At 38.2% G+C, this 144,179-nt stretch overlaps 1 long non-coding RNA gene and 1 pseudogene across 1 annotated transcript; both read left to right on the top strand.

Moving 5' to 3' along the window:
* The first annotated feature begins 44,573 nt into the window (after positions 1-44,573).
* Positions 44,574-44,755, top strand: LOC115506593 (annotated as a pseudogene).
* Positions 44,756-48,698: 3,943 nt separating this feature from the next.
* Positions 48,699-133,611, top strand: LOC116737873. Its single transcript, XR_004343161.1, has 3 exons — positions 48,699-48,790; positions 51,965-52,033; positions 133,541-133,611. It is a non-coding gene; the product is annotated as an uncharacterized LOC116737873 (long non-coding RNA).
* The last annotated feature ends 10,568 nt before the right edge of the window (positions 133,612-144,179 follow it).

The following is a 144,179-nucleotide window of genomic DNA, read 5'->3' as shown; positions in this document are numbered from 1 at the left end:
TGACGAGCCAGTATATTTTTTCTTATAACTCATACATAATTGAAAACAACAAACAGCTTACTGTCATAAAGAACTTTTATGTGATAGTAAAAGATCCTCTTGCACATGTTAGTGTTAGTCATAAACAGCATACTGAAGTCAAAAGTAAATGGCATGAGCAAGAAATTTCATTAGATTTTAAATTAGGACAAATAAAATTCCATCATGTTATGGCTGCTAATAAATTCAATTCAATTAAACACATATTCATCACATGTCTATTATGTGCCTGGCATTGTGCTAGGGAAAGAACACAAAGATCAGCAAACATTATCACAAACTCTAAAGTTCACAGTCTGATAGAGGAGAACATGAGCTCAATAATTACACTTCTGATTGTACAATTATATATTGAGATAAAAGATGTGAAGGATAGCAACATGCATCTATAAAAGTATACACTAATTTTTTTTTTTTTAATAGCTGACTTAGTCTGAGAAGTCAGAGATGACCACCCTTGAAGTTGGTATGGAGAAGTTTACAAAGCAAATGGGGTCTGGGAGATCAATACTGTGTGTTTCATAAACACACAGAAAATCCAGTGTATATAGAGAATTGAGAAGTCATGAGATATAAGGCTGTCAGCACTGTTGATCTTGCTTGTGTGATCTTTGTGAAATACTTAAAAATATTTGTATGATTTACTTTTCGCACTTGGAAAACATTGTATTGTTGTTGTTGTTTTTATTATCTCAAAGATCCCTTTCATTCAAAAACTATAGAATTCTAACATTCCACTGCATAATTTTTGAAGCCAGGGGTGCTGTCCATGGTGCTAAAAAGTAGCTGTGAGGGTGATGTGATCTTAGCTGAAGTTCCTAAACCTGACCATGCTTTGGAATCACCAAAAACACCACACTCAAGATATACTGAATTATGATCCTCAGGGTTAGGGTCTTCAAGTTTGTATTTTTATATATATCAGAATATGAGTTTGAGCAGTCGAAGTTAGACTCCAATTTAATATAATTTCACTATAAGTACTGAGCACTTGCTGAGAGTCAACTATTACTATATGTTGATGATATAAAAGCCCCAAGTAAGGACACTTTACAAGTTGTAGATGTAGTAATAGTGGTAGTAGTGGTCCTGCTCTTGGCATGAGTAGTAGCAGGAATAGTAATTTTAGTGAGTTTAATAATATTATAAAAATAATTTGGATATCTTATCGGACTCTAAGAACAAGGATATTAGATGGGCAGCTATTATATATCCTCATGTTTTAAATAGGCAAATTAAGATTGAATGACAAGCATATGGTAACAATATTCTAGTTCTATGAAGAATTAAAACTGGGAATTTAAAAAAAAATTTAATGAAAGTATACCCAAATCCAAAATAAAGTCCAAGGCACCAGGGGGCAAAATGCCATAGCAGAAAATCTCAGCATTAGGGCAAAAATCATAAACCAAACAAAAGTGAATAGATGCTGAATCAAGTTCTCGAGACTCATGCCTTAATTATACAGCAAATTAAACCATTAGCCTCAGGCATGGGCAAGTCCAGTTTGAGGGAGCACTGCGTCAGTGGGTTGCTACTCTACTGCCCTCAGCCATGGAATCTCATTTATCATCTCAGTTGTGTCTGCTAGTCCCTGAAGTACACTGGAGAAAGAAGAGAGAAATCTAGGGGACTGTATTTTCCTCAGAGCAAGGAGATATGTAAATGGCGTGAGTGCAAACTTCATGTTTTATTCATAATGGTTCAAGTGATAAAATTTTAAGGGAAGTGTCAAGTAAGGCAAATCAATGATTTTAAAGGTCTTGGGTACTTCTACTGTTGGTATAACTCCAGCTTTCCTGAGGAACAGCATTTAACCCTCCAAATTCCCCTTCAGTACAATGGAAAAGAAGAAAATAATTTTTTTTTCCTTACTAGGATGTTTAAGAGAATAATACAAATAATTGAAAACAACTTTTCAAGAATGATGTATTAATAAATACTTATGTCATGTATCCAACCAGTGGATACAGAGCTTCAGACCTCACATGAATATGAAGCCTAGAATTCAAGACAAAAGATGAGAAAGAGCAAGGTCAGGAAGCAAACTAGATGACCAAGACAGAGGAGGGCTACCTATCCTCTGTGATTGTGGCCAGCAAGACATCACATGCCCTGAATGAGATTAGGACATTTTTGTTGAGCATGGAAGTCTTCCCAGAACTTACTCATTCTACTGCATGATTCTGAATCATTTCACAAATGAGGGGGAAAAGGTCTCTTCCTGTATATCTTCCGGAAGCAGCAGGCCTTAAATATAGTAAATGGCAAATCTGTACAAATGCAGTTAAAACACTTGAAATTATACCAAAATGAAGAGATATTATAAAAACAATTGCAATCAGAAAAATGTTGTTATTCATGAAAATAGGAGAAAGGGAATACTTCTCAGTACTTTGAAGGGAAAGAAGGTTGAACATCAGAAGGCATTTTTCCATTCTTATTTGGCAGTAGGCATGCAGGTGAGAACTGCTCACTGGCTATCCCAACATAAAGGTAATTTCTCTTAAGAACATCTCACCATTGGAGCATAGGCTAAGAGTCCAGAGGAACTAGATTCAAACCTTCTTCCTCCCTGATTGTGCCTCCTCTTCAGCCTGATTCTGGTGGTTCACTCTGCAGTCATGCTTGAGAATCACCTCATGAGACTCCCCTTTTCCCCAGCCAGATGTCCAGTTCCTTCTGGGTCTAGTTTACATGACCCAAAAGACCCAAGGAATGAATTAGGAAGGCTAACCTCAGAGTCCCCTGCTATGTGACTCAGGATTGGTGTGAATGGCTTTCCACGTTGGTCAAAGGAAAGCCCCAAATCTGATCTCTTTCCAAAGCTTTTCACGATGAAGAGGCCCAAGATTCTTTCTGCCCTTGCTATGATCTTCACTAATCTAGTGCAAGTATATATAGCCTTTTGTTCTCCTCCTTCTATCACCATTTTACTCTTCCTCTTTTTTCAGTTAAAGCCTTAGGTCAAGCCTGCCAATTTTGGCTATTGAGTTGCTAAACTGTAAGGTAAAGAAATCTAAAGATTCTTTTTTCAATACTTTCACAGCTTTTAAGACTATTATTATCTTCCTGCAGATCATATTTTTGTATGTTAGACCCTCTCTTTCTTGTAGCATTCCTTCTGGATAACAAATTATAATCTCTACTCTGAATCCACAGACACACTCAAATAAGGGTCAGGTGCTCAGAAATATCAAAGGAATATTTACATTAATAATTTTCAAAATATTGCATTTGTAAGAATAGTCTCTGGAATATGTTCAACATTCAGTAAGTCACCCTCCTGTTGTTTTGAAAATTACAATCATCTATATTAAAAATAACACTTAATAGTAATGCCAACCTAGTAATAACCAACCAGTGAGTATAAATACCTTGAAACTGTGATATGTTTAGGTAAATTTTCTTACAAATTAATAAATAAGCTATCATAATTTTTCATTTTATTTAGACTGAAGCATCTAGAGCTTGCACTGCCTCATATGTACTAACAAAATCAGCCTTTGTGAACTCTGACGCTGGAGGCAGAAAGAAGAGAGGCCACAACAGCCTCCTGTGATCATGTCAGACTCTCTTAGGCATCACTCACTCTTATGACAATTGGCCTAAGGACCAGTCAAGAGCTACCATCTTCCATGGTCTGATGTGTCCTGCTGAATGACAGACAAAGTTTTGTACAACACAGGGATATTCTGGAGGCCATAATGAATCCAAAATTACCTTAGAGATAATTCCCCAAGTAACTAAAGCAAACTCTTGTAGACAGACCATGATTACTGAAAAAGAGGCTTGTGTTCTTAAAATATTTATTCCGTGGGGCCTCCTGCTTTCAGACAGCGTATGTTTTTGGTGCTTAATGAAAATAGAAGTCCTGTTGATGAAAAGAAATGATCTCATGAGGAAACTTTTCCTGTGCTGGTGTAAATCTGAGCTCTAAGCTCAAGATGACAGTGCACTTCTGTGACAGGCAGTCGCTGCCTGAATACCCAGTGGTGTTACAATAACAAGCTGGGCAGCAAATGCAGCTCCCCTGCCCTTCATGTGTCAGAATAGGTCAATGCAACTAAAAGTGGTTTTCCCAGTAGCCTGGATCAGCATTCGAAACCTAGTCGTCCAGCATGAAAAATGTCTCATTACAATGACACTTCCCATGGCAATCTAGTAGTCTCTATTTAGATTAATTGTGATTGTAGGAAAGGCTTCACCCAACTAGTGACCTGTATTTAAAAGAAAAAAAAGGCCCCATAAGGCTGTCTACATTCTTATTGCTTGTCTCACTTGTTCACTCACTCTTCAGCTTGTTTTGAGACATACCCAGTGGGTGATTATGAAGCAGACAATTCCAGAAAGCCCACCGTAGCTTTTGACGTACGTGAATGAAATGCTTTGTTCAGGACAATCTCTGTATCCCATTCTGACACTGTTTCATGATTCTTTCACTATACTTTTCTTACTTCAGGTCATCCGCCTGAGTAGAAATCAATTATGGATGGAAGAGAAATCAGAGACGATATGGAAATGCATTTTAAATCTTTGTCTTTATGAAAACAATGATAAATTATCCTCCCCAGCAGAGGGCAAGGAGAAGAGTGCCTGGTCTGACCACACCACTTTCCCAAATTAATTTTTATCCTTCACTTAAAAAATAAATCCTGATGTAAAGTGGAATTTACCTTGCCAATTAAATAGTAAGTTATCAAGAATAAGCAAGTCACCCTTATAAGACAAACTTGAAAATCTCCCTTCAGCGGCAGTGTGAAGTCTAAAGATGGGTCCTCACCAGTGGAAGTACAGACTATAGACAGTGAATGAGGTTTCTATCAGATGCCTACTTGAGAAGGAGGTACTCCATTTCCCCAATGGATATCTTCCGAGCAGAAATTTTCAAACTTTAGCTTGCATTAAAATCACCCAGAAGGCTCCTCAAATAGCAGATTCAGATTGCTGGATCCCACCTCTAGAGTTTCTGATTTAAGTCTGAGGGGACCTATGAGTTGACCATTTAATAACTATCAGCTGCTGCCGCTGCTGCTCTGGGCAGCACACTGGGAGAACTACAAAGCTAGAGCGACATTCTTGACCATGCTCACACCCTAAGTCTCTCTTCCTTAATAGAAGAGGGCTAACTAATCTTGGGGGGAAATTATGGAACAGGTTTAGACCCACTGTTTCTTCTTTTTCTTTGAGTTTATCAGGGCAGCTTCTGCTCTTCAGAGAAAGGCTTAGGATGCCCAAGGCAGAAAACAGAGAACTATCAAAGCATAGTTTTCAAAAGTTAAAGATATGAGTCTATTGCAAATACACAGCTAACATGTATCAGAGGTTTATTTAAGGCAATAATGAAGGAAATGGAAGATTAGTGAAGCTGGTTCAAAAGAGTATAGAGTGATGGAAGTATTTATAGTTAAGGAAACACAGAACCTTGAAATAAGATTGCAGTGTAGAAAACAGAAGTAGTTAATGTCCTATGGTGAAATAAAATTGTAACATTTGGGGTTATCTTCTCTACTGGTTAGAAAACTGTTACATCTCCTTTGAAGAAACATCATTTATAACATATAAATCCATAAAACAATATTTCATTTTACAGAATCTAGGTTATTATCCAAGGTAAACAATAAATCAAGCAAAACCACATTCATCTAGAGTAGGGGTTAGCAAACTATAGCCAATGGGCTAAATCCAACCTATTACCCGTTTTTGTAAATAAAGTTTACTAGAACACAGCCACCCTCATTCCTTTACGTGGGTTTGTGGCAGTTTGTCAGCTACAACAGCGACAATTAAATCATCCCTAGATAGTCTTATTACAATGCTTCAATAGGACACTTAAAGGCCATGCATTCTTTTGTCTTACTTCCCACTCTTGCATAGTGTTCTTAACAGAACAAATAAGTACTAAATGAGACATTAGAACAGTAGGAGTTCAGAAAAGAGAACTGCTGGATTTGTATGGTATCAACTTAGCCAAGCTAAAACTACATTTCCTAGCATTCCCTTCCTGGAGACCGAGATAGCCTTAATATTCCTCCCAGCTTTATTACACCATAACCAGACATTTTTCCTGATGCTAGGCTCCTGACCTCTCTTGTCTTAGAATATTTATTTTAGAAAACTTGTAATTGTAAATTCTTTCTCTGCCTTTTTGGGATGAAAATGTTTTGAAAAGCTTCTTGCCACTTTTGCAACCTAAAACTATCTTTCTCAAGGACCGGGGAGCTCTCCTTTTAAAGAGTAATCATCAGGGAAGGAGATCGCATGAAGCCCCAGACTTTGTGGGAGGGGAGGAGCCTAACTTCAGTGGGCGTCTTGCTCCAAGTTGTAAGAAGAAAAACCTCCTATTATGAAGATAAGAGAAAGTTTTCCTTTTGGTACAGCCAATTAGTAAACACGGATGCCCTGAGATCCTCCCAAACCAGCTCTTAAGAATTCCTGCCATTTGCTTCACTAGAGATGAGCTCAGACTTCTGATATGTCTCTCCCATTGTAATAGCCTTCCACAAAGTCTTCCTTGCCTGTTCAACATTGTCTGGTACAGTTTTTCTCTGACACTTGCATATTTCTTCATTAGCATGGATGATAGGGAACATTTTGCATGACATTTGGAAGGCAGAGTGAGTCAGAAGCCATATTTTTTTCACATTCAGTGCAGGGCAATAAATGCTGTTGTAGCTCACATACATTGGTCCCTGATCTGCTGGCTCATTCTATTGTGCGACAGCAGCTAGTCCTACAGCTGCTTTAGCTCTGTTGAATCTCCTTCGGTGTCAGTAAATCTGTGGTTAGTGTTTACAGCAACTGGGGCAGCAGCTAGGAAAGCAGACCCTCAAACCTCTGCCAGATGTCCTTATGCTCTCTGAATCCTGGGCACCAGCTTCTCTGGCTGGTTACTGGCATCATTGAAGTTAGAAACTTGGTTGGAGGTGGTGAGAAATGGATGTATGTGACAGCCTATCCTTATGGCTTTCAGTTTGTCCTTGCCACCCCACTTTATGTCTGTGGTTTATTATTTTACTGCCTTTCCTACTATCTTCAGGCCCCAAACTAGAAACAGAAGTAAAAGCTGTATGTAAACTGTTTCACCAAATCACAAAATTGCACAGTTTAAAGGCAACTGAGTCAAAATCAATAGTCAAAATGGTCTAATTGGCCAGTTGACAAGATGTCTCTAGAGCTGAAATAGATCTGTAGCATACCACAGTCTTGCTTGATTTGTATACACCAAAAAATTAGGCCTAGTGAACAGACGCCTGACTTAAATTATTGTAATTGAGGAATCATGCCCCTCAACAAGTTCTCAGACGTGAACTGGTTCACAGACCCAAAGCCCCTTAAATGTTACCCTTAGGAAAAACCTTATTCCATGATGAAAGTATATAATGTAAATCTTCTAGCCTTCTTTTAAAGAGGTGTTCAGCCTTTTACCGGGGTGACTGTGCATTGCAGAAGAGGAAATAATCAGAGGGATTACTAGACATTGGCTCTAAACTTAAACCAACTCCTGAAGACCAAAAATTTCACTGTGGTGCACCAGTTATAGTAGAGGTTAATGGAGGTCTGAAATAAATTGAGTTTCGGTCTCACAGTGAACCAGCGAGTCTCCAAACTCACCCTGTGGGTAATCTCCCAGATTCCAGAATGCATGACTATAATTGACATGCTCAGAACTAGTAAGAATTCCCACTTTGGTTTCCTAACCTACAGAGCGCAAGCTATTATGTTAGGGAAAGCCAAGTGGAAGCCACTGAACTGCCTAGATAGTAAACCAAAAACAATATTGCATTCCTAGAGGAATTTTAAACATTAGTACCGCCATTAAAGACTTGAAAGATGCAGGGATAGTGATTCCTGTCACATCCCATTTAACTTGCCTCTTTGGCCTCTGTGGAAGACAGATGGATCTTGGAGAATGACAGTGGGTTTCTACAAACTTAACCAGATGGTGACTCCAATTGCAGTTGCTCCTTCAAATGTGGTTTTGTTACTAGAGCAGATCGACATATCCCCTGGCATATGGTATAGGGCCATTGATCTGGCAAATTCTTTTTGCTCCATACCTGTTAGTAGACACAAAAAGAAGCAGTTTACTTTTGGCTCTCTGAAACAACAGTACATCCCCATTATCTTACGTGAGGGTTATATTAATTCTCCACGCTTATGTCATAATCTAACTTGCTGCAGGGACCTTGATTATTTCTTCATTCAGTGGGATATCATGATAGTTCATTTTACTTATAATATTTAGGTGATTGGGAAGGATGTGAAGATAGTAGCAACTACTCTAGGCATTATTTAGAAACATCTGTGCCGGTGTGTAGGAAACAAACTCCACAAAAATTCAGAGGATGGCCACCTAATGAAATTTCTAAGAATCCAAACAATGGCCCATGGCATGTCAAAATATCCCTTCCAAAATGAAGAACAAATTGCTGCATCTGACCCCTCCTACCACTAAAGAAAAAGTACTAATTGTATATCTTTGAATGCAAAAGATGCCTCATTTGGATAGGCTACTCTCACCCATTTACCTAGTAACTCAAAAAACTTTTAGTTTTGATGGAGGTCCAGAATAAGAGACCTTGTTGCAAGGACCTTGTTGCAAGGTCCTTGCATCCCATGCAGAATGCCAAGCAAGTTGTCCTATCATTTGGCGTATGTGATCTATAAGATACAACAGGGTTTGAAGTCTCTTTATCAGACAGGAAAGCTGTGTGGAACTTCTGGCAGTTCTTAGAAGTGATTCACAGAGAAGATATTTAGGATTTTGAGGCAAAATTACACCTTGTTTTTCAAATAATTATTCTTTTGAAAAACTCTTCTGGCTTGCTACAGAGCTTTGGTGGGAAACAAACACCTAACCATACGCCACCATATTACTATATGGCTTAAACTGTGCATCTGAGTGTTGTCTGAATGAATGAATGAATTCATTGATTCATACCCTTGAGAGAGACAGTAGCATTCATCATCAAACAGAAATAGTACATGTGAGATTGAGCTCGATTAGTTTCTGAAGACACAGTAAATTGCATAAGCAAATGGCCCAAATTTCCATGGCCCATTTTCCTATTACATCACTTCCTCCTTCTCAGCCTGCATCTCGTGGAGGGTTTCTTGAGGAAGAAAAAATGGTCCTGATTTACAGATGACTTTGCACTACTTGAAGGTATATGGCTACAACACTGCAGCCCCTCTCTGGGACATCCCAGAAGAATAGTGGTAAAGGAAAATCCACCCAGTGGTCAGAACTTCAAGCAATGTACCTAGCTGTTCCTTATGCCTAACAGGAGAGATGACCAGAAATATAGATCTACACTAATTCATAGGCAGCAGCTAATGACTTGGTTGGATGATCAAGGACTTGGAAGAAACACAATTGGTGAAAAAGATGTCTGGGGAAGAAATATGAGATAGATCTCTCTGAATGACACAGAGAGTGAAGATATGCTCAGAAGGTCAATGCTGACACTAGGCTCTGTTGCCACTCATGCTCATTGCCACTGATCTGGCTCATCATGTTGGTGAAGAGTAGCAGCCAGGCCCATAGCTTCTCTAGCTCCCCCTGGATCTCTTTGTGCTTCTCTAAACCCTGCCCAGGTGCATGTTACACCTGTGATGAAGGGGGGCAGCTCTTCTTCAGGTCACTCCATCAACCAAGTTACAGGCTTGGTGATAGTAAGAGACCTATGTGGGCTCATGCTTGCCCTTTTGGGCCCTATTGTCCTTGCTTCCACCACTTCATGTCTGTTTTTCCTTCTTCACTCTCTACTCTGTTGACTTTATTCTCAAGACAAGATGACGAACCAAAAGCTATGTATAAAATGTTTAACCAGCTCCATAATAGTGTAAGATCAATAGAAAATAATGAAACCATATTCTGTATCATCCCAGATTTTTTTTAAATCAAATCTCATTGAACACAAAATCAATAAAAATGAGCAGGAAATGTTGAAGAAAACCTAATAATAGGAGGCTGATTTTAAGTCAGAATTTGAAAGAAATATTTGCAAAGGTCAAGATGGAAGATCCCTAGATGATAGAAAACAAATACTATGTATTTTAAGGTAAATAGCCATGTGTTTTTCCATACTAGGGAAAAGGAATATGTCAGAAAGAGAAAAAAAATGTTTTGAGGTAGATGAGGGTATTAGAATACAAAAATCTATGAAACTCAAGCTGAGAATATTTTACCTCTTTTGGTGGGCATCAATGAGATGGGCTAGTGGCATAGCATTTTTATCATGAGGGCTGAAGTGGCCAAGAAATGAGAAGCTTGCTCCAGAAAGTCCTATTAGAAAGCCCAAGACAGAGGGAGGTTGGAATCTCTTCTTAGGAGCAAAGCCAGGGATGATTCACTAAAACATGGCATGCAGAAATGTGAGTCCAGAAGAAGGATAAGTCTCCATGATTAGAACCATTTTAATAGCCACCATTTACTTAGCCAGGTATAGTATACATTTTCTCATGAAACTTTATACAGTGGTTATTTTTGTTTCTTGTTGTGTGGATAAAGAAACTGACATCTACAGGTTAAATAACTTGCCCAAGTTTGCATACTTAAAATTTGAACATCTTACACTTAAACACAGTTCTCCCTGACTCCCAACTGTTTTGTTAAGAACTAGTAGGTATGCAGTCATGAGGCGCTTGATTCAATGCTAGGACAGTAAGCTACAAGCTGTGGACCACTATATTTCTTTTTTTTTTTTAACTTTTTTTAATGTTTATTTATTTTTGAGATCGAGAGAGACAGATTGCAAGGGAGGGGCAGAGAGAGGGAGACATAGAATCTGCAGCAGCCTTCAAGCTCCGAACTGGCAGCAAAGAGCCTGACACAGGGCTCGAACTCATGAACCAGTGAGATCATGACCTGATACAAAGTGATCCCTTAACCGACTGAGCCACCCAGGTGCCCCAGGACCACTACATTTCCTGTGCCTAAAGCCTGACACTGTTCTGATGTGTATGAAGTTATGGATGAAAATATAAATGGATAAGCTAAAAAAAAATTACAAAGGTAGATAAGTGTTAGCCAAGTAGGAATAAAAAAAAATGCAAATTTTGAGCACACACGAGTCCTGGGTGCTTATAGATACACACAGCTTGACAGAAGTCTGTCAAAACCTGAATAAAACCTACTCTCTTATTTATATAAATAATTTTCCAAATGGCATGAATTCCAATTTTCTATCTTTAATGAAATGGAGTTGAAAATTCTTTATATACATCAAGACAAAAAGAAAAAAGAAGAGAACTGTGGTTTTGAATGTCAAGCAGCTGCAGAAGGTGGCCTCAAAATATCAGCACCCATAAGCAGGCAGTGCAGGGTAGTACTTGGGAACATGGATCCTGGGAGCCAGACTGCAGGTGTTTGAGCTCTGGCTCTGCCTCATTTTAGCTGCAGCAAAGTGCTCGGTCTTCTGCAGATCCTTGCTCTCATCTGGAAAATGGGGCTAATAATCGCTATGAGGATTATTTATGTTTACATTAGCAAAAGGCTTAGACGAGTACTTGGCACATGGTAAAATCCATAGTAAAGTGTTTCATAATTAAGTTAAGTACTTGACACTGTTGAGAATTTACTACAGGCGTGGGTCAAGTCTGTGAGGCTGTTTTCAGTAATTCAGTCAAGTACTTTTCACATGAGACTGCTTCCGGTGATTCAATCAACAAGTATGTTTTGAATGCTTGACAGGTTCAAAGTAGTGTTCTCAGTCTAAGATTAAAGTGGCGAACAGAACTAACATTAAACATAACCTCACGGATATTTATTGTTCTAATCGTCTAACACCTTACTATTCTAATCTATCAGAGGATTCGCCATGTTTTGATAACATTTGTTACATGTGATTCACGTAATTATTTTTCCTACTTGTCTGTAAATTTCTCAAGAGCCTTGAAATGTATGCTTCTTTGAATTTAAGTTTCAAGAAAAGATAGATATTCAAGAAATGCCAGTTGAATTAAGAAGGAAAAGGTGGCTTAGGAGGGAGGGAGGAGCCAGTGAGGTGGGATGGGCAGCAGTACTAATCCTGGGTTTCAACTGCTTCAGCCCAAACCTCAGCTACTACTTAGTAGTTCTATGACATTGGGTAGGTTACTTAAGCTCCCCAAATCCCATGCTATCAGCTGTTAATGAGGATGATGATAATAGTACTGACTTTGACATGATTTTCTATGAGATTGAAAGAACTGATGATTTGAAACCATGTAGTATAATATATGGCATGTAATAATAATACCATTTAATTTATTACTGTTATAAACTAATGAGCAAAACAATCTTTAGAGAAAACATTCTCTAAAGATGATGCTATGAGTCAACGTGTGTAGAAAGTGTTAAAATCACTTGTGCATGTGCATGCATGCATGCATGTACACAAAATAGTATTTCTAAGGTTTCAAATTCCTATAATTTTTACTTGAGCAAATAAAAAATGATACCAAAAGATTCAGTCCATCTAACTTACTACATACCATTTTAATGTCATGTGAAGAAAAGGATTGCAGTGCTGGGTCCCTGCCATACTGTTATACAGACCAATTGCAGCAAAGTCAATGAATCAAATGCAATTTAGTCTGGCTCAACCAGATCCAGCTGGAGGCTGTTTCTGCACATGAAGCAGAAAAAAAACATTATAGACCATAATTTCTGCTCAGATCAGTCAGTCTCAGTCATCCTACTTGGCAGGCAATTGGTCTGACTAAAATGATTCTGCGTGAACGACTCCGTAATGGTGGATAAGGCACAACCTTTAGCCTGTAATAAAGTAGACTTGCTACATTCTTCTTCACTCGACAGAGGGTGATCATCAAGCATTTAGGCTGTAACATCACCTTCCATATGCCTACCTAAGAAACTGCGTTTGGATATGTAGAAAGTTACAAAACCGGATTATGGACTTTTGAACCTAGTGCCTTGACTGGATGAGTCTTGTAAGGGTCTTAGATAGAAATGAGTATATTTTGCAAGTGGGGATAATATTAACATTGAGGACCAGTGTGACCAGAGGACTGGCTGTGGAAGAATGTGAAAAGAGGAATAAACTCTATCCCTACATCTACATTCTTACATTATGACATTGCAGATTCTTCCGTCAGGAGGTAGAGTGTGTGTATCCACATCTTGAATCTGAGCCGGCTGTGTGGCTCACTCTATTGGGACTGTGACATGAGGAGAGCCTTTAAAATTTTTGTGTGCATTGGATCGTGCTATCTTGCTGTATTTGGAGCCCTAAAATCACCCAGAAGCTGGCCTGCTGGAGAATGAAAGGAAGAGAATTGAGGTATCCATTCAATGTTAAGCCAGCTCACAGCCAGGAAGCAGCAAGACTGTAAACGTGAATGAGGCCAACACTGCCAAGTGAAGGCAGATAGATGGGTGACGCCAGATGAGCGCAGAGGATCACCATTCAGTTAATCCAACCCCAGTTGTTGATCTACAGAATTAGAAGCTAAAAAACAGTTGAATTAAGCCACTACATTTAGGGATGACTTACTAATACTAATACAATGAAGCTAACTAATACAGCTAACTGCATTACTAGTACAACAGCTAATAAAATGAAGAGGGGAGATGTGGAGGCAACATTGGTACCAAGGCCCATCCTTGAATCCCACGTTTTTGACAACAAAGAGATTTTGGAGTATGGGCAAGTTGACTTAATTCTAAGCCCATCTATGTGGCAGATCCGGAATATTCCATACATTCCTCACCTCGAGACTAACAGGAGCAGGATGGAGGTTTCTTAACACTCAGATCTGAGAAACTGAGGAAGGCCAGGGCAAAGAATGAAGTTGGTGGATAATACTCCAGAAATTTAAAGAAGCCTATTTCATCACAGCAAAGGAGAGAGTCCAATCAGGGAAGACTTCATTTTACATTTCAATGTTCAGTGTGACCAGGAATTAATGAATTAGAAAATAACATGTGGCTTGGGCACTTTTCTAAAATTAAGGATGTTGTTAGTATTTTAAATGGAGCTTAGATAATTCAGTGCTTCTGTTGAGGTTTCTCCAGAGTGGCAGTGGACAATGACTTTGAACTGAGATCCAGATAAAAGATAGTAACAGGGTGTTTTCCTGGGTTATTTGATGGGACAGCGTGGTGGCCAGAATTGAGGAAACTGAGATCAGCCTCATTAAGAAACATGCCCAAGTTCACTCATCTATTTAATGGTTACATTCAAATCAATGTCTCAAGTCTAAAATCCATGTTTCTAGGCTGCTTCTTTAAGATTTGAGGAATTTATTACAAATTTTAAAAGTGGATTGTGGAGATAAACACAGTTCTTCAACAGCAAGCATTTCGGGACAAGGATAACATTAAGAAGACAGGAATAGACAGGGAAGAAATACAAGGAGCTCTGATCCTCCTGTTAACATTCCATTATAGTAACGTTTATTAGTGAATGATCATAATTAATTTTCCTTTCCATCTGCTTGAAAATGAGGATAGAAATTTAGAAAAATACGAAAGTAAAATACGTTTTTACATAAATAGGATTGAAACTATTGGATTGCAGTATAGAGAATATAAATTTAGGTTTCTCACAACACTCAGCATGATAATAATTCCAGATAAGCCAGAGAACAAAATGTAACTTCAAAAAAATGGCTTACAATATTGAGCTTTTCTGGTTCTTTTTCTCTAAAGGAAGCGATGGTCTGATGGATGGTGTCCCGGCCTTGAACTCAGAGGGTCAGAATCAATACCCTAGATTTAGCTCATTTTACTTATGCATAATTTGGTAAATTGCTTAAAGTCTTAAAGTTGCTGTCACAGTAGCCACTTTAGAATAATATCAGGATGTTCAAAAAATGCTGTATGAAAGACTGTGAACACACATGCGTGCACATGAATGCGCGTGAGCACACACACACAACCCACACCTCAGGGCAGAGTCACTGCCAGTCTCTCTCGTACCTTTGGAGTCCCTGACTCCACGTTTGGAGCATGAGCTTCTTAGATAATTAATTGTAACTAAGACTGTCTACATGAAATCAAAACAACTTACTGTATCAGTCAAGGTAATGAACCATCAATTAACATGCAAATCAGTTAAATAGGTTGCTCAGTACCAGGTAGTACAAACGACTTCAGTTGATTGACTGAATTATATCATCTCACAGAGTAATATATGTAGACTCCCTCCTAAGTGCATGGCCAGCCCTGAGACTCTTAAGAAAGCAAGATTTTAATGGTAATGACAATGATGCTTTTGTTTCTCTGTATTTTATAATGCTTTTCGGCTTAGAAATTGCTCTCATATGTGTGACCTAATTTAAAGGCTTATATCTGACTACATGTAAGTTATTTGCCTTGCACACCATCTTTATTGAATAATAAAAACTAAAATTCACACTCATAACCTTTTAAGTTTTTTTGAAGTTAATTTTTATTCCTTTTGAGAGAGAGCTAGAGAGCAAGTGGGGGAGGAGCTGAGAGAGGGAGACAGAATCCCAAATAGGCTCCACGCTGTCAGTGCAGAGCCTGATGGTGGCTCTCACAAACCATAAGATCATCACCTTAGCTGAAGTCAAGAGTCAGATGTTTAATTGACTGAGCCACCCAGGTGCCCCTCTCTTAATTTTTTTTTAATCATATAACTTTATGATCTAATTAATCAGTTAAAATATCATGTAAATTAAGCAGTGTTTGTTTATACTTAAAAAATTGTTTGATTAAAGGAACATTTACTTTGGGGTACCTTTAAATAGTAAGTATCTCTGTCCTAATAAAGTACATTTTCACTTAATAAAGTTAATTTTTTTTAATTTTTTCAGTGTTTATTTTTGAGAGAGAAAGAGACCAAGGGCAATTGGGGGAGGGGCAGGGAGAGAGGGCAGTCACAGAATCTGAAGCAGGCTCCAGGCTCCGTGCTGTCCGCACGGAGCCCAATGCAAGGCTCCAACCCACAAACCGCGAGGTCATGACCTGAGCCACAGTCGGATGCTTAACCGACTGAGCCACGCAGGCACACGTTAATAAAGTTAAGTTTATACACAGATTTTGTATATCAAGACATGCCTGTTTTAGTAACCAGCTATAGTGAAAGAGTCTTAAACAATAAAATACACTTCTCACATGCACAAAGTCTGATGTCAGTCAGATGTCTTTGCTTTTCTCCATACACTCAACATGCTCCATGCTCCGTGTTGTCTCCATAAGTCCATGCTTATTTGCTGAGTACTACCATTTCAGTAAACTGCCTCCATGGTCACTGTCAAAGAGGAAGAGAGATTATGGACGTGACATACTTGTTCTTAAAAAGTCTCAGCCTGAAATCAGATGCGTGGATTTGACTTGCATCTCACTGGCTAGAACGAGCCACATGACTCTGCCTAGTTGCAAAGGGACCCGGGAAGCAGATTCTTCCTGTATGGTCTGTAAGGAGAGAATAATCAGAGATGAAAAGCACTCGTATGTTACCACAGTTTCCTTGCAAATATTGAGCTAAAACCTCCTTTTTTTTAAATCATTTTTTTCCACTGATTTCTCTACTTAGGGTAATTCAACATTGAAGTGAGGAATTTTCTTACTCTTTTGCGATATGAAATAAAAGAATATTTGACAAGCTTCATGCTTTTACTTTTATCTACAAATTATATGTTTTAAACATAATGACAATGCTTCAAAACACAGTTTGGTACACGTCGGTAATAGGTTTTAATGACTCAGAAAGAATATAATAATCTACCATGATCAAAACTAATCTGCCATAAAGAGTACAGAAATATCAAATAGCTTATTCTGTGGAAACAAATCCAAATTAATTGCCTCATTTGTTACATCATATGTAATATGCACTTTAACATTGCCATGACTTTGTATAGACATCTAGCTTCTCAGAGAAATGTAGAAAAACATTATGAAATATGGTTTCATTGGAAAAGAAGTAACATGTGTAATGATGCAACTCCTAGTTCTCTGTGGGTTTTATTTTAAAGAGGCAACAATTATTTATTGAATTATGCTATTCTAAGTATAACAAAAATGAAATAAAATGAAGCTTTCCACTACACTTCTTTGGGTAACCAGTGTGCATGCACGCACGCACACACATGCACACATACATGCACACACTCTCTTTTAATACAGGTAAAAAAAAAATCCATGTAATGTAATTACCCTCCATAAAACAATGAATTAGATGGCTCCTCATCAAAAGACAGTACAAACTGTCCATCTTTCCAGAATTTGTGGAAATTTCATCCACCTTGTCTTTTTTTTTTTTCTTTTCTCTTCTCTCTCTCTCCACTCCCCCCACTCTCTCTATTATGCTTTGTCTCTGTGTGTTTGCAGTGTTGGCTGGGTTTGGGTTAGGTTAAGTCTTCTTATTCTGGAGCATCTGTGTTGGTGATGCTTTTCTCATGCCAGACTACAGGAACACAAAAGCACAACCAGCATAAAATGGAGCAGGACACTGGCAGTGGGTTGTTCCCCCCCCCCACCACCAAAAAAAGTAAAAAATAGACGTTACCTGATGTGTTTGATTTGTAGATTTTGGGTAAAATAAGGATGCATAAGCAAGCTAAAGAAGAATGAGAAGGGGTAGTGGAGGATACAAAAAGAAAAAGAAGAGGAAGAAGGAGAAGGAGAAGAAATAGAAACTATTAACTACAGATTACACTAATTTTCAAGAGATGAATTTGAATATATATGCTTGTTTATTTTGAGAGAAAGAGACGGAGAGGGACAGAGGATCCAAAGAAGGCTCTGTGCTGACAGCAGCAAGCCTAATGTGGGACTTGAACCCACAAACCATGAGATCCTGACCTGAGCCAAAGTCAGATGCTCAACCGACTGAGCCACCCAAGTGCCCCTCATTGGATTATTTTAATTCACTGAGGGACCCATGGACCTTCTTTCCGTAGGGCCTTGCACATCCTATTCTCTGATGGGAATGTACTTCCCTCCTGTCCTCAAAGAATCTGCTTCTGTATGACCTTTGCTTCTATATCTCCAGAGAATCCTTCCCTGGATCCCTGATTTTAGTCAAATCCTCTGATTAATTCCACATAGGACCTGGTATCATTCCTTCTAATACTTGCAATCATTTTGATTTTCACTTATCTTGTAATTTTTTTTTCCTATTTCCTCTACTAGAGTGTCAATTCCATGAATTCAGGAAATACGTCTGCATTTGTTCACTTTATGTGCCAGATACCCTAGTACAGCATCTACCATATAGTGGGACCATGACCTGAGCCGAAATCAAAAGTCAGATGCTTAACCGACTGAGCCACCAGGCGCCTACCTAATGAATATTTGAATTGAAATTAATTGAACAAAATAACAAACATTGACACTGTCTTTAGTTTTCTGTGTAATAAAAGTACACTCAGCAAAAATACATTTGCATTAATACCAGCAAGTTGGTATGGCATGAAGCAGTTTAAACCCAGGAGGGTAATATGGCATTTTTCAGGTTATCTCACTAAATGCTCAACATTCATTGTATTTCTATAAGAAAAAGAAATAAACTGCATGGTATGATATGAAGAGCAGTGACCTGTTAGCCAAAGAACCTGAAATTTAATTTCAGTTCTACCTCTAACTAATAGTTTGCTACTGAGCAAGTTTCGTCTTGTTTTTTGAAATCAGTTTATAAGATAAAGAAATTCCTGGTTTCTACATTCTGCCACTTCCAGCAGTGCATGAATAAATGATTATTCTCTTGATGCAGCCAGAATCTCTTGTTGAGGGGCCTGACCCTATGGCATTCTACCAGATCAACTACTTAGAAATTGCCTAATCATACAGATGGCCTGTGCTACATTATTGCAAGGGAGAGGACATTTCAGAGCATGTTTGGTTTTGTTCTTGTTTTTTTTTTGTTTTTTTTTTTTTTTTTTAAATTTCAGTTCAATCATATGATGTCACTTCAAGGGAAATGGTCCCACTGCCCAAAGTATTCCTCCTGGATTGGAGTCTGGAAAAAATAATTTAGAACTTTATTTTGGAACTTCCAACCAAGATATTATTGTTAAGTTCACCCTCTGATGCTCCCTCCACTCCAGAGGGATAAATGATAAATGATGAAACATTAAAAAAAAATAGCCATGTTAAAAGTGCAAGATAAACATGTCTGTTGGCCAGAAACAAATTGAAATGGGGCTGAAGCCATAAACCTGTTGGACTCCAGATCTGAAAGCATGTTGAAGCAAACTGGAGTTTTAATTATTTAGGAAAATGGCAAGAGTCAGGAGCCAGAGTTGCTTAATGTAACTGAGCACTAGATACAGTTTGGGGAAGTTACATAGTGAAGGAGGTAAGAAGATACAGTCTCAAGGCAGAACATGGGCCTGGGTATCCTCTCACTCAGTGATTATAGCTGTATCATATCTCATATCGCCTTACTTTAGGAACCTGAGCTTCCAATTCAAGAATGGGCCATTTTCTCAGAGCCCTGAGCACCTGAAAACCCTCTAAAATACCAGTAACAAAACTAAAATTCAGGAGAAACACTGATATCAAATCAAATTTGGAAATGACTTTAAATATGTAAATGTTCTTCAAAGAGACAAATTGAGAGTAGCATCCATGAATATGAAATTGAAAAGAGCATAAATAAAAAACAAGCAGAATAAAAACAGAATATGCTAGAAATTCTAAATAAGAAGATACCTCACTGAGAAAACTTAAACTGATATTACGAATTCTGTATTAGACACAGCTGAATAGAGAATTAGCAAGTAAATCTACATTTTTTGACAGGGTTTGAATAGTTGAAAGTATGCTAATATCTCCCTTACTTTTGGTGTTAGCTGTTTGAGACCAAAAACTAGCCATTCATTCATACAACAGATATTTCCTGAACAGATTTTTTGCTTTGTTACCTCAAAATGCAGTTTTCCAAACAGCTTCTTTTTACCTTATGGATTATCAAAAGCTGAAAGCTGAGAGCATGATTTCCTTCATTAAGTAACCACATTGAAATACAGGTGTCTGAAATATATTTTTTTTTACTGTTCTATTACATCAAGTTCATCTTACAACTCCAAAATATGTAGTATTTCTCTTATTATGTTGACAGATGTTTTCATTTCTTGATGCAAACGTTCTCTATATTTTAGGGAACACTGAATTGGTTACTCCTAAATGAACCCATTTATTTTCCAAATATTTTACTTTTCAACTTTATCCAGAGACTGGAAAAAAATATGCTTCCACCAAAATGTAAGTTCCTTAAGAGCAAGTGATTTTTGTCTTTTTTGTTCAAGTACATAAAATAGTACTTGGGTCATAGTAAACTCAATGCATATTTGTTGAAAATTAAGTGGTCCTTAACACTTCTGTTTTGAAATATAGCAGGAATTGAATTGGCTGATGTTTTGATTATAGATCTCATTACATTTGTTTAAATGCCATAAAAAGATTCTTACATGTTTCTCTTTCTTAAGAACTTAATTCATATGCTAATTTGGATTATTTAGCGGAAGAAACTGTCTCAGGCTGACTTGAAAGAAGGATTTATCGTTAAGAGAACAGAGGTGCACAGTCCTGAGATTGAGAGGCAAGGGCACGAGTCACCTCTGTGTCTATTCCACTACAATATCTGCTTCTTTCTTTCTCCCTGAACTCCACTTTTGTCAACTTGTCAGATGCCATGGTGGAAAATGAGCCTTCACAATATGTGGCATTACATTCAAAGTTCTAGCCGCTGAAACTGGAAGAGCATGGTAAAATATCCAAATTTCTGTAGACAGGCTCATTGTCCCAGCTTGAGTAGATGTTCATCCTTAAACCAATCAGGGGTGGCCAGAGAGACCAGGAACATGAGACTTCATTATCATTAAAGTTTATGGGTATTTGGTCAAATGTCTTAGCCATAAAGAGCTTCTGGGGAAAGTTAAGGGGGCTTTGGTAAAGACAAATGAAGATGAAAGGCCTTCCAGGTATAAGGTCAAAGGTTTTCTAACACAGAAAGATAGAGGACCTGACAATGACATTGCTACTATTTAGCCCTGTGCAGTAGAAACCTGTGTATCTGGCCAAAAAGATCTTGGAGCACACATTTCTCGTGGAGGGCGGGTGACTGGGCTAGTGCCACAGGCATTTTTCAGGGTTAAGGTTTTGTGGTTGTTACTGCCAACAGCTGTCTCTCTCTGTCTCTCTGTCTTTGTATGTATGTCTGTGTATGCATGTGTTTATGTATATATAAGTGTCTGTGTGTGTATACACATACACATGTGCATACACAAATATATGTTTATACACACGTGCACAAATGTGGAGTAACAGGTATATAAATACATAGATCCATAAAAAATATAGAAATTACTCTAAAACAATGGAATCATCTAATATACATACTTTAAACATTAAAAATAATTAAATTTTATTTGAATTTAACAAAATAAAAACAACAGAAGAAATTATCAGTCTTTTCAGATGAATATATTTTATTACAAAATACATGTGATTCTAAAATATCTAAATTTCAGAAAAAAATATTTTTCAAAATAACTGATATTAGACCAATTATGGCATTGAAAAGTACTTTTCCAGTTCTGACATCTTTGATTGTCTTTCTCTGATGAGAGAGGAAGTTCTTAGCATCATTACATTTCAGCCCATCTCAACTCCCACTCACATTTCCGTCCTTGATACTTGTATGATCTTCACTTTGGATGAATGAACGCCCTTTACATTCTGATCTGCTATCAGAATTTCTTTCAGTAGTTAGTCTTTTTTTATATATGTTTTAGTGGATTAAATACTTACTAAAGGATTTGAATACTTAAAGTCATTCTACCATAGCTGCTATATGTTAAATTCTGTCTTTTGATATGTTCATGTTTGGCTGGATTTCAAGTTTGTTTGTTCTCCTTCTTCTCCAGAGGGATTTATGGGTACCATGTGATGATTCTTCTTTGAGAAAGCCTGTCTGTGGCATTTATTCTTAAAAAATGACTGGGATGAATACAATAAACATGTATTACCTTTTTCATCCCTCAGTACTTTGTAGACATTGCTCAACTGAGGGTTGCTCTGGAAAACAAATAAAGTTGCCTTGATATTCTTCTATCATGGGTGATATGTTGACCACATGACCAAAGACTTCTTTCTTCATCCTTTCAGTTCAATAACTTAGCTAGAATATGTCTCAGTTTCTGTAATTCTGAATTGATTTGTCTTTGTATACCAAGGCCTCTTTCAGTTGATTGATCTAGTCTTTTCATTTCAGAAAAGTTTTAATCAATTGGCTCTTTGAAAACCCCTTTCCCTATTTGAGAGAATTTGTTGAATTCTCTACTTCATGGACTTGCATTATCTCTATCCTGGCTTGTCCTTTTCTCCATCAGTAGAACATTATATATTATAGCCAATCACTCATTTAATCTCATTGGCTTTTTTCTGCACTCATTGTGATTGGTATGTGTACTTTAAACCTTGATAGATATTATCAGACTATATACCAGAGCAATTTATACCACTGATTCCTAAATTGGGCTTGAAATACCATTGACTGAATGGTAGAGTCTCAGCTCTCCTCTCATCTTCCCAAGATTATTTGGGGGAAGGGAAACCTACATTTAATTAAATAAAAGAAACAAAAATTTATAAGGTACTTGGATTCTCAGTCCGACTATGAGTCACTGGCTTTTAACATTCTCTTTCTTTTTGCCCAAAGGCAGGGAACTTCTCTATGCCTCTCTAAATTAGCTGCCTAGCTATATGTTAGCACCACCCAAGAAACAGTCACCACACAGTCAGGTTAGCTAAATAATATCAAATGAAAATCAAACAATGTCACAACCAGAGCACTTTCCTCTGTGAGTATCTGAGAGGAATAGTAAGGGATACTGTCAATATGTGGAAATGGTCCAGAATCATATGGCTGGAAGGCACCAAGAAAAACACCATCCTCTTCAGAATTGTGCCTGGGCCATATTTTCTGATCATCATAGTTCTCTATTAATACCTTGAAGTAATAGACATGTCAGGGTCATTATCCTTTCCTGCTTTATTAAAATATTTATCTAAAATTCTAAATAAAGTGAAAGGCTGGGGTGATAAATCATACCAGATTTTGATTCAAAAGTTAAAAGCATTGCAAGGACGACTTTTTTCAGTGCTTTGAACTATTATGTTTAAATCTCACATCTCAAAGAGACAACAAGTCAAGCAGGGAGAACATCGTGCTCTGCTTGGCCAGCATTCATTATTGCCTGAGGTCACAGAGTCCTGTGGTCAGGGTCATTTCATGTTTGTGTGTGACCTTTCAGGACATTTGTTTCCTTTTTCTTTGATTGGATGTGCTCAGCTGTGTGATTCATGCGATCAAGTTTGTAAACATAACCTGCTCACATCATTCCTTGAAAGGGTATCATTTTAATGTTTCAGAGACATCGCTGTCCTGGAAAATGGATGACCGTCCTCTGTCTCAGCTCTGATAAGGTTTAGAAGATGACCAGTGCCCAGATTCCCTCACTGAGTCAATATGCTTGAGATTTTCTGAAGTTTAATTTCCCTTCAAGAGAAGGTTTCTACATGTTATATTATCTAAAGTCAACATTGCCTTAGAGATAGGTAGACACAGGGAAAAGAAATGAAATCAGAATCCCAGAAAGCCTATTACCCAAGTTCTCCTTATTCACCTGTCTGATAGTTTTCAACATTTTTTAAATTTTTGTTTTTGCTCAGCACCTTGACTCTTACCATTTGGTATCACTGGAACAAGTATCCATGCTGAGCACTACACTGGTTGCCATAGGAGATGTGCAGCGTGGGGTCATGCCTGAAACTTATATGGACTTGAACTCAAATCACAATTCTTCCACTTGCCACATCTGTGAAATGCTGTGCGTGTCATTTAACTTCACTGGCATCGGTTGTCTTATACGGGAAAAGCAGCTAACTGAAAAAGAAATGATAAAGATGAAGGTGATGATGAAGACAATGGTAGAGATGCAAACCCGTACAGTGAATTTGTGCATATTAGAAAATGGCATCCACTCTTTCTCCCTTCACTCTACATTCATCTCAGAAATGTGTCATATTTTGGTTTTGTTCAAATAAGCCACTGCATAGTCATCTGATGAAAAATTGTCATAAATGTGATGTGACGTTTATGATGAAAATAGTGCCTTTAGGCGTGATGCCCTTGTAGAGTGGATGGCATGCACAACCAAATGCAACCGTCCTGAAGATCATGTGACATACTGTGTCTAAGAGCCCAATGTGGGGGTGCCTGGGTGGCTCAGTCAGTTGAGCATCCGACTTCTGCTCAGGTCATGATCTCATGATCGTGGTGTTGAGCCCCACATTGGGCTCAGAGCCTGGAGCCTGCTTTGGATTCTCTGTCTTCCTTTCTCTCTGCCCCTCCCTTGCTCATGCTCTGTCTCTCTTTGTTTCCTCCCCAAAATAAAATAAAATGTTAAAAAATGTTTAAAAAAAGATAAAATGCCCAATATGAAACATATATTGAGCACTCTAAAAATGCTGGGCATTATAATCAAAGTATTTGTAATTTGCTGTTCAGTACCAAGAATACCATCAAGACTCTCAGAGAATATTTTTTCTTTTAATATTTTTAAGATCATCCCTATAAGTCCACTGCTTTCTGTAAAAATAAGAATGAATTGGCAGATGTTGGAGTGAGACCAAGATTAGCATTAGACACAGTAGACACAGATCATGTTATCCAAATTCGTGCTGTTTGGAGTGGTAGTACTATGTTTTGGAAGAAACTCCAAGTACCAGATGGCAAAACAGAGTATGAAGTGTCAGGAAGACCTAGGTTTAAGTTATATAATGAGAATGAAATAGATATCATCATTATCACCATCATTATTAATATTATTATCCCAAGGCTTCTGGGTGGCTCAGTCTGTTAAGCGTCTGACTCTTGGTTTCAGCTCAGGTCATGATCCTACGGTTTGTGAGTTTTAGCCCTGCATCAGGCTCTGCACTTATAGCACAAAGCCTGCTTGGGATCTCTCTCTTTATCTCTCTCTCTTTTTCTCTTCCCCTTCCCTGCCCATTCTCTCTCTCTCTCTCTCTCTCTCTCTCTCTCTCTCTCTCTCTCTCTCAAAATAAATAAATTTTAAATTATATATATTATTATCCCTACTTTACAAATAAATAAAATGAGACTTATTAACTTGGTCACAATCACACAGCCAAAAAGTAATGGGCCCAGAATTCAAAGCTCAGATCTTTTAAACACTAAGTTTGTTGTTCGTAATTACTGATCTTTCCTACCTGGGCAAGAGATGCTGAAAGTCAGAGCTAGGGTAGAGATAATAGTTATGGATAGGAAAAGACAAATCAGAGAAATTTGTTAAGTAAAAGCACTTGGACTTGAGAGAGGGGATGGAGAAAGAAGTGTCAGACATGATTTCTAGGTTTTAGACCACATAAATCATGTTTCTCTAACTGGAAAAAAAAATCTAGAAGAACAGATGTGGAAGGAAGAGTTTTACTTAGGTTTTGCATGAATTTTAGGTACCTAAGAAACTTTCCAGTAGAATTGTCCATTGACAACTTTGTATTAAGTTCTAGAATATTTCAGAACAGATTAAGATTAGAATATATATTTGGAAGTTATTGTGCATGGATGATAGGGACTGAGATCATTCAGAAAGATTTTGTAGAATTAGGTAAGAAGTGCACTAGGACTAAACCGTGAGGAACTCATTTTCCTAAGGAATGAATAAGGATGATCACGGGTATAAAATTAACAGTGGGAACTTGTGGTGTTAACAATGGTAAAAAGAGAGACAGAGAGAGAGACAGAGAGAGTTTCAAGGAGGCAATAGTGGCAAAAAGAGATTAACAATGAGAAAAGAAGCTGCCTAGAGACAATAAAAAGATTAACCGGGTGTGAAGGACCCAACTTAAATGAGAAGTCACAAACTGAAATGGCATAAACTCATATGATTCTGTAATCTTCTCAAACAGTAGTAAGTAATTGGACAAAAGATTTCAGAAGATTTACAGAGCAGAAAAGGATCAAAGTGTTGAGATTCAGGATAATGTGTTTAAGTGCTGGACCATGCCTGTCTAAGTAGGGCATTAAATGAGTTTAAAAATGGAGATTATATACCGGGTGGGTGAAGTGGGGGAGGGGACATAAAGGTTGGAAAAATCTCCATGAGTTTGGAAAGCATAAGAAGTTGAGATCAGTGTGTGGAATGTAAGAATTTTAAATTGCACACATAGAGAAATGCTTAGATGATAATAAAAGTTCAGGTATAACTTTACTAGTCAGGAAATAACGTGAAGTAAAAGTTAAGTTTTATAGAGTTAAGGAAGTTCAATGTTAGGTTGTCATTATGCATAGAGAAATCTCTCAGGAGGGAAGCTGTCCTTGTGCTGGTCAGGGATAACCATGAGTTAGAGGCCAAAGTCTATAGGTAGACAACGGAGAAAGGAGGACGGTAACAAATCTGGAAGGAGTGAGCATCATAGCAGGAAGGTGTTTTGTAAGAGGTCATAGGGATAAGGGTTTGAGACAACGATGTGGGTCTTGGAAGTTGCACACACTAAGTATGGTCTTTACTTAGGCATAGGAAATGAAATCTGTTATTCAGGAAAGTAAGTATGTTTTGCTTTGACTGAGAAGGGAGGAAAGATACTAGAAGAGGTGAAGAATTTAGGGGAATTTTTTTTAAAGGCAAAACATAATATCCAGAGAGAGCAAGAGAGACCAATGGAGGGAAGGGCTGGAAAAGGAAGGGTAGAGGAGTAATGGGGTGGAAGGAGGATGGACACAGGACTGGGGTGGCCTGCCTCTTAGGCACTGACCGAGCACCATGAAGGTGAGAAGCCTGGAGACGTTTTCTGGTCTCAAATTTCCCAATCATGGTAAAAGTGTTTTGGGGCCCCAAAACAACTTTTGGTGGAGAGCACCAGGTGATGTGTGCCTAGGTTTCTGTAAGCCTCTCCTTGCTGCCTGTTGAGATACTACATGTGGAATCCTGGGAATGCCTAAGGAGACAAAGTATTTGAAATCAGTGTTCCCAGTCATACTACAGAATGCCCAGTTGCTTCTGCTTGATATTGTGGGAACGCCTTGAAATTGGAGTCAGATAAACCTGGATATAAATACTAGCTCTGGGGTGCCTGGGTGGCTCAGTCGGTTAAGTGCCCACTCTTCTTGGTTTCTGCTCAGGTCATGATCTCACAGTTCCCGAGATCAAGCCCTGTGTGGGGCTCTGCGCTGACAATGCAGAGCCTGCTTGGGATTCTCCCTCTCTCTCTGCCCCTCCTCCACTCACACATGCTCACACACACACACACACACACACACACACACTCTCTCTCTCTCTCTCTCTCTCTCAAAATAAATAAATAAACAAACAAAAAAATACTAGCTCCACAAATTTTGGAGCAATGTCTAGTGATTTACCAAATTTTGGAAACTTCCATTTTCTCCCTCACAGGGTTGCTACGGGGAGCAAACAAGAGCACATCCATGAAAAGCTGGCAGTCTGTAAATATTAAAGCCAGTTTTGGGAACTCACTTAATGCCTCTCCTAAGTATCAGACAAAATGGACAAATGGCTAGGACTGCTGTTTTCATGGTATTTTGTGGAAGAATATTTGGCCTTGGACAAAAACAACACAATATGTTTCTTAGCTTTACTACTAGAAAACTTTGTTTTCGGGAAACTGTCAACAAATGCACGTTAAGTGACTCCGCAGCTTACTCCAGACCATCCGTTATCCTCCTTTCTCTGTGCACACTCAGTGGTTGATTCTGGTGTTCGGTGACCTTCAAGGGATCAGAAGTCACTACCACCGCCACCACCGCCGTCACCGCACTCATTGCTGGGGGCAGCTTCACCATTTGAGACTCATTCAGAACAAAACAGCTCAGAGAAACCAATGAGAGTGAGAGAAAGCTGATTGTGTTTGGGGAACATCGTGAACCTACTTAGTTCTGTGTTTCAGAGGCCATTGTGGCCTTCCTGGAGCTTGTAGACGGGTAGCACACCCACAGTGTCCTCACTTTTATGAACAAATTCCTGTGTCCTAACTGCTAGACAAAGGCCTGGCTGCAATTTTTTGTACCATAGTAAGGGAAATCAAAATTTATTTATGTTGAGAAACTCCCTGTTATGGATTGAATTGTGTTCCTGCCACGCCCACCCCCAACAAATGTATATGTTGAAGTCTCAACTCCCAACACCTTAGAATGTGAATGTATTTGGAAACAGAATCTCTATAAAGATGGACTCCTAATCCACTATTGTGAGTGGTCCTTACAAAAGCGGGCAATTTGAACTTCAACACACATATGAGGAGATGCCATGTTAAGATGAAGGTAGAGATTGGATGATGCTTCTACATGCAAAGGAATACTGAAGAGTGCTAGAAAACCACCAGAAGCTAGCATAGAGAAACATGGAACAGATTCTCCACCACAGCCCTCAGAAGGGACCAAGTTTTCTGACACCTTGATCTCAGATTTACAGCCTCCAGAACTGTGAGATGATAAATCTCTGCTGGTTAAGCTATCTAGTTTGTGGTACTCTTTTTATGGCAGCCATAGCAAACAAATACATTCCCCATCCCACCCCCATTCCCACCCAACCCCCACTGAGATCACTGGTAATAAAATGGGATAATACCAAACCAGGAAGCTCCATGACATCCCATGCCGTGTTGTGTTTATTTGCCAGTATGTCCCTTAGCACCTAGGACCATGCGTGGTACGCAGAGGTAGTCAACAACTATTTTTTCGGTGATTGGTTAAATTTATTCAACCTCTGTACCAGGTACCACACACGTGATTTTTAACTTTCTCAGTTGTGCAAGTTAGGCATTGTTAACCTCACTTATATAACAGTAGAAACTGACTCAGGGAACATAATGTACGAGACAGAATGAGGATAGCCTATCGGGAAGAAACGCTCCCGCACTGAGATCTGTCTCTGTCAGTCATGGTGTGAATTTAAGCAATTGGTTTAACCTGTGTGAGCTCATTTCCTTCATCTATAGTATAGGGATGATACCAAAATATGCTTCAAAGGGTAGTCATGAGGATGAAATAAGATACCCCATGAGAAGCTGCATGGAGCAGACAATACATAAAATTTAGTCTTTTTAAATTTTTCATTTTGAGAAGAACCATTAACGTGAAACCTACCATCTTCCATTTTTAAGTGTACGACACAGTATTGTTAACTATAGAGACAATGCCGTAGAGCAGATCTCTAGAACTTTTTTACCTTGGGTACCTAAAATGTATATACATTGAATAGCAACTTCTCCTCTCCTCCTCCCCCCACCCCCTGGCAACCACCATTTCTCTTTTTTGCTTATGAGTTTGACTATTTTAGATACTTCATATAAGTGGAATCATGCAACATTTGTCCTCCTATGACTGGCTTATTTCACTTAGCCCAATGTCCTCCAGGCCCATCCATGTTGTTGAAATACGACAGTATTTCCTTCTTTTTAAAGGCTGTATGTGTATACGACATTTTCTTTTATTGTCCAAAGTTACACAGATTAATAAACAGCTCTGAGCCAAAACTAAAACTCTGATTTATTGACTCCAAACCTTAATTATCCTCTTTAGAGCAAGCCACAAGGTTTAACATACCTCATCTATTCTTTTCAAATGGCCAACCTCTAGGAATTAAAATCCCATAGGTACTGATATGAACTTAAACTTTCCACCTTCCTTCTGGAAAGACGTCACATGATTGAAAGTGATTTGTCTTCCTTAGCAAGGAGCTCCAACATGGGGAAAATACAAAACAGAAGATGAAATAAAAATAAGCATTGGTACAGCATGTGACTCTTGATCTTAGGGTTGTGAGTTCTAGCCTCATGTTGGGCACCATCAGCACTAACAAATTTTTTAAAAAATGAGCAGCTGGATCAGGACCCAATGACTAATACCCCATGTTTTGCGAAGTTTGATGAATGGGTCCCTAAGGTCCACAGAGGCCCATCTCTTTGAAGAGGCAGCTCAGCCAAAGGCAAAGAAATTTCAACCTTTTCTTTGTTCCAGGTCTACTAAAATGGAAGGATAAAGTCTCCTGGGATCTGGGTGAACTCGCACCATAAAATAAGCATAAGTTTTTCAACTTTGCCTATTTATTTTCATGCCAAAGAGCAACCTGTTGAAATACATTCGCGAGCTTTCATTAGTCAGTATCCTTCTCTTTTGTTGCCAAGAATTCTTTTACAAAAGATGACTGAGACCAAAATTCTAGCTGTTGGATGCAAATGGGTAGTCATGAGTCACACTCAAGCTCAGCCAGAAAAGAGAGTACAGGCTGCTTTATCATTTAAGTCAAGCATAACATTTGAAATGCAAAACATATATTGAATTATTTTCTCTTAAAAAATGGATCTAATGCACATTTAGGGAAGGTTCATTGAACAGATGAAGTATTTAATCGTGACTTTTCCTTTTCTCTCTAACATATGTCTATGCCCAAAAAGGTTATATCAATTCAGTACAAGCAACATCCCTGCCAAAATTAAAAGAAAAGAAGATCATTCCATACTTTTAGGTTGTTTTGTTTCTTTTCATGTCAGTAAGACTTCTTTGAAGTTGCTGTGTTTCTCCTGGTGCCCAAAATAGTGCTCCCCAAGACACTTTAGAAAATGAGCTCTCTTAGAGAGTTGAGAACCTACTTTTCTTTAAGTTTTTATTTATTGTTTTGACAGAGAGAGAGACAGAGACAAAGACAGACAGAGAGTGCGGATGAGAGGCACAGAGAGAGGGAATCCCAAGCAGGTTCTGCACCATCAGCATAGAGCCCAACCCTGAGCTTGAACTCAGGAACCATGAGAACATGACCTGAGCCAAAACCAAGAGTCAGATGCTTAACTGACTGAGCCACCCACGCACTCTGAGAACCTACTGTTAATCAATGCTTTCTCCCTGTGTGTGGAAAACACACACATCATTCTCTTTTCCTCATACCCTTTGCCCTCCTCCCTCTTGCACTTTGATTTGGCCCAGTGTTACTACTTCCTCCGTCCTGATTTTCAGACTTCACAGGTGCAAGATATATGGCTGTACAATACCGGTACTCCTTGTTTCGTGATAGATAAGGAGTTTTAATAAATTCATAAGGAAACCGCTCATTGAATTTTAAAAAATATCTTATGCAAAGTTACTGCCACCTTGCTAATGCTAAGAAGAAATGTTCTGACAGCACCAGAGTTAATGCTCCTCCTGGCTCTGGCCTCCCCAAATGAAAATATAGATAATTGATAACAGGTTTGGGTGTGGGAAAAAATTCAGCAGTGAGGGAACATCTGCAGAGTGTGATATGTCAGGGGATGCTATTAATAGACTATTGCAGGCTCCTGCCTGGGGAATGAGCAAGGAAGTTAAATCTTGCATATCTATAGAGGTTTCATTTTAAAAATGGCTTTCTCTATACCTCTGTGTTTGTGTGTTTCCATGTCACTCCAGTATTTATTATTATAAGTAGCAAATCAGGCTTTTGAGTGTAGCACAAACAGCAGTGGCCGTGAGAAACAATATATGTATTCATTCAACTCTAACTGGTATGCCCCAGCTTTCACCAGCTTTTAAGGAAAGAAAATTAGTTCATATTTAATCCCCCCAATTATTTTGTTTCTGACTCTCCAAAGGCTCATGCCAGAAAGTGCAGTTTCTGTCCCAGATTCTTTTCAACTAGCTCCCAGTTCTTCAGAGTGCTCACACGTCCCTGACAATCAGCTCTAGTCATCTTTTCAAGCCACCAGGGACGTATGAGCTCCCCTTCACATTTGCCTTAATGGCATTGCTAGCAACCACTGGCCACCACATTAGCCCTACAGAAAATTCGCTACTGCTGTGGCCACTGGAAAGGGTAGAACCTAGCACCCCCCAAATCCAGGCAAGAATGGGAGATGGAGTGGAGGAACAGGAGGAAAGGAATCTAAGATAAAGTTTCTTCATTTCTGATGGGTTTGTGGTAGGCAGAAGAGTTCCCCAAAATGTCTAAATCCTAATCTCTGGAACCCATGAAGAGATTACCTTACAAAGAAAAGAGGACCCTAATAAATGTAATTAAGGTTAAGGACCTTGAGATGGGCACATTATTAACGTGGACCCAACCTAATCATATGAGTCCTTCAAAGCAGAGAGTCTTTCCCAGCTGAGATCAGAGTCAAATGGAGATGTGAAAAAGGAAGAAGGATCCAAAAGATGAAATGTTTCTGGGTTTAACATTTTTTTTAATGTTTATTTGAGAGAGAGAAAGAGAGAGAGAGAGGACGGAACATGGGCAGGGGAGGAACCGAGAGAGAGGGAGACACAGAATCTGAAGCAGACTTGGGGCTCTGAGCTGTCAGCACAGAGCCCAATGCGGGGCTCGAACTCACAAACTGTGAGATCATGACCTGAGCCGAAGTTACCGCTTAACGGCCGCTTAACGGACTGAGCCACCCAGGTGCCCCTCTGGCTTTAAATACAGAGGAAGGAGACCATGAGCCCAAATGTGCAGGCGCTTCCAGAAGCTAGAAAAAACAAGGAAATAGATTTTTCTCCAGAAGGAAATTCAACCCTTCCCACACTTTGATTTTCACCGAGTGAGAACTTTGTTTAATTTCTGACCTACAAAACTGTACGATAATAAATTGGTGCAGTCCATACCACTAACTTTATAATAATTTATTACAGAAGCAATAGAAAAGGAAAACAAGGTTGTCATGATTTAGCGATTTGGCTCTTTTCTCCCGTCGTTATCACAGACGTGCTTCCAATCAGGCTTCCAATCCTGCTGGCTCCAGGGCTCACTCATCAGAGGTCAGCCCACCATGACTAGGCACAGTGGGAGGAAGGTATTTTTTTTCCCTTCACAGTATACTCAGCAGAGATGGCCACCAGCCAACGCGTGACAGCTCTTTCTAGTCACTTGCCCTGGAGCACAAGCTCGTCAATAGGGTGACTGACTGCCGGAAGCAGCAAATTACGGATTTCAAAATGAACACTGCCTTTTAACCTTCACCTTTGATGCCGAAATCCGTCTTCAATTCAAATTCTCTTGTGGTCAGCTTCATCAGCGCAGCTATTCTCCTCTTTGCAAACTCTTTCTAGCTTCACTTTTAACCAGTAGAGAGTACTGTGGGAATCGTGCGGTGCCAGTTCCGAGCATCGCCCTTAACTACCTATCCCTCCTTGTTAAGCAGCAGTCCATAACCAGGACAGCACCATCTACCCAGGCATCTCCTTCAGTCACTTCTCATCTAGTGTGCTAGCACCATGTTTAATGTGCAGGTGTACCAGTTGTAGAGTTTCTCCGAGAGGCAGGAAGTATAACCAGGCTCCATCCAGGGCGTGATCCACTAGCAGCTAGCTACCCAGAGTCATCCAAACACATACGGGTACTTCCCCCACCCCTGTTTCTCTTATCTAAGAGTATTAGGATAATTTCATCATCTCTCTCTATCTGCCTATCTACACACACACATGAGTTAGCACATCTGCTTCCGCTAATCAAGCCCACTGGATAATGACTCTGCTTTCCAACATGCATAGCCTTAAGCATGGCATTGACGTGGATGTGTATATAAATGGTTATTTATTTGTGTTAGCATACATCTAAGTTTGATTTGATTTAACAGATACAATAACACCAAAGGCATGGTAGTGAAGTATGAGTGGCAAGGACGAATTCTAATTTAAAAAATATGCTCTGAAGAAGACTACTGTACTAGTATACATGTTTCGATCCCTACCATATCCCCTCACTCTTCATGAGAACCATATGAAATAATTACCACTACCTCCAATTTTCAGGAAGGAAACATGTGCACAAAAGTATATGAACTTGTCCAAAGTCTCCTGTTACTGATATTCATCCAGGTTTTCAGTCCTGGTCCTCCTCACACTTTATTTTAATATAATTGATTGTCAAATTGGCTAACATACAGTGTGTAAAGTGTGCTCTTGGTTGGGGGGTAGATGCCTGTGGTTCATGACTTACATAACACACCCAGTGCTCGGTCCTCCTCGCACTTTCTATAGCCCTTTCTGTTCCTTCACTGCTCTTGACCTAGTTCCACCAAAAGGTGGGATAGCCATCTGTTTAAACAAACATCTTAAATAAACATGGTTAGGATCATGTTTTTTTTTTTCATTAAAAAAATAAATCTTTATCTTATATCAAACCAAACGAAATTTCTCTCAATCAGTTTGTAAAATGCCGGCGTTACAGATTCTTGCCAAAGACTGCAACCTTAAACTCTTGTGATCCAAACCTTATCCGAAGCCAGTCCAGGAGAAATGTTATTTCTGGAATAATTTTTATATGATGCATTCCATTGATTACCAGAGAAATCCACATTTAAACGGCTCTGGTTTGGCTCAGTGATACAGGGCAATGGAAGAAACAACTCCGTGAAATTCATAATCTAGTGTCAGGTGCTATGAAGAACAGTTTGTCTTTATTAGATCCCAGGAGAGAAATTTCTCTCGTTATTCAGAATCTGAAAACACTATGGTCTTCTTGAATACTACTTAGTTTTTCATCTTTTGTAGACTCTAAATCTTATAAGCAACTATATTACCTTCCTTTTTCTGGCCTTAAAGGAAGTTTTCAGTCAACTTCACAGACGTATCGCAGGATTACGTGTATGTTTGGCTGCAGCATAATTGTATTCTTAGTTTTACTATCATCTTTTTCCTTCATCTCATCTACCTCATTTATTCTTCTTGTTCGATTAAAATAATTTCATGCATGTTTATAATCCTCAAAAGTTTAAAGGAACTTGGTAGCTAACGTTAAAAGAGGTAAGATGAATTTTTGGTTCTGTAAAGCCAACTTAATAGCCAAATCATGTAGCTTTCTATATTTCTCACTGCATGCTGAAATGAAGCTTGAATAATCCTAAAATTACATGACTACTATTCTTAGGTGATCCTTTATAAATACCCACTGATCCAGCTGAACTTCAGGAGGAGCTCTAGGGAAAACTCCTCAAAATAAAGATTGCTGGCAGGAACCTAAATATCGACATTATCTAGGTCATGGTAAAACAGGATTGGTATACCCTTAACTTTTCCAAGTGTAGTTAAAAGTGTTGAGGTTTTATTTCGAACTGGAATTATAGATACAGACTTTGGAATTGGTTAAATTTGAGCCAAATCCAGAACATCACCCCCTTACTGTCTTCATAACACTCCTTCCTTGCATTTCACTTTCCACTATTAAAAGTTTTAAGTTGTTGGGGCGCCTGGGTGGCGCAGTCGGTTAAGCGTCCGACTTCAGCCAGGTCACGATCTCGTGGTCCGTGAGTTCGAGCCCCGCGTCGGGCTCTGGGCTGATGGCTCAGAGCCTGGAGCCTGTTTCCGATTCTGTGTCTCCCTCTCTCTCTTCCCCTCCTCTGTTCATGCTCTGTCTCTCTCTGTCCCAAAAATAAACGTTGAAAAAAAATTAAAAAAAAAAAAGTTTTAAGTTGTTTAGATGATCAAGTGAGATAATGTATGTAAGCACTCAGCACAGTGCCTAGAATGGAGTAAGTCAACTATTACTATCATTACTGTTATTACCATTAGCATTATTGCTATCTCAAAATAATAAATATTGGCCATTGCTGTTGCTACCAATATTATCTCAGAATAAAAAGTGGCCCCACAGGGACATCTAAAACCTAGGATAGTACTTTGCTCAGAGGTAGCAATGAATCTACTTTAATGGTCACAAAGTATTTGTTAGAAACTCCAAAGTTTTCATGTCAGTATATTAAAGAAGCAGAAGCTTTTGAGTACAAGAGTTATCAAACACCTACCTGTATTATAGTTCCTATAAGGTGTGCATATGAATGCATCCTTAGAAACCATGAGGATCACTAGCTTTGAAGTGAACCTCTGTATAACTAAGTGATTTAACTTGCTGGGTAGAGTTATTTACTTCATCTATGTGGTAGCCAAAGCAATTGTGTCAAAAGTGATGTTAGTTTTGGCACGTATCATACTTAAATATCCTTTCTGATTATTAACGATGGACTAATTGAACTGCTCCTGGAAAATATTAGAGGAACCTGGATATAGAACATTGTGTTTGTTTTTTCTCTGTTGTTTATCAATTTACCTACCTGTTCATTTACGTGTAGTTTTTTTTTTTCACTCAAGTGAAATGTAAGTGAGATATTTTGAGTCAGATTTTCAGTTTAGGAATTTATTTTCCCTAAGAAGTGAGAGTTCCAAAATATTGCAGGTCAGCTATGCTACACCTAAAAATATACCGATATGTTATCCCTCTCAGAGCAGATGTCATTTCCTGAAGACTTTTGGCCATTAACACAGCTGATGTTTATTTAAAAAATTGATTTTAGCCAGTGTGACACATCTATTTTTATATTTACGATATTGTACTTAATTGATAATTTTATTCACAGTAGGGACTGTTTCTTCCTTTTTTGTTCACTTCTAAATGGCCAGTGCCTTGAATGGGTGTGATACTTGGTGGGCATTCTACTCATTGAATTACTGAATGAATGAATAGATACGTTAAATTTCAACCTGCGAAAGCAATAAATAATACTTACAATCACAGTTTTGACTAAAAATATTTTCAATAGTATGTAATGAGGGTCCCTTATGCAGACAGTTCAGTAAAGCAACAAAATTTGATGTAATGCTGTTTTGCTCATTTCTATTTCTTGCAATGCTTTGTCTGAGAAGTCTAAGTGATGATACAAGCCATCAGTGTTTCTGGAATTGCAGGCATTGTGAACTTGGTGTATCTAGAACAAATCTTGACTTAACAAATCTAAAATATTCCCTTTTTAGGCCTCCAAAGTATAAATTAAGCTTCTAATAAATCATCTTTCTTATTTAGCCAGGTTTAAAAATCACACTCAACCAGATTCTGATTTTTGAATCCCATTTCCTTATCCTTATAATTGTTTAGTAAACTTCTAAATGATTTAAAAATCCTAGATGGATTTAAGTAATTCTAATTATTTGAATTCACTTTGCAAACATTTCCCAGCCTATGACTTAAAAAATGTTTAATATGTCTTTTTTTTAAAGATAGCTATTAACTAAGCTGAAATATTCTCAACACACTTCATTATGTACAAAAGCTTCCAAAGTGTTCTGAATGAAAATGACTTGCTAAGATTCAGTAATATATTATCTCATATTTACATAATTCATTAATAGATTTACATATAACTATCAAATAATTGTTCTGGTTATGCTTAGAATTTAAAATTTTTCTTGTCTTTCAGATAATACAAAATAATTTCCAATGTAATTCTCTCAGTATTTGTCTTATCTGATTATATGCATGTATAGTTGACACTTTTTGAATATTAATCATACTTGGAAAGAGCAAAAAATAGATTCTTTTTCATTCTAGGTATTACTGGCTTCTGGGTAATTATTGAACAGAATGATTTTTTTTCTCAAATTTACCACATAAAGGAAGATCTTCCATGTTTTCCTTCCAATCAAGATTCTAAGTATATTGCTATCAGCAACTCTAGTATAAGCACCATTGCTTTTATGTTTCACATAAATTCTGTTTTTAAAAAATGATGGTTCTGTTGTTTGTGAAGATCAGCCCATCCTGGTTCTTCAGTAAGGCAATGTGATGAGTGGTCCTGGCTTTCTGAAATGCCAACAAACACCTGTGAAATGAATTATATTGGAATTCCAGGCATTTCAGGTGGTATCCTGAGAATATGCACCAACAGGGCACGTTGAGAATATGTGCCAACAGGGCAAGAAGAATAGAATCTGTAGAACTGTCTTCATGTTTATCTGAGGACCATAAATCCCCACTTGCTATGCCCTGTCCTCCCATAAAGATAAGCATGAGAGAGGCATGTGAGTCCCCATTTATGTCTAAATCTATGGGTTTCCAAATCACCAAATGCCATGAGATAATTGTTCTTTATTTATCACTGCAGACTTTTATGATTAGACACCTCTTCTGCCTCTGACAGATACACTGCAGCAGCTACTTGCAAGTTAATTTTTAAATGGTAAATGTCTGTGCAGAGCTAGATTTACTGGGAAACAAAATTAAAACTTTTATTAAAAACTGCCTATGTGGCAGAATTTAATTTAATGGGTAAATGTAGCATTAAGCTTTTTTTTTCAAAGCCTCTGAGGAAGCATATTTGTCTCCCCTAAATAAGGTGTTCTCATTAACATTCCTGTGGTATTAGCTAATAACAGGTGACTATAGGACTTCTTTTGGAATAGAAAAAAAGCAAATCCCAATAGCTAACATGGCCTACAACCTTTTGAAAATAAATACTTCTCGATACATCATTAAATATTCAAAATTATTTGACAAATAATTTTCCTTTAAAAAATGACACAATTTTCAAGGTTTTCTCATGACCTGGTCATCTGATGATCCTACTAAATTAAGACTCACCTTTGTCGTCAGAGAATTATTATTTTGGCATCATGATACATAGTAATATAACGATATATATCGCTTTCCCTGTATATTTTCTTTCTTATTTCTGAAATTAGACTTTAGAAACCAGCTTATATGATTCTGTTTATATTTTTAGGCTATTAATTAGACAAAATATTGGTAAAGAAGGGAATTTCTGGTAAAGGAAAGAGATATTTCTTCCACACACATGTTTTTTATCTTAAGACCCTTAACTGTAAATTTTTCTTCTGCTCAACAAATGTGTTGTCATCTGCCTTGATGGCCTTGCCCAACATGTATACTAAGGCACGCCCTAGTGAAGTGGTCTGAGTCATTAGTGGCATGTGGGTTTCCATTACTCGAATTAGTGACTCAAATGGAACTTCTTGCATAGAAAAATTAAGTCCCCCACCCCAAATTCTTCTGCTAATGGCTGTAGGAATTTAATGATTTCACTATGTTCATTATCACTGCCATTGTAAAGCACCAGTATCCCAGCAGCAAACCAAGAGAAGACTGTAACATGAGATCATAATTTCTAGCATAAATCAATCAGATCAAAAGAGGTTGGAGAGGAATGCAAAAAGTATTCTTGGAATATGTTCAAAATCCAATCATGACCAGTAATGCTCTGATTTACAGCATCTCCTGTCTGCTTGCTCTCTCATTTAAATGACCTATGCTTCCTTTTTAGAGTAAATGCTGGAAAGATTTCAAATAGGACAACATTCAACAGGAAGGAAGACATAAACAAAACCCAAATGGGTACTTGACAACCTTAATGCCTAAGCAACGTGGGTCAGAGTTCACTAGGTTATTTAATCCAGCCATGCAAACTGGTTTATGTCTAGGGTCTGAAATAAATCAAATTGATCCTAAAGAAAATGGGACTTTGGCTCTAAAAACAAATCTCCCCTTATTCCCTGGAATATGGAAGTTCATTCTGACTCTAGGACTTTGCATTCTCTGTTCTCTTTGCCTGGAATGCCTTTCCTTATAATTTCTCACTCATAATTCAAGCATCAGTGCAAATGTTGGCATCCCTAAGAAATGTTCTCTGACTGAAGCCCCTCATTCATTTGTCTCTGTTTTACTTTTTCCATAACAGTTCCTACTGCAAGAAATTATCTTAAGCATTGATTTACTTGATTTTTTGTTTATTATCAGTCTCTCTTTCCTCACCAGAATATACGTTCTGTGAAGGCAGGTACCTTTATCTGTTTTGCTCACCATTGTTTCCCAATGCTTTGAAGAGTGCCTGACACGGAGGCACTAAATAAGAGTGTGTATAATAAATGAATGAAAAAGAATGAGTATCTAGAGACAAAACTCCGTTACTTCCATCCTAGTGTATTTGGCACTGAGTGAATGAAAGGCTGAAGTCATTTATTTGGTGTCTATGAAAAAAAAGCATTACTTTAAAATGAAGTATGATAATTATCAAAAGAATAAATTGTAGTAAAATGGGTAATATGGATAAAACTTGTTAACTATTACCATCCTGGAAGTTATTGTGATCATTTGTGATGCTGGGCTCAGTACATCAATAAAATGGGTCGCCTGAATTCCAGGACTAGGTTGGCTTGCGTGTATTAACAACATCAAGAAATTCTGTGAATTTCTGTCAATATTTCACAGAAAGGTTGGTTTTCTTTCCATGCTTGGCTCTCTGGGAGGGAGGAGGCAATATCGCATGGTGATTAGGTGTTGGACACTAGATTTAGTGGTCATGGTTTATTTCAGCTCTCTAGAAAAATGACTTTGTGAGTTACTTTACCTCCCCAAGCTTCTGTTTCATCTGTAATCATACAATACATACTTATGTCTTAGTCTGCTTGGTGCACTATAACAAAATAACCACAGACTGAGTGCCTTTAGTAAGAAAGATTAATTTCAAACAGTCTCAAGGCTGGGAAATCCAAGATCAGACTGTCAGCATGGTCATATTCAAGGTGAGGGTTCTCTCTCTGGCTTACAGTCATCTTCTGGCTGTGGCTTTAAATGGCAAAGAGACAGAAGATCGGAAGCAATCTTTCTGACCTCTTTATCTAAGGGCACTAACCCTACCATGAGGACTACCCCCTCATCATCTCATCTAAACCTAATACCACCTAAAGTCCCCACCTCTGATACCATCAAATTGGGGGTTAGGGCTTCGACATATGAATTTTGGAGGAACACACTCAGCCCATAACATCTCATGGATGTGTTATGAGCTTACATAAAATAACACATATGCAGTGTTTAGGGCATTTTGAGTATATTATAAGCACTCTAAAAGTGTTAGCATCTATTAGTAAAGCACATAGAATGTTAATACATTTTATACAGGATTCATAGAGAGTTTCTGAAGTAAAATGTAGATAGAAAGTTTATATGTTACATGTGAATTTTATTTCAGTTCAGGAAAAAATATGGTGATCCTATCACTTCACTTTCTGATTAAGATTCAGTTCATTTCAGGTGGTGAAACACATCATTTGGTTTACATTTACTAGCCAAGGATGATAAGGATGTGGTCCACTTTTGGGCCAAAGCAAGGGTTGTGGAAGGACAGATGGTAATCACCAGCTCTGGCTGGAGTTGCTTTGATTAACTCCCTGTGAGCTCAATAGACCGAAAAAAGCTTTTAAAAATGGTGCTTTTGAAACCAATTCACACATTTTGGTTAATGATCACCAGCAGAGATGATGCAGAACAAAATACCCTCAGGGAACCCTGGTAATTTTTCAGTGGATGCTCAAGAATTGACACGAAGAAAGCACTAGACAAAATTATGTGAAAGTACTAAATGGCAGTTAGAATCCACGACTTGAGAGGAAAAAATACCCACGTAAATATATGTCCCAAACTGGGAGAAAATCCGTATAAGAAGCCATGTGTTTTCCCTTGATATTGACACATATAACTAGAGGGAAGTCCCCTCACTTCCCAAAGTCCACGGTTCCTAGAACTAACTTTATAAGTATTCAAATAATATAGGGACACCTGCGTGGCTCAGTAGGTTGAGCTTCAACTCTTGATTTCTGCTCAGGTCATGATCCCAGAGTCATGAGATCAAGCCCTGCACTGGGCTCTGCACTGAGGGTGAAGCCTGCTTAAGATTCCCTTCTTATCTCTCTCTGCCCCTCTACCACACTCACACTCTCTCTTTCAAAAATAAAAGTAAATAGGGGTACTTTGGTAGCTCAGTTGGCTAAGTGTCTGACTCTTGATTTCAGCTCAAGTGCTGATCTCATGGTTCGTGGGATCAAGCCCCGCATGGGGCTCTGTGCTGACAGTGTGGAGCTTGGGATTCTCTCTCTCCCTCTCTCTCTGCTCCTTCTCAGCTCTCATTCTGTCTCCCTCTCTCTGTCTCTCTCAAAATATTTTTTAATTAAAAAAAACAAAAAAAATAAAAGTAAATAAATAAGTAAATATTCAAACAGCATAGAAAGCATACTGTTGAGATATAAGGACTCAAAATGGAAAAATTAGTAATGACCCCAATTTTGTTTATATATTTGTATTTTTAAAACCTGGAAAATACAGCAGCATGCTAAACAAGAGGTCCTGGTATGATAATAGAAGCGAGTTTATTCCCTACTTTGTTAGGAAACATATGATTTGCTAATGAACATGTACTATTTTTATGATGAAAAAAATTGCAAACATTATTATAAAATTTTATAGCAACCTCATAAGTCAGGTAAAACAATGCTTATTTAAAGAATTTTTCAGTATTGGTATACTGTATCACAAGGAACTGTTTTCTCTTCATTGTTATCTGTGATGGTCACATCTAGATCATAAACTCCAAATTAGTAAAGGCAAAGGTTAGTCAAGCTGGCTCTATGATATTTGAGCTGTACGACATTTGTACAATTTTATGACCTCTCTGTTTCCAGTTTTTTTCACGTATAAAATAGTAACAATTATACTGCCTACCTCAAAGAGTTGTGTCAAAAGACGGTAATAAGATCGCCTATTCCATTGGGTCACCAATTTGGTGAAGGATTTAGACTGAGACTAACACATAGTGAAAACTATTTAAATGTTATATGATGATACTGATGATGATGGTGCTGGTGGTGGTGGTGATTGCCTAGGGACTAATGTCGTGGTCCTCAAAAGTTAGACAAAGTCCTACTGTTTTTTTTTTTTTTTTAATTTTTTTTTTCAACGTTTATTTATTTTTGGGACAGAGAGAGACAGAGCATGAATGGGGGAGGGGCAGAGAGAGAGGGAGACACAGAATCGGAAACAGGCTCCAGGCTCTGAGCCATCAGCCCAGAGCCTGACGCGGGGCTCGAACTCACAGACCGCGAGATCGTGACCTGGCTGAAGTCGGACGCTTAACCGACTGCGCCACCCAGGCGCCCCAGTCCTGCTGTTTTGAATTACTTTTGTGATCTTAAATTATGTAACCACTTAAGATTGAGTACATACCCTTATCTACTAGAAGGGAACGATGATAGCAACCACTTGGCATCTTGTGAGAGTTAAGTGTGAATGTGCATGTATGGTGTGATTAATATGCAATCTGCCAAACCCCTTCACATTTGGAGCAAAAGGATACCATCAGAGTTGGTATAATTCCTACAGGGTAGCATCATGCTTACCCAGTGTAGTTTCTCCTGTGTTACAAACTGAGATTGGGTTTAGTATAATTATGATGGGATTTATTTTTCTAAAAGGATCAAAGACAAGGTCATACTGATAGAATCTTCCCTCCCTAATACAAATGCAGAGTGTACCATTTTAAGCAAACATGATACAGTCTTGGTGAAATATACCAACATCCTGGAGATTTGGTAAGAAAGTTAGCCATGGCTATTTTGAAAGGAATTCCAGTTTGAGCTAGAACCAAACCTTCATATCTTCTAGAAAGCCCACAGCATTGTGCAGAGCTAGTGATCAAGCCTAAGAGACCTTTTTTTTTTAAATTTATATATTTATTTTGAAAAAGAGAAAGAGAATGTGAGTGAGTGAGCAGGGGTGGGCAGAGAGAGAAGGAGAGAGAAAACCCCCAGCAGGCTCCAAGCCATCAGTCTAGAACCCAAGGTAGGGCTCAATCCTACAAACTGCAAGATTACGACCTGAGCTGAAATCAAGAGTTGGATACTTGACTGTCTGAGACCCCAAGCGCCCACTGAGGAGACCTTCTTGCGGTGCTCCTCTTACGGTGCCCCTGTAGTGTCCACAGTACTGAAATGGACCAAGAGGATGAATCTTTAATTCATGTGGAGAGGAATGGAGTTTCCAAGGAAGCAGGAAGAGATACCAAACTGAGGGATTTTGAGAGAAGGATGTATGTCGGTAAAAGAGAAACTTGGAAGAGAAAGACAATGAGGATAAAGGAAGCAGACATTTCTTTTTGGAATGACTTCTTGATCATGAACCAGGCAGTACCTACCCAAGAAAAGTGCACTCTTTACCCCGATAATCATATGTTGAAATACCTATCGTGGACAGATAGACATATATAGAAGAATATAGAAGACATATATAAAAACATGTAAGAGTTTTCATTGCCACATTGTTGTAATAGTAGAACAAGGAAATGGTCTTCATTGCTACTAAGAGGACAATAGTTAGGGAAGCTAAGAATATTGACAGTATGGAGTTCGGCAATCGGACAACAAAAAGACATAAAACACATCCAAATTGACAAGGAAGAAGTCAAACTTTCACTATTTGCAGATGACATGATACTTTATATAGAAAACCCAAAAGACCACCAAAAAATTGCTAGAATTGATACACAAATTCAGTAAAGTTGCAGAATACAAAATCAATACGGAAATCTGTCGCATTTCTGTACACCAATAGTGAAGCAGCATAAAAATATATCAAAGAATTGATCCCACTTACAATTGCACCAAAACCCATAAGATACCAAGCAATAAACCTAACCAAAGAGGTAAAAGATTTGTACTCTGAAAATTATAAAACACTTATGAAAGAAGTTGAAGATGACACAAAGAAATAGAATATTTAGAAATTTAAAAAATGCATTAACCTGAAAAAAATCTTAGCAAGCAAAATGCAACCATTAAGATCATTTTTGTGAAGAATGATTAATGATATGAAAAATATATACATGTATAAATATATATGTATGCATATATATGCAGAAAAGTCATAAACAGAATTACACGATACAGTATAATCTCAGCGACATAATTTTTAAATTGCATAGAAAAGAAGAACCAAGCTTTGTGCAGTGGCAGAATCATAGCCAATGAGGTTTATCTGAGGCGCGATTATTGCTAATAGAAAAAAAGAACCAAAACATAATACCCATTAACAATGTTGCTTATGTTGCTTCCCAGTGAGGAGTTGTTGATTGATTTTTCTGCTCATTTACCCCGCCGAACCTCTGCTCTAAAAGATGCAGACCTCATAGGTGATTAAAGGCACAGAAGCCATCTTCATGGAAAGTGCCAAGAATGTTCAACATCCACACCAACTATATAAGGCAGTTCTTCTGACCCTGACCATGGTTCTTCTTCATATTGTTGCTGAAGTCAAGACAATGCTGTATTTTAGAGTTTAGAGGAGAAGCGATATGTTACCAGTATCCAGAGGTATTTTCCTGAGCATCCCTTCGTGGTGGAGCTGATTAGACTGTTGTGGCTCCACCTCTAATTACTGGCTGCATTTTGTGAAGATTAATGATATGTCATTAGCAGGGAGAGAAATAGACTGGAGCATGCACAGTTCCACTATAGTTGGAAATTACTTCTGGAGTGAAGATGCCACTGAATATTTTATCCTTCTTTCCTTGTTTTATCTCTCAATAAAGTCTAGAAAACTTTGAGTTTCTTCCGAATATTCCAACTTAATTATTTTTATTTATACTCATTAACTTTTATGCCTTTGCCATCTCCAATAATTCTTGTTATTAAATCCCTCCAACCCCCTCTGCCTTCACTCAAAACTGTTGGACCTACCCCCAGCAAGGAGTGAGACAGGAAGTCAGCATACACATTTTCATTTTTTCCCATTTCATGCCAAGAGCATGCTTCACTTTAATAATCAAGAAAACAGGTGATACGTAGTCAACAAAACAATCACAAAGTAAAATTCTAAAAACATAAGGTGACTGAAGGTTTTCCTCAGAATTAGAAAGAAATATATTTTTATATATACATAAAATAAAAACAGACTTTTATACACAGATAAGTTAACTTGGAATATGCCTGGAGTCAAACAGAAATTTTAAAAAATGTATTCTAAGTTCTTTCACTTACATGTCCAACTGAATGCATTTTGAAGTAATCTTTCATTGACAACTGACTTTCTACGTAATTCCTGAGTCTATTAACTAGGGCTAAGCAGAGATTTTTTTAAAACTGCTGTTGAATCCACTCACCTTATTCAAAGATGCCAAAAGCGGAGTCTACAGGTTTACAGGAATTACTGATCTGTATGCAATAATCATGAAAAATTCTCCCTGAACCCAATAAAATATTTATTAATAGAATCATAAAGTCATTGTTTTATTTCTAAATTCAATTGAGGACTCAGTGGAAAATTTTTAGCATTCTTGTTATTTTCTTACTATTTCAGAAAACAACTTTATTTTTATATCTCCCTCCTGCCCTTGATCTTTCTTGTAATCATAACATGTTGCAGAAAGCTTTCTTAGCATCTCGTAGCTCATAAGGCAACTTTTAGGAGGAGGAAAAAGAATGTTCCTTGTTGTAACAATTTCAGGGACATTCTTGTCATTTCCAGATAGAATTTTTGATAAACCATAAAACATTTTCTAACTGAATTTCAGTTGTTCATCTTCCTCCAGTCATGTTGCCCAACACCTACTTAAATGTCTGTTATTTTACTTCTAAAACAATCGACATTTTATATTTTGGTACTTTAGTTTGTGCCTTCAAATGAAATTGAATTCTGTAAGGACTGTCCAGGGACATAGCTACTTCCTCTCAATTTCCTAAATGTTCTGTGTATTCTAGTCCCTGTGACAGATTTTATATTTATACCACTACACCGAATAGTTCTTCTCAAACTTTTGTATAGATTATGTGTCTACTGGGGAATAAATTCACTGCATTGAAGCAAATACCAGGTAATACTGTCTATTTAGCATTCTAAAAATGCTTAGGGACATGTTAAATGAAGTTCTATAGAACAGCGATCGTATATTGCCTATTAGGGTAGAGTTTAAGAGCTAATTACATATTCATCCATGCTTAGTTACTGAACCATAGAAACACCTAAATAAGCAGTTTGGAGTTATCCAGTGTGAAATAGATGTCCTATTAAGACTAATTCAAAGCATAGCAAAAAAAAAAAAAAAAAAAAAGGCTTTGTTAAAAGTAAGGGTAAAATAGAAGCAAATATTTTCTTTTAATGGCTAATGGAGCCAAATGCAGTTAAGCTATCAAGTGCAGCATGTTCTCTGCTAACTGTTGTGTTTTCCTGTTCACCAGAAAATTATACATCAAATTAGAGATTATTGTTAGGAATTTACATACCACCTGTTTTTATTTCCATTAACATTTCCTTTTAAACATTTTCTTTATACCTTCAGTCCTTATTACAGAAGCATTGATGTTTTTACCTTTTAGAAACTTGAAAGTAATGTAATTAGGAATCCTATTATTCCACCCCCGATGCTTCTTGGGGAGTGTTACCCACACTCATGAGCGTTCCTAATGCAGCATTGTCATTTATAAAACAAGGATACTCAGTGTTTTATTTGGCTGTCTTTGTTTGAGAAGTTTTGTGTAGCGTATCATGGTCTAAATGCAAAGTTTACTCCCCGGTCATTAGCTCTGATTATTAGCTCTGAGTGGACAGAACTGTATTACTTAAATTAGTGATTGTACAGTTTCTAGGGCAAAGCCCTGACTTCCATTGTTTAACCAATATCCCTCAACCACTCACTGTTTTCCTGAGGTTAGAAGAGATATTCATAGCAAAGTGTCTTTGATGCAGTAGCTATGAATATAGAGAAAAGGAGAAGTGCGTGCCCAATGATAGTAGGAGATGATCGTCTTAATTAATGTTCCAGCTTTGCCATTCACCAGTGCCACCACCGATACTCATGATCTTCAGGAGCACGCTGAAATTCTCCGGACCTCAGCGACTCATTTTTTTGTATTTTATAGAAGCACCATGTCTATAACAGGTTAGAATAAAAAGAAACTCTCCCTAGGTTATTGTTTGAGAAACAATATTACCTACATTATCATCAAGTTTCTTTGAGTAACCTCATTGTCCTCACTCTACCCAGTAACCAACAGGGCTGAAATATTAGCGCTCATAATTATATTAAACCTGAGAAGAAAGATTTCTGCAGAGACCCACAGCCCCTCTTAATTGCAAAACCACCCATAGATTCTCAGTTCCCTTAAGAAGTGAAGAGAGCTGGTCAGTGGGAGGGCACAGAATGATCCTGTTCAGATCCCCTCCTCATTGGTCATCAGTGTGGATTTCTTAATTCATCTTATCTTGTACATCAGTCAGAAAACCAAGCAAAAGTTAATAAAATTAATCTGAATAGCAACTATACTCACACTGTAACATGGATGTGCAAAGAGAATCTGCCTTCATTCCTTGAGACTAATCTTATCTTCCTCAAAGGCCCCTGAACCTTGGGTAGTAAAGGAAGAAGATCGCCTTTAATTAGTGCAGTACAGCCTGATGCGATAATTTAATGCTTTTAAACAAAATATGCAGCCACTCAGAGTTTACGTCTCTTTCTCCTGGTGGAGGTTGTGGCTCACATGACCTCATAAGTAAAGGAAATCTTGCATCCTCCTGTTGTCCTCTGACTCCTTTGGTTTCCATGGTGATGTTTTGTTCCGCTGGTTGCTGCTCATCTGGGAGACAGCCGGCGGCTTCTGTCAGCTCCTGGTTCTCTTGTGGTGGTGAGGAACTGAAGGCCTGACCCCAGCAAGCATGGCCGGTCCACATTCCTGGCCCCAGGCCTTACTTTAAACCCCCAGCAGTTCTGAGGAAATCAATATTTTTTTTATGTCTGTTACTCATTCTTAACACATCAGTGTGAGAAGGTACGGAGCTCTGCGTGAAGAGGAGAGAGAAGACCTTTTCCTTATATGAAAAAGCCTTCAAGTCTATTGTCAAATATTGCAAAACCTGTGTTGAATGCTTTTCAACCTCATTGTGGCAATTTCTTCCCACTCTCGTGCCCACCTCATTGCCTCAGACCAAAGGGATGCCTCAGGCTAGTCAAAGAAAATGGCAAATAGCGGAAAAGAAAAAGACCTATTCATATTTTACTTACAAATATGAAAGTAACTGAAAAGCTTAAAAGAAACGCAATATATTTCATCTCTCTTTTTCAGTTCATTTAGTAGCCCACTCAAGAAAGCGAAAGGACGAGGGGAAGAGACTGAAGAGTCCCCAGGAGCTGGAAAGTTATTGAATCAGTGTGACCAGGAGAGTAAGTCATCCACAGCTCTGTAATTTGGGATTGTAAAAGTAAACTTCCAATCCACCCAAACTCCCCCATATCCCTAAGATTGTTTTTTCAAACTATTTGTGAGAATCCCTGATCTGTACAGTGGTAAACAAACAAACAAACAAATAAACACAATTTCAAATTAAACGTGATTCTGATTTTCTAGAAAATTGTAGAGATCATAACATGAGAAAATGTGTGTGTGTGTGTGTGTGTGTGTGTGTGTGTGTACCATTCTCTTTCTCTACTGAACATTCTATGCAGCTATACTTTTCCCGAATGAACTGCGGCATTTGAGAGCACTTGCTCATTCTTTGTATCTTTTATTTCCTCTATATTTCCTCTGTGTCTTTCTCTCCCGGAAAGTCATATAAATCTGTTTTTTTCAATACCTTTTTAAAAAGATTTTGTCAAAATATGTTTTAAGAGGAAAACCTGTATTATATCTTTTTATTTTCTAGATGTACATTTAAGTTGATGTTTCTTTTATAGTAAGCTTCCACCCCTGGGAGTAAGGTAATAAATGTCCTAAATGTGTCCCAACTTGCCCTAAGCCTCTTGCACATAACAATTCTCAGAGAAATGTCAGTGCAATGTTTTCTGCCCCATTGATGGATATTTTTTTTTCTGGGGCTGCAATAAAAAGAACCACAGAATGGGTGGCCTAAACAACAAGAATTTATTGTCTCACAGTTCTGGAGGCTAGAAGTACAAGCTCAAGTTTTGCTAGAGTTTGTTCCTCCTGCAAATTGTGGGGGGAAATCTGTCCCTTGCTTTTCTCTTACCTTCTTGTGGTTTGCCGGAAATCTTGGGTGGTTGGGTTTTGTTTATTTGTTTTGTTTCGTTTTGTTTTTTTGGCTTGTAGATCTCTTCCTGCATCTTCATATGGTATTGTCCCTGCGTATATTTCTCTGTGTCCATACTTCTCCCTTATAAGGAGGATACCCGTCATGTTAGATTAGGGCCCACCGTTATGACCTCATCACAACTGATTATATCTGCAATGATTCTGTTTTCCACTAAAGTCACAGTGTGAGGTTTGGGGGTTAGAACGTCAACACATGAATTTGGAGGGGCGCAGTTCAATTCATAGCACCGGGCATTCCACAGAGACACACAGTTGGATGGTTCAGGCGTCCACCTCAAAGACTGTTTTCAGAAAGAGTTCTTTGTACCATATCCTCTTGCACATAAGCATTTGTGGTGTTCCTGTACTTAACCCAGTTCATGAAAAGGAAGGGGAGTTCTCATCTCCAAAATCGTCTCAGACTCCTTCTTCAAGGTGCTCTGAGCATAAAGACTGGGTAATTACACTATCAATCTCTTTTTATCAAAACTATTTGTAAGCCAAATGCCCTGCGGAAACAGGCATTCACTTCCCTGTTTATAGACTGAACTGTATTTGGAGGGCTTCTTCTAACCAGAGAAACATGTTAATCTGACCAGAAGGAAAGATGATTCTCAGGAGAATGAGTGAGTGCCCGCTAATGTGAGATCCGGGAGCACAGTCCCTAGCCCTAGGTCTGGGACAGAGTGGACTCTCAGTGTTCATGAGTGACCTAGTTGACTGAATGATGGGTGTAACCAGGCTAAGAACACGTGAAATGCAGATCCATGAAGGAGAAATGAGAGCTTCCCCTGTAAAGAGTACAATATATACGTAGAGAGACATCTGCTATGGCCTTTTGATATCACCCTGCCACGACAGACTACTTGGGAGCTGTTCTATTGTCATCTTAGATTTCTTTCAATACCGCTGAGTCTTATCCTTGCATTTTACAAATAAAGAAACTAAGTGCCAGAGAGGTTTAAACAGGTGGATTTGTTTACTATTAACATAAAGTACTAAAATCTAAGCCTCTGAAAACCCCATCAATTCTTCTATACCAGCAAGTGTCCTGATTTTTTCTCATTCTTCCACCTAGTTTAAGTTGCACAGTTATGGGCACCATTTGGAGCTGTGTCATGACAAAGACTGTCTCTTCTTGACCAAATTTCATATTCTGAGCCATCTCCTAGATCCCTACTGTTGGACTTCCCTGTTCGTCTTTGCATTGCCTGGTCTTAGAAAGAATCCTCCCAAGTTGACTTAGCCAGAATTCTCACCCTTGATATCTGATCGCCATTGATATCTGATCAAATTCTTCATCTCCATCATCCCCCAGATGGCATCTAATCACCTTGGCAGCCTTCAGCAAGAATCCTGTTAAGTCAGTTTACCCAGAATCCCACCTTTACCCCTAATGTCTACTTTTAGTAATTTTCCATCCACTCTACTCCTTGATTAGAAATCTCCACTAGTCCATTCAGGGCTCTGGATTGAGCCCAGTTGTATACTGAGGTCTCTCTTCCTCTACTGCAATAGTTTCTGATTAAAATCTGCTTCCATCCCTTTAACTACTATCCAGCTCTGGTTTTCTCTGACAGTCAGCTTTCTGGAGTTCCTAATGTTATCAGTAAGAGTTATTACTTTTCCGCAGGTGAATATGTGTGTGTTTTTGCGTGTGTGTATATTTTTTTATTCTCAGAAATACCCGTATCACCTACAACAAACTTAATTATAAAGCATCTAACTTAACTGGTCAAGTTTATACTACTAGCATACTAGACTCTACAGTCTCTCTTCTTACAATTGTAGTTAGTGCCTTCACTCATTGATAAATTAGATTTGGGTATCTTTTAAGGGGAAGAACTACATATCATTTACCATTGTATTCAAAGGCTGACCCATGCTGATCCCTGAATAAAAATTAGTTGAAAATATAATTAATAAAGTATGGATGAATGGATGTGGAAATGAATGTATACGTGAATGATGTTTCTGTTCTTTAATACCAACACACGAATTGAACTATAGTTATTATAACTTTTTATTCAATATCCAAACTACTTCAGAGGGAATAAATGCCACCACATTTAGTTAAAGAGGGTGGATTTTAGAAGAAAATTAATACAGACACGACAGTAAGTAGCCAGCTACATGACCTGAAACATCACCTTTTGCTCAGCTATGCCTTCACGTAGTACACTTTTCACTACATTCATATGGACTTGGTGTTGAGGGTACGAGCAAGGTTTTATATTCTTACTCATTTCTGTTGTAGCAGAAGTCTTCAAGGACAGTGACATGGTCTTCTCTTTCTGTTGTCTCCATAGCGACAAGAACTCTGCCTCTTGTGTCTGAGATACGCTGTTGACTGGATCTTACATCCAAGGTTTACTCTGGTGAGTAATGCCCTAGCCAAATAGCATGGATCGAGAATGGCACATTTTGTCTAGCAGATTTCAGCAGTATTTTGTGTGATTCCTTGATTTCTGGGCTTTTGTCAATAATTCTGTAATCATGAAGTTTAGGGGCTTTGGCTTCACTCTATAAAGGACAAATCCTATGTAATGACAAATCCTACTGGAGGCTGCAGTATGTGGTAAGCAATTGTCTGCATGTTCTAACTTAAGGAATATTATCCTGTTTCCCTAACACTTTGATTGCTGGAAAATTCCTTCATTTGAATTTAAATGTCTCAGCTAAAAACCCTCTGAGGATAACACGGCACATAATCAAAAAAATGGGTCACTGTGTAGGTACGATTCTGACTGAATGGAAAGAACAAGGTCAATGTTCTAATGAGAAGTATTGGGTGGATCACTGCAGTGGGATTAGGCATCCAAGGGCAGCCACAAGATATGGGGTTCTTGGAAAGGGCAGTGGTATCCAAAGACAGAAAAAGTGTGAAAAAAAGACTGATCGGAGGAAGACTATTTTACACTTTTCCTCAAACATAACATGAAAACTACTAGCTTTCCCATATTCTGGTGAATGATAAGAAAAACACTCATTTTAATCTCTAAAACAACTTGGCAAATGGTTTTCAAGAAGTTCCTTACATGACCAATGCAGAGAGAAATTGCTTCACAAACTAGGATAGCAGGAACCAAGTTTATGTAGTTTTCGTATTCTCCTATACCCACTACCCCATCCCCTGCCAGAGAGAGAGCAAGAGAGAGAAAGGGAGAGAGAGAGAGAGAGAGAAAATACAGGTATCCATCTCAGGTGTATAAAACCATAGTAAGAGAAAGGAGAAATGAGTATATTATTGTTCCCATTAGGCCTGCTTTCCTATTTCTATTTGGCCTACTCTGATTTTTTATTCCAGTGTTCATGGATAAGAAGGGAGGCAAAATGAGTTCTGCTCTCAAATGTAACTGTGGCCACAATCTATAATGGATCCTGACCATTTCCAAATCTCAGACTTCAGTGAAGGCAGAGGAGGTGCAGCCTGTGAATAAGAATAAGACTAAGTTAAAAAAAAAATTAAAAAGAAAAAAAAAGAATAAGACTAAATTAAAATCGAGTTTTTTCTTCTATCTCCACTGGCTAAATAACTTTGGACTTCTCACAACCGAAGTTGGGTTACTTCAGTTTTCGTACTTCTTAGTCTTACTCTGATACCTGGCCCTGCACCAAGGATGTGCTTTCTTTGCAGTCTCCTCACGTAGTGGTGCTCTCTCTTCTAGTCCTCGAAATCAGGAGGGGTGATCTAGGTCCTTCTCAATCTCGACCACTGTTTCTTGATCATTGCTCCCAACTCTCGAAAGCAATCATTTTTGAGGAATATCTCATCTGGACATACCATCCTTTCCCCCCTCTTTCTTGGTCTCATCTACAGACCTCAGTGAACACTCCTCATCCATAGCTGACTCCTACTTCTGCACCTGATGTAGACTTTGTGTTGACTCCATGCTCTACCGTAATCCTGGCAGAATTCAGCCCCCAGGTGACAACCATCCAACTCCCTGGCTTCTAGTTCCTCAAAGGCCTCCCAACCAATGGCAGACCTCTACTCCCCTACAGATGTTCCCTTCCACGGCCTCGCCCTGGTCATTTTCCATACTTGTAACCCTCTAATTCCAAAATATCTTGCTTTATGATCACAAAATTTTCAGTACCAGCATTTTAAAAAATTACTTCTTTTATGATCCTCTAGCAATCTTTCTCCCAGTCCAGAAGTTATATACAGAATATTTCTTGAGCAAATGGATGAGTGAACAAACCCATGAAATGAATGCGAAAATGCTAGTAACCCAGTTATAATTGAATAGAAAAACTTAAATCTTGCAGTGACTCTGACCCCGAGCAGCTGGGCCAGATAGAAGCCTCACTTTTTGCCTCCCAATGTCACTACTAAATACCTGACAACTGAGAATAAGCGAGGGTAGGGACAGATGGCACAGAGAGAATCAGGAAGAGGTCCCATAACCACATTAACACCATGGTAGAATTTTTTATTTGAAACATGAAAATACACCTTCCAACAAGGCATTTAATAGTTGAGGAGACAAAAAAAAATGGATGGATGGATGGACAGAATAAGCTTCTGCTTCTTAATTTTCCCTAATTTATTTTCTCCCCATAGAAGTAAGATGCATAAATCTTTTCCCTTGACCAGGGGTGCTTCCAGCAAATGTAGGTTTAACTGAACTGAAGCTGTAGGAGGAATGGAATCTTATAAGTGTCCAAAAGACTTCCTTTACTGAAATAAACACACATTGTAGCAAATAACTTCAGGATTTCTCTTGGTTCTAGACTGTGAGATCCATTAACTTGGTTGGCTGGGCTTCTGGTCATTTGCAGTGTTTTAGACTGAGTCTTTTTCCTTCACTTCAGAAAAAAAAAATCCATGTATCTAAATCTCATGAAACTGGGGCATCTGGGTGGCTCAGTCATTTGAGCGCCCTGACTCTTGATTTGGGCTCGGGTCATGATCCCAGAGCAGTGGGATCAAGTTCTGCATTGGACTACGCCCCGAGTGTGGAATTCTTTGTCTCCCTCTGCCCCTCTCCCCTGCTCACACACACTCTCTCTCTCTTTAAAATAAATGTCATGAAACTATTAAAGACTGGTATGAGCACTGGGTGTTGCATGTAAGTGATGAATCACTGACTTCCACTCCTGAAGCCAATACTACGCTGTACATTAACTAACTTGAATTAAAATAAATAAATTTTAAAAATGATAATAATAAATAATTTAAAAAATCAAAGTCACTTGCAGTGTGAAGCTTCTCCTGACTTCACTTTCTCTCTCATTCTTCAAGAAGTTCTTCGTAAGTCTGTTATAGGCTTTAAACAATATTACAGTGATGCTTTAATGGTGTAACTAGTTTCCTAAGAAATGGTGAGTTCGTTTCTCAAGGACAGAAGACACATATGTTATCTCTATAATGCAGTAACTAAATGCAACTCAATCATGTTTATGCTATACAATATGGTCTATAATTAATTAATTCAGTGAATATTTATGAAGCACCCACTATATGCCACTTATTATTTGAGGTGCTGGCAATATATCAATGAACAAAGAAGATAAAAAGCTCTGTCCCATCGACCTTGTAATTTTTGCATCTTAGAGGAAGAGGGTATGGCAGCCCTGTAGGAATGCCATTCAGATGTCCCTTCAAAGACAGCCTATCGCAAGTATCTGCCATAATAAGCTACTCTAGGCATGGGCTGTTTTTAGCCAATGACTGAACCCAGAATGGGAACTACAGATGGGCCATTCCAGCCCATAAGAGATGCCATTAATGGTTAATCTAGGCTCTGTGGCTCCCCATTGGGTGTCTTGGCCAAGACTTTGTCAGAGCTGTGTTGTAGTCTGAGGCTTTTCCTACTCAATTCTTCTTAACTTCTTTCCTTCCTAAGACAATAGACTTGCATGATGGTCTGAAGGCTCTCCATACCTAGTCTACTCCTTTCCCTTTAGTTTGAGATGTACTCCCGCCCACCAATAAGTCTCATACACTTCCAATTCTATGTTGGAGTTGGTTACCAGAGGCACAGAACTGGTACAGAAGATAACAAAGATTTTCTAATTTTAATCCTTTAAGTATAAAATGGATTTTTACACTTGTTTTGACTGCCTATGATATGCTTGCTACTGCTTTGTCTTCACTCAAGGTTTTTGGAAGTGCACAAAGTGAGAAGAAAAGGGTTCCTAATATGATTCTCAATAGTTATGCAGACACATTTTAGAAAACAAAGTCAGTATCATTCCAAATAATGCTTTGCTGAAGCTGGCTAGAACCAGTTCTGTGCTTCTCTTCCAAATTTCAGCTTCAGTGACATCACACTGGTAGCTGTAAATCAGCCATGGTGGAAGAATTTACACCACCTAAACTGGCAAATTCTATAACTTGGGGTTGTTTTCATTTTGTGCATCTGTTTTCTCCAGAGAGCTAGTCTAGCAGCCCATCACTGCTCCCAGACCTAATATCCAGGCATACCTGTCCAGCAGTCCAAAAATAAGAGTACATACTTTTTGAAAGCAAAACAAAGACAGACCCAAGCAAAACTTTGTAAAATGTTCTTGAAAATAAACCCAAGTTGATTCTTGGTAAAAAAAAAACAAAAACAAAAACAAAAACAAAAAAACAGTTTAATAGGTTTCTCTGTTTGTTCCTGCTTCAAATAGTCACGTGTCCTGTGTTTTTATGCCTCTTGTTCTCTGCACACTTGTCCCCTTGATAGGACCTTCAGTAGCCTTTTCTGGAAGCAGACCACCACTATTTTGTCCCATTTACCTCACATTAATATCGAGGCTCCATCGCATTATTCTGAGAATACGCTGTTCCAAGAAAATGTTTTTGATTTATTCTTTGTAATTAAATGCATTCCCTTGCCTCCTAATTTGCACTTTGATATACAAAATTTTGATATCCGTGAATAGTATTGTTGCTAAATACTCAAAATATGTCATTCCTGACATCTGTGTAATTAATAAACTTTAAAACATTTGTGATTTTTCAAAATTCATTTCCTATAATTATTTATGCCTTTTCATGATCTTTCATGTTTTAAATTTTTTCATGTATTTTGATTTTTCATGTATTTTTTAAAATTTTATTATTTTTGAGACAGAGAGAGACTGCGTGGGGGTGGCAGAGGGAGAGAGAAGGAGACAGAATCTGAAGCAGGCTCCAGACTCTGAGCTGTCAGCACAAAACCTGAAGTGGGGCTCGAACTCACCAACTGGGAGATCATGACCCGAGCTGAAGTCGGACGCTCAACCGACTGAACTACTCAGGTGCCCTTCATGTATTTTTTTTTTTATATTATCCCAGAGCTGTACTTGATATCCTCTTTTTCATGATTTTAAACTATCATGAAATGTATTCTGGTGCCTGCTCCCTCCCCCCCCCCAGAATGTTTTGCCTGTTTTTCTTCCTTTTCAGTTTGTGCTTTTGGTTTTTATTGTTATATTTTAAAAATGAAACATGTTGTCCTTTGCCCTTACAAAATCATATCAGGAAAAAGCTGGTTTTATTATTTTCTGTAGCCCTAATAAAATAATTTTAGCAATGATAATAAGAAGAGGTAATATACCTCTCCCATGATCTTTATGAATGCATTTAATAGAATGCATTTTTGGCAAAATACTTGTCAACTTCCTTGGAAGAACAGAAGAACCCACTCTTTATTTTTTTAGTGGCACTAATAACATAGAAATAATGTTCAGAATACATTTTCTACATGTTTTCAACAAAGCCTAATATTTTTTATTATGTTCCTTCAGAAGGATCCAAAAAAGTATTAAATAAAGGGGGAGCAAATGTGTGATCCATATGACTCCAGTCCCTTGTTTCCCCACCCAAGGCAAACATCACTCATTGTCATCACTCTCCTTTCCAATGAGCAGAGAAGGCCTATAATCCTTCTCTTCATGATTGAAATGTGTTAGGAGATAAAATTATCTTTTTTTACAAAGGTCCTTATTTTTTAAACATGCATTATAACACTTCTTTAATATTCTCGCATGCTTGAAATCCTTCTTGAATTATACAATATTCTAGGGACTGAACTATTTTTCAATTTCTGCAAGTTCCTAGAGACCCTGGAGTTCCCTGTGTTTTATAGATGTCCTGTAACTTTCTCCTTTCTCTCTGGCTTTCTTCTTGTTCCACCTCCAATATTAAAATATATATGCAGACTTTAAAACAAATTTGAAATTTGAGTTAGAGATGTTTCAGACCACCAGCTGTTCAAGAACACCTTCATAAATATGCCTGAAATATTAATATCAAGAGGTGAAAAGGAAGGGAGCCAACTATTTAGTATCATCAAGCCTCGTTCTGTAAAAACAGCTGGTTAATAAGGCATCTTTACAAATGATAGCTCTGGATTCATGGGTGAGGAAAAGCCACCCATTATTTGACTGAAGTTTACAGTCCTAAGAGAATAAGCTCAAAAAAGAATTTCACCAAAAGCTAATATTCCGACGTGTCTTGCAACAGTGTATCCAATCATCAGAGTATTTAATCAGTTTTCTTCTGTGCATCTGATGGCCAACCTAATATCATAAGAAGACAGAAATTGCTAATATTTGCTCCTATCCTACTATGATAGACACACCAACAATGTCAATGTAATCATTGGAGATTTTATGAAGTAAAGGAAGAAAGCAACTAAAGCAAAGAGAGATTTAGAAGTGCTGTGATTCCGACTTGGAAAATAGTAGAAGGGGATACCGGCCAAGAAACGTAGTTGGCCTATAGCATCTGAAAAAGGCAAAAGAATTGATTAACCCCTAGAACCTCCAGAAGGAACACAGATCTGCCAACACCGTGTTAGCCCGTGGACATCCATTTCAGACTTGTGACCTCCAGAACTGTGAGATAATAAATGTGTCTTGTTTAAAGTTGTCAGTGACTTCATTGTCACTTTTAAAAAAGTGTTTGCTCTAGTTTGATGTTTATAACTTGGGAGTGCTTTGCAGTTCAACAGTGAGGGTGTTCCACATGAATTTCTACACACAACAAAGCTATCATTAGCGTGCATTTTCAAATAGACTGTTGTAACCCACTCAAATCAGGAGATCCAATGTGCTTTTGTGATAATAATAAATATATGAAGCACTTTAAAACTCACTGTACGTTAAAGCCTAGAATGCTATGGAATTTTTTATTTGAGCCTAATGTGCTAGTCTGTACAAATGCCATGCAGCTTAGCATTAAGAGGCAATGTGTTTTGGGACAAACATTGCTCCTAAATTCCTTCAAGTGTGATTTGAAGGGTGTCATGCAAAATTCTCCTTCCTAAATATATCCCCAGGCCAACATAGCATAATACTGAAGATGCACAACAGAGAGACTTAAAACTGTATATTGCCAAGGGATCTATTTAAAACAAAAATAATCTTTATAGTAGCATATTTACTCAACTACTCATTCACAAAAGATTTATCATGCAGCAAATAACATAGTAAAAAAAAAAGTACAGATATTAGAATCCACAACTGGCTTAAAATTCAGGTTTAGGGGCACTGGGGTGGCTCAGTCAGTTAAGTGTCTGACTCTTGGTTTCGGCTCAGGTCATGATCTCATGGCTTGGGTGGTGAGTTCAAGACCCGCAGCAGGCTCCATGCTCACAGTGCAGAGCCTTCTTGGGATTCTCTCTCTCCCTTTCTCTCTCTGCCCTCCCCCTTCATTCCCTCTGTCTCTCAAAAATCAATAAACTTTAAAAATAAGTAAATAGGAGCGCCTGGGTGGCTTAGTCAGTTAAGCGGCCAACTTCGGCTCGGGTCATGATCTCGCGGTCGGTGAGTTCGAGCCCCGCATCAGGCTCTGTGCTGACAGCTCGGAGCCTGGAGCCTGTTTCAGATTCTGTGTCTCCCTCTCTCTGACCCTCCCCCGTTCATGCTCTGTCTCTCTCTGTCTCAAAAATAAATAAACGTTAAAAAAATTTTTTTTAAATAAATAAATAAAATTCAGGTTAACTTCTTAAGAACTGCTTTTGAACTATTTATGAATATCCTATCACTCTCTCTCACCTCCAATTTCTTTGTTTGTAAAACGAAGACAGAGGAGAAAAACTATTAAACTGGACTAAGGCACAAATTATTCATTTATGCTCAGTTAATTATTTGACCATTCATTGAAAACTATGAGCTAGTTACTGGGGGAAAAAAAAGATGAACAAAATTTATTTTCTCCCACAGAGACTCACAATGGGTGAGAAGACAGATTTATTAACTAACAATTATAGCAGCAATAAGAAAACCCTCAATACATATATGTGTAAAGTGTTAGGAAAGCAGGTAAATGCAATGATTTACTAACTCTTGCTGGGAGAAGGGAGAAGTGACAATAAGGATGGGTTTTGAAGGATGACCATGTATTCTAGAGGTAGGGAATTGGAGCAGAGGGAATTACCATATGACTCAGCAATTTCACTCCTACTTATATATTCAAGAGAAATGAAAACGTATGTCCACACCAAAATTTATGTACACAAATGTCATAGCAGCCTTAGTGAGAATAGCCAAAAACTAGAAAGTACTCAAATACCCATTAACTGAGGAATGGATCAATAAAATGTGGCATCTACATGTGATGGGATATTCAGCCATAAAAAGTACTGATACATGCGACAATATGAAAAGAACTTTGAAAACATTATGTTAAGTGCAAGAAACCATATTCAATTTAAAGAACACTTCTATGATATGATTACTATTTATATGAAGTGTCCAAAATAGGCAGAGCCTGAGACCAAAGGTAGGTTAGTGGTGGTCTTGGGCTGGGGGGAGGATATTGGTGAGAAATGAAGAGTGACATTTAATGGGAACAGGGTTTCTAGGGCGTGTGATGACAATTTTCTAAAACTGTTGTGGAGATGGATGCATAGGTCTATAAATATACTAAAAGCCATTCACTCGTGTACTTCAAAGGAATGGTATATAAATTGTATCACAATAAAATGGTTACACACACAGAAAGGAACAAAAAGCAATAGGCAACCCCAAATTTCCTCTAAGCTTCCATATGAAATGGTTACCACTAAGATATTTGTCCATTATATTGCAAAATAAACATTCTCAAAATAAACAGACAAACAAAGTTCTGCATGAGAGAGAGGGAGGGGAGAAAGCAGACAGAGGAGAAAATCTATAGACTGAGATCTTGGAAAAATTGTGAGCAGACGGACTGTTGATTCAGCCGCCAGGGTGACAAAGCAAATATTCACCCGGCATTTCATTCTCTCAGTTGTGCCATTAACAGTAATACTAAAATAAATACAAGAAATGAGTATTTCAAGAAATGACAATCTTAGCATGAAGGCGTAATGTGAACAGAACTCCAGGAAACCGAATATCAGCTTTCATAGTAATCTTAACCTTGTCCTGTGAATTAAAAAAGTTAATCAAGAATATCTCAAAACACTTTCCATGAATATGATTCCATTTGCATGATTCCATGTTCCATGCAAACTTCGCTTTTGTTTAAAAAAAAAGTGTAAGTTCCCTTTTTTAAGAAACCAAGCTAAGAAGATAATCGTTTAGAATAAAGTAAATGAGATGGAAAATAATAAATAATAAATTCTAAAATAAGAACAAATGTATGAAAGCACAAATAATATTATTGAAATAGTAATAACTAACACTTTAAAAAAATTTTAATGTTGATTTACTTTAAAGAGGTAGAGAGAGAGAGAGAGACAGAGTGTGAACAGGGGAGGGGAAGAGTGAGAGGGAGACACAGAATGTAAAGCAGGCTCCAAGCTCCGAGCTGTCAGCACAGAGCCCGACGCAGGGCCTGAACTCATGAACCGTGAGATCATGACCTGAGCCAAAGTCCAATGCTCAACCTACTGAGCCACCCAGACACCCCTTAATAACTAACACTTTTAAGGGACTATATGTCACACTCTGTGCTAAACCCCTCCCCATCCAGACACACGTTCATTTAATACTCAAAATCCTATGGGCTAGGTTCTATATTCCCAATTCACATGAGTTAAAATGAGGGTAGAGCAATGATGTAGGTTAGCAAAACTCACACAGGTAGTGAATGTGAAAGGGGAAATTACCCCCAGGCAGTCATGCTCTGTATGCAACACAGGATAAATTGCAAAGATATGCCCAGGAAGTATCAGTTCTTTGTGGCTGAAATGAATACAGGTTTTGTAGTGAGCGATGTCAGAGATGAAACTAGAATGGCAGGCTGGGATGAGTTAGTTGGTGTCCTCAGCTATGGGGGCCACATTAGGGCTGCACTAACTGGGTAGTTGCTCGATGTGTTCATTTACATGGAGCTGTGAAAACTCACTGGGTGCTAGTAATTTATTGGAAATTATACCTGTATAATTTTTGCTAATCTACATCATTGCTCTATCCTCATTTTAACTCATGTGAATTGGGAATATAGAGCCTAACTCATAGGATTTTGAGTATTAAATGAATGTATGTCTGGGTGAGGAAGAGTTTAGCCCAGAGTCTGACATATAGTCCCTTAAAAGTGGTACAGAAAAGCATATTTACTGAGATTCGTCTCAGAAAAAAAAAAAATTCTGAATGTGTTAGCAGAGAAAACTGATTAGCTCCTTGGGACAAGGGATGATACCCCAAAGGAATACCTTCAAGCAACAATAAATGGCTCATAACTGCCTTTTTTCTGAGATACAATTAACATAAAATGAAGCACCTGCACCCTATATGTTCACTTGGATAGATTTGACAACGGTTTATGCCTGTGAAATCTACTCCCACCACAAGATTAAGAACATCTCCATCTTCAAGGAAGTTCCATTATGCCCCTTCTAGTTAGTTCTTGCTCACACACACTATCTGTCCTTTCACTATAAAGTAGTTCTGACTGTATTTGGTTTGATATAAAAGAATGTATACAATAATATATATATATATATATATATATATATATATATTGCACCTAGTTTCTTTCATTTAATGTCCCCTTTTTGAGATTTATCCATGTTGCTTTGTTCTTTTTATTACTGAGTAGTATTCCATTGTGTGAATGCATGGCAATTTGTTTATTCATTTTCCTGCTGAGAAACATTAGGACTTTATTTTCCAGTTTGGTACAATTATAAATAAGATGGCTATTAATATTTTTATAGAAGCCCTTTTGTGAACATATGTTTTCATTTTCCTGGGCAAGCACATAGGAGTGAAATTATTACATGTGAGTTTAGCAAAACTCATGCAGGTAGTATATGTGAAAGGGGAGATTCTCACCCAGGCAGCCATGCTGCATTCTAATTCCCTCTTACAAAATGTCGGTCTGGTTGATAATTGGACTTTCTTTTGACAGAATAAGGTATACAAGTTTGGAACCAGAGCTGAACTGAGGGTGATAATGGCAAGGAGGCTAAGTGCTTTCTTCTCCCCCTTTTCACATGGATGCTCAGCCTCCTTATACATAAATAATCCATAAACACATATTAAGACTATTGGTTGGAAAGAATAATAAATTATTAACTTAGTAGAAGCAGCAAAATGTCCTTGCCTGGCTTAAATATACCACAGTTATGAATGTAGATTTTGGTTTGAAGATTTTAAGTAACGGGATTAAATCTCTTCTAGTGATAGTAATTTTTGCATGCCGTGGAAGGTGGGCTAGGAGCTGGGAAGTAATTGAAGAGGCTATTGCAAAAGTTCAGGTGAAAAGTAATGAGGTCAGGATCTCGGGAAATTCTTAGGAGGGAAATGAAATCAAAAGGTACCCAAACACTGCTTGTGAATGCGTATGTGTGTCTTTCTGTCTGTCTGTGTGCAATAATTTTGTAACAGTACTCACTTTGTTTCACATTCGTTGCATTTACGTCATCCATACACAACAGATTCTATATTACAGTTGCAAGTTTAACCAGAATATTCAGACCAGCCAGTAAACTGAGATATCTGTCACCTACTGGCAAGCCCCCCTGTGTCACACACATTGGATGCATATCGAATGTGACCAATAACACCCTCAATATATTGTAGCTTTCCAGTTTGTTTCTCTTCAGAATGTTTCTAAAACTCTCAACCGTTGCAACATAGTAGCTTGCCTTCACTGCTCTATAATCAGTTCTGAAAACTGCAGGAAAACAAAACATCCAACTGAAATAACATGTGAGAAGGACGTGAATACCAAACTCTGACCTTCATGGTACCTCTTTTATTGCGTTTCTGGACGATTTTCATATAAAACAGTATTAAACAGAGATAAAATTTATAATATCAGATTCAGAGAAAGATCAAGCATCTATTATTTTTTTCAGTTCAGAAAGTCCTGGAAGAGATTATCTTTATCCTCTCTCTACTGTGACAGGCTTTGTCATTCTGCTGGCTGGCACATCCTTCTGACTGAAACAAAATTGGTTGGTCATGGTTTAGGTTACTTCCATAAAATGTACTGTCTCTCTGTTTAGTCAGTGGTATTGACCGAAAACTCAGAAAGCTACGAAAAATCTAAAAGAAAACAAGAATTGAACTGGAGAGCCATTTCCCACATGTTATCACCATCTTGTGACTAGTATATTCACAGAAACTGCCTGATCCAGCCTTCCCCCACAATTAACTTCGTGAATTTACTGCGGGTGGTTGGCCTCTTATTTATATTGTCTCCCCATTTTTTCTTGGGGAATCTCTTACTTGAGTGTTTTTCAAAATTGAAAATAGATCCTGAATCAATCTGTCATTACTAAAAATGTTAAACATTCCGTACGTGTTGAGCAAGACAACTAACCCCTGTTAATTGACTATTAAAAGTATTTATCAAAGGCTACAAAGGATGGGGGACTCTACAGTTTGTTTGTGCATCACCAGGTGGTCAGGACCGTTGGGTTCTGGGATGTCTGGAGCCAAGAGATGTGTCTTCTGGGAAGGTGACTTTATTGCGAAGGTAATATACCTCAAGAACCACCAGGAGAGGTGCATGCTAACTCTGGCACTGACATGCTTTCATTGATTTTGCAAACCATTGATGTAGCGGCTGTGAACACGAACTGCACTATATCAGAGTCAACAGGAAAGACAGGCTTTCTATATGTCAGAGGGAATTGCTTACCTTAGATGGCTAGCTCAGCACACTCTGATGTACATCCGCACAGTGAAAAGCAATACATGAGGGTTCTAGTTTAAAAAAAAAACACACACACACACAAAAAGGCTCTCTCTGCAATATAAAACTTGATGCAGGATTCTTCATCTTGGCACATCTTTCATCAAATTAAAACTCCAGGCTTGAAATAAAAATTGCTGATGGGAGTATTAGTGCGCTTCAGGCACTGCTCTCTGTAGGGAGAAGGCTGCAAACTGATCATAAAATCAGTTATTCATCTAATTAGGTGGGAAAGGAGTCAAGCTTTTACTGCTAAAAGAAATAAAAGCCTATATTGGCCCTCTTCCTTGCAAGTAGGTCAATTTACTTGAATCTGAGTATCCAGGAACTTAAGTGGCACCTCCAGAACTCTAATGCCTCCTCTGTGCTAAGTAGGATGTGTTCAATATAACCCAGCCCCCGCACATTATGTCCACAAGGGCTGAATAACGTCCATCAGGGCTGAAAAAGGCCAAATTCTGTGAAACAAACTACACTAAAATGTTGCAAGTCTGTTCAGAATGATGGTAATCTGTCAGCCAGTTTCTAATAGAACTCATTTTATATTTCTCATTAAATTGTCTTCACAAAAATATAATGAATAATGGCTTGTTTTGAAGACACTTTATGTTTAGGACATCTAAACATAAGAAACAATATTTGTCTCTTTAACAAAATTGGTTATAAAGGTACTTATAAACAAGATTCGTTTTTATAAAGCTATTTCTTAAAGAATAACAGAAGGATAATTTTGGGGATATATCTTAAAATATTCTTGAAGGGTAATCAGAGGCCAGAAAAATTTGAGGTGGGTGTCTTCCCGTTAAAAAAAATCTTTTTGAGGGGCACCTGGGTGGCTCAGTCGGTTAAGCATCCAACTTCGGCTTAGGTCATGATCTCACAGTTCTTGAGTTCAAGCCCCACATCAGGCTCTGTGCTGCCTGGAGCCTGCTTCAGATTCTGTGTCTCCCTGTCTCTCTGCCCCACCCCATTCATTCTCTCTCTCTCTCTCTCAAATACATAGTAAACATTAAAATAAATTAAAAATGAAGAAATAAATAAAAATTTAAAAAATCTTTTTGATAGTGTTTCTCTAGGAGTCAGCGCATTATTCAACTCTTCTGCAATAGTTGACCCCGTATGCCAAAAATCTTCCTATTTTAAGTTTCTTGAGACCCACCTACTGAAATGCTATCATAAACACAAGTGGAGTGAATTTGAGAGTTAATTTCTTAAGAAAAAAACTACCCATTCTACATAAAATACAAAAAATGTTTTTAAAAATCACGTTTTCATTTTGTTCACATAGTTAGGATTAAATTTTATGTCAATTTCTTATTCTATGTTTATAAAAATATTATTGTAAAGAATTAATAGGGGTACCTGGGTGGCTCAGTCAGTTAAGCATCCTACTATTGATTTTGGCTGAGGTCATGATCTCACAGGTTCATGAGCTCAAGCCCCATGTCAGGCTCTGCTTGGGATTCTCTCTCTCCCTCTCTCTCTCTGTGCCTCTCTGGCTCACACACCCTCTTTCTCTCAAAATAAATAAACTTTAAAAAAGAAGAATTAAGCTGGAGGAGTTAAGATGGTGAAGCAGCATGGAGAACCTGAGCTTGTCTCATCCCTAAAAGGCAGCCAGATCAGCACCAAACCATTTTGAACACCCAGGAAATTGATCTGAGGATCAGATCTTCATAACTTGAGCCATGGTTATGCCATGCGGAGAGGTGAACTGGGGGAGAGAAAAGCTATAGAGGGTAGGGAGTTGTTTTTGTGGTGAGAGGACAGAAATGGGAGAGTGCAGCACATCGGAATCATGCAAGAAAACTACCCCCCTGGAAATAACTGGAGAGAAAGAGAAAGTGAAAACACAAGGCTCTGAACAAGAAATCTGTTCCCCAAAACCACTGACAGAAAGAAAGAAAAGGGTTTCAATACCACCAGGATTCTCTAAACAGTGGAGCGCAGAGTCCGAGGTTCTGGAGCACAGTGCTGGCGTTGCTTGATAACGAAGCAGGGCAAATCCTGAGAAGCAGGCAGCAGGGTCTGAGGGATCCATGTCCCACCCTGGGAGAAACAGTTCTCCCTCTTGAAGTGCATTTGGTAGAGGCCATAAGACCTCTCCACAGGCAAAGGTCCCAGCAGACCCTGGAGAGCAGCCACCTTTGCTGACATCGGAACAAAGACACCAGATTGCGATGACACCTGGCGCCAACTGTGTGTTGGGCTTTGCCATAATCTCTGAACCTCTACCACTGCGTGATCACGTGAACATTTTCTGGGGCAAGCCTGCGCACATAGCTATTGCTCAGTGAGACCCCTCTGCCAGAGAGTTAGCACGGGTCCAAGCCGCAGGGGTCTCTGAAGTGTGGGGTTTTGAAACACAACTCCATCTGAGATAAAACTCTGGAGAGACGTGCTGCCTGACACGCAGACAGCTTAGACATGGGCAGGGTAGAGGCAGGGAATGGACAGAGGCCTGAGACAAAGGAGGGGTGCTTGATTGCAGGTTGGTGAAAGTACGAAGTTCCTACGGCAGAGACTAGGGAGCTGGGTGAAGCCACTTCCACCTCCACCCTCCCGTGCACGTGCATGTGCAGGGGTGCCACACTGATCCACCGCAGAATAATAAGCTAAGAAGCTCCACCTAGTGGAGAACGAAGCTGTTACACCAAGCCCTGCCCAACTGTGCCCTGTAAGCACATCTGCTAGAAGACCACCTACAGAGTGTATGGACTATAGACGGCTTCATATTTTCAGTTCTGGGGGAAATTGGATGTAACTTTATTCGGGTCTCATTCTGTTGGCTGGTTCATTTATTTGTTCATTTTCTTTGCTCCTGTTTTTGCTTAAATTGTTTTCTTTTTTTCTTCTTTCTTGGATACAGAAAGAGAAACATTTATTTTTTTCTTCTTTTTAAACTTCTTTTATTCTGTTTCATTTTATTTATTTCATTTTCTTTTATTTCATTTTATTCTATTTTATTATAAAATTTTTTAATTTAAAATTTTTTCATACCTTTTTTCCCCTTTTCTTTCTCTTTTTTCTCTTTTCTATCAAGCTTCTCTCAACAAGCAAACCAAAACTCACCTAAGATCTAGCTTCCTTTATTTAATTTTTTGTTTGGTTTTTAATTTTTTTTATTTTTAATAATTATTTTATTAATCTTTTCTTCCTACAAAATGACAAAATGAAGGAATTCACTTCAAAAGAAATAACAGGAAGAAATGACAGCAGGGGCTTAACACAGATATAAACAAGATGTCTCAACTCGAATTCAGAACCACAATAATGAGAATACTAGCTAGGGTTGAAAAAAGCATAGAATTCCTTTCTGAGGAGATAAAAGAAGTAAAATCTAGTTAGGACTAAATTAAAAATGCTGTAACCAAGATGCGATCTCGAATAGATGCCATGACGGCAAGGATAGAGAAAGCAGAGCACTGAATGAGCAATTTAGAAAATAAAATTATGGAGAATAATGGAGCTGGAAAAAAAGAGGGAAACAAAGACAGAAGAGCATGACACAAGACTCAGTGCACGATAAGAACTCAGTGACTTATTAAAGGACAAACATCTGAATCATAGGAGTCCCAAAAGATGAAGAGAGAGAAAAAGAGGTAAGGTTTATGTGAGCAAATTATAGTGGAAACCTTTCCTAATCTGGGGAAGGACACAAACATCAAAATCCAAGAGGCACAGAGAACTCCTATTAGATTCAACAAAAACTGACCATCACCAAGGCATATCATAGTCAAATTCACAAAATATACAGACAAGGAAAGAATTATGAAAGCAGCAAGGGAAAAAAGTCCTTAACCTATAAGGAAATACATACAGGTGAGGTCCACAGCAGACCTATCCACAGAAACTTGGCATGACAGAAAGGAGTGGCAGGATATTTTCAATGTGCTGAATTGCAAAAATATGCAGCCAAAATTTCTTTATCTAGCAAGGCTGTCATTCAAAATACAAGGAGACATAAAGAGTTTCCCAGGCAGACAGAAACTAAAGGAGTTTGTGACCACTAAACCAGTCCCGCAAGAAATTTTAAGGGGAATTCTTTGAGTGGAGAAAAGACAAAACACATCAAAAGCAACAAAGACTAGAAAGCAACAGAGGACATCACCAGAAACACCAGCTCTACAGGCAACGCAATGGCACAAAATTCATATCTTTCTGTACTCACTCTAAAGGTCAATGAACTAAACATTCTAATCAAAAGACATAGGCTATCAGAATGGATAAGAAAACAAGACCCTTCTATATGCTACTTACAAGAGACTCACTTTGGACCCAAAGACACCTTCAAAATGAAACTGAGGGGATGGAGAACCATCTATCATGCTAATGGTCATCAAAAGAAAGCCAGAGTAGCCATACTTATATCAGACAAACTAGATTTTAAAATAAAGACTGAGGGGTGCCTGGGTGGCTCAGTCAGTTAAGCATCTGACTTTGGCTCAGTTCATGATCTTGCAGTCTGTGAGTTTGAACCCCACATCAGGCTCTGTGCTGACAGCTCAGGGCCTGGAGCTGTTTCGGATTCTGTGTCTCCCTTTCTCTCTGCCCCTCTCCCACTCATGCTCGGTCTTGCTCTCAAAAATAAACATTAAAAAAAAAAAAAGAAATTTGTTTAGAAAAAAATTCAGAATCAACCACAAGAAAAAATTTGGAAAGACCATGAATACTTACAGATTAAAGATATCCTACTAAAGAATGAATGGGTTAACCAAGAAATTAAAGAGGAAATTAAAAGGTACATGGAAGCCAATGAAAATGAAAACATGACAGCCCAAAACCTCTGGGAGGCAGCAAAGGGAGTCAGAAGAGGCAAGTATATAGCAACCCAGACCTTCTTAAAGAAGGAAGAAAAGTCTCAAATACACAACTTAACCTTAAACCTAAAAGAGCTGGAAAAAGAACAGTGAATAAAGCCCAAAGCCAGCAAAAGAAGGGAAATAATAAAGATTAGAGCAAAAATCAATGACATTGAAATCAAAAAAACAGTAGAACAGATCAACAAAACTAAGAGGTGGTTCTTTGAAAGAATTAACAAAATTGACAAACTCCCAGCCAGACTGATCAAAAAGAAAAAGGAAAGGACCCAAATAGAATTACGAATGAAAGAGGAGAGATCACAACCAACACCACAGAAATACAAACAATAATAAGAGAATATTATGAGCAAACAAATTGGGCAATCTGGAAGAAATGGACAAATTCCTCGAAACATATAAACTACCAAAACTGAAACAGGAAGAAATAGAAAACTTGAACAGACACATAACCAGTAAAGAAATTGAATCAGTAATCAAAAATCTCGCAACAAACAAGAGCCCAGGGCCAGATGGCTTTCCAGGGGAATTCTACCAAATGTTTAAAGAAGAGTTAACAACTATTCTTTTGAAGCTGTTCCAAAAAGTAGAATTGGAAGGAAAACTTTCAAACTCATTCTACAAGGCCAGCATTACCTTGATTGTAAAACCAGACAAAGACCTCACTAAAAAGGAGAACTATAGACCAATTTCCCTGATGAACATGGGTACAAAAATTCTCAACACGATACTAGCAAACTGGATCTAACAATACATTAAAAGAATTATTCACCACAATCAGGTGGGATTTATTCCTGGAATGCAGGGCTGGTTCAATATCCGCAAATCAATCAATGTGATACATCACATTAATAGGAGAAAGGATAAGAACCACATGATCCGCTCAATAGATGCAGATAAAGCATTTGACAAAATACAGCATCCTTTCTTGATTAAAAAAACCTCAAGAAATTAGGGATAGAAGGATCATACCTAAAGATTATAAAGGCCATATATGAAAGACCCACTGCTTATATCATCCTCAATAGGGAGAAACTGAGTTTCCCCCTAAGGTCAGGAACATGACAAGGATGTCCACTCTCACCACTGTTATTTAACATAGTGTTGGAAGTTCTAGCCTCAGCAATGAACACAACAAAGAAATAAAACACATCTAAATCAGCCAAGAGGAAATCAAACTTTCACTCTTTGCAGATGACATGATACTCTATGTGGAAAATCCAAAAGACTCCATGAAAAAACTGCTAGAACTGATACATGAATTCAGCAAAGTTGCAGGATATAAAATCAACATACAGAAATCGGTTGCATTTCTAAACACCAATAATAAAACAGCAGAAAGAGATATCAAGGAATTGATCCCATTTACAATTGCACTAAAAGCCATAAATACCTAGGAATAAATCTAACCAAAGAGATAAAAAATTCTTTACACTGAAAATTATAGAAACCTTTGGAAGAAATTGGAGATGACACCAAAAAATGGAGAAACATGCCATACTCATGGGTTGAGGGAAAAAATATTGTTAAAATGTCGCTATTACCCAAAGCAATCTACATATTTAATGAAAACCCTATAAAAATAACACTAGAATTCTTCACAGATCTAAAACAAACAATCCTAAAATTTGTATGGCACCAGAAAAGACCCTAAGTAGTCAAAGCAATCCTGAAAAAGAAAACCAAAGCTGGAGGCATCATAATTCTGGACTTTAAACTGTATTACAAAGCTGTAATCATCAAGACAGTATGGTACTGGCACAAAAACAGACACATAGATCAGTGAAATGGAATACAGAACCCAAGCCAACTAATCTTCCACACGGTGGGAAAGAATATCCAATCAAGAAAAGACAATCTCTTTAACAAATGGTGTTGGGAAAACTGGACAGTGACATGCAGAAGGATGAACTTGGACCACTTTCTCACCACACACAAAAATAAACTCAAAATGGATGAAAAACCTAAGCATGAGACAAGAAGCCATCAAAATCCTGGAGGAGGAAACAGGCACCAACCTCTTTGACCTTGGCTGCAGCGACTTCTTAGTTGACATGTCTCTGGACGCAAGGGAAACAAAAGCAAAAATGAATTATTGGGACCTCATCAAGATAAAAGCCTTCTGCAGAATGAAAGAAACAATCAGCAAAACTAAAAGGCAACCAACAGAATGAGAGAAGATATTTGCAAACGACATATCAGATAAAGGGTTAGTATCCAAAATCTATAAAGAACTTACCACACTCTATACCCAAAAACCAAATAATCCAGTGAAGAAATGGGCAGAAGACAAGAATAGACAGTTTTCCAAGAAAAGTGGTTATCTACATGGTTAACAGACACATGAAAATATTCTCAACATCACTCATCATCAGAGAAAGACAAATCAAAACCACAATGAGATACCATCTCACACCTGTCATAATGGCTAAAATGAACAACTCAGGCAACAAGAGATTTTGGCAAGGATGTGGAGGAAGAGGAACCCTTTGTCCTGCTGGTGGGAATACAAACTGGTACAGCCACTCTGGAAAACAGTATGAAGGTTCCTCCAAAACTTAAAAATAGAACTACCCTACAACCCAGCAATTGCACTACTAGGTATTTATCCAAAGAATACAGGATTACTAATTCAAAGGGTCACATGCACCCCAATGTTTATAGCAGCACTATTGATAATAGCCAAAGTATGGAAAGATTCTAAATGTCCATCAGCTGATGAATGGATAAAGAAGATGTGGTATATATATATACAATGGACTATTAGTGATCAAAAAGAATGAAATCTTGCCATTTGCAACAACATGGATGGAACTAGAGTATATTATACTAAGTGAAATAAGTCAATCAGAGAAAGACAAGTAACACATGATTTCACTCATAGGTGGAATTTAAGGGAAGGGAAGCAAAAATAATATAAAAACAGAGAGGGAGACAAACCATCAGAGACTCTTAAGTAGAACAAACTGAGGGTTGCTGGCAGCGTGTTTGGTGGAGGATGGGCTGAATCGGTGATGGGCATTAAGGAGTCACTTGTTGGGATGAACACTGAGTGTCGTATGTAAGTGATGAATCACTAAATTCTATTCCTGAAATCATTATTACACTATATGTTAACTAACTTGGATTTAAATTTAAAAACGAATTAATTTAAAAAGAATTAATAAATATAATTTTTAATATTGTATAATATTTCAATGAGGAGCTATGATTTATGTTCATTTCATTCCTACTATGGTGACGAAAGTCTGACCATAACATGCATCATGGCATGATAGAAAAAGACTGAGGTCTGGAATCAGACAAATACAATTTCAAATTTTGGCCACTTCTTTGAAAGAGTATGTGACCTAGGACAAGTTAGTTTAGCCTTTCACAATGTCAGATAGCTCACACTTCAAATGGATGTTTTATCTATCTGGTCAGGCTATTGTAATAGTTAATTATGGCAATATTTTTAGAATACCCAGAAAAAAAGCCTGATTTCTATTATTGTGGTTAAATTATTTCATTTATTGCTATTAGCATTTTCATTGTCATTTATTGCTATTAGCATTTTCATTGTCATAAAGACCTAGGATAGATTCCAGACAGTCAGCATCACTGAAGGATATCATTAGTAATTTATCATTCATAAGTGCTATGTCCTTAGAATCCTTTTTATAAACTTGATCTGAAATGTGGATTTCTCCTTGTATTTCTGCCTATTGTTGCTTTATATATTTTAATATAGTTAATACATTTTAATATGAAGTTTGACACACTGGAGTTAAATTTTGTTAAGACTTCAAAATGTATTATAAATTTATGGTGAGCATTCTACTTAATATTTTCGTCTTGGAAATGTATCTGGTGCACTTTTACGGTATTTGCCAAATATATCTTTACCTATCTCTTTATCTGCAACCATCTTGCACCATGTGTCTTAATTATTCACAGCATATGGCTAAGTTTTATTCTTTAATTCATATGAGTGCTGTTGTCTTTTAGTGAGTTTTATTTTACATTTCGTTTAATAACTTTTTATAATATTTTGACTGCCAAGGAGTGAGTAGGAACACAGTTATTGGGACTGATGCTTTAGAGGGCTCTAGAAGTCAGTCCATGCAATGCTGAGGCATGATTGCCCTCATCATAGTTGATGTCTCCAGGAGCCAAGACTGGTGCGAAAAGATAACACTATGAAATAGAGATGGATGGAGAAAATGGAGAGTGGGACCAAAGGATGTGTGAGAAAAGGCAAGCTTCTATTCTATTTTAGGACAAAGTCTGAAAATATGTAATAAATAGGATTCCCCTTTTATGCTGTTCCTCATATATAATTTGAAATGCAGTAACATTTAAAAGGCTCATTTTCATTTAGACATTATTATCTTCATGTGACATATTTCTTAAATACTACACTTTTTTCCTTTTCTGAGTCTATTTGACAGGAAGGGGTCTATACAAACTGTCTATTTTGTCTATAACGTCTGCAATAATTTAGAAGGTATGGATTCAATTTTTAATTTCTTAGTGGATATCTTGTATTTTTAAATTCTTGAAATTATATTTAATTTTGAAGCCAAACAATAAGCAGATTTTTAAAGTTTATGATTATTTAAGGAGAATCTCAGGGCTTTGTTTTCTTTCTATGTCCATCTTGTCATTATTTCTCACTCCCTTGCAATTTCCCTTGTTTTCTGTAATGTAATTTGGGGGTATAAATCTGTATTTCTATAAAACTCTTTCCAAACACTGTTTTTTATCCCACATAATTTTTATTGACTTAATTTTGAAACCAAATTCTATAAATATTTAAGTAATTCTATTGGCTTTTCTGGCTTAAATATTTGTTAGTCTCTTTTATCTACAATCCCCTATTCTTAGACTAAACTTTGATTCATTAATTGAAAGGCATCTATGTAGGAAGGATAACTTGATAGAAATTCTGCTTTTGTTTCTTCTATAAACATCTAAAACATCTTGCTGTACATTTTACCTTTGAAAATTAATTTGCCTACCCAATGATATTGCGGGTGGAAATTTTTATTTTATTGTTTTCTGGAAGCTAACCCTGTGAAAAGAGATCTAAAGTCAGTATAAGTTGTTCTCATTTTTTTTTTTTCAACGTTTATTTATTTTTGGGACAGAGAGAGACAGAGCATGAATGGGGGAGGGGCAGAGAGAGAAGGAGACACAGAATCGGAAACAGGCTCCAGGCTCTGAGCCATCAGCCCAGAGCCTGACGCGGGGCTCGAACTCACAGACCGCGAGATCGTGACCTGGCTGAAGTCGGACGCTTAACCGACTGCACCACCCAGGCGCCCCAGTTGTTCTCATTTTTTAATTTACTTGGATGCTTATAAGATATTTTAAAATATATTCTGAATATCACTAGATAATCAAGCTTTTCTTAAATTTCTTGAACCATGTTATTTTCAGCTCAAGAGCTATTTCTGCTATTATTTTCTTGGTTATAGAGTCTGTTCATGAATTCTACTATCTCCTTATACATTACTTTTGCCTCATATTCTCCATATTTATTATCATCATTTTATCTGTTTATACTTTTTGTCTGTGATCCAGAGATGAATCTCCAGTTAGTCTTTTACATCATGAATTGGAATTTAGTGTTTCTGATTTACTGACGCTGAATATGCGATTCATTTACAAGCAAACTTTGCCCATAGTACCTTGTTCTGATGATCTTCTACTATTCATAGAGTTGGTATCTATTTATTTATATTGTGTTGCTCTGAATCTAAAATGCTCTTATGTTGCTTGTGGTAAATTTATTTGAGAGAGATGATTATAACTGAGACAATGGATCCTGTCTCTTGTGTTGCAATCCCTATCATTTCATTTGCCATCTACCATTCTCCTCCATTCCACACTTCATTTCTGTATAAAAGGAAGGTTCTATTGAATCAAGGTTTTGGTGTATGGGTAAGATTAAAAGCTGTAAAGGTTGTCCTGGGCTCTACAAGAGTTTTATGTGGGGCTTTATACAAATTCTCTAATCAACAACTCAGTCTGGCATGTTATAGGATCAGAGATAAAGTATTAAGGGAGTGTTCTGAGATTGGATACTCGAGTCATGTCTCATCACAATTCCCACTGGATGATCTAGATAAGGGTCAGCAAAGTACAGCCTTCAAGCCAAATCTGGCTCACTATCTGTTTTTAAAATAAAATTTAATTGAAATGTAGCCATACTTACTCATTAATACATTGTCTGTGGCAGCTTTCAAACTGAAATAACAGAGAGGAATGGTTGCAGCAGAGACTGTAAGGTCCTCAGAGCCTAAAATGTTTACTATCTGGCCCTTTATAGAAAGAATTTGCCAACATGTCATCTAAATTCCCTACCCCCAGTGTAAACAGGAGTGCTAAGGAAATCTGACTCCCTTTCATCTTCACTGTCATCCATAAGTAATATGGTCTTCTTTTCTAATAAACAGCCAGAATAGCCTTGGGCACCAAAAATATCAATTTATACCTTATCACCGAGTTATCCTTGTTAGGGTTGCCAGATGAAAGATGGAGGCTAAATTCAATTGAAATTTCAGTATATATCCCATGAAATATTTGTCCACCTGAAATTCAAGTTTAACTGAGTATTCTGTATTTTTATTTGCTAAGCCTGGCAACTCTATTTCTGACGTATACCCAGTGGATATATGCAGATCAAATAAAACACTAGGTCCCATTGTGCTAAGGGAACCAAAATAGTCCTGGATAAACTATTCATGAGCTGGTATTTTTTTACTCCAAATAAGAAAAGACCCAGTTCCAGTTGGATTAAACAATAATAAAATGTATTATTTTACGACATGGAGTCCACAGTCAGAGACTCCAAATTTTCATTTCTATGATTTCTGTTCATCTCTTTTTTGTGCTGGATTGATCCTCAAAGTGTTGTAAGATAGCTGCAGAGATGTCATGTGTGAAATACAACCAGAGCTACAACTTCCAGAGTCAGCAACGAAACCATGTAATTTTTACATATCTCAGGAAGAAGCAGGCAACCATTTTAAAGTGCCGTAGCAATATTCCACTGAAGTTTAACTGCCTAGGACTGACAAGGAAATGAGATTATCATGATTGACTTGTGCTAATCATTTGGAGTGGGATATTGAGAAGTCAGCCTTGATGACCATTACAGTTCACCTCTTTGGCTGCCCAATATCTAAATATATTTTTAGAAATGCTAATACCTATACAAACATGTCTTCCTGAAGAAAGTCTAAAACCTCTTCCTCACCTAGATCCAAGTACAAAATCCCTGGCTTATGTGCAGTCCTCTTCATCAAGTGCAGATATGGCTTCTTCCAGCATAGGGCTAAAAGATGAGGGAGCCAACCCTAAAATAATGAATACAAAAAGGACAGAAAGAACAGGTTAACAGTAATACAATTTAACAGTAATAAAATAACAAAAGAAAAGGGAGAATAGGAAATTAAACATAATAAGTATTAGTCCACACTGTGTACCTTCTGCTGACGAGAAAAGGAAAGATTCCCTGTCATGGGAAAAGAATACTGTCTTGATCAGCCAATCTGACAGCATTGTTCTGTTCTGTGTATATATAGCCTTGTACATTTTTCTGTATGATCATACCTGAGGTAAGTGGTATAAAAACAGATCTTACAGAATATCCCATTGCTTTAGCAGACCATTTAAAGCTGCTGAAGTTTTAGTGGCCAGGATATTTCCAAAGGAGGATACAGTTCTCCTAACAAGTTATTAAACATCAGGTATTTTTGCTTCCAGGCCATAATTAAAGATCTTCATTTAAATATGACCTTTGATTATAAAAGTATTTGGTTTCTAGCTACAGATTTCTGTCTCCTTCCCTTCTCTCTTGGTCTCAGATCAATCTCTGCCTTGAAGGAGTCTGAAACAATTGCCTTCAGTGGGGAGGCATCATGAAGAATCTGATCTTTTACCCAGGATTAGCCTTTTTCCAGGCAGAATGAGCAATAGCTCACACTTTAATAAAACCCAAATATTGTGACCTGCTAAATTTCTGCCCTTCTGTTGCTATTTGGACTAACGTTAGCTAAGCTATAGTAGGTGGCTACACTAACCATCATTGGACTTGGTTATAAATCAAAGGTACAAGTGACCTCTTCCTGAAAACCCATATTTCGTTCCTATGGTCATTTGGTTAGACCACTTTCATCCAAATCTCGTCTTCTCTTTTAGGAATTTACCAATAGCACTAGGAAGAATTAAATCATCTCAAATCCTGAACTTTCCTTGTGGTTTTCCTAACACTAGAACCTGTATAGGAATTAATGTAAGTCTCAGTGTATGGCAAGCAACAGTTTCAATGAATGCTAGCAAATGCTTCGCTTTGACTGCCTGCTCCCTAGCTTAGAATGGTGGTGTATTCCGGGCTGGGTACTCTCACTTCCCACCGCTACTTTCTCCACCCAACAAATACCCCCCTTAGGGTGTGCCCTTTGTACCTTTCCAATTCATCTTGCCACTTTCTGTGTCACCTCGGAAGATTTCAACATCAGGAAACAGAAAATGCTATATGCTCGCATTGCTCTTCTATCCATGGCAGCTCAATTTAAAAAGAAAATATGTAATATTAAATCCAAATAGAGAAGCACATTTTTGGTGGCAAAATAACTCAAACATTTAGAACACATTTGCAAAATCTTTCTTTTGGGATTTAGGGGGAAGACAGCAATATTCAACTTCAGAAGTTATAGTTTCTGTTATAAAGAATGAATGAAGAGGGAGACTTAGGGAGCTTCTAATTCATAAAGGTAATTCTTTTCTCTGGTAAGCAATGTTCACCACTGTGAGGTACATGACATGGTTCCTTTGGATTTTATTCTGACATTTTTCTATTATGTTGATTGATTTCCACAAGCCCCCACATACTGCGCATCAATTCAAGACGCTGAAAGCTTACATACTTGATATGGCAGAGACATGGCCACCAAACTGCAAGATGCTAGGACAAATATCTAAGTCATGGAGGCCTCCAGAATGTGGAGGGTTATATGTGCCCCCAGGGAGACACTTCCTAAGCTGGTAATGAGCATCCTTTGACATTCCACACATCTAAAGTCACTTTTTATAAGAAGGCAAAACCTTAATGGGCCCATCACACTATGTGTAGTGGGAGCTCACAGACTTGCTTTATGAATGGATTGTGGAAGAGGTACCTGATACAGCCCTCAGACTCTGGCTTTTTCTGTGGACAGAATTCTCCTTCCTTGCGCAAATCACACCTTAAATAGGTTAATTACACCACTAACCATAACACATTCAACAAGCATCCCTTGAATGCAACTATATGACAAGTGCTGTGTTAGGCACCAGGAATACAAAGGAGAGAGAAATGAGGCTATTTGGCCCTCAGGGAACTCATATTCTAGTAAGGGCGTGGGGGGAAGTGTTGGTAAATAATCGCCATAGAAGAGGGCAGGTGCTGTAATGGTGCCATGTTGGGGCCACAGGGGACTAGGGAGAGCCTGATCAGAGAGGGCTCCACCAAGGTGCTCATTCCACTTGAACTGAGTCTTGAAGGATGAGGAAGATTCTCCCCAACCTTTTTGCTTTACAGCACATTGTTCATACCTCAATCACAGATCTCGTACCCAGTATGAATGTATGAATGTATGAATGTACCCATTACATGTCCACCTGAATTAGAATCCAAACATCCAAAGAAAGAGGATTTACTACTTACTAACTGGATTGCTGGTCAGTTTTATGCCCAGAACTTATGCAGTGCAAGACCCTTGAATGTGCTCATTGCCATGTCTGCTGAATCTGTGAATAGTGAATTTCAGTCTGGAACCCCAACTCTGTTTTTGGTCAATTCAAATTCAACATGTTTAATGTAAAAATAACCCTCTCTCTAAATTAAGGTCTCTCTGAATTGCCAATTTCTGTGATTTCTGCCAATGCAGTCACTGTCTGCATGACCCTGTCTCAAAAATCTCTGTGTTACCTTTGGTTCCTTCATCTCCTTTACTGCCTACATCCGGTTACCATAAGCATCTTATCGATTACCTCTTCAGAGTGTCTCTCCCGCCTCCCGGGCAGGAACCCTGCTTGAGGTCACTCGGGATGTCATGGTTATTTCAATCATTTCCTACTTTCTCTCCACCTGGCAGTTCTTTTCCTTCCATTCCATTCTGAGATCCTCCACCATGTTGAAGGACCTCCACCTCTGGCTTTAATCTATTTGCCATCTACTCAAACAAAAATACAATCCCATGAAAGATCTTTTTTTTTTTTAAATCAGACATCTTTTCCTCACATGAAAAGATATAGGCAGAGGTCTAGGAAACAACTGTCATGCTGTGGTGTATTAGTCATATTATCTGTATTAATTATTGAGGCATATGATACCATACACTTGGCAGCCTACAACAATACACATAAAGTATCTCATGGTTTTCGTGGATCAGGAGTCTGGACACTGAGTTTTCTGCTTCAGGGTCTCATAGGCTACAATCGAGGTGTTAGCTGAGCTGGAATCTCATCTGAGGTTCGGAGTTATCGTCCAAGTTTGCATGGTTGTGGCTGTTGGCAGAATTTAGTTCCTTGGACAGGAGTCCTGAAGCTCTTGGCCCTAGAGGTTGCCCACAGTCCCCTGCATGTGGCCCTCTCCATAGACAGTTCACAGCATAGCAGCTTGCTTCTTCAAGCTCAGCAAGACAGGAGAGTGAGTCTGGGTGGAGTCAGCATATATGTATACGGGTAATGTGCTATTAATCACAGGAGTAACATCCTCACCTTTACCAGGTAACAATCACAAGAATGATATTCCATCACATTTTATATATTCTATTGGTTCAAAAAAAGTCCCATGTCCCACCCACACCAGAAGGGGTTCGTGTAAAGGCATGTTAAGAAATAGCCTGGCTGCATTTTTGATGTTTGATTAAAAACAACTTTTAGGCCTCACTCCTTCCTTCCTCTCCCCTTCTGCCCATATCTGAGTGATAGCAAAGCCTGGGTGCTCAATCCTGTGCAGCCATGAGGGATTCACACCGCAGAATCCCTGGCTACATGTGAGAACCATGACCCCAGTCACAGCCTTTAACTACCACAACAACCTGAAGCCAATTTTCCTTGCCTGCTTTGCTGGCCCATTTCTAGACCAGCCTGAGAAACCTGCCTTGCTTTTCCACAATGAATTATTACATGAGTCATATACCTTTCATACCATCTTGGTGTACATATGACATCATTATTCTTGAATTCTGAACCAAAGTTTGGGTGTGGGTCCATCCTGCTTCTGCAGGGTGTTCACAACAGGTAGACATATCAGGAGATGGGGCTGCATGGCAGTCACCCTGGGGTCTATTCATCACCCCAGATTTAATGTTGCCACAATTAGAGAAAGTGCATAGTCTCTCTACATGAAGTCTTTTTCAACCCTTCTGTTGTGGGAGGCATAGAAACCATGCTACCAGGAAATTCTGCCTTGCTGCTGTGAAAATATGTTGGATTACTATAGATATGAGAAAAACATTTCTAAGATTGCATATTTTCAGACCCCAGAAGGAATAATCGCAAACTTGATTGTATGTGCCATGACAAAGAATATTTTGAAAATTAAATAATGAATTAGCATGAAATATACATATAAGTGTAACACAGGAAAAAAAGGATTACAGAAGACTCAAAAAGCAATAAAAATATGGTTACATACAATGTATTGCTATAAAAATTAAATGTAGGAGCACCTGGGTGGCTCAATCAGTTAAGCATCTGACTTCAGCTCAGATCATGATCTCACAGTTCGTGGGTTCAAGCCCCGCATCAGGCTCCGTGCTGACAGCTCAGAGCCTGGAGCCTGCTTCGGATTCTGTGTCTCCGTATCTCTCTGCTCCTCCCCTGCTCATGCTGTGTGTGTGTCTCTCTCAAAATTAATAAATAAACATTAAAAAAATTAAATGTAGTATTACTATGTCCCAAGCTGTACCCGGTCATAGGAAAAGTCCAAATGGATTCTATCAGTCCCACCTTGGTCAGCAAGTGATGTGCATTTAATACTCTCATCTCCGCGTAAGGTTTCCAAGGCCTCCAGTTTCCATTTAGTGAAATTTACAGTATCCAGAATCGTGGAACTGTGGTTTGTCCACAGGCCGTGGGTGGCCAGGGAGGAGGGGAAATACATATTGGAGAATAGCCAGTAATGAGTCTCTTTAGCTCTGTTCCCCAGTGCTAGAAAATGGAAAAATCGACCTTACCCACCACCTCCCCTTTGAAGAAGGAGACCCCTCTCCTCCTCCTTTCTATGTAGTCTCACTTTCCCACTGCCCCTGCTACTTATCTTTGGTTATTAAAAACATACCTCCTCATGTACACATGTGTCTCTTTCTGACTTTCTGAACATGTAATTTTTAATCTTTCTTCCATTTCGGTGTTGGCTTAGGAGGTAAAATTAGCACCAAGCATACCAATAGAGAGTGGAAGAGAGGGACAAAAACTCAGAAAAAACAGAGATTCAAATATTCCAAGCTATAACTCTGCCTCAAAATATAGATTTGTCTGTTTTAAGTTAGATGTTCTTCCTAAATCAATTATAAGAAATAAACTAGTTAAATTACATGAACACAGTGTTTTGAATATACCAGGTGTAAGGGGAGCTTTTTGTACACAGGGGCTACTTTCTTCCTTATACTCACAGTGCTCATGATGATGTCTGGCACTGATAGTGCTTATTTTGTATTGCATACTTGATAGTAAATAATTTAATTAGAATAGAGGTTCTTGGGGTGCCTGGGTGGCTCAGTCGGTTAAGTGTCCAACTTCTTCTCAGGTGATGATCTCATGGTCCGTGAGTTCGAGCCCCACGTCAGGCTCTGTGCTGACAGCTCGGAGCCTGGAGCCTGCTTCGGAGTCTGTGTCTCCCTCTCTTTCTGCCCCTCCCCGACTCACACTCTGTCTCTCAAAAATTAATAAATGTTAAAGAATTTTTTAAAAAAGAACAGAGGTTCTTCTTTATGCTAACATAAAATAGGTTAATTATCCAAATCTTAAAATTGAATTCATTTTCACAGAAAAAATTTAAAAATATGTTCTCTTGGCAAGGTTTAGGAACTGTAATAGTCTGATTTTTTTAATCTTTTCATTGGTAATTGATTCACATGATATACTGACTTGTGACCCTGACACCCAATATTCACCTTTTCTTTATTGCAAGGTTGTATTAGATAGCTAATGCTGTGTAACAAACCACCTCAAGACTTAGTTATTTAAAATAAACATCATTTATTGTTAAATCTCATATGTCACAAGGCTGAGTGTTAGTTCATTTTGATGGACTTGCTCACATTTACGCAAGTTAATTTTAGTCCATATGTCTTTCTCCTCCTCCTAACACCTGCAGGCCAGTCTAGGCATGTCCTTTGTACAGTATGACAGAGTCTATAAAGAACACAGTTTCTCCACTCCAACACTATTGATATTTTTTTAAGTTTGTTTACCTATTTTGAGAGAAAGAGAGAGAGAGAGAGAGAGAGCGAGCACAGGAGGAGCAGAGAGAGGGGGGAAAGAGAATCCCAAGCAGGCTCCACATTATCATTGTGGAGCCCGATGTGGGGCTCATACTCATGAGCCATGAGACCATGACCTGCGCTGAAACCTAGAATCAGACACTTAGGTTCCCCGACACTATTGATATTTTAGACCGAATAAATTTTTCTTGTGGGGAGCTGTCACATCCATTACAAGATTTTCAGTAGCATCCTTGGCTTTTCCTTACTAGATCCAGTAGAATCCCCCAAGTTGTAATAACTAACAATATTTCCAGATATTACCAAAATTGCCCCCAGTTGAGAACCACTTCTCTGGAACACACACAGAAATGTATAAGGCTTCATGAGTCCTGTGCTTCAAGCTGGCACACTATCACTTCTACTTCCTTCCATTGGCCAAATGAGTCACATGGAGAATGAGTCAAGAGGAGGGGCAGGCCATCCTGCTCATGGGAAAGTTACACAGGAAGAAATTTGAATACAAGGAGGTAAGAAGACCCAGACTATTAAAACAATAAATTTACTTCAACAGTTATGAGTTCAGGAACTTCACTGAAAATAGACTTTCTTCTAAGGCTATTGTAACATTTCCATTATTTGCAATCTTCTTAGAACAAGTTTCTAAGACTTAGGTCTTGTACTATGACTACTTCTCTTTTGATCTGATTATTTGCAGCACCTTCTATCCATAATAGGTATCACATACATAAAATAACATGAACACTATCATACTTTAGATATTAGGGTTTTCCAATATAACATGCACAAAAAGTCCAATCTAAAAATTCTTTGTCCTGTATGTAATGTTAAGTTCTAGAAATGATAACAACTATCTCTCACCCTTAAAAGGTATATTCATATAAAACTGTGTACATTTTTTAAAAATTTTTTAAATGTTTATTTATTTTTGAGAGAGACAGAGTGAGAGTGAGTGAGGGAGGGACAGAGAGAGAGGGAGACAGAATCTGAAGCAGGCTCCAGGCTCTGAGCTGTCAGCACAGAGCTTGATGCAGGACTTGAACTCGCAAACCGTGAGATCATGACTTGAGCCGAAGTCGGATGCTCAACCAACTGAGCCACTTAGGCATCCCCTGAAACTGTGAACATTTAAAGAGCAATATAGAATGGCCTGCTTAATATAAAACAATACAAATATAAGTGTGTATGCCCTATGAATCAGAAATGTATGCACGTGCAATATACATCCAGGAACACAATTTAAGATCTCATTGTTTTCAATTTAGGGGAAAAAAGAAAACAGGTTGCAAATGTTGGTAAATACTTTTTTCTAAAGAGAAACAACTATGGTTTAAGGGAAAGAGCACATTGAAACTGATTCTGTCTGTTACATTTAGGTAACCTTGAGCAAAGTCACTTAATCTGTCTGAGGTTTGGTTTATTCAGCCACTAAGTCTATTGGGCTAGATCATATGAAATTGCCAATATTCAACTCTGGTTTTTTTTCACCTTTAAGCACAGCAATACCATGTGATTGAATAGGACAGAAAGCCACTTCAGCCTCACAATGTGTTATAGGGTTAAAAGAGTCAATATTAGCTGATTTTGAATCAAACGGGGACATATACAATGGTAAATAATCAGAGATACAGAAATCCACGATGCTAATACAGAACAGTCTCTAAAGCAAAGACACAAAAGCATTTTCCAGGAAGCATCTGCTCCTCTTTTTCATAGCTTTTATCAAATTCTAAATTATAAAAATGAAATCACATAAAAATCAGAGTGACTGAAAACGTTGGAGGTGGTGAGGAGAGGGAAAGGGAATAAGAGGTAGAAGGAAATTTTCTTTACAAATAGAGCAAAGAATAGCACAAAAGAGAATAAAAATGAAATCAGGATCTGTTTTTCAGAGATATTCCTGTGGGGGGTGGGGGGAGATTAAGCTATTGTTTTTTTTTGTTTTTTTTTTTTTTTTTTTTTTTTTGATTCTCTAAAGCAATCAAACCTTACCCTGGAAATGAAACACAAAGACTTAACTGCTTTCTTCTGAAGCTGAATAAAAGATGAGTCATGCTTCAAGGCAAGTTTCCTAAAAAGAGAATTTAAAAAGAAGGAGGTGATAAAGAGACAGTATGAGCATAAGATTTTATTAAATTCCTTCTTAATTATAGGTGAAGATGGCTCAGATATGAGTCAGTTGACCACCGTGTGTTATGTTGTTATGCCCATCTTAAGAAGAATAGAAAAGGAAAAATACCTTTCTTTTAAAAAGCAATAAAAAGTAAACTCTGTAATACTTAGATTAGTAGTTCCAAAACCCAACTCATCATCAGAATTATTTGGTGTGCTTGCTTAAAATAAAGCACAAAGACCCTACTCCGGTTGACAAAATTAGAATCTCTGGGCTTAAGGTTCAAGAGTTTGATTTTTTCAGAACCTCTGCAATGCCTTTTCATCACTTAAGTTTCAAAACCTTCAGATAAAACTTATGCCCTTATGTTAGTTTCATTTATTTAAACTGATCTCATTTCCACACATCAGAGGCCACATCTTCTTGTAGATTCTTATACCTATCCTTGCTTTGTCTCTTCTGTGCTCTGACGTTCCGTCTGACATTAGGTTAGTTAATAACTGTTAATCTGCTCAGGTTGCTGTAGCAAAATACAACAGAGTGGGTGGCTTCAACAACAGAAATGTATTTTCTCACAGCTCTGGAAGCTGGACGTCTGAGAGCAGGGTGGCAGCAGGTTGGTTCCTGATGAAACCTCTCTTCCTGGCTTATAAACAGATAGCTCCTCTCTATGTCCTCACATGGCCTTTTCTTTGTGCCAGTGGAGAAAGAGAGAGACAGCAAGAGAGCTCTCAGGTGGCTCTTCTTATAAGAACATTAATCCTATTGGATTGGAGCCTCACCTTCATGATCTCCTTTAACCTTCACTACTTCCTTAGAAGCCCCATCTCCAAAAAAACCACATTGGGGGGTTAAGACTTCAATGTATGAATTTTTGGGGTGGAGGGGCACATAAACATTCAGGCTCTAACAACCAATGACTTCATTCAAAAGAATCAAATTTGTTGTTTTCAATATAGGCTTAAAAGGAGAAAAGAACCTTAAACCAAAATAAACTGTATTTATATCTTTTGTCTAAAATGCACAGGTATCCGGAAAATTGTGCAGGGCCGAAAACATTAAACAAGTGGTTGTGTATTAAATAATTTTATTCCCCTTAGCGGACCAAGGATAATATTTATGATGTGTCTCCCTGAAACACTAGCCCTGTTCTCTGGCCTCATATGCTTTAGAACCCTAAACATCCCTCATAGGCAGGAGGTGGGAGTTGTTGTTTTCCTTATGGAGGATTCTGAAGAAGGAGCATGTGGAAATGCATAGGCATTTGGAGAAGTCTCCAATTTACAAAGACAAGTTTTTTTACAAGCAATTTACAAAGACAAGCTATTGAATTTTGGGGGAGGGACAAAGAAAAGCTATAGTAAAAACGTCTGCTGGATTTAAGCCATCCATGCTATCTTCCTGATTAGTCCCAAATCAGACTGGACAAGAAAGACTGAATCTTGGTTGAAGAAAAGAAAAAAAAATCCCAACTTTAGTCACAGCAATTTCTAGGACTTTATTTGAAGAAAATAATCAAACACGAGATCAAAGATATAGGTAAAGGACATTCATCGAAGAGCAATCTCCTCCATCATTTATTGTTCCCAGCCTCTCCCTGAGCGCTGGCAGTTCTCAGAGTTTGGTTCTTTGCCCTGTCCTCTCATCTTATAGGATTTAAAAGCAGAAAAATAAAATTAGAAATATCTAAAGTACCAACAGAGAGATAATAATGAGATAAATTATAGTATGTCCAGACAATGGTACATTGCAGTCTCTGAAAGTGGTAATTACAGGAAATTTTAATAACATAAAAATATTCCCTATATAATATTAAGTAAAAACAGCAAAAACAGTACTTTACTTAGTGTTGTGGTTATTTTACGTGACTATAAATAGATAAGTAAATAAATGACATTCAAACAAGTACATTAAATATATATATGTGCATAGAAAAGAAGATCAGAATGAAATATAATTTAATAATTGACTTGTTAGTATTTCTGGATGGTGAACTTAGGAATAATTTGTATTTTTCTCTTTTTAATTTTTTTCCCCAATTCTTTGGTAATAAAATTTTATGATATCTATAATTAGGACAAAATGTTTTATAAACATTACTCCTTCTGACACTTGGACAGATAGGGTGAATTTTAAACCTTCATGCATCTATTTACCTTTCCTATGGTAAATTAACATTTAACTTTCATAAATCTTAATTTCCTACATTCTAAATTCTTCGTCTTTCTTGGTGATTTCTTCATCCTGAGGCAACAGAGTTGGCCTAAAGTGTTAAGAATGTAAAAATAACAGCCTTCCATCTCCCATTTCTGTAAGTCAGCTTTGAACATCCTTCGTCTGAAGTACCTTGCAGAAGAGATAAATGGCTCCATTAAAGAAACAATATTCTTCAAGACAGATGTTAGGAGTGGAGACACAGGGGTGGGAACCATTGACTAGACACAATCGTTGAGAACAACAAGTAGTACAATCAACCAAAGACAGCCCATGAGACAAGAGGACAGACCAAGAACTGAACCCCGATAACTGCCCGACACTCAGAGAGGCTGAAAAAGGAAAATAAAGTGAAGGAGGAGATTGCAAGATTGACAGAGTACGAGGCAAAAAACAAAAAAAAATAGGCAAGAAAGGTGCAATGGTAGCAAAGAGAAGCCAGGAAAAGCTTTGCTGAGGAAGGAAATATGAGCAGATGAGGCAGGTGGAGAGAAGGGCATTTAAGTGTAGAAAAATGGCGTTAATAGGAATAAAGAGATGGAAATCTGTTTGGATACAGCAACTTGGAAAATGGAAAGATAGGTTGGAAATCAAATTGTGAAAGATGTTGAATTCCAGGTTAAAATGATGAGTCTTCATTCTCCAGGCAGTAAAAGCTGGACTGTTTAATTATAGTGAGTCTTGAAAGCCTGAAATTGATGGCAGGGTGAACAAAAAGTATCCTAAATTCCACATTTTCCTTTTATGCATTAAGAATTAAGCTTAGGTGTCTAAGAATATAATTACTGTAAGTAATATGCTACATAGGAGACGTTGAGAAATGCCCTTCGGGTACGACAGGAGCTTGAGAAAGATTTTGAGAAGATGCATTCATGTAAAGATATTGCCTGGGTCTTTGCAAAGGGGCATAGGAAGCATGTGGGAAACACTGACAGAGACTCCAAATAAGTTTAGAGAGAATCCAAGAACACCTTGACAGCTCCTTCGCTTCCTGTCTCTTCCAACGTGGCATAAGAGGATGGTGTCTAGGATGGTGTCTGCCCCGTGTGCAGCTGTGACAGGAAGCTCACACAACACCAAACAGACTGCGCAGAGGTTTGAAGAGACTGGTGAAGGCCATGAAGCCGGGGAGTGGAGACATCGACTGGAAGCCTGAGGCAGGGGCCACAAATTCCAGCAATGGGTGTCAGCATACTATCTAGAAGAGGATGGGACCACATGTCAGCGGAACACAGCAAAAGATGCCCGGGAACCAAGAGGAGTGGAGGCAATTCTGTGCCCATGAGTTTGGACAAGAGGCCTCCTTCCCCACCACCATAAAGATAGGTGAGCTTCCACCTAAACCCATTTGCAATCTTGGAAAGAAGGGAAAGACAAATCCCTGAAAGAAAAAATAGGCTCAAGAGGGGGTTTCAATTCACTTAATATTTATTGTGAATAGAAACTTCTAAATGAGACTGCTTTTTTTTTTTTAATGGCAAAGATGAATTTCCTGCTTTGGGAAAGAAAGAAGGTTTGTGAATTAGGAGAGATCAGCTATTAAAAATATAGAAAATGGCAATTTCAATAGTCTGACGTGAAATAATCATGACATGGACCAGACAAAAGTCAAAGGGAAGTAAGTATATGTATAGAAAAAGAAAATGAACAGTTTTGAAGACCAAGGAAGTGATACTTGAATTAGAGAGTCTGTTTAGAAGAATCATATTTTTCTACCAAATATTATTCATAGTCTCAAACAGTTCAGTGTCTTTTAGCCATGTGGCCTTTTGAAAGTTCCTTATAGATTTTTTGGAAGGATGAAATTACTTTATGTAAAGCATTTGGAATAATAATAACTATAATGTAGTAAGTATTCAGTACAAATAAGCTTCCATTAATATTAGAATTATATCTTGATCATGTGTAGATGTGAATGCAATTTAGTCAAAACGTTGGAGTCAGAGGAACTAGAACTGAAGCTATCTACAAAACTTCTCCGTTTCTCATTTCCACAATGCACAGAAAAGAGTACGGTAAATTCCATCACCAAGGAGCTGAAATACCCATGAATATCCCCAGGGCAGTAGCCTGAGTGATGAGGCCATTAAATAAAACCGAGGAATCTTCATACCTAAACATTATGTATATGAAACATTCTAACTGCATCCATTTGCACATAACTAGGAACAAAATAGAAAGCTTTTGAGGAGGATACTTTGCCAACAAAATCGCAGGCCTGGCTGCAACAGCTTGTGATTTTTGAACCCTAACTCCATCTCTAGGTCCCCCAAATGGCACCCATGGAAGAGGCCTTAGAAAGCTGATCAAACCAGGAAAAGACAGCCTCCCTTAAGCCCTCCTCAGAAGTAGTAAAAGAAACGAGCAAGCAGGAACAACCCTCCAACCCGACCCCCCACCCCAACACACACATAGGCTACAAGAAGCTAAAGGAAACAAAAGATGAGACTTTTTTAAAGAGAAGAACTGGGAGTTGCCAGGATAGTTGGGTGATGATGCCGTTTGCTACCTGCCCAGATCTCCTTCGAGACACAGCTGCTGTGCGGTTGATTGCTAGTGGCTGACAGCTGAGCCCTCCTCCCGCAACTTGCTCTCTGCGAGAGTCGATGGATCCAGAGATGTCTGGGTGATTGCACAAAACCCTGCAACCGAGTGGTGGCCTGCCACTAAGGACTCGCTGATACTTGCCCAAAGTGGGACAGCTCTGTGTGCCGTTCATACTCCAAAACCCCCTGGGGAGGAACGTGAGGCAAGGGTTCCATGTAGACGTCATACTTCATACAGTAAGAGTCCTACCATTCTTTCATAAGTACAGTTATAGTTGCAATTCAGAAAAGGGGACAATAGGAAACACACAGTGGCTACTTTTTCATAACAAATATCAAACCCTTCGAGGCAGCCATAACAAGGACTTGATGGATGTGTTGGAGAGTGATAACTCATTTTTTTAGGTTTGTAGGTCACCCCAGACCATGAGGAACCTTACAAGGAATGCTTCCTTGGAATGATGCTAAATAGACTCTATGTATGGGAAGATGCATAGCGTTGTTAAGGAGCAAAACTGGTGTAGACAGGAAGATTTTGCTGCTGCCAACATAAATCACTCTTCCGTATTTCCTTATGAACAGAACTCCGCTTATGTTTGAAGTGGCAATAATATAGCTACATTCTCTGCTCCAGTGTAGCTAGGGGTCACTACCTGACCTAGTTCTGAACAATGAGATAGAGGCAGAGGTTACAGGACAAAGCTTCCAGAAATACTTCTAAACTGGGGCAAGTATAGCTGGTATAAACCTTTACCCCATCTTCTTCTCGCTGCTGGAGATAGAACAGCCATCTTATATCAGAAAGTGACAATTATGAGACAAAAGCCACGTGTTAAGAATGTCATGAAATAATCTGGAGTCACAGTATCAACCCTTACTATTTACATCTCTCTATACCAAATTTCTTATACATCAAATGCAATATTTAAAAAAAAATTTTTCTTAATGTTATTTATTTTTGAGACAGAGAGAGACAGAGCATGAGCAGGGGAGGGGCAGAGAGAGAGGGAGACACAGAATCCAAAGCAGGCCCCAGGCTCTGAGCTGTCAGTACAGAGCCTGATGCAGGACTCGAACTCACAGACTGTGAGATCATGACCTGAGCCGAAGTCAGATGCTTAACCGACTGAGCCACCCAGGTGCCCCTCAAATGTAATCTTAATTCATAAATTATGTGAAAAGAAAAATTATCAAAGGTTATAATAAATCAATTTACCAAAAAATCCCAATACAAATGTAAATAAATTTACAATGCAAATTTCCAGCAATCAATACAATTTTTTTAAAGTTTTATTTTTGGGTAAGAGATTGGCAGAGGTTAATAAGGAAAAGTGTGCAGTGTCCAAAAAGCTATGACAAAGCAGCTATTAGGAAGATACACTGATATAACATTTCTGAGGGAAGATTTAGTAAAGTATCAATATGTAAAATGTGCTCACCAGATTTCTGGTACAAGAAGTAAGTCTAAGAAAATGCATTTATGTTTTCTCCCACTGAAAACCTTCATAAAATAATTATAGAAAAACCACTATTCACAAACAAACTCTGTAGGTAGAAAATTCAAAAGAATGTACAGATAAACTACTAGAATTAATAAATGAACTATAGGGATGCCTGGGTGGCTCAGTCAGGCGTCCAACTTCGGCTCAGGTCATGATCTCCCGGTTCGTGAGTTCGAGCCCCATGTCAGGCTCTGAGCTGACAGCCTACTTCAGATTCTGTATCTCCCTCTCTCTCTGCCCCTTCCTTGCTTGCACTCTGTCCCTCTCTCAAAAATAAGTAAGCATTTAAAAAAGTTAATAAAAATTAAATGGGTTACAGAGTCACTATTGATAAAAGCCAAAAACTGAAAAAATGTACATTAACAACAAAATAGATGAATTAAATTGTGGCATCTTATGCCATGTAATAACATAACAAAGAGATTAATCACAAATGTTGTGGCATGACTGGTTCTCACAAACATAATCTCCATCAAAAAGAGCCAGAAGCAAAGTACATACGCCATGGTTACATTAAAAATAATTCAAAAGCAAACAACATTAATCTATGGTGTTTGAAGTTAGGATAGTGGAAGGGCTTCTCAGAAGATAACTGAAATTGGGGGCTTTTTCAGTGCTACTAATGTTCTGCATCTTGATCCAGGTACCGCTTGTATAGGTGTTTTCACTTATGAAAATGCATCGATTTGAAAGATCTACATTCATTTCTGCAACGATGTTCTTTAAAATGTTTACTTAAAAATGATAGCAAAGACATATTTAAAAATCATAATATAAAACCACACAGTGGAAGCTTAGAAAATTCAACAAATTTCTGAAGAAAGAAATCAGCTGGAGTCCAAAGCACATGAAGAAGCCGCGTGTAGACGAGCCTGCTGACAGCTCCAACTGAGCTCCAAGCCAACAACAAGCATCAGTTACTACCTTCTGGTTAAGTTATTTCCAACGTCCAGTCTCGCTGATCAGATGACAACAAACCCAGCTAAAATCTGACTGCAACTGCATCAGAACCCCCTAGTGAGAACTGCCTACGTAAGGTCTTTCCAAAAATTCTGATTTACAAAATCATGAGCCAAATTGGGTTGTTTTAAGGAGCTAAATTTTGGTGAAATCCCTTACATGACTAGAGTAACTGGAAAAAAAATAGCATCCAGGTTCTGATTCATAGGACTCCCATAAAGAGAAAGGAAAGAAAATGGTGAAATTATTTTTTTTTTATTTTGAGAGAGAGAGAGCAAGTGGGGGAGGGGCAGAGAGAGCGGGAGAGAGAAAATCCCAAGGAGGCTCCAGGCTCTGAGCTGTCAGTGCAGAGCCTGATGCGGAGCTTGATCCCACAACCATGGGATAATTACCTGAGCTAAAATCAAGTGCCACATACTCAAACAGTTGAGCCACCCAGGTGCCCCAACACTGAAATCATTAATTCTTTTCTAGTTTACTTATTTACTTTGAGAGAAAGAGAGAGAGAGAATCCCAAGCAGGCTCTGCACTGGAAATGCAGAGCCCATTGTGGGGCTCGAACTCATGAACCATGAGATCATGATCTGAGCTAAAACCAAGAGTTGGACACTTAACCAAATGAGACACCCAGGCTCCCCAAAATTATTTCTAAATAAGGATGATAAGGAAATCTTGCTGTTTATGACAATAGGGATGGACCTTGAGAACCTTATGCTAAGTGGAATAAGTCAGACAGAGAAAGACAAATACTGTATAATCTCACTTACATGTGGAATCTGAAAACAAAACAGAAATAAGCTCATAGATACAAAGAACAGATTGATGGTTGCCAGAGGTGGGCGGAAAGGGGTTAAGAGGTAAAAAGGTACAAACTTCCAGTTATAAAATACATAATTCATGGGGATGTAAGGTACAGCATGGCAACTGTAGTTAACAATACCATATTGTATATTTGAATGTTGCTAAGACAGTAAAATCCCGAAAGTTCTCATCATATACGCACGCGCGCACACACACACACACACACACACACACATACCCCAAAATGTAACTATGTGTGGTGATAAATGTTAACTAGAATTATTGTGATGGTCATTTCACAATATATACAAATATCAAATCGCAATATCAAATGACTGAAACTAATGTCATTTGTCAATTATTATATCTCAACATTTTTAGTGAAAAAATGATAATACCATGATAAAATTCTCCAGTGCTCAAGGAAAAAGAGAGTTTGCAAAATAAAAAAAATCAACATTTTCTAGAGAAAGTGCTAAAATAAGGAGCAAATAGGCTTAGCGTTAAAAGAAAACAGTAGTGATCAGGTATTCAACAATTTTCTAGGCTAGAATTGACCATAGAGCATAGTGATCAGACTTGGATCAAGGGGCCGGAGACCTTGTATCTACTAGGATCTAATATGTGGTTTTCCATCAGTTATTTGTGTGTGAGCAAGTTGGGAAAACCTCTCAGACACTGGAGTCCCTCGTTTGTAAGATGATAGAGCTGCAACTAATGAGTCCACAGGAAAGAAATTCTATGTTCCTGTGATTGAAAGAAGTCACAGGGTTTCCCCAACATTGGCAGTATTGAGGAGTTTCTGGGAGGAGTAGACTCCTTCCTTAATCACCCAATAAATTTGCACCTACCAGTGTCCTGAAACACTATTATCCCACCACTTAGCTACCAGATGAGGTAGGGTTGAAAACTGATGTCGTTACTTGGGTAAATCAAGCCGATCCCCTATGACTGCTTAGTAGAAACAAATAACAAATTGGCTTCGTTCTCTATTCAGCCATATATTTAGAGTTCTAGATATATTTTTTGTAACACGCAAATGCAAATTACTTTCATAACTTTACACTATCTTGTGTCAGAGATGAAATGATTGATAAGGCAAAAAGTTTCATATTCTCTCTTTCATGCTATTGAGGCTTTCTCTTTATAAGAAGGTCCAGGTACACACCATAATTTAAGTGAAATGAAGGAAAGTAGAAGAGAAATTAAAGGTTAAAAAAGCAATTACAGATCAGGTATTGCAATTTAAAATACTGTACACCATTTAAAGTTTGTGAACTGTATCAAAGTATGAGTATTGACCTCCAAGTCTTACTTGCTTTGTCAATTACCACAGAAGCTCTCCTAGCCAACCACAATTTAATTAATTTGTCTCGTTAACTAACACTTACTATTTCATATGTAAAACTTAAATTCTGATGTTCACAGCACACGAAATGCTCTCCAATCCTAAAATGCCCATTTGTATGCCTGAATACTTCCTCCTATAGTTGAATTGTACGCCTATTAAGAGTTTATCATATACAGCCCCAACCCATTTTATGTCTGTTACATTTGTATTAGGATTACATTATTCGATGAAATATTACATATACACATGAAATACGAGTACAAAAATAAGGGGAGAAATCTAGAAGTATCCTGAGCTGAGATTTATTATGCTCCATTTCTAAGAAATCATAACTATATAGTGGATAATGAATTGTAGGGTTGATTTATTTAAGAAAGATGGCAAAGACCTATAACCACTGAATCCATACCCAGGGAAAGTGCCTATTGAAATAGGGTAAACGAATTTACCTTTCTATGCTTTAAGTCAAAGCCAAAGGTTTTATTTTTGTGTGTTTATCGTTCAGATATCTAGGTTATACTGGAGTAACAATCTTCAAATCCCAGTCATTCAAGCGATAACAGTTTATCACACACACTATATATCCATTACAATATGCCTAGAAGGAGGAGACTTTAAGTATGTATGGATATGGCTAATGAACCTCTGGGTTGAATTTAGCCCACTGCAAAGTTAGAAGGAACACAGTGTACAAAAGACTACCCCCACTTCTAAGACCAACTTCAAATGTGATAAGGGGGGAGCACAGTCCCAAACCACTCTCAGGTTAAAAAATTCACTAGAAGGATTCACAGAACTCACTAAAAGCTGCTGTATTCACAGTTATGATTTACAACAGGGAAACAGTGCAGGCCAAAATAAGCCAAGGGAAGAGAGCATAGGAAGGGGTCCAAGAAAAGCACCACTTGCGGAGTTTCTGTTCTCCTCTCCCCATGGAATCACAAACGTGTTACTTCCTCAGCATTGATGTATGGCAGTGCACGCAGAGTATTGCCACCCAGGGAGGCTCACCCATACCTTTTGGTGTTCAGAGTTTTTATTGGAGCTCTATCACATACCGCCCACATAGCTATCTGTTAGTCTCTGGCACCTACCAAAGGTTCAAGCTAATACCTTTAGTCTTCAGTCTTTTCCCCAAGGCAAACAAAGACACTCCTACTGGGAAGGACTCCCCAGACCACAGGAAATCATCTCCCGGTAGCCAAAGGCTGAGGCAAGGACTCTCTTTGAGTTAACTTAATTCTTCACTGCACAAGACTGTATTATTTCACATTTGACTGACTTTTGGGTTAATTGGTCAAACACATGGCCCAATTTCCTTGGATAAAAGGACTCCTGCTAACATCAATTTATCCTAATTGACCTTTTAGTGTCAGTTGCATGCTAATTATCTCAGACACACATTGTCCACACAAAATGAATACCAAACATGCTTCTCTACCCCAGACCGGGGGCAGGAGGTTGTTTAGTAGAGTAACTTGTGCACTGTAAAGAAAACTTTCCTAGACAGCGTCCAATCTGGTAGCTGTCTCTTAACAGTAAAAGCCACTATCATCTTTGTTACAGCTCATACTTCTTGACTTCAATTCAGAAAACACATTACAGGGAAAGTAAAGTCACTCCTAAGTAAAAGGCATTTCAAAAATAATGCATTGAAAGAAAAGAAACCTTTTAAATTGAACATTGCATGAATCTGTGAAGAAGCAAATTAGGGACCATAAAGAATTATGGTTAATGAAAACTCAGCCTTCAAAACATGAGCAATTGCAGATAGAAAAACTGAGACCTCTTTGCAATTCAAATAAAAGCCTTGATAAAAGCATAGCCCGATTGTCCACATGCCAATGCATATATAGCTGTCATTTCCAGGAGTTATGATCAGGGTATTTGGAGAAAGCTTTATAAACCATGTGTGACATGAGTATGGATTTTGAAAGAGATTTAGAATCAGACAGACAGAAAGGAAAGGAAAAGATATTCCAAACTAGAAGAGCATTATGGTCCAGACAAAGAGGTAAGTTCTGTCCGAGTGTCTGTAAGAAATCTAACAGATTTATTTAGGTAAAAGGGAGAATCTTTCTGGGGGATGGAAATGGAAATTGCAGTTAGGGTCGGAGAGAATTAACTACACAGATGCCCAATGTGAAAGGTTAGCATAAAGTCTGGATCTTAGCTATAAACTAAGGGAAACCCTGAAGTTTGGGCAGATTCAGTGATGTGTGCAAAGAAGTATTTTCTAAATATTCTTTAGGCGGTAGTTTAAGGGATAGGTGCAGCAGAGAAAGACTGCAAGCCAGAATATCACATGCACTTCTCGTGAAAATGCTATTAGTTCCCACTGCTCCTCTGTCTCTTGCTTAGATACATGTAGCATAACTTAATGTCAAAGACATAAAACTCTGGATTTCAAAAATGCAAATTTATTTTCCTTAACCAAATTGCTTCCCTCAAAGTCTCCATTACGCTGTTGGAGCAGGATTTAATCTCAATTAGTGTGTATTCAGGCATTGTTAAAGTCTCAAAATCAGGATTCTCCTGCTCCCTTTATCTCCACACGACTGATTTCATGTTCCCAGACAGCCTGATGAATTAGCATGCCACGGCTGGGAGAAGAGGAGGTCTGTGTTTCACGCCGGCACAGTGTCCGCTCTGATCCTTATAAGATGTAGTCTTCGTTGGCGTCGATCCACGTTGCCATCTACTCCTGCTAGCCCAGCCTCTTATGGTGTGGGCTCCATACACCACAGTCATAGATGGCATCACCCCACCATTACCATGGAGTGTCTTCGAGTCTGCAGAACTTTCTCAGACACGTTTAGGGTCTTCTCAGAGCAACGGGAAAACTCCGTATACTCTCCCATGCCACTTTGCGATTAAGGTGGCCCACTTTAGGAAGTGGAGTGATAGGGATGTCTCAGCAACAGCCTCCGCCAAATATCCCCTGAGGTACGTGTAGTCAGTCTCCGCCTGGATTGTCCATCCTGACATACCAAACTGGTGTGCAAATTTCTGTGTGAAGCTACTCCCTGGCAGGTGAAGTGTCGGTTCACTCTGTTGTCAGATATCCCCAAATCCATCTAGGATTTCTATCCCCATTCTTCTCACCTGGACTTGTCTCTTTCCACCTGTGTGTTTTATTGTTTTCCCCTGGGCTATCAAAAATCATCTCCTTTATGACTGGAAAATAGGCTTTTACAGAATCATTCAGTCCTCCCAACTATTTTCTTGATGGTATAAACTTCATTTTCTGAGGACCCCAGGCCTTTTGCAAATTCTCTCCAGTTTTCTCTATCTGTGAGACTCTTGCAATTGAAGTCCTGAAAACGGGTCAGAGTGGTTGTGTAAATAAATTCTGGAATTAGATATCCAAGGGTTGAAGTCTAGCTTCATCACTTGCTATCCATCTGAATTGGTACAAGCTGTTTTACCTTGTCATTATAGAATGAATATTATAATTACCTATATTCATTGGATTGTTCTGAACATTAACTCATATAAGTATAGACAAATCTTCAACTAGCATATTGCACATATGTACTCAATAAAATTGAGCCTCCTTTTTTTATCAAAGAGTTTTGTGCCAAATCTTTTTTTTTTTTTTCAAAAATCTCTAGATCAGAGTTTTTTAATCTCGGCGCTATTATAATTTGGGGTCAGATAATTTATTGTGTGGGAAGCTGCCCTGTGTTTGTGGAGCATTTAGCCTTCTACCATTAGGTGCCAATAGCATCCCCCTCCCTGATATGACAACCAAATAGATCTCTATACCTTGGGGCACCTGGGTGGCTCAGTGGGTTAAGCATTCGACTCTTGATTTTGGCTCAGGTCATGATCTCACAGTTCAGAAGATCAAGCCCCACATCAGGCTTCATGCAGTCAGTGCAGATTCTGTGTCTCCCTCTCTCTCTGCCCCTCCCTGGCTCATGCTTTTGCGCTCCCTCTCTTTCTCTTTCTCTCTCAAAATACATAAATAAACTTAAAACAAACAAAAAATATATCTCTACACTGAAGTGGGTATCTTCAAAATGTCTTGTGAAGTGGGTAAAATCACCCCTAGTTGGGAACTACTACATTTAAATGTAAGTCAAAAACCAAGGATTTTAATCTTTTTTTCTCCTTTTAGCCTTTATTTTACGTGATAAGCCTTGCACTTGCAATCTAATTTCAGTGGATAACTAAAAGGCATTATGGAATCACAGAGAAAAATCAGTTAATATTTCAACCTTATAAACCTTTACTTGGTAAAATTTTAAATTATAATCCTACTGGAAAGCAGTAAATAGACAAGACAGACCTAGTTCTCCCAGTTTTGCTTTCTTTGGTTGATTGACCATGAAGTTAATTGTAATATTTCCACGTGATGGTGGACATTTAAAAAATGGATAACATCAATGCTGCCCGAGATATAGTATTATAAGGCATTAATTCATTTTTAAAGTTCACCTCATTGTAATGACCACCAGAATTAATTAGAAATTTCATCTACATGCATATTAAACAGCCCATCCATATTTCATGGCCAAACAAGACCCTGCTTAATAATATTTATACTGCAATAACGTAAAATCAGTTTCTAAACGTTTCTGATGGTTTATAACTTACTTCACTAGTAATGTTTTTCTTGATGTATTATTCATTGAAAAATTCTGAACACAAATTTATTTTCAATAGTTGTGTTCGGTGTACGAATCACTGGGGTTTGAAATAGTTTATTTCTTGTTCCCAAAAAAGGATTGTCATAATGATTTGTGTCCAAATGACTCTTTATTCTAGTTTTTTTTTTTTATAATTTTCTATGCATTTTTCCTTTTGAAGTCTTCTATTTCTTTCATCTCAATATTGTGCTATCATCTGCAGTATGTAATATCCCTAAAATAAGAAATCAAGGGCTCAAAAGTTGGGATGACGAGTGAGGGGAGAATAACTTGATATGTGTGACATTAGTCATGTCCTTATCTCTCACTGTTCCAGTGTTCTCATTTATAAAATAGGGGAAATAACAACGCCTACCTCAGTGTTGTTATGAAAGTTGAATACGTGAATTAGTGTATGTAAAGTGATTTAGACTAACACCTGGCCCATAATGTGCATGATATGGGTTAATTATTAAAAGTAAAAAGAGTTGAATGATAAAATTCTAACAATTAAACATATCGAGTTTTAAGCCTGTATATCTAAACTAAGACTAATCCAAAACAGTACCACACACCTCTGGCTGCCCACTCAAAAAAACTCAGGAGGGTTTAAAATATACCAATGCCCAAGCACTCCTCCCGGATAATTGAATTAGAATTTTACTGGGCTCCCCAGCACTGAACTTGCAAAACCTCTTCAGATTATTCTAATGTGAAAATAATTATTGAAAACCAGGATGGAGGCATTAATTACCAAACTCCTCTCTTATGCTATTATTTCATGTATTTCCATGGGGTGATTCCTATTTGAAGACAGGTTAAGTGCTACAAACATCAGTATGTTTACAAGAGGACATTCTCCACTCGAACTTCAGTGATACTACTTCTCCAGGATAATTATTCCTGCACTTCAGAAACAATGTAAAGAAAAGACATTTTTCATCAGCTCCATTTGCCACGATCAAAGCCAGTGGCTGGAAATCCCAAGGCAATTTCCATAAGACATTTATTCCATATGTGACCCCAAATAATACAATGAATTTTGTACATTTTGTAATTCCCTTTCACACAAAATAGTTTATTTAATCTTCAAAAATCCCTGTAAGAGAGAAATAATTCTTATTGTTATCTGTCAAATATGAGGCTCAAAGGGGACTAAAGAACAATTTTTATTTTTTTATTTTATTTTTTTTTTAATTTTTTTTTAACGTTTATTTTTGAGACAGAGAGAGACAAAGCATGAATGAGGGAGGGTCAGAGAGAGGGAGACACAGAATCTGAAACAGGCTCCAGGCTCTGAGCTGTCAGCACAGAGCCCGACGCGGGGCTCGAACTCACGGACCGCGAGATCATGACCTGAGCCAAAGTCGGCTGCTTAACCGACTGAGCCACCCAGGCGCCCCAAGAACAATTTTTAAATTTGCATTACTTCTCACCAAAAAACCAGAACATACCCCCAAATGTTATGACACCTACTCCTATAGATTTTCCCAACCCACACACAGCCCTGTATGTTCTAATGATGATGCCAATGGAGAAATAAAATGAAAGTCACCTCATAGATAGTAAGTGTAACCAGTGCCCAAATAATTAAAATGTAAAAATGTTAATCCCACTATTTAACATAACAGACATAAACTATTGTGGTTGAATGGATCCAACACTTTTTAAATTTTTAAATTTTTATTTATTTTTGAGAAAGAAACAAAAAGAGTGAGTGGAGGAGGGGGCAGAGAGAGGAGAGAGAGAATCCCAAGCAGGCTCTGCACTGCCAGTACGGAGCCAATGCAGGGCTGAAATCCATGAACCGAGATCACGACCTGAGCTGAAACCAAGAGTCAGACACTTAACCGACTAAGCCACCCAGGCACCCCGAGTCCAACATTTAAAAAACAAAATTTAGTCAAGCTTATTTTTGTGGTTTGTCTAGGTAAAAACTTTTGGTGTAATGTAGATGAGCTCTGTTGGAACTGCCCTGGGGTTTTCCCTAAAATGCACATGTGATCTAACACATCACGTTTTCTTTTCCTTTCCACTTGTCTCACTTTCACATCTGCAAAAAATATTAATGAAGAGTACACCAAAGGGGACAAATGTCAGATTGAAGACAAGTCTAGGCTAAGATTCTATACGTATTTCTGTGCCCGAAACAAACAAACAAACAAACAAAACCCTGATTTTTATCTGTAGGGATTTAAATTTTTAAAAATATTTTTTTGAGAGAGAGAGAGAGCAGGAGGAGAGGGGCAAAGAGAGAGAGAGAGAGAGAGAGAGAGAGAGAGAGAATCTTAAGCAGACTCCATGCCCAGCACGGAGCCTGAAGCAGGACTCCATCTCACAATTGTCAGATCATAACCTGAGCCAAAATCAAGAGTTGGACACAACCAACTGAGCCATCCAGGTGCCCTGAAAAAGTTTTTTAATTCAACACAATTAGTGAAATATTTGTCGAGCACCTACTTGATGAGAGGCGTTATGAGATATGCCTCGGGGGATGCAAATATGAGTGAGACATTACAGACTTAATATCCAGCAAGACAAGCTGAGGAGATAAGTACACTGGTAACTACGGTACAAGGCGGCATGTGAACCATTTTTCAAGAGTTTGTAAATAGAAAGATTGTCTCAAGCCTTTTAGAAATTAGAAAAGGATTTATGAAGGAACTAACATTTGTTTGGTCCATTTAGAGGTAGGATTTTGAGAGGAATGGAGGAAGGGTATATCATACATAGGGAGCTTGCTGGAAAGACTGGCCATGAAAGCAACAGGGACTGAGAAGGACAATGGGCCAGGAGGAGCACTGGATTTCCTAAATGGGACTTAGATGTAGATTTTGGAAGTAGCTCTTATTGAGACTAAAGAATAAGATTTTATAAGACACAAAAGCAAAGACAGGAACTTATCACAGGGGTAGCAGTAGCAAATGTACTGTACCATTATTGAAGTAAGAGAAAGATACGGCCAAGAAGGAGGCTTGTTAAAAAGGGATGCCATTTAGCAGCGTGGTTCAGGGTTTTCCTTGGTGGTTAACCACTCGGAGGTCTAACCTGGTCTTAAAAATGTAGAATGTTCTGGTTTCTCTGAGATAGTGACTTATTGGTCCATTTTCCAAATTTCCCTTAGTTCTTTGAGGATACAGAATTGTTTTCAAATAGTTAATAGGTTTTGGGGGAATTCAAAAATCTACCGATGTGCTGAGTCTAGTCTCTCCTCTGAAGCCCCAGCTGAGGTTCCTATAGGGTGTTTATCCAGGGCCATGGACAGGAACAGCCTGAGAGAAAGACAGCAGGAAATCTTTGGGCAAGCTCAAAGAACAGCATGTGGCTTTGTGTGTCTGCAAGGTAGGGAAATGTCGGTTGAGGTTGAACTAGGGAAAAACATATAAGGCAAAGGGGTTTCAAAGTTGATTTGGGGGATAGTGGGTAGCAGTTGGAGTTTTGTGTATTTTATGTTTGTTTTGGGAGGTGAGTGGTATCAGAATCATCTATTTTCAAGAACTGAAATATTAACCAAAAATTTCAGCTTTTATTTGGATCTTTGACACATCAGATCATAACCTAGGAAACATGAAGAATCTTATAAAGGTAATATTATTAAGTAATAGAAGTATTTATAGAAAAAGGGATAATAACCATAATAATGAACATTTCTAGGGTAGTGGTGATATTAAGAAACCTTTGAGCACTCAATATATGCCAAAGGCTTTATTAAGTCCTTTATATTCATTATCTCAATCACTATTTCACAAGGAGTCTGTGAGTAGGTGTTGCAAGCCCCATCTTCTGAATTGGAAAAATGAAATTCAAAGGTAAAATAATTTGTCTAGGATGAGACAAAGCAGTGGGACTGGATGAGCTCCCAGTAGCCTTCTTCCTATCAAAATTTATTAATTTTAACAAAAAAGCAACACTTTGCCCTTACAAAGCTTTTATATTTCTGTTTGACCGGTCCTCAGATAGACTTTCTAATACCTCAAACTTAAAGATGCTTTTAGAGTTGATAACATTTTGCTTTATTAATTTTGGTATGGTTTATAGGTTATTTATCTTCTAAAGATTAGAGGTGAACAAATGATCTCATGTACAATGATTCAAACAAAGTCAATGGCTAAACAGTAGCAAATACAAGGTCCAAATGATTGATTTCCTATAAAAACAGAATCCAGATTACAAGTAAGACATATATATTTTGCATCCTGTGTGTGTGTGTGTGTGTGTGTGTGTGTGTTACTTACAATTTCAAGTCATATTTTGCTAGTAAGTTCTGACTATGGCATGTTTGAAATTTAAGCCCATCCCCTCCCTCTTATTATGTGTTTCAAGAATTTTTAAAGAATTATTTCAGGAAAATAGCAAATAAGGTCTCTTCTTTCTAAGATCTTGACAGTTTCTGAAATCCCCTATTCCAGGACTAAATTTTTATTTCTTGCCTTTGAAAATACCAAAATGGCCAGAAATAAAGTATGTCATAAAAAGATTAAGTTAAACTATTTACATATAGTATATGAATAAACTTCTTTTGATATTATAGTTCTCCTTGTTGAAAGTAGAATACAAATCAGAAAATACATTATAACCATGTAAATTATCTAACTGTATTCAAGATTAAAAGAAATGTGTGATCTACCCAATTAATATTCACAAAATATATCTTTTTATATAATTACTTTGGAAGTAATTGCAAGCTTAAACATGTCAGTCAAACCTAAATTTACTCTATGGTTTAAAATATTTTCAATATCTTACTATATTAAAAAGTCTATTTTTAACAATGAATTTGTAGGAGAAAAACTCTCCAATTTGATCTTAGTTTTCATTGCTTTTTTGGTGTATTTTCAAAACTCATTAAAGCAAAGAATTTCACAAAGTGCTCCTTCAAATTCTACCCTATTATCATAAATTTTAAAGTCTTTAAAATTCTAAACTTTTTTAACTTGTTTAAGAATTATACCCTCTTTTTCAAGGGTCTTCTTAACCTGATAAAGAAATTAATGTAAAAAAAAGACTTATTTACACATAAATTTTAAAATGTTTTACATTTCCAATTCTATTGTTATCTGTAGAATCCAAAATATCTGTGCTTTTATTATCCAATGAACCATGACCTTATACTGATAACATTTGCACAATGGAGATTTGCAAAGGAGATTATCAGAAACTTGATCACATATAATTTATCACTGAATCAAACTGAATTTTTAAATTGAATCTTCAAAGATAATTTATTTACAATAGCACCAAAAGAGAAATTGCTTTATCTGATTATACAAATAAATAACAAATACTAGAACTTCCTTTGGGTGCATAGATGGCTTAGTCTGTTGAGCATCTGACTCTTGATTTTGGCTCAGGTCATGATTCCAGGTTGTGAGATTGAGCCCCACATCAGGCTATGCTCTGAGTGTGGAGCCTGCTTAAGATTCCCTCTCTCTTTCCCTCTGTCCCTCTTCCCCACTCACTCTCTCTCTCTCTCAAATTAAAAAAAAAAAAAAACTAAGAAAAACTTTTTTGTATTCTATAAAGATTATTCACGAGTGTAAAACACTTAAAAGATAAGCATTGTGTGTTTTGGAATTACTCTTATTTTTTTATTTGTGGAAAAAGGAAAATTCATTGTTTGGCTTGTTTTCTTAAATTAAAAAAAATCAAGCTACTTTTTTTCGAATATTTATTAAAGACTAAAGAGGAAATAATATTTTAGCAAGGGAAATCCATCATATAAAGTCAAAATATTTTTGTAGATATTTACTGATTCATATCATAATAAGCATGTCACTAGGCATGGGCTAGCATAAAATATCATAAATTTTCCAAAGGATAGTCTTGATAGGTTATCTCCTAGGGACTGCTCTTCCCAAGAGATTGGCCATGCTGCTTGCATTGGTTTCCTATTGCTGCTTACAACAAATTATCACAAATTTAATGGCTTAAAACAACAGAAATTTGTCTTACAGATCTGGAGGTCAAAAGTCCTAAATGGTTTTCACTGAGCTAAAATCAAAGTGTCAACAGGACTTTATAGGAGAGAGTCTACATTCTTGTTTTCTCCAGCTTCAGGGGCCACCTGCACTCCTTGGCTCAGGGCCCTTCTTCCACTTCAAAGTCTGTGCCTTCAAATCTTTCTGATTTGGCTTCCATCAACACATCTCCTCTCTAACTCTTTTAAGGACCGTGTGATTACATTGGTCCCACTTGGATAATCTAGGATAATACCCCAGTGTCAAGGTCCTTAGCCACATCTTCAAACTCCCTTTTGTATATAAAGCAACTGATTCTCAGAGGTCTCAGAGATTAGGGTGTAAACATCTTTGGGAGGGCCATTATCTTGTCTATCACCTTGCCACGATTCTACCTTGCCATGATTCTGAAAATGTTACCTAAAGCTTTCAGGTCCAGGCATTTTTCCTGGGCGCTATTGAAGTTGCTCCCATTTTTGTTTTATTTTGTTCTATTTTATATTGTGGTGTTATAAGGTCAAAAACAAAAAAAGTAAACTCCTAATGGAATGTAGTTTGTAGAACATTTACATGAAACAAGTTTTATGGCTATGTGTAGGTTTGTTTATGTGTGTGTGTTTATGTCCATAACTCATTCTATGCATCCAGCAACAACTTGCAGTTGATATACAAACATAAATAAGGTGTAGTTTCTGGGAAACATAAAAGGAAGGGGCTAAAGAACATGTCTCTGTGTTAATTCTGGTCTCAATCTCCCTCCATCTCCCTAGTTCTCTTCCATCTGACTTCTTCCGGGCCATCTGTTGATTGATGCCATTTCTTTTTTTTTTTTTTTAATATTTATTTATCTTGTGGAGTGTGAAAGTGGGAGAGAGGCAGGGAGTGGGGGACAGAGGACCTGCACTGACAGGTTGACAGCTGCAAGCCCAATATGGGGCTCGAACTCACAAACCCTGAGATCATGACCTGAGCTGAAGTCAGATGATCAACCTACTGAGCCTTTCAAGTGCCCCGATGCCATTTCTAAACTAAAAACTTCTTTGTATCAGAGCTGATATACCAGCTGCAAAAATTTCCCTCATGTGCCTACCATGACTCAAATTTAAGTCCTGTAGTTCATCACCTATCCACTTTTAAGAAGGAGACAATATGAAGTAGAGGTTAACGAGCATGGAATTTGGAGTCAGTTCCCTGGGCCTGAATCCATGTGACTGTGTGTTGTGAAGCACATTAATATAGCTCTGCCTCAGTTCTATTTAATCTGTAAAATAAAATGATAACAGTCACTTTAGAGCTTATTGTGAGGATTGAATGAAATGGGTACTATCTTTAGCTAATCACTAGCACTCATTAGTTCTAAGCTAACGTTTCTTTCCCTATGTGCTACCACCCAGATTCATGTAAACGTGAATGCTTGAGTAGGGGCTGCAAGAGACACAACACACATCTATAAACATACATTTTGGAGTTCAGGGAGGAAGTCTAAAGACTAAAAGATGAAGGTTATGTATTTTCTATGAAGTGGCCCCTTCGTATTACAGTTTGTATTTGAAAACTGGCATTTGAAATTTGCAACCTTGAAATTGCTTATTACAATTTTAGAAGATTCATTTAAGCCAAGAATATTGTAATCATGTAGGCAGACAAAATAATTAGGCTATACCACTTCTTTAATTCTAAGATGGAGTGAAAAAACTGGTCCAGCCAGAATTGGAGAAGTGGAATGGTCACAGTGAAGCATGATCCATTGCAAACAAATTATATATACAAGCAAAATTAGAAAGTAATCAAAACCCAGCCCTGGACACCACTGCACCATATAAAGTTTCTCATGTTTTTTAGTGCCAATCATCACGAAACCAGGTCATATATGTGCTTTTGAGTACAGGTTCTGCGAGGAAGCCATTTCCAGGAGGGTAAGAGATGTTGGTTTATTTCAACAAGCAGGGATCCTTTAAAAAATCAGGTGTCAAGCTACGTTGTGCCCCCATTTTACCAAAACAGTGACAAAAGGCAAATGAAGAAGAATAAAAGCATGTCCATATTTCCCAAGGTGGTGGAAAAAGAAATCAGAAAGGAATTTTTTCTCTCCAGTCCCCTTAAAAAATAAATTAGGAAAAATAGAGAAAGAGAATTTTTGTTTCTTTGTTTACTTCACTGAAAGCCAGAGGCGAGTTCCCAGTCATTTGACAATGAATCTAGAAAGAAATCTAGAGATGGGTTGAATCCATAGGTAACCCTTATATTGGACAAAGTGCAAACTCAAATCTTGTTAGTCATCAGTCACGTGAGGTACGTGAGTGAAAGTGCTAGATCTGAGTCTACAGGAGTGATGGGGACTGTATGCTGGAAAACGCATGCTCCATCTGAAGGTGGCAATCACCCTTTAGCTCCAACTCTTCATTGCTTTGTTATGATACTTTATAAGTATCTCCTGACATTCAAAGTGTTTTAAGAGAAGCTAGAAATCTAGATTGCCATTTATATTCTCTGACATTTTTTAATGATGGCACCACTGATATCTTTTTAGAATATTGTAAGGGCCGAGATACTGAAAGACAAATAAAAGGCCTGTGGGTCATGAGTTCACGACCTGTGGTGCCTATGCTAAATAACCTCAAAATTAATTGACATTTATGTATAAAAAATCAGTTATAAAGGGTTACTTTCTTTTCTTCTTTGCAAACATAACAGAAATGCTTATTCTAGATATGTTTAAATATAACAATTTTCAGCAATAAACCAGGGTGCATCTCTACCTTGCAATTATAGTGAAGAAAAGGTATGTAAGAAGGTTATTTAAATAAGTACCTAAATAGGAGCTCCTGCATGGCTCAGTAAGTTAAGCATCCAACTCTTAATTTCGGCTCGGATCATGATCTCACGGTCGGTGGGATGGAGCCCCGTGTTGGGCTCCGTGCTGACAGCACAAAACCTGCTTGGGATTCTCTCTCTCGTCCTCTCTGCCCCTCTTCCCCTTTTCCTCAAAATAAATAAATAAACTTTAAAAATAAGTAAATAGATTTTCTTTCCAAACAAATAATTTTCAAAATGTGCATGTATTTCTTCATGTCACCATATATATAAGATTTTTTTTAATTATGAATAAAAACAACTAAATTATCAAAATTAGCTTATATGAGAATTTCTCCTTCTAGTCATGATGGAGTAACAGGGACAGAATTTTCCACCTTGCCTGAAAAAACTTAAAATACTGACAAATTATATGAAACAGTGGTTTTTCAAGTCAGTAAACGGCAGGCAATGAGAAACAGTGATTTCTGAGAGATAGAAGAAAAAAATGAGTTAGAGCTCTACTACCTAGAGAGAGTTACCAGGTCACAAAACAGAGAGAAGAAACCCAGGAAGAGCCCAGGGAATTCTGAAAGGTGAAGAGATGGAACCAGAAGTCATGAGAATCCAAGATATATCAAGAGTGACATACAATATAAATAACCTAACACCCCAGTTAAAAGGCAAAGACTGTCAGATTGCGTACAAAAGCAAGATCGAACTATATGCTGCCTAAAACAAACCCACTTTAAATATAAACATACAAATAGATTTAAAGTAAACCATGCCCTATCTATATACAATAGAATGTAGCCAGCAATAAAAAAGAATGAAATCTTGCCATTTGCAACAACATGGATGGAGCTAAGGAGCATGATACTAAGTGAAATAAATCAGTCAGAAAAAGACAAATTCATGGAGCACCTGGGTGGCTCAGTCGGTTAAGCATCGGGCTCCTGATTTCAGCTCAGGTCATGATTGCATGGTTCATGAGATCAAGCCCTGTGTTGGGCTCTGTGCTGACAGCAGAGAACCTGCTTGAGATTCTGTCTCTCTCTCCCCCTCTCTCTGCCCCTCATCTGCCCATGTACACATGCTCTCTGTCCCTCTCAAAATAAATAAATAACATTAAAAAAGAAAGAAAAAAACAAATACCATAAGATTTCACTCATATGTGGAATTTAAGAAACAAAACAAATGAGCAAAGGAAAACAAAAAAGAGAGAAATAAAAACCAAGAAACAGACTTTTAACTATAGAGAGCAAAGTTATGGTTACCAGAGGGCAGGTGGGTAGGGATATGAGTGAAATAAGTGATAGTGATTAAAGAGTGCACCTACCATGATGAGTACTAAGTAATGTATAGAACTGTTGAATCACCATATTGTACACCAGAAACTAATATAACACTCTATGTTAACTATATTGGAATCAAAATTTTAAAATAAATAAACTATGCTCACACTAATCAAAACAAAGCAGAAGTAGCTATATTAATATCATAGTATATATTAGTATATTATTACCCAGTAAGGATAAATAATATCCTAAATACTAACATCTTACATCTTACTAATGTAATATGGATATGTTAAGATGAAAAATATAAACTTTAGAACACAGAACATTATCAGTGTTTAAAAGGGCCATTTCACAATATAAAGGTGTCAATTCATCTGAGCAACATAACAATTGTGAACATTTATCTACCTAATAACAAGATTTCAAAATACATTATAGAGGGGCACCTGGGTGGCTCAGTCAGTTATGCATCCAACTCTTGGATCTCAGCATCCAACTCTTGATTTTGATCTCATCCTGAAATCACGGTTTGTAAGTTCTAGCCCGACATCAGGCTCTGTGCTGATGGCACAGAACCTGCTTTGGATTCTGTCTCTCCTTCTCTTTGCCCCTCCTGTTTGTGCTCTCTCTCTCTCAAAAAAATAAATAAATAAACTTAAAAAATGCATTATAGAAATGCAAGGAGATAAATGCAAAATAATAGTATGAGATTTCAACATTCCTGTCTCAATAATTGATGTAAGTAGACAGAACATCAATAAGGAGATAGAAGTCCTGACCAATACTGTCAACTAACTTGACCTAAATAACATTTATAGAACACTCACTGAACAACAGGATATATTCTTTCCAAGTACACACAAAGCATTAACTTATATATACCATAAACTGTGACACAAAACATGTTTGAATACACTTATAATCAATTAAATCATATAAAGTATATAATTGATCACAGTAAAATTTCATTTCATTTTATTTTTTTAATGTTTTATTTATTTTTGAGAGAGAGAGCATGAGCAGGGGGAGGGCGGAGGAGAGGGAGACACAGAATCCGAAGCAGGCTCCAGGCTCTGAGCTGTCAGCACAGATTCTGACACGGGGCTTGAACCCATGAACAGTGAGATCATGATGTGAGCCTAAGTCAGACACTTAACCGATAGAGCCACCCAGAAACTGTAAAATTTCATTTTAAACCAATAATAGAAATATACTGAAAGATCCCCAAATATTTGTAACTAAATTGCACATTTCCAAATTTACATTTAGAAAGTATCTTGAACTGAATGAAAATAAAAATATAACATATCAAAATTTGTGGGATACAACTAAAGCAAAAGGGAAAGGGAAATAGAGATTTACAAAAAAAACCCATATTAGAAAAAAAAAGATCTCAAATCAACTACTTCAGTTTTAGTCACAAGAAACTAGAAGAAAAAAAAGGAAAAATGAAAATTGAAGCAGAAGAAAGGAAATAATAAAGATCATAGCAGAAATAAGTAAAATAGAAAACAAAAACAATATGATTTTCGTCCAGAAGACTGAAGAGGAGGGAATACTTACCAACTTGGTATATGATGCCATTACTTTTATACCAAAACCTGATAAAGACATTCCAAGAAAATAAAACTATAGACCAATATCCCTTGACAACCTTAAAATAAAATAAGCAGTTGGTTTACTAGCAAATGAGTTTATTCAGAAATAGCAGAGAAATTGCAATTCAGAACATGCAAATTATGCCAAGCTACAAGCAAGTCCAGAGAACAAAGAGGAGTGTTCTTTTAAGAGGAAAAGAGGGAGATGAAGGAGCTGTGTAGAATGACATGTTATTAGAAGAGAACTAGATTTCAGGGTTATGGCAACTTCTCATTGGCTGAGTTACGATGGTTCTTATTGGCTGGGTTGTTGCTGGTCAAGAAGAAAATCTCTTTTCCTCCTGCTGGGGTAGTAAAGTAAGCTTTTTCCTGCTGGGGTATGTAAAAGAAGCTGCAAATGTGGTACATGCGTGAAAATACCCCATTCAGACTTCCTGACTCCATTTTGAAGGAGGTTTCCGTTTACTAATTTTCACACCCTCTTAAACCTAGATGGTAATTCCTTAACAAAATTTTGTCAAATGGCTGAGGTAGATTTATTTCAGGAATGAAAGTTGGTGTAACATTAAAAAATCAATCAATATAATATAATGTATTAACAGATTAAAAAAGAAAAACCATATGACTATCTCAATAAATGTGGAAAAATATTTGATGAAATTGGACATCAATTCCTAACAAAAACTCTCTGCAAACTAAGAATAGGACTTCCTCAAATAAAAATACCTACAAAGAGATTATAGCTCACATCGTACACAGTGGTAAAACACTACATGCAAAAATGAAGGAAAGAGCAAAGATGTCAGCTCTCACCATTCCCACTCAACCATGTGCTAGATATTGTCATCAGTGTAATCAATCAAAATAAAGAATATGTTTTGATAAAAAAAATTAAAACTGTATTTGTTCACAGACAGGTACATAAGAAAACTTTTGGGAGATAGATATGTTCATTATATTGATTGTGTGATTTCACATAAGGTGCAAATGTCAAAACTTCCCAAACTGTACACCTTAAAGTACAGTTTATTGTATGTTAATAATACTTTAATAATGTTTTAAATTTTTTGTATATAATAAGGTAAATTTATTAACTCACATAATAGGAAGTCCCAAAGTAGAGCATCCATTAAATCAGCTTTTCTGATATCAAGATTGCTCTATTTCCACAACTGTAGGCTTCACCTGTCATTGTATTAGGATGACTACAGTATCTATAGCCATTGTGTTCCTACATAACAAAATCCAAATGTAAAACAAAACAAAACAAAACAAAACAAAACAAATCAGGGAGGGACATGTGTTGTCCTAAGTATCTTTTTAAGAGTGGAGATCATTTTTCTAAGAAACTGCTCTTCACCTGTGAATCAGCCAGAATTTCATAAATACCCAATCTAGCAAGGACAACGGACATATATATTGGCTTAAAGTATTTATTTCATCTCCTAAAATATATGGATCCTCCAATTTCTGAATAAAATCAGAGTTCTGATAACAAGAAGATGAATACAAATGTCTTTTAAGAGAGCTATATCATCAGTGACTGACAATCATTAAGTGGCTACTTAGGATATTGCATCATCTCGTTGGTTGGGCTAAAAGAATTCTTGCTAACAAAAGATATATGCATTTTTGAAACTCTGGGGGAAAATGTTAGAATGGCACAGCTTTTGAGAATTCCTAATGTATTCAAAATTATTTTTAGTGGGGATCTAATGAATTTTGAGCAGCTTTTTTCCACACTCCAAAGATGAATCACTGCTTACATACTATTTGTATATCCTCCTGATGTCTAATATTAATTGGAATTATGGGATGTCTCAAAAATATAAATATGCACTAACCCAAAATAGTTGAAAATAGAAACAATGGAAACTCACTTTTAGAATATTCTTTTGTGCATCGAATGCATCTATTAGATCAAATGTCATAACCAGGAAAAATACAAAGAGTCAAGAGAATTTGATGAGTATGCTTTGGAGGGTATGCATAAATTACAAAAGCTTCCCACTGAGCAAATTTGAAGAAAATACAGAGATATTTATCAGACAAACTTTAGAAAGCAAATAAATTCCCAAAGTGGAAGGTCTGAGAATTAGTAATAACATTAATGGATATACTGTCAAATATGGGACAATTTCCAGTTTTCAGCACAAATCCTAGATTAGAAACTGGCAAATGTTTAATCCAGCTTCCATCTCTGACCTCAACAAAGCAGAAAAAAATCAGGCGACAAAATCTGTGTTAAATCCAGTGGGCAGGGCCAGGCAGTTGGGATCTCACCAACTTGTGGAGATAAGAGCCATTCCCATCTCATCCTCCTTCATTTCCCCCATGAGACAAATATCTTGGAAGATCCAGAAACCATCAGGTGACAAGAGGATCTAACGAGACCAATGTCAACACCTTTTCCTCAATTAACAAGTATGAAAACCTCAACAGACCCTCCTGACTCTTTCTCTTCAAAATAACGACTACTAAGTCTCAGAGCTGGAGAACAAGAGAACATACTGCATGTCTTGTTTTGACCGTAGTAACCCAAACAAGTGAGTTTCTCTTCTTTCATACTCTTTTACTTCTTCAAATATAAACTGCTCTTTTAATTTCAAAAAGAAGCTGTTGATTTGGAATGAATATATCTGAATAACTGCTCTGATTCTGCACTTCTCTTTGGTCTGCATTCTTCATGCTATTTGATTGAGTACCTATCTCTGCAGAGTGCTATGATTGGCATGACAGATTCGGCAGCAGGTACAGGAGAGCAGGTAATACACAGTGTCTATCTTTAGGAAGCTTCACATAATGAGAAATGATGCTTTAAGTTTCTGCTAATAGAAAGCATTCCACAGAGAGGAAAATATCTGACTATCTCTAGTTTAACCTCAGATGACCTTGAATGAGGGGTTCCATGGCCTCCTTTGTTCAAATAAACATGTTATTCCTGGGTTTGACATGGTAGAGATTCTCTTTCCAGATTTGCTACTTTATCCCCTTCTTTTGAAAAGGAGTTGAAAAGGACTATAATATATCCAAATTTTAAGAAGTTTGCACTGAGACCCACTGAATTCATATGTCCTTCAGAGGTATAAGTACTTTAATTTGCTTTTAAATTACCACACAGCACTCTGAAATCACTGCATGGACAGGAACCAACAGCTCTTGGCTGGTTAGAGCCTGAAACCATCTGCTTCCCTAGTTCTCCCATGTTGCTATCCTCGACACTTTCTAGTTTCCTGGTCAGAGGGGACAAATTCTTCTTTATATTCCAATATTCCTCCCACATACTCCACACGTCTTCAAAATGCCTTCTGTCAAATGCAGGCATTATTGAAATGACTTATCAAGTGAGGTGGGCAGGGGAAGCTAGTATCCCAACTCTCGTGCCTGGCTAATGGAAATGTGCTCACCAATTCCACTCACTGGTTTAATAATAGACGTTACAATGCTCCCTCCCCTCATGCTTAATCCCCATCTTCTCCATCTTGAGTTCACAGTTATTGAAGAGACGTCTATTTCCCTTTCACTCACTTACCCCTCCTCTTCAAAAATTTCACCTCCCTAACATATATGTGTTTGTGACAAAAAGTCTTCAAATCAGTCCTTGACTCTCATTCATTTTTCTAAAGGATGCACCATATAGTATAATGCATGGATACTTATTATTAAACAATAAACACTGAAGCAATTCTAAGCATTCTATGGTTCTAAATATACTTTGTGTAATAAAAATTTAGCTTGTAATTTGTTTGGGAATTCACCATTTAACTGTCTGGGAATGACATCCATTCTCCAGATGTCCTCATCCCCATTGGTCACAGCTTATTATAAATGACCATCAGTGGAATACTCATCAAGGCAGTTCTCCACCAGCTTTGTAAAAATTTTAAATAAATAAATAAATAAATAAATAAATAAATAAGAATTATTCTCCCTCTTCTGGGAGATTGTAAAGAATGGAATATTTCAGTTGCACATGTCTTCAGCATTAAATTCTTCCCAAAGAAAAGTGTCATGATATAAATCAACCCACAATAGTAATAAACTTCTGACTATTCCTAGAAACTACAAGATAATAACTTTTTTTAATTTTATTTTTTTTAAATTTACATCCAAATTAGTTAGCATATAGTGCAACAATGATTTCAGGAGTAGATTTATTAGTGCCCCTTACCCATTTATCCCATCCCCCCTCCCACACCCCCTCCAGTAACCCTCTGTTTGTTCTCCATTTTTATGAGTCTCTTATGTTTTGTCCCCTCCCTGTTTTTACATTATTTTTGTTTCCCTTCCCTTATGTTCATCTGTTTTGTCTCTTAAAGTCCTCATGATATTTGTCTTTCTCTGACTGACTAATTTCACTTAGCATAATACCATCCAGTTCCATCCATGTAATTGCAAATGGCAAGATTTCATTCTTTTTGATTGCTGAGTAATACTCCATTGTGTGTGTGTGTGTGTATATATATATATATATATACACACACACACCACATCTTCTTTATCCATTCAAGATAATAACTTTTATACATGTATTCATTCAAGAAAGCTAGAGTAGGTGAGAACCCACCATTTGCTGTCCATTAGACAATTTCCATAAAGCTGTTTTTTGTTACTGTTTTTATGAAAGCATAGGAAAATGCAAAAGACAACATGCATTAGGAGACAACATACATTTGACATCATACCATGTATTGTGAAGAATATTTTTCTTATGTTATATATATTATACACATATATTATATTACTTATATTTTACTTATGGTTATCTTATTTAGTCTTTATAAGAAGCCTGAGAGGTTGGTAATAATGCACATTTTACAGAAAGGAAACAAGCTCAGCAAGCTCAGGTAACCTACCAACATCACACAACCAGTGGTGACTCCAGTCTATCTATCCACAGTGCACATGCTTTCCACTGTATCGTGGAAGAGGACATGATCCCTGGAGAAATTTATCTAGTGAAGATCAGTTAAACATGTTCTACTAGAGTCATTTCATTGGCCACATCTGAGTTGACTCAGACTCTGGGGGTGTTCGAAAGACTTTAGCTCTCTGCCAACTATGGTTGAGTCAGAAACAAACAAGCAAACAAAGGAGGAAAAGTCTCAAGTATGGGGAATGAATTAACATCCAGCAGCTCTAAGAAGGGGTTAACATGACTACACATCAGTCTGTCTGATACAAGATATTAACAAAAATAATTAGCCTAACCTCCAAATTAAAGGAGGAACGTCACCATGACTTAAGTGTGCCTATAAAAGATCCAGTATGGTGTTTTCCTTGCAAAAGAAAATCTTAGCAACCTCTGCAGTATCCTGGGTGTTTACCCACAATATGTTGGGGAAAGTAGGAGTTTAACTAAATGTAAATATCTATAAGTCCTCTCCTCCAAATGACAAACAACAAAGATAATTTACTCTATTTTTCTGCTGAAGTGGAATGTCCACCAACAATAAAGTATCAAGTAGTACAGAAAAACTCTGAAAGAGAGATATCTTAGAACATAGTTACTGCTAAAGCCGTAAGAAAAGCAACCGCAATCAATGCAAAGCGATAATTATAGCATTCTTTCAAATCACCCTTAATGACAGAAAACACAGCCTAGCCTCATTAGTAAACCACGAGCTACAGTCCAACTAATGGAACCCACTGGCAATCTCAATAAATATTCCATTTCTGAGAGCCTTTGTAGAGAAAATGGTTTAAGGGAGAGGAAGGGGAGAAATAATCAATGTTCTTTAAAGACTCTTGCTGCTTATAAAATTATAAATCAATCACCTATGTGTTGCTTAAGAGGCTAAGACAATGGAAACAAATGGGAGAAAATACTGTTTCGAAGACACATGTCTATTGTTGACTTAAGACAACAGATCATTTAAGTAATCTGAACCACTGCAATTTTTCCCAAATGCATAAAAACATCAGAGCTAATCAACTGTCATATTGTCAAGCTCAATCATACACAATCCTATCTTCACTACTTAAGCCATTTTCTTTCTCTCCTGTTATTTCAAACATTTCCTTTGAAGTTAAAAAAGGAATAAAATCATTTTTGAAGGGTGCCGAATGTATGGGCCTTTTAACAGAAGGACATTTGCAAAAGGGAAAAAAGCATGTGGCACATCGAAGGAGAAATAACTGACTCACAATCTCTTACCAAGTTAGAATTTTTAGGAAAAAAAAAGTTTTAAATTAAAGTCACAGTAACACGGTTCAGATAGAAATGGCCTCCATTACATTTCCAGGATATTTCTTTTCTGAATCATCTGAAATCTAGTATACTTTCATCTTACCCTATGGCCTTCTTCTGGAAAAGACATAAAATAAAACCCTGCAATTAGCTTAAAAAATATGACAAACTCAATATCATGAAATATAAATAAGAACTAACTGGCAGAGCATGACAAAACAAAAAGCTTCAAAGACAAAAACTCAGCAGAAAGATAGAAATTTATCTTCTTATGTGGTCAGACATTAATTAGTTTTACTTATTTCAATGCTTCTCTGAAAATATCTATGATCTAGGTTGAAATAGACTATGCAATTTACTCATCAAAAAGAAATGTACATCTTATTCTTTTTAGGCTTCCACTGATTCTGATTTACATATGCTTAGTACATAAAAAGTGTTGCAAAAGTATTTTTTCCTAATACATATAACATATTCTGAAATGCTCAATACCTAGCAGGCTAGATAGCTCAGAATTCTGTTCCAGTGTTTTGCAAACATAAGACATATGGTCCATGAAGTTTCTTCCGCACATTTTGGACCAAAGCTGTTAAAGAAAGCAACTTAAATAAATTCTCTAAAATAACTTTTCAAGTGATTCCGAAATTTGTGAAAAATAACCCAATGCAACTGGTTTCAGATTTCAGAATTAATTTTAAATTGAAGAGTTTGATCAGGTATGGAATTCTCTCTCATTAAACTTTTTAATCCTGATTAAAGTTAGCCAAACCTATAGACATAAAACCAATAATTTACATTTGGTTTCAAACTGGCTTCAAATTCCATTAGATTTAAAATTCCTAGTAAAACTTGTTTAGTAGATGCATTAATTTTCTGTTGCTATATAGCAAACTACTACAAATTCAGTAGCTTATAACAACATCCACTTCCTATCTCAGTTTCAGAAGACTTAGAATCTCTGGGTTCTCTGCTCGGGGTCTCCCTAGACTGAAATCCAGGTGGTGAATGGGGGTGTAGACTCATCTGTATCTCAAGATCCTCCTCCAAATTCATTCAAGTTTTGGCCAGCATTGGGATCCTTGCGATTGTAGGAATGAGGTTCCTGTGTTCTTGCTGCTATCAACTGGAGGCTATTCTCAATTCCTGGAGTCTACCAGCTGTTCCCAACCACACAGCTACCTTCACAACACAGAGGTTTGCTCCTTCAAGGCCAGCATAAGACTCTCCTTTACTTATCGGACACCTGGGTGTCTCAGTCGGTTAAGCATCTGACTCCAACTCAGGTGGTGATCTCACGGTTTGTGGGTTTGAGCTCCAAATCGGGCTCTGTGCTGACAGCTCGGAGCCTGGAGCCTGCTTCAGATTCTGTCTCCCTCTCTCTCTCTGTCCCTCCCCACTTGCGTTTTCTCTCTCTCTCTCTCTCTCTCTCTCTCTCTCAAAAATAAGTAAACATTAAAAAGATATTTTTAAAAAGAAAAGAATCTCCCTTACTTTTCATATCTTTACCTCTTTGAAGGACCCACCTTATTAGATCAGGTCCACCCCAATAATCTTTTCGGTAATTCAAAGCCATTAGAGATCTTAATTATATCTGCAAAATTCATTCTGCTATATAACATAATATAATCATGGGAATGACATTCTATCATATTCACAAGTCCCAATAATAGTCAGTGGGGGAGAATTTTATACATTGTATACACAGGGGGAGGGTATATTCGAATTCTGTTTACCATAGATGCTTGTAAAAATAACACTACCATAAAATGCTACTGTTTTTATGAGAAGTTAGATTATTTTTGTTTCTTGAAACAACAAGGTTATTTCAATAGAATTTACCCATACATACAAACAGTACCAATCGTTGCAGTTCATTTCCACAAGCCTTTGGATGTCACAGAATTTGGTGAAGCTTCTGTAGCCTTCCTGCTATGAAAATGTTTTTAATGTATAGAATGTTACTCCACCAGGACAAAAAGAAATCAGCTGTGGTTAGGTTAGCCTTTCCCTCCCAGGCTAGCTCAACCACAGGTTCTAAAGCTGCACACTCAAAATATCTAGGTCCTTTGTTAGTCTGGAATAGATGGGGAAATCACTGGGAGACTTAGTCCATCATAGGGTGGAAACGGGGATTCAGTTCGGATCCTATATATAGATCAATACCTGGTGTGGATTGGATCCACAATGCCTACTCTCTTCCCAACGCTTCTACATGTGCTTGGTCCATTTAACTGGATTTCTGACACATTTCTTTGGTAAGATCTGTGTTTTGCCTTCGAACAAGCTTATTGGCGTGAGTGTCTGACCACCTGTCTCAGATTCTGCCAGGCCCTCACTGGGCCTTGTCCTCCATGTCCTTGGCTGCTGGACACATGCTCTTTCCCTGGTGGTAGAAAAACTAGAACCCCTCTTTAACTATCACCTCTTATCTGAGGATTTCTGTTATCTCACTCTTCTCCTGGAACTGAACCTTAGTTAAAAATACCAATCAGAATAGCAAAGTAGCCACGATTCATTTAGTGTCTGCCATATGCCAGGTATTCAGATGGCTACTTTACATTTATATAAGCTTTTCAACAACTTTCAAATGAATTATTATTTCCACTTACTGATAAAGACCGCCGCTCAAAGGGATTATGTAATTTGCACTAGGTCATCGATCTGGTAAACATCAAAGTTGGGATTAAAACCAAGATCTCTCTAGTCCCAAACCCCATATTCTTGCTCTTCACATTTTTTTTTAACGTTTATTCATTCCTGAGAGAGAGAGAGAGAGAGAGAGAGAGAGAACGAGCGGGGGAGGAGCAGAGAGAGAGGGAGACACAGAATCCTAAGCAGCTCCAGGTTCCAAGCCGGCAGTCCAGAGCCTGATGCGGGGCCCAAACTCACTGACCGCGAGATCATGACCTGAGCTGAAGTCGGATGCCCAACCGACTGAGACACCCAGGCGCCCCATATTCTTTCCTCTTTAAATAGAGGAGAATATTATTTATTTTACAAACTAGGTCACTTCTGAGACTAAAAGAGAGTCCTATTAATAATTACAATTAATAAAAATTATTGAAATTAATAATTATTATTACAATAATAATAATAATAAACATAGACACAAGCCAAGACTGTACCAGACACATCAAAAGGTAAAATTTCTTTAACTTTAGCTTTCATATCCTTTACATCTTAAGGCCTGATTTTATGGTAAGTTGCCTCTTAGTAGCCAGTCCAACAATGGGAGTGACTTCTCCAAGTGGATATCAGCTTTCTCCCCTTCCCTGTTGATCAGTGATGCACACAGGTCAGAGCATGCTTCAAGGCTATGCCTACCAAGCTATTTCCTGTTAGTCTAACAAAAAGAGGAGTCTGAACTTCCGGGTTGTAAAGCCTGACAAGTCGATTTCACATTCTTCAATTCGTTTTCATGTAACTCCTCTTCCTGATCATTAACAAGATTTCTCAGTTGTATCTTTAGAGACCAAAGAAGCCTCAAAGTAACTGAGATTTTTCTCAATTAAATCTATATACTCAGTTCCCAGAACAGTAATAAACACAAAAGAGGTTTTCAAAATGTTTACTGATTATGATAAATATGGATATCTACACAACTATAATATTTTGGAATATGCAGATGAGGGCATGTACATGTAGGTGGTTTTTTTTTTTTTACACAGACTCTCTCCTATCTCATTCATCTGTAGCGTGTATCTTTCTATACTTCCTTTTTAAAATCCTCCAGTATTGAATAGAAGCCTCATGAATGGAGGCTCTAGTACAATCTACACAAAGCTCAGTATGCAGTGAGAACACAATGAAGCATACTAAAAAACTGATTTCAATTAACATGGTGTCCCAAAGTCTACAGTTTTCCACAAAGCCCATAATTATATCCACAATTAATTTTTAACTTTCATATTCATTAAATAACTTTAGAAAGGAATTCTGTGGATCCCTAATCCTTTCAGATTCTCTTCAGAAGAAGTGTTATGTAGCCTTTTAACTTAGATAATTCTCATTCAAGTCTTTGCACTTTCAGACTCCTGTGTGGACACATACAAATGACTCTGAGACACTTCTTATTGATTTGGCCCTGCCTTCCTGAGAGGGCAAGAACAAGGTGATCGAATTGTCTTCATAAACTCTGGCGTGAAAATATAAATTGCCATACAATTTCCCAACATATTATTGTAAGTAAGTGTTGCTTAAAATTCTCCCATGAGAAGATAACCTATATTTAAATAAATTTGAGAAACACTATGCTTTCCATTTCATCTCTCAATACTTATTAGCATCTCAAAGACTGTAGCCTGTGGCTATGTCTCCTACCATGAACAAGGAGACCTAAAGACAAAGACATGCCCAGGTACATTTATAACTAAAGATCTCCTCCTAGCTAACCCCTAAGGGGGAAAGTTGGGCCATAGACTATAGACTGAGGAGCAAGTTACTAACTACCCTGAAGACTCCTTACATTGAAAACTCCTTTCTGGTGAGGTATGGGTAATCCCATAAAGATATTTTCCAGCTCTTCTGGGGACTGGCATCCTCAAGTAGACACTTTAATATCAATTCCCCATTCTTTGAAAGTAGAGCTAGAACCAGAAGCCCTGTGTGGACTTTCCCACTTCTCTAAAAGGCAATCGGAAACAATTCAGCAAAATGGCTATGGTAATATTAATTTATGTAAACATTATGGGGGAATATGGAGAAGTTTGTTTTCAGTATAATACTGAAACAGAAACTTTGTACCGACCAGTAGTGATAGTGATGAAGCAAACATAGGTTGGTAAAAGACATATTAAGTGGGTCAGAACTTCTAGCTCTGTCCATTCATTGACATGTACCTTGCAGGAACCCATGAAAAACCTTAGCCAGGAAACCCAGCAGCCAAGAAGTGAGCATTCATAAGTCAAAATAGAAATAAGTCATCAGAAAGATAGATAAGAAGTTCACAAAGGACGTTTCTAGGCTTAACCACAATGTGTCATTTGGTACTGAATCTATTTAGAACCAAGAGAAATCAACATCCTCTCTTTCCCAGAATCCACCTTGAGGAGGGACTTGCCAAACTGTAAACAATAGGCTACGTCTTCCATGCTTGGCACTTGGCGGCCACTTGCATTTGAATTGGCCTTCCAAATGTGGTGCCGCTGTTCATTTAAAAGAGAAAGGTGTAGAGCAGGACTTCTGAACCTCAGCACTTCTGTGGGCTCTATCATGGGTTCTATATAAGAGCAGTGACAGTTCTATCTTAACCTCTGTCCCATGGGAATCCCAGTTAATGTCCAGGTGACATTCCACACATTTGTAGAATCCTGTCTGGCTTCTCTACTTGGAAGGTATTTGGAGAAGCTATAGTGAGCTGAACTATAGTGAGAATGCACACGTCTGCAGGATGTGAATTCCAATCATCACACTCCTTCCCTCCTCATGTTCTTAAGGAGAATTTGCAAGTTTCCTAGTGCTCTTTCTTGGCCTGTAAAATGTAATGAACTCTCAGACATTTCAATATTGCAAAAAAAGAATTCAAAAGAAATGGAAAACCTCTTGTGTTTCCCCAATTGATGGACTAACTCTGCTAAATGATACTTTATCAGGTTAATTTTGAGAGACAACCCCTTTATTGATACAAAAAATCTTCTGTCTCCACTGATTCACTTAATTATTGACTAAATTCAAGATGCTTGGGAATGAGAAGTAGATTTACAAATACTGGAGTCTTTTTCATACAATTAAAAGCACACTTAATGGTACCACGAAAAGTCTTCTCTGTGAGCCAAGTGACCGCATAATGTGCATTAGGTGAAATTCCAGAGGTTTAACGATTGATTTTCCCTACAAATTGTGCAAAGTGAGTGCAACACTAAAAGCAAGGAGTGCTGTCAAGTAAGGACTATAATTAACAAAACAAGCTTATGAAAAAATAAAAAAGATGAAAATGAATCCAGTTCACCTTGAGAGAAGCCCCTGAGTAACAGGTTAAGTAATATATTCAGTAACTTAGTACAGTTGCTAAGGAAACAATTGTTTGCAAAAGAGGATTAATGGTAAGAAGGAACCAGACTCAAATACCAGACTTAATCTCATGTTTTCATTATGCAGGAAAGATCACAAATCGATAAGGGCCTGTCAGTTGAATCTGCAACATCCAAGCAATGCTACACCTAATTGTATAATACATATAACAGATGTGGATTCCCACTGGAAAACAAAAATATACCAGATACATGTAGAGAAATGTACGGGCTTAAATGGACATTAAATGATATGCTAACATGACCTGGAAAATAATGCCATATACCCAATATATATAAAATGTAGATAAGACTAAAGTAAACATAAGTTTGTCTAATGAAATTCTAACACCTTGCAGAAAGAGTTTTTATTTTTCTAATTTTATCTTCTTATATTTTGGAATACTTAAAATTCTCATTTAGGAATGTCATTAAAGGGTGAAACTTAGAAGAAAACTAATGCTTTAACTTCCAATTCTTTCAAACAACAAGCAACAAAAATTCTGACTTGTAGAATCACCCTGGTCCATAGGACACCTTCATCTTTGGCAAAGACGATGGAGGGTAGGTTTCTATGAAACGCAATGTGCAAGGAACGCCTTTTTACCTTAAAAGATAGATCAATGCGTATCATCAGCCCCTTTCTGGAGAGAGAGTTTATGAAATGGGCTTTACCATCTCTCTGGGGTTGTTTGCTGGTCAATATCCTCAGCCTGGTAACCCAGCAGGAGGTAAGAAGAACAAGGAGCCCTGACCTTGACCTCTGACAGAGGTTTGAATAGTCTTTTACAGAAAGATCAAGTAAGCATCTTAAAAGACTCTAAAATAAGACCAGGAGTGGTAACCTTATTTAATTAGCTCATTCCCCTGAACCAAGAAAAAGCATCAGAAAATGCAGCTCTTCCATCCAGGCCTTTGGAGGACCTCTTACCCCATGGGAATTATCTTGTTCCCTAACCCTACATTCCCAGAGGCCCCATTCCTTTCCCACTGTGACACTTTGATCCTTTCTTCCCTTGGAAAACTCACCTTTCCTCGGACTCCCTCCCCTTCGCCCCTAGGAAAATTCTACTTCTCTCCCATGAAAAGTCTATGGATATCTTCATCTCTTTCTGCATTACCGCCAAGTCTGCTACCTCAGACTTCAGCAAACTTGGAATAGACGTTTTTCTTTGCTCAGGCTTTTGCTGGTTCTGAGGGGAACCATCGGCTGTGCACCCATGAGTAGAAGGAGCCAGTAGAAGCTGTTTAGCAATAATGGCTGAGCCATGTCCCTCTAGAACCATCTAAGAAAGGGGAGTATAATCATATAGAAGAAAGCACATTCTTCGCATTCATGGGGTCTTCCTCCTACTCTTTGAGAAATAAGACCTTGGTGTTCAGAGACTCTTGCTTCTTTCCTGCCTTGCAAAGCACTCACCTTTCACATGAAAGAATAATGGCTCTGCCTGAGCCATCATCATAGATTGTGCAATTATTGAATGCATCCTGTCTCAGATCCCATTTGCTTCCCTGGTGGTGAGGAGGGCGTAGTGGTTAATTTTTCTATATACAGAGAGTCCTCTTTCTGGGGTCTAAGATCATGTTTTTGGAAATACAAAAATACCTCCACAGAGCTGCTTGGCCTACAGTCATTTTTATTGACTAGGTTTTGTCTGACCATCATAGCTAACTGTTACACAATTTTATGACAATTGGACATTAAAAAAAAAACCTATCAGGACTATAGATGACAAAAAAAATAGACAAAATGCTTATCATACCATTATTGCCAATAACTTAATTACTAAAGTAACTGTAGTCGAAACCATTACACCCCCAAATATTTATTCATTCCTTCAACACATATTTAATGGACACCAGCCACATGTTAAGGGTGGGGTATCGGGAAAGAAAAGCCACCAGACAGAGACACAGCAGCCCGCCCTTGGTCGATGGAGCCTTTCCTCTGGTCTCCTACCACTGCCCCACCTCTTTCTCCTTCCTCGTCTGTTTTATTGCTCCCCAATGTGGGAAACGCAGCACAGGAGCTCTATCTGTCTGGAGCAGATAAGTACTGAGTTGGCTTCTTCACACAGACAAAGCTGCAGCCTGGGATCCTGAGTAGGACATGCCTCTCCTCCCTCCCTGTGTCCTCCCCGGCACTCGCCACCCACCACTCCACACTGTTCTAAGTGGCGCTGGGCTTCAGCTTTCTAGACAAGCATCGACCTTAGACGTAACCAGCCTGGGGTGATTTCCTCTTCGAATGCAGGTGGTGCAGAACACTATCCACAGGTCTTCTCCATGACAGCGTGACCACAACGCACCAAGCGCCCATTACCTTCACCGGTAGAATGGCAGCCAGTTCCCATGGTGAACACACGGCCAGCTTGACTGGATGGGAAGCAAGGCGCTTTCCACTGAGGGCTTTTGTTTTTGTTTGTGCGTTTGTTTGTGTGTTTGTTTTTCACTTGAGTGTAGTTGACACAGGTTACATTAGTTTCAGGGGTACGACCGTTGTAATTCAACTTCTCTGTGTTATCCCATGTTCACCACAATTGTAGCTACCATCTGTCCCCATGCAACGCTATTACACCAGTGATTATACTCCCTAAGCTGTACCTTTTATTCCCATGATTTACGTATTCCATAACTGGAAGCCTGTATCGCCCATTCCCCTTCACCCATTTTGCCCATCCCCTCCCCCTCCTTCCTCTAGCACCCATCAGTTTTTTCTCTGCATTTATAGGTCTGATTCTGCTTTTTGGTTATTCATTTGTTTTGTTTCTTAAATTCTCAATTTAAATTATTAAATGCTTAATTTCTTTTTTTTTTTAATTTTTTTTTTCAACGTTTATTTATTTTTGGGACAGAGAGAGACAGAGCATGAACGGGGGAGGGGCAGAGAGAGAGGGAGACACAGAATCGGAAACAGGCTCCAGGCTCCGAGCCATCAGCCCAGAGCCCGACGCGGGGCTCGAACTCACGGACCGCGAGATCGTGACCTGGCTGAAGTCGGACGCTTAACCGACTGCGCCACCCAGGCGCCCCAAATGCTTAATTTCTTAAATCCTCAAATTTCGTATAGGTGAAATTGTACGATATTTGCCTTTCTCTGTCCGACTTATTTCACTTAGCATAACACACTCTAGGTACATCCATGTTGTTCAACAATAAAATGGACCAGGAACCTATTCCACCTTGGAACAGGGAGGGCGGGGCACCCAAAGATAACAGAATGATTCTCTCTGTCATGACAGCAATGACTTCTGTTGCTCTGAGTATAGAAACGGTGCCCTTGTGCTGCCCTCTGGCTAAGCTGCCAGTAACACAGGAGCAGAGCAGCAAGGGTGAGGTTTCCATGTGAAAGAATCTACCTCAACAAAGGAAAAAAAGCTTTTAAAAATCTTATAGAATTCTCAGCTCTCCAGGGAGTTAGACATTGCTCCCGAGTGCTCACAGGTCCACACAAAGCACCTGTATAAGGCATATATTTGACTCAGTGCACTCTTCCACGAAACATATTCCCCCTGGCAGGGGAAATGACAGATAAGCAAACTAGTATACATTTTCCACAAGAAAATTGTGGCCACACTTCCACTTTTTCCCTTCTCTCCAACTAAATCCTTAAGTCTTTTCCACCTTTCCTATATTTTCTCCATCCCTTTCCTCTCTCTACGTGTTTGATATCTGTTCACTAAGCTATGAAGACTCTGCATCCTTACCCCCCAGAATAACTTGGGCCTCAGAAGACAAGGCAAGTGGTTTTGGGAGCTGACAGAACTTCTGATGCCTTCATAATCCTGTGAGAAATGGGTGTTATCTGACATCTGTCTGAGGGTGTCCTCAGACATATTTCTAGGTTTGGTATTGTCTCCTTTGTCTCTGGGGCAAGCAATAGAGAAGAGCGATATTGATGAACAAATTAGGGAAAGATAGAAGTAAACCGGAGGAACAGAAATGCTTCCATCACAGATACCCCGATGTGGTAAGGTAAGAAGGAGAGAGAAGGAGAAAGACAATCCCCTTCTTCCCTAAAGGTACCTCATCTCCAAACCTCCATCCCACACAAATATTGAGAAAGCTACTGTGATGAGCACAAACTTTAGGCAAAAAAATTAATGTGAAGAACTGGGGCGTTATTTTTTCAACTCAGTTTATACTTTGAATCCTCATTCTCCTGAGTTGAAAACTAAATTTTTTATCAGTTCCGCGCCCTTCCTATTCTGAGGTAACACGACAATTCTGGAGCATTGGCGAAGTGCCAGGCTTGGAGCTATGGCCTGGGAGAACAGACATCTGAGTCAGATGAGTCTGTTCCTATCGGCCCACCAGCCAGGTGTCATCCCTGCCTCTCGACTGCAGGTGCCCTTGGTCCAGCTCAGCCTCAGCTGTCTCCAACTGCTCATCCTGCAGTTTGGGCCATGGAGACTATGCTACCTACAGCATGATCTAACCTCTGTGCTGCCACAGGCAACCGGAATTGCTCTTTGGCGCTATATCACCCTGGGGAAGTGAAGGTCTCCCTGGCCAACTAAACCTCCTCTGCCTAAATCCACTTGAAGACATTAATTCCTTCTACGGAGTTCTGCTATTCTCCCAACTCTGTCTGAGAATCACGGCCCAGCCTATCTCTGCTCTGGGTCCCCTACACGTATCTGGTCTTTTATTACCCTTCTGAGCCTTGGCCTCTTAGAAGCACAGGAAATAGCCCCTCACCTTAGGGAAAATAGCCCCTTTCACCTTAGAAGCACAGGAAATAGCCCCAGCACCTTATCAAGGGCCCAGTGCTCTTCTCACTTGCCTTCTGACGCTCTGTCCTATGGATCAGAGGACATTTATCCAATCAGATCATCAGGGTAGACAGGTTTGTTTTCTTTATTAGTATCTCCCAAACTTAACGTTCATGCCTTTTCTCCTCTGAAGGCTATGTTTGGTTTTTGAAATTCAAAACCCAAAGGAAAATTCTGGGTTTGTTTCTCTCTCTTTCTACTGTTTTAGCCCTTCTCTAAGGAGGTAATAAACTGGAAATAGCATCAGGAGTGCTGAGGAAAAGGAAATACTAGGAGAACACACACCCATACCCACATATATATATAGATACATATATATGTGGGTGTGTGTGTATGTGACATATGTATTTTTATGCATCATATAATATATATTTAGTTATGGTTATAATGTTTGCTTGACACACTAGTTTTCTGATATGACACCAGCATATTCTCAATAAACCTAAATTGCCAGACAGGGCACCTGAGTGGTTCCCTTGTCTATTGTCTCTCTGTCATGGTGGCAGGCTAGGAAAATAGCAGTAGTAGGTAGCAGAGAATCATTTTATTTGTATTTCTTAAAGTTTATTTATTTATTTTGAGAGAGAATGAGTGAGAGAGAGAGGGGAGTCAGGGGAAATCCCAAGCAGGTTCTGCACTGGCAGCACAGAGCCTGATGTGGGGCTTGATATCACAACTATGAGATCATGACCTGAGCCAAAATCAAGAGTCAGATGCTTAACTGACTGACCCACCCAAGTGCCTCAAAGAAGACATTTTTAAAAACCAAACTACTTCACATGTGTTCATTTCTTCAAATAAAAAATGTTTGGGAGTTCTCTGGGAGACCCTTGAGAGAGAGCTGGTTACAGCTCCCTGCACCAGGGGAGAAGCATGGGCTTCAGTGTATAATTAAACAGTAGGTGCGTCTAAAAGCTTCAGAAAGGAGTCTTGAGAATTCTGGATAACATTTGAATCAAGGTTTCCAAACGCCTCTTCACAAATAACCTACTGCTCTTCTGGATTTGTATGTTTATCTAATCATGGTCAATAATTTTTACAAATCCCACCTGACTGGCCATTGTATTTAAAGCCAGTGCCCCAAGGTTTTGCCGTCCTGCTTTTCTTTGCATCTGCATATTCTAATAATTACACATATTCTGTTAACATCAGACATTTCTCTCTAACATTTCAAAAGCTTCTAATGTGTGGCCATCTGGCACATGGACTCCAATAGATGGCTCTGCTGTATGTTCTCATTCTATCAATGTATCTTTCTACGTATCAACTATCTATCATCTACCAATCTCTCAACTGTCTATCTACCTACCTAACTGCCTAACTATCTTTGTAAGATTCATGCCTCTCTTCCTGTAAGATTCATTGGACAGTCATACTTGTTAACGTATGACAGTCATGCTGCCTCCCCTGAGAGCCCGTAGGTTCTGTTGGGACATGGACTGTGTCTGTGGTGGGCACCACTGCTCCCTGGGGTCTAGCCGAGGAGGTAGCATATGCAAGGGATGAGTAAATATTTGTTCAATGAGTACATGGTCCTCTCTGAGAGCAGATACCTGTTACCGTTGGTTATCAATTTCCTGGGATTCTGACTCTGCGAGTCAGTCACCTCTCACAGTCACAAAGCACGTGCCTCCCCCCACGGGATCCCATCACAATCGCTCCGATATTTGCAATGTGGCATTGCACATCCCTATCTGTACAGACCCACCTCGATGCTTCTTCTTTCACTCAGGAAATGCACATGAATTTGAGTGCCGGTACCGTGTGAAATAGTTCACATTTGCTCTTTTTCTTTAAATTGTTCAGCAAAGTGTGTACTTGATCATTACTAATGGTGTATTTGCATTCACCTCGCAGCTCATCTTGACCCATCGGCCTGCTGAGACCTAAAAATTGAGGGCAGCTGCTCTAGACCTGTGCTTTCAAACCACTATGCATACAAATCACCCGGGGTTTTTGTTAAAATGCAGATTCTAACTCAGTAAACCTAGAGTGGGGCCTGAAAGTCGGCATTTCTAACACACATACCCCAAGAACCTGCCCCTCCTCTGGTCCATGGACCACACTTTGAGCTGGGAGGATATGATTACTGCTCATCCAACCGACTGAAATAAAGCTTAAAAAGTGTACAGCCTAACAAAATATTTACATCTGTCTTAAAGATTTTTTTCTTTTTCACACTTTTGTATTGTTTACTTTTTTTCTCTCCTCATTTCATACACATCTAGCCATGGAAAGTAAGTTTGGCACAAATGTTTTTAACAATAAAAATAATTTCTAACTAAGTAATTTTTATTGCTTCCAACAATGCTGCAATGAAATGGACATGTCTCCCTGTGCAAACCAGCAAGATTTGCTCTGGGCTTACACCCTGCAGTAGAATCCCTCCTTCGTGGCAGAGCTACATCGCCAACTTCATGCAGTATGGCCAACCTGCTCTACTGAGCCGTTTACCAAGCTGCAAACCTGACGGCGACATATGTAGGATTCTCTTTGCTCATGAAGTTCCCGCATGGGAAACTTAAACATAAAATTCATGAGAACCGTTTTTATCTTTGGGGAGAGAGGGGATGGGATCACAGTAAGGTAGCCAAGAGTCTTAACCTTCTCTGTAATTTATGATTTGAAGAAAAAAGAAGAGAAGATAAAATGTTAATATTTTAAAATACTGGGTGATGGCTAAGTATCAGTTTCTTATATTATTCTCTGTACTTTTCTGTCAGTTTCAAATAGTCCAGAATTTTTGACAGCTTTATTGAAGTGTAATTTATATACCAAAAACAAAAACAAAAACAAAACCCCTGCACATATTTCATGCACTATTTCATGAGTTTGGGCATAGGCAAACATTCAGGATACCATCGCCACAATAAAGACAACGGACGTATCTATCGCCTCCAAAAGTTTCCTTGTGTCCCTTTGTTTTTGTTTTGTTTTTTTTAATAGAACTCTAGAATGTATTCATCTTGCATAATTAAAACTTTATTGGACAACAGCTGTCCATTTCTCCCACCCTCCAGCTCCGGCGACCACTATTACATTCTCTGCCTGTATGAGTTTGACTATGTTAGATCCCTCACATAAGTAGAATCATGAGGTATTTGTCCTTCTATGACTGGCTTATTTTACTCAGCATAATGTCCTCCAGGTTCATCTATGTTGCCACAAATGGCAGGATTTCTTTCTTTTTTGAGCCTGAATAGCAGTCTATTGAATACATATACTACATTTTCTTTATCCATTCGTGTGTCAGTGGACACTTGAGTTGTTTCCATGTCTTGCCTATTGTGAATAATGCTGCGATGAATGTAGGACTGCAGATATTTCTTCTAGAGTCTGATTTCCCTTGGATTTATGCCCAGAAGGGGGATCGCTGGATCATACGGTAGTTCTAATTTTAACTTCTCAAGGAATCTGCACACTGTTTTCCACAGCTGCTGTACCATTTTTCTGGGATATGACACCAAAACCATAGGTAACAAAAGCAAAAATAGACAAGTGGGACGATATTAAACTAAAAGGCTTCTGCACAGAAAAAAATCAACAAAATGGAAAGTCAACCTACTGAATGGGAATAAATATTTGCAAAACCATATGTGTAATAAAGAATCGATTTCCAGGGGTGCCTGGGTGGCTCAGTCGGTTAAGTGTCCAACTTCGGCTCAGGTCATGATCTTACAGTCCGTGAGTTCGAGCCCCGCCTCAGGCTCTGTGCTGACAGCTCGGAGCCCAGAGCCTGTTTCAGATTCTGTGTCTCCCTCTCTCTCTGACCCTCCCCCGTTCAAGGTCTGTCTCTCTCTGTCTCAAAAATAAATAAACGTTAAAAAAAAATGTTAAAAAAAAAAAGAATTGATTTCCAAAATATATGAAGAACACCAACAACTCAATAATAAAAAAATAATAACTGGATCAAATATTCTATAATATCTTTAAAAGCCTATAACCATTACCATACTGTAAGTGACATCTTCTTGTTCTTTTGTTTTTGATCAAATTCCCGTGGTGAAATGAGAAACAAAGGGAAGGAAGAGGCCACAGAAAAACATGAAATATGAAAATTTTACAAGCAAAATAAATTCTATTATCCTTCGGATTTTTACATTTACATTCAATATTTGGGGGGAGGGATTATCTCATATATTTTAGATTTTCTGTTCCCTAAAAACTTACAAGTTCTTTACTCTAGAATGAAAGGAAAAAAAAATCAAGAGAGTGGATCCTTTCACAAAGTGCCTTAATCTGGGAATTTTTCTAGAAGGAAATAAAATCGAACCCAAAAGAGGAAGGTATCTCCTGGCAAACACCATATTTCGAACACATCCTTGGTGCGAAGCTCTAATTATGTTATCACTGACTTGCCCTTGGTACTAAGGGGAAAACTGATTTAATTCTGAGACTCTGAAGTTTACTAGCAAGTGACTCACCTTTCTTAATTCCTTCTGCATATTTCTCCCTTTTTACTTCCTATCCCTAAACTTAGAAAACTGTTTTCTTTTACCTATTTTAAATTCACTAGAGAACAAACTGTGTTTTAGAATAAATTGTTCTAGAGAATGGAACATCTAGAAGTCACATTATATATTCTCGCACTGAACTAAAAAACCCACAAATGAAAGGAAACTGAAATAGCTCCTATTTAGAAGCAATGAGTCACTTTTCCAGCTTTCACTGCTTCACCCGGTATAGGAACACCCTTTCTTCTATGATATCTGCCTTCCAGTAATCTACGAGCACAGTGTAGTTAGCAGAGTTGTAGCTGGGGAACACACGAAGAATTTTCCTGCTACATCCACAATATGTCACTTCATCTTCTCCACATTTCTCTTTAACTTAAAATTGTTCATCCTGATTTCTAAGCATTAGAAATCCAATTACGTCTGCGTTTAAACTTTGGGAAATCGTTCCCTTGATGTTTTAGAATTTGAAATGGTCTAAAGAGTCAAAAAGGTCATCAGTGAGCACAATCAGAATCCATTAAACCGTAAAGACATATTCTAATGCAAAAGTAATTTTAAAAATCACATCTGAGGATCAAATTAAATGTTTATTTTCCATTTAATTCCAAACTTTCAATGATATAACCCTCTTGGGCCAATTTCACACTCTTGGTTATACAGTAAGTTAAGCCTTCTGGACGCACTAGTTTTCTTTGCTTTTCATGTAGCTTATTATTCATCGCCATCCTGCTCTTCCTTTCTACTCATTTATCCATATGGAAAATGTGTTGACATAAAAAAAATTGTATTATGGAAGAAAAATCTTTGCACGATTCCTTCTTCTCCTGCAGCTATGAGAGGTACATGTTCTATTGTTACACTCCATTTCTCATATGTTCACTCATTGCCTAGGAAACCCCCAGATTATATTTCTTCATTCTGAAGTATCAGAGCCTCTGTTTCCATTAAAAATTCACAAATGCGGGTGCTCCTGGGTGGCTCAGTTGGTTAAGCGACCGGCTCTTCACTTGGGCTCAGGTCATGATCTCACAGTTTGTGGGTTCAAGTCCCACACAGGGCTCTGCAACAGCAATATGGAGCCTGCTTGGGATTCTCTCTCTGCGCCCCCCCCTCTGTCTCTGCCCCTCCCCCCACTTGTGTGTGCACACTTTCTTTCTCTCTCTCTTTCAAAACAAGTAAACTTTTTAAAAAATTTCACAAATACAGACTGAGTTATAACACTAGTAGAGTAGATTCGAGAAAATTAATAAATTAGATCATGGAGTCATAACTGTCCTAAAAAAAGCCTGAAACTTGTTACTCCCTTTTCTTTTTGATTTGTTTTGGCAGCTTTTCATTCCCTCTCCTCTGTACAGAAGTCTCCCCATCGCCACCAGCATTCCAGTTGGACCTCAGGAGCCTAAAGGTATGAGAAATACTTCTTCCTTTCCCAGTATGAGAAATACCTCTCGGCACTCAGTGTCAGCCATTGTCTTCCACTGCACTTTGTACCCTGTTTGTTGCTAAATAAAACCTGTGATGTTGCCCTCATATTCTTGACATCTGAATACTATATAGAAAACATGCCCTGCATCAGGCATTCAGAAAAGAAAACATCACGAAAGCTGCAGCCCTCCAAGTATGTTTGGGTGACTCTTTAATTCACAGCTTTCGAGCTTTCAGATGGAGAGAATGCAGTGCAGCAATGAGAGCATGGGTGGGGGACCAAGAAGGATCTGGATTCAAACCCAGTCTGCACCTAATTTTTTGACCTTGAGAAAGTCATTTACCTTCTTGGGTCCTCTCTATTAACTGAAGATGACTAAATGAGAGGGGATAGGAAAAATACCCAGCATGTACTAGACACATAAGCCACATTCTATTGCCTTCATGCCTCCATAATGTACTTTATAAGAACGTGTAAATAGTGTTTCCTTTTTTCTCATTACCCACAACTCTCGTTTCTTCAGTTGCCCTATTCCCCAAAGGCCTTCTATTCACTGTGAAGGCACAGTTTTAAATCCTCTGACATACCTTTTAGCTTGGGTTCTAAATTTACGTTCTGGTAAAAATATGTGTCCAAAGTAAATGAAATACAAAATAACTGAGACAGAGAAGTAGATATGTATGTGTCTCATTTGTGCTCTTGGGATTTAAATTTATGGAAGTGACTGAGTAATAACACCGAGGCCAATGGTACTGAAAGAAGAATTCATTATTTCTATTTCCCTAGAGAAGGAGGCACATCATGTTATGCAGGGCCACATGGAAAGCACCAGGGTTTGGGCAGGAGGCAGAAGAGGGGAAAGCCTGGGCTGTAGCCTTTTTTCGTGTTTCCACACGAAAGACCAGGCAAAGCTGGGAAACAATTTAAGATTGTCTATTTTGAATAATTCTGGAAGTTTTAAGCTATAGGAGCAGTCTCTAGCTGCCTGGTACCCAACCCTGGGATGATTTAGGGCAGGAGAAATATTGGCTTGATGTGTAAGTTAATAGAATTTGTTGGGTGAATACATTTCCCAGATTGGTTGATTTGCATTTGAAAGGTACACTGCCTGCCAAGCTGTCTCTAAGAATTGGCTAGCCCTGGGAGGGGCAGTCTCTCAGCAGCCAGAAAGATTTTTTAAGATGGCAAAACATCATAAGATAATAAAAATTTAAAAATATGATTAATACAATAGGGAAAAGAAAAAGGATATCAGTTATATGACATTAAAGGGAAACATTTCAAAAATGCAAAAAAATTAACTCCACTTTTAATAGAGAAATATATTTCAGCCGTGAGGCTTTTTTTTAAGCATAGTGAAAATACTAAATACATATATTTTTAAATTCTAGTGGTTTTTTTTAAGGTTATTTATTTTCGAGAGAGTGAGTGTGCATGTGTGAGTGGGGGAGGGGCAGAGAGAGGGAGAGAGAGAATCCCAAACACGTTCCATACTGTCAGCACAGAGCCTGACATGGGGCTCGATCCCATGAATCATGAGATCATGACCTGAGCCAAAATCAAGAGTCCAATGCTTAACCAACTGAGCCATGCAGACCCCTCAAAAATGCTAACTCTTTTTAAAGAACTTTTCATCAGTGGCTCCAAGCAACTTTATTTATACCAATTCCTTGTCTGTGAATATTTGATATAAATATGAGGATGAAAGGAATACTGTTCACTTTTTTTAGTCACATTTGCTTCAATGGGGATAATGGGAGCTATTCAGTCTCCTAAGTCAGAACTGAGTCAGGCTAAGAAGTATACACCTTTCCTTTCCTTCCCACACCTACCTCCACATCTCAAACGTAAGGACAGGCCCCAAATCAGCATTCTCTGCTTCACCTGTGTAACAATCATTTTTTTTTGAAGACTGAACTTCTGTTGGAAACTCTGCCATGCCCTAGAGCTTTGAACATCAGTAAAACCAGGGCATCTTCCTAGGAGTCAAAGTCACTGAAAAGGCTAATATGTTACAATGGAATAAGAAGATTAGGAAAGTTTCTTTAAGTAAGTAGATTAACAAAAGTCGATTAGCAGTAAGTAGATAAGTAAAAGTATACCCAAGTCTGTGCTGTCCAACAGAATAGCCACTGGCTAGCACATGTCACTAATGTGCACTTGAAATATGGCTGGTCCCAACTGAAGTATTCTGTTAAGTATAAAGTACACACCGGCTTCATAGACTTGGATAAGAAAAAAATGAATGAAAGTATCTCGTCAATATTATACTGATTACATGTTGACATTATAACATTTTTGGTATTTGACCTAAAAATTATTAAAATTAAACTTACATTTTTCTTTTTTTGTCAATGTGGCTATTAAATTTTTATTGCATATACGGGTTGCATTTATGAGTTTAATTACATATTACATTTCTATTGAATAGTGATGATTTAACTCCTACAAGCGCCCCTTTAGACACCAAGCATCAAAAAACAAAACAAAATTAAAAAAAAAAAACAAAACACCTGAGGGCTCCAGGTTATGCCCAAAGTCTTCAATGCCAACCTGCTCCTTATCTCACCCTTCCATATTCACACTGACTGACCTAAGGAAAGCTTCTGTTACCTCCAATATGAATGAAACAGCAGATCCCAAATGAACTCTCTTTTTCTGTTTAAGCAATTCATGCTCTCCGTCGTTTCTCGAGTTGTTTATCTTAAACAACAAACTTAAAACCACATCCCCTATATAAGAACACTTGAGGGGCGCCTGGGTGGCTCAGTCGGTTGAGCGTCCGACTTCGGCCCAGGTCATGATCTCGCTGTCCGTGGGTTCGAACCCCGCATTGGGCTCTGTGCTGACTCGGAGCCCGGAACCTGTTTTGGATTCTGTGTCTCCCTCTCTCTCTCTGACCCTCCCCTGTTCATGCTCTGTCTCTCTCTGTCTCAAAAATAAATAAACATTAAAAAAAAAAAAAAAAAGAACACTTGATTCATAGGGCACCTGGGTGGTTCTGTCAGTTAAGCATCCGACTCTTGATTTCAGCTCAGGTCATGAGCTCACAACTCCTGAGTTCAAGCCCTACATCTGGCTCTGTGCTGACCGTGTAGAGCCTGCTTGGGGTTCTCTCACTCCCTCTCTCTCTGCCCCGCCCCTGTTCGTGCTCTCTCTCTCTCTCTCTCTCTCTCTCTCAAAATAAATGAATAAACTTTAAAAGAAAAAAGAAAGAAAATCAGTGAAACACATCATTTAAAAACAAGAACATTTGATTTGTCACACAATAATGCCCAAATTTTTTTTCTAAACACTAACTCTAACATAAATGCTCAGTGTCCTATAACCATTCAAATCCAACCAGTTCAGATTACTTATCATCCTCCAGAAACTTCTCTCTGCTGCTATGCTTTTACTCTCTATTTTCTTTGCTTGGAAAGCCCTCTCCACAAAATGTACCTATGACTGTCCTACTCAGACTACAACATATCGCTCCAATTCTCTTCTCTCTTCCGTAATTTCCAGCTCAGAATTAATCTTTCTCACTTTAAGTTCCTTGAGGCCTTTGTTGGCCTCGCTTTTCTGGCACGCACAACATGATATTTTGTGGTACAGCTGATGGTGTACATTTTCTGTCCCTTCTCCAAACTGTAAGTATCTTGAAGGCAGGATACATTTATACAGCCCTCAGGACAAAATCTTACACCCAGTAAATGTTTGAAAGTAGAAGTAATTTGAAGTTTGCAAGGCTATCAGAAGAGAGAGGGTCATTCTGTGACACCCACAGTTTGACCCAGAGCTCAGAACAACCTGAAATGATTTCCAGGCAACCAGGAGTCTTAGCCAATCCACCTGCAGATGATGTATGGTAACACAGCATTAAGGAACTCACACAGCAGTCATTTTTCATCTTGGCTTTTCAGTGAAAAGCATTCACAGGCTGATCATGAGTGACACAGAAGGTAATACAGAGATCACGACTGGCAGGGCAATCCCAACATCTCTCAACACCTGCTTGTTTATTCGGCTGGACTGTATCACACTTGAAGAAGTGACCCATTTGATATGTACAACAAAGCAAATTGGAGCAATCAATCAATTAAGCAACAACATGTTAGAAAACTAACTCAGAAGAAATATTCTAGAAAAGCTGACTATAAAGAAGGCATTTTGGGGTCATGAATCACAACTAGTTTTAATCATAGAGCAAGGATGCATTGAGTGTTTTTGCGTGTCGTGTCTTCAAGCAGACTATCCACTCCAAGAGGCATGAAACCATGCCTAACATGTCTCTTTGCTTAAGTACCCATCACACGGATGGGTACACAGTAGGGTGTACAAGACTTTTTGAACAGGGAAAATATATTTCCATCCAGCTGGTGGCCATCTGAAATTACTTGAGATATCACACTTAGGTGTGCAGAATAAATGAATTTAAATCAATTTTAGTTGATTTAAATAAACATTTGCCTTAATAGAGTGTGGATTATGAACCATCATAACCTCAGAAATCTTTTTAAGGCAAAGATATTCTTTTATTTGTTGAGATAGGATGAGATGTCAAAGGCCAGCTATGGAAAAGTAGAAAAAAAATGTAAAAAGACAGATTGATTTTTAAAAAGAGGGTCAACTGGTTCAAGTTGCAGTCTCCATAGAGCTGATACAGGTTGGTTTATATTTCTGAGAGTCCAGTCTTATGATGGAGGCATCGCCTCCTGAGTCTGATGGGGATGATAGACAGTTGAAAAAAATAGTCTTGATTCTAGGGCTCTCATGTGTATCTGTCTTTCATGATAGAAGCCAGTGGCTTAATACAGAGGTCAGTGAGGGGAAAGTAACAAAAAGGGTTCACCCAGGTATATGGCCTTCACCAAGTATTATTGGATTTGAGGCAGGCTTCTGTCTCGGCAGAAATTTCAAAACAAACCGGGAATGACATAGAACCCTTTCTTATAACCTCAATGAAAAGAGTAAGGGTTAGAGGAGTATCTGCCTCCATAGGCTGAAAGATAGACAGAGGAAGGATGTGATGAAAGGCTCTCAAAAGAGTATATATTTTAGTGGGAACTCACAAAAGATGGAATAATTCTACATATAAGGATCAGAGAAAGCTTCATAGAAGGAGCACAGCAGGTATCTAGTAGAGCAAAGCTGTCTTATCCTTAGCTCTAGTCACTTGTCTGAATAGAGCTTGGCACTCATTAGTCAAGGACAAATCCAGGATTTGGGTAAAGTCTTCAGAGCCAGGGTAGGCCAGTACTCATGATGGGATTCCTTCTTGACAGAGTAAGAAATCTGCCCTCACAAATACGTGAGAAGAAGCACATGTCCTTCAATTCAAGCTTTGCATGGAAATTGCATTTTCTCTTAAAGAAGTAGAAAAAGAGGTTGAAGTTCTTCCCAGTCAACCAAGCAACACTTGTAATGTCTGCCTACCAGGACTGGCTATTGTGAGAGGGCCTTGAAGGGATTGTTATGCCCTGTAGAACAAAAATACTCTTTACCAAACAAAAGGCATAGAGACTGGAAAAGAAGAAATACAACTGTCTCTATTTGCAGATGACATGATTGGCTATGTAGAAAATACCAATGAATCTACCAAAAAAAAAAAAAAAAAACCTCCTAAAATAAAATTTGTCAAGGTTACAGAATCCAAGATCAATCATAATTCTATATACAGGCAACAAATAGGTAGAGAGCAAAACTTAAAACACAATGTCATTTACAATCACTCCCCAAAAATGAATTAGGTAAGTGAAGCCTAAAAAGAGGAAATGTAAAAAAGTATATACAAGATCCACATGCTAAAAATTACAATATACTGATTCAATAAATCAAAGCTCTAAATAAATGGACATGTTGTGTACATGGATTGGAAGATTCAACATAGTAAAGATGAAAACTTTCCCTAAATTGATATGTAGGTTTAATGCAAGTTCTATGAAATCCCAAGATCTTTACACATATAGAAAATCTCAAAGTTTATATGGAAAGGCAAATAAGAAAATAACAAACAATTCTGAAAAAGCTACAGTAGCCAAGACAGTATGGAGGAATGTAGATCGATGGAAATAGACTCACAGAAATATGCCCAACCGAATTTGGACCAAGTGCAAGAAAATTCAGTGAAGGAAGGATACGCTTTTCAGCAAATGGATGTTAGAGGATAAAATGATAAGTTACAGGCTGAGAGAAAATACTTGCAATCCACATATCTGGCAAAAATGTATCTGGAATATATAAAGAACTCTCAAAACTCAACAATTAAAAAAAAAAACTCTTCATCTAGCAAATGGCCAAAGACATGAACAGAGATGAATGGCAAATGAGCATATAAAAAGATGGTCATCATCATTAGCCATTAGGGAAATGCAAAAACTAAAACCACAATGAGAAATAACTATACTCCTATTAGAAAGGCTCCAGTGAAAAATGGTGTAGGAGGTTGTGACAGGAGCAAATCAAGACACAAGATGGCAGAAGAGGAATTTCCAGCACTGACCTCTTCCCAGAAACATCAGTCTGAACAACTATTTACTTCTGAAAATATGATTAAGAAGCTAAGGATTCCAGGTGAGAGATTACAGGACCTGGGTAGAGCACAGAAGTTAGAAAAGACGCAATCAAATGGGCAGGAGAGAAATTTTCACATTACGGCTGTCATTCTTCCCCCAACACCCCACACCCCAGCATGGACAGGGAAACCCTCCTTCTGGGGGAGAGGGGGAGAAGGAAAATGAAGCAAGTACTGTTTCCCCAGGTGGCTCCTGTGGCCCCAAGCTCAAGGCAGGCTGCTGTAGACTCTCTCTCTGGGCCCACTCCAGTGCCACCAGGCTCCAGGCAGCTTTCCAGGGCTTTCCCAGCCCACCCAACACCAGGCTGGCCCAGGCAGCCCCAACCTCCTGGCCAGCAGCCATAAACCACATGGCAGGCCCACCCCAGTTGTCCTAGGTCCTCAGCACCTGGGCCTCCCACAGACCCAGAACTCAACCTTGCCTTGTGGACCATTTGGATTTCAGGTAAAATTCCACATAACAATTGACTGTTATGCTGACTTTCTTTGCTAAATATTTCTCTCAGAGACCCTAGAGGGAGGCATTGCTATGTTTGGGATTACATTCATATATTCTGGGCTTCCCTGGTCATAAGACAGACATAACAGCATTGTGATTTCATCCCAATTCTAATGCAATCACTTGTCCTGTTTAAACAAACCCATGTTGGGGCGCCTGGGTGGTGCAGTCGGTTGAGCGTCCGACTTCAGCCAGGTCACGATCTCGCGGTCCGTGAGTTCGAGCCCCGCGTCGGGCTCTGGGCTGATGGCTCAGAGCCTGGAGCCTATTTCCGATTCTGTGTCTCCCTCTCTCTCTGCCCCTTCCCTGTTCATGTTCTGTCTCTCTCTGTCCCAAAAATAAATAAAACATTGAAAAAAAAAATTTAAACAAACCCATGTTGAACTGTTCAGAAGAACAATTGTTAGGTGGAATTTTACCTGAAACCCAAGAGAAAGGAACTCTTGTAAACCAGACTAGGCCATAGAGAGCAGGCAGTTTTCCTAAGTCATTTGCATTTTACTTCAGGGATTCTATCTCCTAAGTATAATTATAACAATTTCTTGGAATATGTCTGTCAAATTAGTGTTTCTCCATCTTGGAAAGAAGCAAGAAAGAATAGAATGAAGAATTTGATAGTATTTGCTCAAGAACCTACAGAATTTTCTATTTGAGATTTTATTTTAAAATGAAAGGAAAATAATTACTTGAGAATAGTTTACTCTGCATTATGAACTGTCTTCCTTTACTCTCTGCTCATCAATTGCAGCTAACGATCATTTCTCTCTAAAACTAAGCCCAGTTGTGGTCTGCTTCCTTCTCATCACTCTTGCTCTGAGTCATTGTTTTTGATCTGCTTTTGGGTCCTATGCTGATCTGTGTCCCAAGCTGACCCACAGTGGTTCATTTAAGTGAATCGGTGTTGTTGTGCTTTTTGGAAACAATTCTTGTTTCTTCTTTTCTTCTTGCTCAACATGCAATCCTTAAATTCTCATGTCTTGTTCTGCATTATTCCTGCTGTGTTTCCTATGATCTCTGCAATGCTGCAGTGATGAGGCACATCTACATCACTGCATGTTCTTCTCTGGTAATGTCCACTATGAAATGCTGCATGTCCTGATGGGGGGCAAAGGGGGGATAATTATGAGTCCCTAGATGTAGGGAAAGAAAAATTACTTTGGGGGCGCCTGGGTGGCGCAGTCGGTTAAGCGTCCGACTTCAGCCAGGTCACGATCTCGCGGTCCGGGAGTTCGAGCCCCGCGTCGGGCTCTGGGCTGTTGGCTCAGAGCCTGGAGCCTGTTTCCGATTCTGTGTCTCCCTCTCTCTCTGCCCCTCCCCCGTTCATGCTCTGTCTCTCTCTGTCCCAAAAAATACATAAACGTTGAAAAATTACTTTGGATGCTACTTAGAAAACTATCCAAGGTCTTTAGATACAATGCCCTCCTCCTACCTGACCCTGACTCATTCACTGGGTAGAGACAAGGGAAGAAAATTAAGGAAGTTTTTTTCTTTTATTTGAGACCTATTTTTTATTTGGGACACTCTTACCTCTGTGCAATTCTTAAGTTGTTGAAGACTGACTCTACCTTGTCTCGTCTCCACTCCAGAAGCTCTGGAGAAATATGTGCTTCTCTTAAGACATCAGGTAATTCTATGCACATCATCTGCTCTGGCCCCTATGGTTGGTTGATGTTTGATATTTACCACTAAACTAAGGATAATATTAGTGATATTGGCAAAAAAGTGAAATCCTGAATCTAACAGGGATTGAGGTCAAATGAAAGGCAAACACACACGACTTGTAAGTCGGAGATGAATGACAACTATAGTCTTAATCAGAGTTTCAGAAAAGATTTTGTGTGACTTCTGACTCAGTCAATGGAAGGCAATTTACATTTCATGTCTGAGACAGAACAATCTGTCACTTAGAAATATTTGGGTCAGTAATATTGGCTGAGAATGAAATCATGATGAGAATATGAGAATGATCCTGAATAAACTGGATAACCAGAAAAATTCCAAGACCAGAAATACATATATATTTTGTTGTATTTATATATTTATAAGTATTTACATAATACATATATGTATTCATATATTGTATTTATATAATTTTATTGTATTATATAATATTATTGTCATTTATTATATCATACACTGCCACTATGAGACTGATAGATGATATGTAGCTTAAAAATTTCATCTGAATTAGAAAATAATTAGATTCTCTTCATCTTTACCATATGATGGAGTTTTACTTACAAACATGTAGAATTGTTAGCAGGAAAAAAAATATGGTTTCTTAAGGAAATATATTGTGACATGGAGAAAAGATAATTTAGGCATATACAGGCATGAAGAAAAAGAGAATAAATTGAAATACCGCATGTTTCAACAAGATGACTACAGATGTGCCTTTCAAAGGATTTTCTGTTTAAACCTATCATTTAAAAAAATAATATACTTTATAGATCTTTGGGCTCAAAAATAATGGTTGTTGCTATATTCAACCATTTTGTGATAAAAATTAAAATCACATGTGTGTAAACATCGAAGCCTGGTTATTGGTGGCACAGCTGTCTCTGCTCACCATAAAGCTCAGACTCAGATTCTTACAAATCCATTTGTGCTAAAAAAGGATGTCACACTTCAGTTCATTACATCCTTACAGTGTGGCTAACAGAGATTTTTGCCCATGACCTCTGCTGCATTGTCTAAGCAATGCTTTATTGTATCCTAAAGCATCCCTCCTACAGAAAAAGAAAAAAAAAAAAAAAAAAAACTGAGCTGCCTCATTTTTCCTCTGGAAACTGCTCAGCGGTCCCGCAGTTTTCTATTTGCACTCTAGGCTGGGGATGTTGCTAAGCAGCAAGTGCTTCTCTTCTCTGAGACCCGCTGTTTCAGGAGCTCTTTGCTCTAGATTTTTTGTTTCATGATAAAGAGAATTCATAAAGCAATACTGGTCAAGCTATTGTTTCAAATCTGTCCAATGTCCTTGATATAGTGACCATTTTAGTAACAGCACTTCATTTGTGTTAGGATCATAACATGTTAGATTTCCAGGGTTATTCAATACTTATCATCTCCACATTCCCAGCTCACAGATGAAGACACTAGACCTCAGAGAACCAAACTGAAATACTCAATTTGTGGGAAAATAAATTTCTCATTCTCTTTAGAACCCAGACTCCAAGTATTAACTCCTCTGTCAGGAAAATTATCAGGGAAAGTGAGTTGCTGAGAGCAGATCAGCAGTGGAGAAAGGGCTCCCTTAGATGTAACCCCAAAAAGCCCTTCTAAACAGCCCTTCTTTTTTTTTCTTGGTCTCAGATCAAGAAAGGGATGAACATCAGAAATACAGGAAAATGCACATAACACATATGCATTTAAATTCATTTAAACTCAGAGTGCATAGGTTCTCTGAAGCTCATCTAAAAATACTGTTTGTGGGGCACCTGGGTGGCTCAGTCAGTTGAGCATCCGACTTCGGCTCAGGTCATGATCTCGC

The sequence above is a fragment of the Lynx canadensis genome, chromosome F2 (assembly GCF_007474595.2).
Source record: "Lynx canadensis isolate LIC74 chromosome F2, mLynCan4.pri.v2, whole genome shotgun sequence".
NCBI classification, from domain to species: Eukaryota; Metazoa; Chordata; class Mammalia; order Carnivora; family Felidae; genus Lynx; species Lynx canadensis.
The sequence above is the reverse complement of the archived record's forward strand: the minus strand, read 5'-3'. Positions and strand labels throughout refer to the sequence as shown.